Consider the following 144,179-nt stretch of genomic DNA (forward strand, 5'->3'; position numbering starts at 1 on the left):
AGGGACAGTCTTTTCAGCTGCAACAATGTGCGTCTCTACATCCGCTCTATACATACACCTGTATCGTACCTCTCGCTTCGGGGGACATGGAGAGTTTGCAGAAGATCCCTTACATTCCAGGCGTTATTGGACAAGGGACAAGGAAACCTGGAAACCAGCAGCCAATGGGCGATCTGGATCCTGTTTAAAGAGCTGCGCATCCCTGCCCCGCATGCCGTGACAGTTTGGGGCTCGATGGGCAGCGCGTTAATACAAGGCGGCAGAGCCTAGGCACTTGGGTGCAGGAAACCGGAACTAGACGTCTTTGATCCTGAATAAGCGCCCCTTGGATTGGAAGTGGCCTTTATTGACATCCTTCTACATCTTGGGATTTTTGAGGGGGTGCAAAAGGTAAGCGGAGATCTGTTTTCTTGAAAGTGTGAGAGATTTGCAGTAAGCTATTCGGAGTTAATGGGATTTTTTTTTGCAGATGGTTCAGTAAGAGCTAAAACAAACCAAGAATCATCCGAAGACGATGAGCACACGATGCTCCTTATTACAAAGTGAGATACTGAGAAGCTGTTTCAAGGAGAGCGAAGCTCTAGAAACCAAAAGTAAAATTATAAGTAGCGTAAACGATCCTATTCTGAGAGCAGGGCAGCACACGTTTACTTTAAAGTCTCTCATGTAAAAGTACACCCAGGACTCGGGATGCAGAGGAAAAAAAACAGTCCCTGAAGAACCGGAGCTTTCTGACGGGGGAGCAAAACAGAGCTGGTATTGCTGCTATTAAGGGGAACTGGATGGAATCTATTTTATTGCAGGAGACATTCACATAAAAATACTGCAGAAAACACCTAGTAGAGGTAATGTGATCCATGCAAAGTTACGTCCCCTCTGCTAAAATGTGTTTTCTTCTGTATTTTTATATGGACGTGTCTTGCAATAGAATAGTTTCCATCCAGCTCCCCTAGGAGCTACCCTTATTAGCAGCACTCAGATGCTAACTTTGAACAGCTCTGTACAGGCACACATGACTTATTCTCTCATACACCACCTGTCACTGTAATTCTGTACCATGCTCCAGAGCCCCAGCTGCTTTAGGAGCTGCACTGGAAAGTTGCCCCTACCCTCACCTTGTACCTCTATTCTTAGACAACTGGGCAGAAAAAGCCTATTTTTCTTTCTTTTGGATTTATGGCACTCCTTTTCAGAAGTAGTTCAAAGCAAGTTGCATTTGAGTATTTTTCCCTGCCCCTAGTGGACTTGCAGTATAATCCAAGTTTGTACCTGAAGGAATGGAGGTGAAGTGACTTTCCCAAGGCACAAGGCTTGTTAGTAGGATTTGAACTCTGGCTTTTGTGATTTCCAACCTGCCACTCTAATCTCTATCTGCACCCGAGTCTGCTGGGACATATACCCTTTCATTCTATAACATGGCACCTAAATTTATTCACCAATGCATGTTTAAATTTATAGAATACAAGCCCTTATGTGAGTAAATGCTGAGAGCTCAGCAGTATTCCATAAATGATGCATACAACTTGCTTAGGGGGTTATAAAGGGATGGCGCATGGGCAGGATCAAATTTTACACATGTAACTTGGCCTACCTATATTATGCACTAAATTGTTGCACCTAGATGCACCCACTTATACGTCATTGGCATGGCATAAGTAGGTGTGGCTCATACAGGTTTACACTAGTATTCTATCATGGAATCTTGCTGTCCAAATTCTGTTATAGAATTTGCGCTCTGTGCACTGCATCCAGGATGCATAAACTGCGACACCCAGTTATAGAATTGTCCCCTATCCTGGAAAAGAAAGTGAGTGCTGTAGGTGGGGACTTGGGTAATCATTGGTTCTATGGATGGTGCATTCTAGATGAGTGCTCAGGAAAAGGAGGCAATTCAGACTTGTTTCTTTCCCAAGTGCTTCCTGTTTCTGGGGTCTGGGGATGCCCAGGTATTTTGAGGATTCTACAGTAATCTTCCCTATTTTGACTGAAAAAAAAAAAAAATTCCAACAGGAAGGTCAGGACCATCATGGGATAAAGCAGCTAGTGCTGTGGACATCAATTTTATGACTGGTCTGGACGGGGTCCCTCCAGTGGCATAGTAAGTGGCTGGAGGACACAGACCGCCCTGGGTGTTGTATTTGGGGGGGGGGGGGCACCAGTGCCTCTCCTTATCTCTGTCCCCGCATACCTCTTTAAATGTTCACCATCACGAACAGCATCTTCCACTTGCTGCTCACACTGGCATTGGCTCCCTTCTGCTGTCACTTCCTGGCCACGGGACCAGGATGTGACATCAGAAGGGAGCCGAAGCAGGCACATGCAGCTAATGTAAGGTGTTGCTTGTGCTGGCAAACATTTCAAGAGGTATGTGAGGGGGAGTGCACATCACGGTGATACCAGATGCCACCACCCCAGGTGCCACTCCCTTGCTACTCATATATGCCTGAGGTATACACAAGTATACCCGAGTATACTCAGATATACTTGTGTAACTGAAGTGAAGTCTACTGCCTTATTCACATTATCACTCCTTCCCTTAGTCCATCTGTCCCCAAATACACTTTCTCTCCCCAGCTCCTCAACTCTTGAATATTATCCTCTCTCATCCACCTCTCCTACCATTTGGATTCTTCCGTTGGGTTTACATCTTGCCCTTTCAGAGCTGTCTCTCCTCTTAGTTGCTTTACACCCCTCACACATTTTCCAGAAGCTTGCTGCTAGCCAAGATCTGCCTGTGGAGGATGCAGGGCCATGTGTGGGGCTTCATTCGCATAAGCACTTGCCTAAGTACATGACCCAGATTGACAACTTTTGGAAACAGGATGCTGAGCTCAGTTATGACTCATTATATTCCCTCTTTACAGAGAGGGTGGTGGATGCTGGAATGCGTTCCCGAGAGAGGTGATGGGGAGGAAATGGTGACAGAGTTCAAAAAAGCGTGGGATGAACACAGAGGATCTAGAATTAGAAAATAATAGTAAATATTGAAGAACTAAGGCAGACTTGCATGGTCTGTGTCTTTATATAGCTATTTGGTTGAGGATGGGCTGGGGAGGGTTTCAATGGCTGGGATGGTGTAGATGGGCTGGAGTGAGCTTTGATGGAGACTTCAGTAGTTGGAACCTAAGCATAGTACTGGGCAGAGCTTTGGATTCTTGCCCAGAAATAGCTAAGAAGAAGAAAATAATTTAAATTGAATCAGGTTGGGCAGACTGGATGGACCATTCGGGTCTTTATTTGCCGTCATCTACTATGTTACTATCTTACAGTCTTAATTCATTGTGCACTGATAGGATGCTCCCACTTATTACTAACCATACGAAAAATAATATTCAAATTTTGGTGGCATTTCAGCTACAGCAACACAAACTCCTTACTGTGTGTAGCAACAAACTCCAGAAGCAGACCAAACAAGATCCAAATGAAAGGTCTTTATTAAAAATACTCCCAGGAACACAAGAATGTGCCCAAACCTGGCCGCGTTTCGCCTATGTGGCTGTGTTGGGACAAACCAGCTGGTGAAATGCATACTAAAAACACCAAAGCTGTATGTACAAATGTGCCTTGGTCCGTTGGGTCTTGTTTGGTCTTCTTCTTTGTTTTGCTACATCGTCGATCTACTGGTCCAGCTGCCTTATTGTTCTCATAACGCACACTCCTTCAAAAATATTCTGAATGCCTATTTAGCAATCCTGCCAATCCAAAACACTCAAAATGACAACTCCACTTAATATAGGAATGTAAATATTACAGTGGGTCCTGGACACCAATACACCTTCTACATGGGGAGCAGGACAAGGGAAACTGCAACAGCTACCCACACATCTCAATCACACATATAGAACAGCAAATGTAGAATAAAGGAACACAAATCAGAAATAGAATTATGTAGACAAAAGCTGAAATAGAAACCCCAAGGAAGTAGACTTTTTGGCCTGGATTCTGTAACTGGCACCATAGTCAGCGACTGCCCATCACGTGCAATCGTGATGGCGCTGGGTACACAATCGTGCCTCCAGCAAAAGTAGGCACTGGAAATGTAGGCTAGGAAAGCCTACCTATGATGTGAATTGTGCCTCCGTAGGCACTTTGAGTCTTCTAACACCACTTCTAGCATTAGCCACGCCCACAATGGCGTTAGGCAGCTTAACGTGTCTACGGACGTGTAATTACGGTGCCAATTTTTTAGGCACTGGTAGGTGTCTTAAAATTCAGTTAAACTTCATTTCAATGGTGTTTGGTTTTTGGTTTTGTTTTTTAACTGAGTTTGGGCACCTACCAGCACCTAAAAACTGGTGCCGCTTAGAGAATCTGGGCCTATGTGCAGTGTAACATGAGAGAGAAAACCACAAATGCATTTATTCCTGTATTGTGCAAAAAACACAAAGATACAAGATGCACATTTTCCAATGCCGAGAAAATAAAATAAATGAAAGAATTCCCACAAAATAATTATTAGGCATAATTATATAATTCTGGAGCTTAAGAGTTTATCAGCTAGACCTACTATGAGCTGATGGAAGCAGATGATTGCTGCGGGGAGGCAGGTCTGTGTGTTACCGTGATGGTGAGTTACTCATATGGTGCTGTTTTATACAACTAGGCTTCTTGAAGGCACATTCAAATTTTGCAACCCCTGATGTAGGCTCTAGTTGCCGAAACATAGTCTCACGTCAGGTCCATGAGAAGGTGCCTGATTGAGTTTTCTAATAAATCTTGGAAAATTCCATAGTGTCTTTACCTATTTTTGTTTTTTTATAAGAGATTTATTACTAATTATGGATCTGGAATTTTCCTGGTTGATGTATGGAGAAAAAATAGGTTATCTTCTCCCTTAATGTGGGCGTGATGGAGTTTCCTTTGATTTATTTTAATGTGGCAAATTTATAATTGTCTCCATTCTTTATGGTTCTGTATAAGAATTGTTTGAAAAATTTAAATAAATAAATTTTAAAAAAAAATCTTGGACAAATCACTGGCTGGCTCTCCTCTGCCTTCTGTTGTTAGCCTATTATCCTGGCCCCACTCCTTGTTTGCTGCATCTTTTTGTGGGAATACTTCACTAGCGTTCTTGCTGGAGGTTCAGCTGCCCCATCCCTTATGCAAATTGACCCCCATCTCCTTCTCTCATTCTCTATGCAGTACCAGTATTTCCTAATCCTCTCTTCGCCTCTTTCACTTTCTCTCTGCCTCTGGCTCCTCCTATCACTCGTTCCCCTTGTTGCCTCCTTAGTTTCATCGTTCTGTTCTTTACTGTCCCGGCCACCCTTTCTCCTGCTTTCTCCCCCATCCTTGCCATCTCCTCCTCTTTCCTGATTTGTAGCTTGCCTTGCCTCCTCAGGGACTGAAACTGGTGTGACTCCTGGATGGGGTGTGTAGCATGTGCTGGCAATTGGGGAGGCTACCTGCCCTTCATATTACAGTAGATCACAGACTTGGTACATATGGTGGCTGTGGAACTCTGCAGGTCCATTTGGGGAGCCAAAGGCTGTGCGCCAGGAACAGGGCTTCTGGTCTGAGTTAAGCTCTGTCCAAGAAATACATCTACTTATTTGTAAGGATGGCCCTGCTGCTAGCGCTGCCTCTGAAACAGTTGCTCTGTTTTATGCGCACAGTGGCTAAACTTCTATGTTGTTCTCACAGTCTTACAAGAGTTCAAGTGATGATGTTTTAATTCATTATCTCTCTTTTAGTATTTTTATGATCTGGCATTCTGTCTGCTATTACTTTTTAATTGGTTTGTCACTTGCAAGGTATGTCTGTCATTCATTGTACAATCAGTGTCTTCACTTGCGAAGCGTTGGGATCCGGCCCTCAGCTGCAGACAAGGGAAAGCACGGAAGACCCATTTTGAAATTTCGAGTTTACGCCCAGCAGTGTCTACTATGAGCTATCAAGACTCAAGGTGAACAAAGCTCTGGGACCAGACAAACTACACCCCAGGGTGCTCAGGGAGTTGAGTGATGTCCTGGCAGAACCGTTATCCGCACTCTTCAATCTTTCCCTAAGTAATGGAAGAGTCCCGTTGGACTGGAAAATGGCTAACATCATCCCGCTCCACAAAAAGGGATGCAAGATGGAGGCTGCGAACTACAGACCGGTGAGCCTCACATCGATAGTGAGCAAACTAATGGAAACTCTAATCAAACGTCAATTGGACACGATCCTGTCCGAGGAGTATCTACGAGATCCCCATCAACACGGATTTACAAAGGGAAGGTCCTGCCAATCCAATCTGATCAGCTTCTTTGACTGGGTAACAAGAAAGCTGGATATGGGGGAATCCCTAGACATCGTGTACTTGGACTTCAGCAAAGCATTTGATAGCGTCCCACACCACAGGTTATTGAACATGATGAATTTGATGGGATTAGGCGACACATTAACTGCATGGGTTAAGGACTGGCTTAGTGGTAGACTTCAAAGGGTGGTGGTAAACCGCACCCCCTCCGAAACGATGAAGGTGATCAGCGGAGTGCCGCAGGGCTTGGTCTTGGGCCCAATCCTATTCAACATCTTCGTAAGTGACTTGGCTAAGGGTCTTAAAGGTAAAATTACGTTATTCGCCGATGACGCCAAGCTATGCAACATAGTGGGCAAGAGCACAACAGACAAAAGCATAGTGCCTGACAAAGGCTTAATATCCGACAGTATGACACATGACCTGCTCCTACTGGAGCATTGGTCAAGGACCTGGCAACTAAGTTTCAATGCCAAAAAATGCAAGGTCATGCACCTTGCTATGAATCAAACATGCACCTTGGCAGCAAAAATCCATGCACGTCTTACACCCTGAATGGTGAGACCCTAGCAAGGACTGTAGCAGAACGAGACTTGGGGGTGATCATTAGTGAAGACATGAAGTCTGCCAATCAAGTGGAGAAAGCTTCAACCAAAGCTAGACAAATCATGGGTTGTATCCGTAGGAGCTTCGTCAGCCGTAAGCCCGAGGTCATAATGCCTTTGTACAGATCCATGGTGAGACCCCATCTGGAATACTGTGTACAATTCTGGAGGCCACATTACCACAAAGATGTGCGTAGAGTTGAGTCGGTTCAGAGAATGGCCACCCGGATGGTCTCATGACTCAAGGATCTCCCGTGTGGGGAACGGCTGGATAAGTTGCAGCTATACTCACTTGAGGAACGCAGAGAGAGGGGGGACATGATCGAGACGTTCAAATATGTCACGGGCCATATCGAGGTGGAGGAAGATATCTTTTTTTCTTAAAGGTCCCACGGCAACAAGAGGGCATCCGTTGAAACTCAGGGGTGGGAAATTTCATGGTGACACCAGAAAATATTTCTTCACCGAAAGAGTGGTTGATCGCTGGAATAGTCTTCCACTAGAGGTAATTGAGGCCAGCAGCGTGTCAGATTTTAAGAAAAAATGGGATTGGCACGTGGGATCTCTTAACGGAAGGAGTTAGGGGGTGGGACATTGGTATGGGCAGACTAGATGGGCCGTGGCCCTTTTCTGCCGTCAGTTTCTATGTTTCTATTTATTATTATTATTTTTTTATCATTATGAAATGTGTCACACAGTGCATGTCAACATTATTCTAGGACTCCTGATGCAGGCTTTTTAGCCAAAATACGGTCCATGTTGAGTCAGACGATGTTACAGTGGACCTTTTGTATAGTTTTAATCAGTGGTTGCTATTAAAGTGTGGTTCATCTGAAGACAAAGCTCACACTGCTCTTTTCCTTTGGTCAAATCTATTGAAGTTCACACAGTGCTGGAAAACAAAGAACAGCTTAACAGGGGACGGCTGCAGTTGCCAACTTCCAAGCAAGATGAGGGAGTGCGGGAGTAGAGAATGACACGATGACAAAATTCATCACCATTCCCGTCCCCGCGGATAACCGTGGGAAACCATCTTCATGTCATTCTTTAAGGAGAGAGGAAAGAATCAGAGTATAATTGGGCACAACCACTGACCCGCAAGCTTTGCTTTGAAGAATGCTGGTGTAGAAGGACCGAGGTTGAAATAGACAACAGAAAATGACATGGGATTATTTCCCGCAGTTATCCACGGGGACGGGGACGGTGATGAATTTTGTCACCGTGTCAGGAGCTGCCAGTGGCTCCTGGGACTTGCACTGAAGAACACTGGGTTGTTTTATTACTGCGGTGATGCCTCAACTCCAAAGCTTTCAACTGTCACTGGACACTATAGTGTGGTGATGAGTGTGGTATATTTGAGCACTTTAGTGTAGCGCAGTGATTCTCAACCCAGTCCGTGGGATATCCCTAGCCAGTCAGGTTTTCAAGATATCAAACAATTAATATTCACCAGGGCCTACCTTTGCTGAAGGCACGATTGTGTACCCAGCACACGTGACTGGCAGCCGCTGATAATAGTGCCAGTTACAGAATCAGGGCCAAAGAGTCTACTTCAATGGGGTTTCCATTTCAGCCTTTGTCTACATAATTGAAAACCAGACTGGCTAAGTGTGTCCCGAGGACTGAGTGTATCCCTGGTGAAGTGTCCTATGTGTGTGTAATGTCTTAACTAAGTGCTGTAGTGTGGTATGGTTTATTTGTGTTCTGTATTTCACCGAGTGTTGTTAAAATGGTGCTGTTCATGCATGTCAGGGCCAGCCCAATCATTAGACAAGACTAGGTAGTTGCCTAGGACAGCAGTTTCTTAGGGGTAGCAAGAGCAGTCAATGCCCTGATAACCACACAAACTCAAAATCCATCGGCATATAGTGTCACCTGCATTTTTATAAGATATTTCATGATTGAGTTTATCAAATTCTTTTGGGTGTGGGGAAGATAGAAAACTGCAAACTAGGGGCCTGGGGGGAGGGGGGGGAGGAGCAGGGGAGGTAACGGGCTCCGATGCATAGTACATTTTGTGTGATATTCTGTGTGTTGTCTCACTGGAATAATTGCATTTCCATGCTCTATTAATTATTGTAACTATGAGACCAGTAATGGTGATTTCTGGCCACTCCCAATAGCAGAATATTTGCTCTAGAGAAGTGGTTATCCCAGGACAAGCAGGCAGCATATTCTCACATGTGGAGATGATGTCATTCATGGAGCCCGGTATGAACATTGTAAAAGTGTACTGTCATTTTAAGCTTTAGAAAGGTTTTAAGACTGCCCACACTGCGCATGTGTGATTGCCTTCCTGCCTGACATCTATTCATGAGGTCGTCCGTTTTTTGTTTTCTGCGGAGTGAAGAACACGTATCTCAACTTTGTCTAATTGTTTGCCTTCCAGCTTCGTATTTTTCCTTAATTCCATTATTTTTTTCTTGTTACTTGTTTTTCTTTTCAATCTTTTACAATTTCAAGTAAATTTATTTATTTTCAATTTTGGGACCTGTGTGTTTTTGTAGCCCCGCTGACGGCATCAAAGGTTTTCCGGCCTTCTTTTCACTCGACCCGTGCTGTTGGTCTTTCCTGCTGGATCTGTTCCTAATCTTCCAGGGCTATATTTAATCCCCCCCCCCCCCCCCCGAAAAAAACCCAACAAAACAAAAAACCCCAACTGAACAAGAAGAATAATGCCTTACCAAACAAATGTTTTTATTTATTTATTTTTTTTTGTTCCTGTGTTTTATATTCTATAAGAAGATATTAGACTTGGAGTAGGGTACCTGGCAGGTTGGACTTCTTCTCTGGTACTGTTTTCTAGTGGTACCAGTGCATCAACTTCTTCCATGGACATCAACATCATCAAGCACCAAGGGCATATCTCGCATTGAGTCTCTTGATGCATGCCTCTCCTCGATGCCATCCATGCAAGTTGTCATTCTGAAACATGCCTCTTCTTGAGATTCTCAATACTTTAGACACCCTGATGCACCTACAGTATCAGCTGAGCAGCATATGGTACCAGTGCCACCATTCCAGATTGCTCGTATGAGTGGTATCGATTCCCTTTGGTACCGGAGAGCATCGACAGTTCATCGTTCTCATCACTAGTATCCCTGGCATTTTCGGCATCGAGTCACTCGTTGAATGCCTATCATCGACGCCATCAGTCATTGATGCAGGTTGTCAGTTTTTTGAAGCACTCTGACCAAGCTTCAACACCTGTGGTACCTATGGTACTGGCTTCATAGTTCTTAGTACTGATGCAGTCTCTCACCATGTGCAGAGCATTTGTCTGGTGAATGGCTGGCCATCAACTTACAATCATTTTAACCCAATGCCTCTATTTTACCTTCGGTACTGACACAGCTTTAGCATCGGTCTCTGGTTAGTACCAATCCATCCTGCTCTGTGTTATTACCTGCATTGACACTCGGTACTGAAGCTTTGTTACCCTGGTACCATCGTTGCTCCTTTATCTTCAACAATAGGTACTGGTACTTTCATTGTCTCCCTTGGTACTAGCCTAACCTTGGCAAAATACAATCTTGTCCTGGAAGTGATAGACCACAATGGCCAATTTATTTATTTGCCCAATTATTTAGCTCATCCTCCCAAAGGAGCCCAGAATGGGTTACAAAGTACATCCACAATATAATCGGGACAGGACAGAGATGACATAATTTACAATACAGACATGACAATAAAACATATACACTAAGCAGCATCTGGTGAGAGTAAGTGCATTGACTCCAGTGCCCACTACTTCGAATGTCAAAGTAACAAAAAGGTGGCATACAAGTCCCCATTCCTTTTACATTAGTCTTGGAAGCCTCCAGCTCCAAGGTCTATGCCACTACACCACCAGGACGTGATGGTTAAGTTTGGATGCCGTCTTTGTCAGACCTATATGTTGGCTAACAGAATTCTCCAATTCAACTACTTTAGGTCATTTTATCTCAAACAGCCAGTGGCGTACCAAGGGGGGGCGGTCCGCCCTGGGTGCAGCCTTAGGTCTGGAGAATGGTCCATCGCCAAGGCAAAGTCAGTCGATCGCAGAGCGCATCCCGGGCTCCATGATAGACTCACTTTGCCTTGGCGATCGACCATTTTCTGGACCTGGCTGGCTGTGCACCCCCCTAAGGCTGCCGTCTTAGAGGAAGTTCGGGCCAGCCAATCACTGCCTGGCTGGGCGGAACTTCCTCTCCGACGGCAGAATTGACATCGGGGAGAGGAATGCTGGTTGGCCTGATGCTGGGAAGCAGAGAGAGCTTGGGGCAGCCGTGGCGGCGGCTTTGAGGCCTGTTCCCCGATGATGGCAGCAGCGGCTTGGTGGAGGGCAGGGAGAAAGAAAGAAAGGGGGCAGGCAGGGAGACAGAAGGGAAACAGAAAAAAGAAAGGGGGCATGAAGAGAGAAAAAAGAAAGGGAGGCAGGGAGAAAGAAAGGGCAGGGAGAGAGGAAGAAAAAGTTGGGGGAGGGAATGAGGTTTGGAGGAGAGGAAGCATACAGGCTGAAAGAAGGGAAGAATGATTGGATGCACAGTCAGAAGAAGAAAGTTCAACCAGAGATTCATGAAATCATCAGACAAGGTAGGAAAAGTGATTTTATTTTCAATTTAGTGACCAAAATGTGTTTGAATTTATATCTGCTGTCTATATTTTGCACTGTCACCTCAGTAACAACTATACAAAAATAGACAAATATACCCCTCCCTTTTTACTAAACCACAATAGTGGTTTGGTTATCCCCTGAGGCACCGTCGGTACAACACCGGCGTTCTCTTCTGATAGTACAACCAGCCTTGGAACGTTGCAGTACTTCTGATCTTGAATCCTCATCAGGACGCCGTTTTTATGCATTATGGGAGCCATTTTGGACTGACCTCGCGCCTCAAACACGCAGTAGAATTCTGAACACGTAACATTGATGCCAGGCTAATTATCTTTCTTTTGCAGGATTGCCCTATGGACTGTTGGGGGGGGAGGGGAGGGCTTGTTGGGGAATATAGTGCTATTGGTGGTTGGATGTTACGGACTGTGTAATGCTGATTTGCTATATGTGTTTTGTTAAAACCAATAAAAAAATTAATTAAACATCTACTACTTTTCCATGGAGCTGTTTTCTAATCTTCAAACACATAATATACTTTCTTTCCACTGGTGGCCATCATGTTCCATCGCCACTATATTTCTCTTCTTTCTTTGGGTATACCCATATTCTCCCTTCACCACAGCCATTAGGATGGCAAATTGGTTTAGGCGCTCATATCACAGAAATGTGTTCCCATGGATTCGAGCTCTACACCTAGTAGCATTCAAATTTCTCTTATGATTGTCAGGTTTTTATCATTTTTCTAATTCTTCACAGCCACCTACATTCTTTAGTGGCCTTGACCTCCTCTCTCACTTCTACACAACCATTTCTAAAGCACTTCTAATGTACGATCACATAACAACAGTACAGTGCAATACTGAGGTCTCCAACCTTGGCACCTTGGGTTGTGAGTTTGGACCCTGAGCTTCCCCTGTGACCACGCTTAATTCACATAGGGTTTCTTCTGCCTCTCTGTTTCTAAAACTTCATTCAGATATACAGTTCTGGTATTAGGATCAACTCTCCAAGGTTCAGATTCCAGGGCACTTCTGGTACATACCGTATATACTCGAATATAAGTTGAAACCCCCCTTTTCCCCCTAAAGGATGAAAAATGGTTGACTCGAATATAAGTCAGGCAGCTTAATATTCAAGTGTCCTGCCCCATCAGGCTCTGCACCAAGCCCCCCTTCCATCCTTCCCTCCCCTGTCAGGCTCTGCACCCAGCACCCTTCCATCCTCCCCTCCCCTGTCAGGCACTGCACCTAGCATTCTTCCATCCTCCCCTGTCAGGCTCTGTACCCAGCATTCTTCCATCCTCCCCTGTCTGGCTCTGCACCCAGCACCCTTCCATCCACCCCTCCCTTGTCAGGCTCTGCACCCAGCACCCTTCCATCCTCCCCTCCTCTGTCAGGCTCTGCACTGTCCCTCCCAGGCTCTGCCCTCTGTCTCCCCATCCCTGCCCTATCTTCTTACCTCTGCCGATCTGGTGGAGGTGCAGTGGGTCCTCTGCCGATATTTGGTGGAGATGCAATGGGCAGGAGCAAGCTTTCTGAACTCTTGCCCCGCTGCTAACTGGCTGCGTGGATCCACTTAGTCCATTTCATCGGCACAAGAATTCGCAGGAGCCAGTAAGGAGCCAGCACCAAGAAGCAGCGCCAAATCGCGCTGCTACCCGTGCCACTGAAATGGACCAACGATCGGCAGAGGACCCGCTGCACCTCCACCAGATCGGCAGAGGTAGGAAGATAGGACAGGGAGGAGGATGGGGGTAGAGCCTGGTCACGGCGGCCTTAAAAAAATTCTGGGAGGGGGCATTGATCCGAATATAAACTGGGACCCCCATTTATTGGCCAATTTTTTGGCCCCCAAATCCCGATTTATATTCGAGTATATATGGTACCTAATTTTTCCCTATCCCAAGGCTATGCATTTTTTTGTCTCATTCTCTTCATGACTAATTTTCCAGCCATCCAGTGACTCCGGACTTTGCTTCCATTGGACTATATTTCTTTCTGGCTTTACTCCTCTTCTGATTGCAGCCACATTCTTGGTTACTCTCTTCATTGCACCTTTCCTACCAATTCTTACAGTGGAAAAAGGTCCTATATCTCCTCATTAGCATTCCAATGTCTGAGCTCTATACTCTGTTTCTCTCGGTACAGTTTGTAGCCTGATGTTTCAAAGCAGAGACATATCCTAAAGGTTCACCGGACTGCCTGACAGTGTGAAGACCTGGGTTCCAATACAGCTTGAACTTTCACATATGTTTTCCAAAATTCGCATATTCTGCTCTCTAGAATTTCCAAACCTTACTGCTTCAGCGGCAGCATTTCATGCTGTCTATTTCCAGTTTACTGTTGATTCAGTCCCTTCTCAACTAGTTCTCTTGTGTTTTCTTTTCAGTATATATTATGAAAAGAACTGCTTCTCCTCTGTTTTTCTTCCATTAGATCTGTTCATATATGACCTAATCTTCAGTCAGATAATCTTCAGTCAGATAATGTCATAGTACAGAACTTCTTTCCTTTTCTATGCTTTTGTTTCTAGTTTCATCCTACAACATTAGTCTATTCAATGGGAACCATTCTTTGTTTTGTTTTATTCCAATTTTTGGGTTTTTCCCTCTCATTTCCTGTCTTTTCAAGGGGAAACAAATGACTTTCTGGGATTTTCTCATTTGGCATTTCTATATGTGCCATTTTTTTTCATTTACCCTTTCTACTTTTCTCCTTCAGTCCTTCTGGCATCTTCCTCGTCAAATTCAGACTCGCTTGCCATTCTGAGGTCATCTCTTCTTGTTAGAGCCTTCCTACATGTTGCTATTCTTACCTTCATACTCTTTCCTCTTTGGGAGGATGGGTTGTATGCTTCTTATTATTCTCATTTCTTTTTCGTCCCTTGCTCTGCCTGTTTGAATAGGGCAATATATATATATATATATATATATATATATATATATATATATATATATATATATATATATATATATATATATATATATGCCTTTAGAGTGGAGACCTTCCTATTTGTGTTTTATTTAGAGGTCAACCTCCATCCCATTTCATAAGCTTGGGAGTCCCACATGTGAGAACATGCTGCTTGCTTGTCCTGGAATAAAGCACAGTTACTTACCATAACAGGTGTTATCCAGGGACAACAGGCAGATATTCTCACATCCCACCCACCTCCTCTTCACTTGAGCATAGAACTGACTACCTCACAAGCTGTCGTCAGACATGCATGCGCGGTGTGGGCAGTCTTAAAACTTTCTAAAGCTTAAAGTGACAGTACACTTTTACACTGTCCGTACCAGACTCTGCGTTTGAAGTCTGCCCCACATGTGAGAATATCTGCCTGCTGGCCCCGGATAACACCTGTTATGATAAGTAAATGTGTTTTCCCAACCCTGACCTGAAGGACCACTACTCAATGAGGTTTTAAGGATAGCCCTAATGAATATGCATGGAGGAGTGTGTGGCACAGTGGTTGGATCTACAGCCTCAGCACCCTGGGGTTGTGGGTTCAAACCCCACGCTGCTCCTTGTGACCCTGGGCAAGTCACTCAATCCTCCATAGCTCCAGGTACGTTAAGATAGATTGTGAGCCCACCAGGACGTATAGGGAAAATGCTTGAGTACCTGATTGTAAAAATCGCTTAGATAACCTTGATAGGCGGTATATAAAATCCTAAAAAACTTGAAACAGTTTTGAATGCCTGCCACCTCCATTGTATGCAAAGGAGGAGTGTGTGGTGCAGTGGTTGGATCTACAGCCTTAGCACCCTAGGGTTGTGGGTTCAAACCCCACGCTGCTCCTTGTGACCTTGGGCAAGTCACTTAATCCTCCATAGCCCCAGGTACGTTAGATAGATTGTGAGCCCACTGGGACAGAGGGAAAAATGCTTGAGTACCTGATTGTAAAAACCGCTTAGATAACCTTGATAGGCGGTATATAAAATCGTAATAAACTTGAAACTTGAAATCTCTCTCATGCGTATTCATAGGACTATCCTGAAAACCCAACTGGCTGATGGTACTCCAGGACAGAGTTGGGAACCACTTCTCTAAAGAGACACTTAATAACTTTGTTCCAAAGCAGGCCAAGTGAAAGCTGTGAATATGCCGAGTAGTTAAAAGGAACGGCAACATTCTGTGTGACTTAATTTCACTAAAAAAGCTTTTGCATTTGCCAGTGTAACAATCTGCAGGCAGATCTGAGGTACATTGCTATGTGCAATGAAAACTACTCTGAAGGTATTTCTCATGGACGTTATATCAAACGAATAAACCTGAAACTTGATGGGTATGGTTTTCCTTTTGGAACAGCAATGATGCTAGAGTTCAGGATTGAGATGTACTGCCAGAGCAATGTGCATGGTTTCAGGAGTCTTCAACCTACAGCCCAGGGACTGAATGTGACCTCTGGAACAGAGAATGACACGAGGACAAATTTTTCCCTGTCCCCGTGGGAACTCATTTTCCCGTCCTGTCTCATCGAGTTCTTTTCTTGTCCCTGCCCCATTCCTACAAGCCCTGTCCTCATCTGCACAAACCTCGAATGCTTTAAAATCATAAGTGTTCGAGGCTTGTGCGGTTAAGGCAGAGCTTACAGGAATGGGACAGTGACAAAACTCACAGGGACAGGGAAATTGAGTTCTCCTGTCTGCTGCCCTTGTGCTGTCTGCAACTGAATTTGGCCCATGGAGGATGTTTTGTGTATTTTTTTGTTTTCCTTTTGCACGCCAGTGGCAAAGGCAGCAAAACTAGCTGTATTCTGAAACTCTGCTGGCTGAAGACAATGGTATGAAAACAGCAGAGGACAGTAAGGACCCTCCTTACTCTGCAGACTCAGTGGAGGATACTCCACCTGCCCTCACATCCTTTAATTCTATAAACTTCCATGCACATTTTTAATGCTAAGTAGCAAGTTATAGAATAGTGTGAGTTATGTGTGCAGCTTAATGTAATAATCAGATGCTACATTAAATACCACTAATTGATGGTAATTGGTGCTAATTGGAACTAATTAGCAGTCATGTGTGTAACTGCCTTTAGTTGGTATTCTGCAAATTATGTATGCAATATCTATAGCATGCAACTGCAAGGGGGTGTGGATGTAGGAATAGCAGGAGTGTGTCCTTAACCTTGGAACACAAGGCGAGGAGACCAAAATAGTGAAATGTCTTCCAGGATCCTCAGCTACCAGGAGTTCCAGGCAAATACAGACTATAATTAAAGAAGAAACTAAGGATTTTAACACTGATGTTGTTATCCATCTGGGAACAAATGACCTGGCCAACAACTCCACACTTGCAGCACAGAAAGCTTTTCGGGAGCTTGGTGACGGCGTGAAACCTTTTGTAAAGACTTTAGCTTTTTCTGAAATACTGCCTGCATATGGAAAGGGAGAGCAAAGAGTGAAAAACACAGAGAACTTTAATAGATGGCTCAAAGCCTGGTGTCATCAGGAAGGCTTCAGGTACATAGGAGGATGGGGAAATACATGGAAGGACAAGAAGCTATATTGCACTGGTGGGCTACATATTACTACAGCAGGAAAAAGAAACCTTGCAGAGAAATTTAGACAATATGTTTCAAGGCATTTAAACTAGAAGGTGGGGATGGTGTATGTATGAAGGACAATTATAGAGACCACCCCTGGCAAAAGAAAATATGTGCTAGTAGTAAAGACTGCAACATAAACAATATCAGCAACTCAACAAAAATCTATAAGAAAAAGGAGATTACCACTGAAAAAATAGCTCGAAAGCGATGACCACAAATGCTCGCAGTCTAAGTAACAAAAGTTCATTATCTGCAAGCCCTGATGTTAGAGGCAGATCTAGATATTGTCGCTATCACAGAGGCAAGGTTCAGTGAATCACATGGATGGGATGCAAACATACCGGGATATAATCTTTTTAGGAAGGACAGAGATGGTCAAAAAGGTGGAGAAGTAAAGATCAATATCCAAGCGACCGAAATGCAAGGGACCTGGGGAGAGGAAGAAGGGATATGGATCGCTCTGAAAAGAGAAGATGGAACTTCTATCTACGTGGCTGAAGTCTACAGACCTCCTACTCAATCACATCAAATTGATAAGGATCTGAGTGTGGATATCCAAAAGTTTGGAAGGAAAGAGGAGGTTCTGCTGTTGGGAGATTTCAACCTGCCAGATGCGGACTGGAATGTTCTGTCAGTGGAATCGGAAAGAAGTAGGGAGATTGTGGATGCCTTTCAAGAGGCTCTGCTCAGACAAATGGTGATGGAACCCATAAGGGAAAAAGCGATATTGGATCTGGTCCTCACAAATGGAGAGAGTAACTCTAATGTTCGAGTGGGTGCTCACCAGGGAAGTAGCGATCATCAAACGGTTTGGTTTGATATAACAGCTAAAGTGGAGCGCGGCCGCACGATACTTAAAGTCCTAGATTTCAAACGTACAGACTTTAATGCAATGGGAGAGTACCTGAAGAAAGAGCTGTTAGGATGGGAGGACATAAGAGAAGTAGAAAGACAGTGGTCTAAGCTGAAAGGCGAGATAAAAATGGCTACAGACCTTTATGTGAAAAAAATCAATAAAAACAAGAAAAAAAGGAAGCCGATATGGTTCTCCAAACTAGTGGCGGAGAAAATAAAGGCAAAAGAGTTGGCGTTCGTGAAATATAAAAAAAACCCAAGAAGAGGAGTGCAAAAAGGACTGCAGGGTGAAACTGAAAGAAGCCAAGAGAAAGATACGTCTGGCAAAAGCACAGGTGGAAGAACAAATGGCTAAAAATGTAAAAAAGGGAGACAAAAATTTTTTCAGATATATTAGTGAAAGGAGGAAGATGAAAAATGGAATTGCTAAACTAAAAGATGCTGGGAACCGATATGTGGAGAGTGATGAGGAAAAAGCAAATGTGCTAAACAAATATTTCTGTTCTGTGTCCACAGAAGAAAATCCTGGAGAAGGACCGAGGTTGTCTGGTAAAGTTACACAAGAAAATGGAGTGGATTCTGCACCGTTCACAGAGGAGATTGTTTATGAGCAACTTGAAAAACTGAAGGTGGACAAAGCAATGGGACCAGACGGGATCCATCCCAGGATACTATGGGAGCTCAGAGAGGTTCTGGCGAATCCTATTAAAGACTTGTTCAACAAATCTCTGGAGACGGGAGTGGTTCCTGGGGATTGGAGAAGAGCGGATGTGGTCCCTATTCACAAAAGTGGTCACAGGGATGAAGCAGGAAACTACAGGCAGGTGAGCCTCACTTCAGTTGTTGGAAAAATAATGGAAGTGTTGCTGAAAGAAAGGATAGTGTACTTCCTTGAATCTAATGGATTACAGGATCCGAGGCAACATGGCTTTACAAAAGGTAAATCGTGCCAAACGAACCTGATTTAATTTTTTGATTGGGTGACCAGAGAGCTGGATCAAGGACATATACTAGATGTAATTTACTTAGATTTCAGCAAAGCCTTTGATACAGTTCCTCATAGGAGACTGTTGAACAAACTTGAAGGGCTGAAGTTAGGACCCAAAGTGGTGAACTGGGTTAGAAACTGGCTGTCGGACGGACACCAGAGGGTGGTGGTTAATGGAAGTCGCTCAGAGGAAGGAAAGGTGAGTAGTGGAGTCCCTCAGGGTTTGGTGCTGGGGCCGATCCTGTTCAATATGTTTGTGAGTGACATTGCTGAAGGGTTAGAAGGAAAAGTGTGCCTTTTTGTAGATGATACCAAGATTTGTAACAGAGTAGACACCGAAGAGGGAGTGGAAAATATGGAAAAGTGTGCCTTTTTGCAGATGATACCAAGATTTGTAACAGAGTAGACACCGAAGAGGGAGTGGAAAATATGAAAAAGGATCTGCAAAAGTTAGAGAAATGGTCTAATGCCTGGCAACTAAAATTCAATGCAAAGAAATGCAGAGTAATGCATTTGGAGATTAATAATCGGAAGGAACCGTATATGCTGGACGGGGAGAGGGACCTTGGGCTGATAGTGTCCAAAGATCTAAAGGCGAAAAAACAGTGTGACAAGGCAGTGGCTGCTGCCAGAAGGATGCTGGGCTATATAAAGAGAGGCATAGCCAGTAGAAGGAAGAAGGTGTTGATGCCTCTGTACAGGTCATTGGTAAGGCCCCACTTGGAGTATTGTGTTCAGTTTTGGAGACCGTATCTGGCAAAGGACATAAGACTTGAAGCGGTCCAGAGGAGGGCGACGAAAATGATAGGAGGCTTGCGCCAGAAGACGTATGAGGAGAGACTGGAAGCTCTGAATATGTATACCCTAGAGGAAAGGAGGGACAGGGGAGATATAATTCAGACGTTCAAATACTTGAATGGTATTAACGTAGAACAAAATCTTTTCCAGGGAAAGGAAAATGGTAAAACCAGAGGAAGGTTGAGGGGTGGTAGATTCAAAGGCAATGTTAGGAAGTGCTACTTTACGGAGAGGGTGGTGGATGCCTGGAATGCGCTACCGAGAGAGGTGGTGGAGAGTAAAACTGTGACTGAGTTCAAAGAAGCGTGAGATGAACACAAAGGATCTAGAATCAGAAAATAAGATTAAATATTGAACTAAGGCCAGTACTGGGCAGACTTGCACGGTCTGTGTCTGTATATGGCCGTTTGGTGGAGGATGGGCTGGGGAGGGCTTCAATGGCTGGGAGGGTGTAGATGGGTTAGAGTAAGTCTTAACAGAGATTTCGGCAGTTGGAACCCAAGCACAGTACAAGGTAAAGCTTTGGATTCTTGCCCAGAAATAGCTAAGAAGAAAAAATTAAAAAATTTAAATTGAATCAGGTTGGGCAGACTGGATGGACCATTCGGGTCTTTATCTGCCGTCATCTACTATGTTACTATGTTACTATGTATGGATTGGCAGACTAGAAAGGCCATGTGGTCTTTATCTGTCATAATTTTCTATTAGTTTATGGAGTTCATGATTTCATTGGATCTTTTCATTCCCCAATCTCCCTCTTCCCATTTCATTTCTTTTCTCTTATTCTTTTCCTCCTTCTATTACCATAATTTGAGCCAATATCTGTGCTTTTCTTTCTTGTGTAGTGACAGCTACGGTGTTCCCACCATTGATGCCCCAGTCTTGGAGAATGCCCGTTCTCACTTCTCCAGAGATTGCCATGAAGTTCAAGGAGAAATGGCTGATGCTGCACCCAGAGGATCAGGAAAATGCCAGTGGGGCAGTGACCCTGGATGACAGCCTGACCAACCTCCAGTGGCTTCAGGACTTCTCCATCCTCAGTGCCAATCTGGAGAGACCGTTCAGCTCCAGCTTTCACCTTCAGCTTCACCAAGCTCACCAGAAGATCCTACAGGGTTCAGATGGTCCTACCAGCCCACCTGCAGGAGACACAGCAGCCACAGGCATGCCACTCAGCCTGGGCAAACCCACCTCAGCAGCTACCTCCAGCAGCAGTAATTGTCTGCAATCCCTCCCCAGTGTGCCCCTCAACTCCCCTGAGGAGATTGACTACAAGAATAACCCCCACATCAAGCCTCCTTACTCTTATGCTACCCTCATCTGCATGGCCATGCAGGCTAGCAAGAAGACCAAGATCACGCTCTCTGCCATCTATAGCTGGATCACAGAGAATTTCTGCTATTATCGTCATGCAGACCCCAGCTGGCAGGTGAGTCCTTGTCCAAAATAATGAACAACCCTTGTGGGGGGTGTCCCATGATGTTCAACTGATGTCTCTTCCAGGAGTCTTTGCCACCTCTGTTTCAGAGGGTTAGATATGTCATAGAATAATTTAATATGGGGTTCCAGACCCCCCTACAGCACATCATCCAAAGGCTAAGCTGCCCAGTCAGTTGCTTGGCAAAGATCCCTCCTGCATACCTCATGTCCCCTGGTAAGGATACATTCTGTTTCTGCCATCTTTAGCAACCCCATAGAAGTGTAAACTCCTCAGTTTTGTTTTATAATCTCACTACGTAGTAACTCATGTGCATTAAAGCTTTTGAGTTGGTAAATCTTAGCTAATTTGAGCTGGAGCTCAGAGCAGTAGCACATCACTTCTTGCAAGGAGGAAACTTGGCAGGGCCCTGCTCTGAATAGCTTTGGGTATATCTTGGTCTTTGAAGAGAGATTATAAGACAAAACCGAGGAGCTTAGGCTTATATGGGGCTGCTAGAGAGAAAGAGAAAGGTAGAGGACAGTTTCTATCATCCCGAAACTGATTCTCCTGGACAAGATGTCTTTGTAGGGACAGGATCTGCACCCATAAAGAGCAATTCCATAACTGGACACTTGCGTTTATGGGTTACTCACACCCGTCAAAGTACAGAATGTCAGCGCTTTCAAGGGTAAGTGCATACTTATGCATAAATGGCAGCATATCACCTAAGTCAGTAGTCTCCAACCATTTCCGTGTGTTCTCATTCATGCACTTCTTATTAGCTGCTTGGATTATTGTAATTCTCTGTATAAAGGTATACAGTTAAAAGAACTTAAACTACTTCAAGTAATTCAAAATACCACAATAAAACTTATAAATAGGTCATTAAAAAATGGTCATGCTACTCATTACTTAAAAAATTCTTTTATTAGTTTTTAAAATTTGTTCCTCAACTGTCCCTTTATTTCTTAGTAAATTTTTAACAACTTACACCCCTTCTCAAACACTTAGATCCCTCAATCAAAATTGTTTAATAGTCCTACATTTAGATAGATCTTTCTAGACTCTACTTGTAGTTCCATTTTTTCTGTTCAGGGACCAGAATTATGAAATTTGCTTCTTAATCCCCTTAGATTTCAAACCTCCCTTAATATTTCTAAGACAGATCTTAAAACATGTTTATTCATTGATGCTTATTCATAGGTATTTCATAATCTATTTATATAAGTACTGCAGAATATACCAGTTAAAACACATGAGGGAATAATCAAAACATCTGTCTAAGTCTGATCTGGCGTATAGCGGCAGAGGAAAAATGCCCATTCTCGAAAAATACGTCTAAAATGTTTTGTTTTGTTTTTTTCCGAAAATCATCTCTCTATACATCCAGATTATTGTTCTTCCAGACAGCCAGTACGTCTATCTTTATACCACAATCTCAACCAAAATTTTGTCCAAGTTCCAAACACTCAAAACAAGACCATTTGGATGTGTGAGGAGCCAGTTCTTTGTTGGACTGGCCACCTAGATATGGCAACAGAGCAGTGGGGCACCTTAGAAGGCACTCCTGCGAACTTCACAAAAAGGGTGCCACATAAACATCTCACCAGAACTCCCATATAGATTATGATTAGCCCCCCATACACCCTCAAAACCCACCTGTCTACAACCCCAGTAGCCCTTATGGCTGCTGGTGGCAGTACAGTGAGGTTTTGGTGGACTCACATTTTCCCCAAAATGTAGTGGTTAAAGTGGCTTATGGGCTTGGGTCCTCCTCTCTATGGTTCACTAGCCCACCCGCAGGCTATTTAAGACATTTGTGTGCAGATCTATTAGGCTTTCCTATACTAGGTGCTGATGTTCTGGAGACGGGTATGTACATTGTTATTCCAATATTTGTAGGGGTGTGAGGGGGTCAGTGAACAGTGGCGGAGTGTGTGTTGGTCTTTACTTTGTCTCTGCAATGGTTATCTGCTCACTTTGGATACCTTTTTGGCACTTATACCTGTTTTTACATCATCTAACTCACTACGTTTAAGTTCCGTCCAGGATGTCTAGTAAAACTTTTGATTATCTCTGCAGGACAACTGTCTAGGTTGGCTGACATTCTGCCCTAACCACTCCCCCAGATATGCCCATTTTAGCTCTGGGCGCACAGTGGGATTCGGAGGCCTATAAAGTCCCAGGGGAAGTCCAAAAAATCAGTTCAATTATTGGCACTTGGATGACCTGACGTTTAGGTCATCCAAGTGCCGAATTGGGCAGGTTTTTAGATATGTTTAACATTTGATTATGAGCCCCATAGTCTTGACCTGTTGTGTTATCCACCTCCCTTATTCTTTTCTATTACAAATTGTAGCACCTCCCCTTTTACTCTTGTGTTATGTGATGTTTTCATTAGATATCTTTTTATTTGTTTTATATATTAATTTGTATTGTAAGTTGCTTAGACATGATTTAATTTGTGGGATATCAAAAAATAATTTAATTGAAACTTAAAGAACCCTAAACTAGACACAATAGAACTCTAGAGTAGGGAATTGCACAGGGACAGAATCCAGCTCATCCCCATCTGTACCCGCCAGAATTCTGCCTATCCCTACCCGTTCTCACCAGAATCTCCTTGAGGAATCCCCTCCGTCCCCCATAAAAATTATCTGTTCCCATAAAAAGTAGCAATTACTTCTGACAGTTTTGATTTTAGTTTTAATTGAGTTTTACAGAAAATTTATAACAAAGTCAGACATTGGCCAGAACAAGCATAAAACCAATACCCCTTCTCCCTCCCTCTCCCCAGTCAGGTAGTCTTCGGCATATCAACAAAATGCTATCCCAAAGAAGTAGATCTAAGGCAGAATTTGTTGAACAGAAAGAAGATGCCTGATGCAGCAATTCTCTCCCCCTCTGCTCTTTTTTTTTTTTTTTTAAAGTTATATATTTAATATTGGTAACTGCTGGACTGAAGCAGTTTAATGCAGTCTGGCACTGGAGCTGCACAGTTAATGCTGCCCAGTCTCTCCCGCAGTGAATGGTGGCAGGCTTCAGCCAATCAGATTCTTGAGGGGAGGTCTCACGCCAGGGCTCGCTACTGGGAGAGCTCTGTACATCCACCAATCTGGGAGCACTTCTACAAGGGAATCCTGGAGAACCAGCGTCTATCCCCGCATGAGTCCCGTGGACCTTGGGGGGGATCCCCGCATGGTTTCCGTGGGACCCGCGAGATTCCCATAATCCCCGTTCCAGTGCAAATCTCTACTCATGAGGCCATTAAAAGATTTTAGGCTTACAAAGGAAATATTAATTCTGATTTTTTCAAGCATACTGCCATCCAACAGTGCAATATTATGCAGGTAAGTGGAGGCGATGAGGGTGCACACAACACAGACCCTATATTCCATTACTGCAAAGTACTATAGACCTTTTCTCTAATTTTCAGATCTATCAAGCTAATATTAAAATGGAAAGTGTATGTTCACCAGCAACCAGTAAACCTATAATTCCACTTTGCTTAGATTTTCGGAGCAGAGCAGCACAGTTGGGAGGTTTTGTTGTTACTGCGGTTAGAGAAAAGGCCCCATGAAATGACCTAACATGTACCGTTAACTTGCAAGGGGGAAGTATGGGTGGACTGCATTTATGCAAGCAATTTATGGAATATAGTAAGTTACACATGCCCTTGCCTTATTTCAGTGCCTCTAGTAATGATTGGTCTATGGCTGGTGTAACTGAGGCCCAGATTCTCTCTACAGCGCCGATATGAGAAGCTGCCTAAAAAGCGGCTGCCGATCACGTGTCAATCACATGATGGTGCTGTAGAGAGAATTGCACATCCGGGACAGATAGGCTTCGGAAATGTAGGCCAGGCTTTTCCGGGCCTACATTTCCACCACCTATCTATAGCGTGAATCACCCCTACATAGACGCTTTAAAGTGCTTAACACCACTTCTAGCATTAGCCACGCCCATAGTGGCATTAAACGCCGTAAAGCACCTACATCAGTGAGATTCTGGTGCCTTTTATTTAAGCACTGGTAGATGCTTTATTTTTACTGATTTTTGCCATTTTAAATGGTGTTTCTCAATTAACTTAGGCGCTGGTAGGTCGCCTACCGGTGCCTAAGTTTCAGTGCTGTGTGCCTAGATTTTAGGTGTGCCGATGCCAAGTTTAAAAGTATTTTATAACATAGTGGTTCTTAACCTCTCTTGTACTGCGATGTACCTGCCAGACATTGTTCACCTGTGTCACACACTGAAGTACTACAATTCTCATCTAAATAAAATTAACCCCCCCCCCCCCCAAATTTATCATTCCATTGCTGCTAACAATAATGCAAGGGAAATAATAGAAGCAATGGTGGTGGCTATAAGGAGGAGAGGGAGGTGTGGACTGGAGGTCTGCAACAATTTGATTTGGGGTTGGCAGCAGAAAATGACTTATTAGGGAATTCAAGTACCTGACGTCTAGGCTTATCAGCACTCTGGAACCTGCAGCATATATTTATTAAGGAAAAACACAAGTTTGCTGTCAAATTGTTGGTGACGCACTGGTTGGGAACCACTGCTCTAACAGAATTGTGGAGCCCAGATGCTGTTATACAACAGACTCTCACTGCATGGCTAAATATTCTGAACACAGATGCACAGTGCTGTAAATAGTTCCCTATGGGGGTGGACAGGAGGTAACATACTTCCAAATTCAAAGCAGCAGAGTTCATGCTCAGATAATAATAGGCAGGTTCTTGAATAAATTGACTTTTTTTCAATCTCCATTTACTTTTGACCAATTTTGGGGAGAATTTTCAGAAGAGTTTAACAATTTACTGTGGCTGCTCTCAAATTTTACTAAAAACTTGATAAGATCGCTTATCAGGATTTCTAAGCGAGTTACAATAAAAAAAGATTTTGGGGTTAAAAATGACATAATATTCCACCCTATACAGGTAGCGCTGGAGCAAAAATTTCTCTAACTGCCCCAGTATGCCCTAATACTATCTATAAGAGACACAGGTGCATTTTGGATGGGAGATGCACATTATCCAGATAACAGGTTATCTATATAGGAGCACAATATCACCATAAGAACATATGAGCTACTGCACTGATCTTTTTTTTTTTTTTAACCCTGCTAAGCTAACTGGTTTCATCACATTCTCTGTCAATGAATTCCAGAGTTTAATTACATATTGAGTGAATAAATATTTTCTTCAGTTTGTTTTAAATCTACTACTTAATAGCTTCATTGCATTCCTCCTAGTCCTAATATTTTTGGAAAGAGTAAACAAGCGATTCGCATCTACCCATTCCACTCTACTCAGTGGCCAGTGGTGCATATGTTTATTCAGGGATGTGTATTTCCCACATTATGATCTGTCTTTTTTTTTTTAATTGAAATCATTTCATTAACATGAAATCATTTTACCTCAAAATGACAATAAAAAACACAAAATTTTGTTGTCTTTTTCTGTATCACAAAAAGTGCACATTTTATTTATTTATTTATATACCACTTATATCCTAAGTGGTTTACATTCAGGTACTTTATCATGTCCCGGCAGGCTCAAACTCTATCCAGTGTACCTGTGGCAATGAGGGGATTAAATGACTTGCCCAGGGTCATAAGGAGCAGCAAGGGATTTGAACTCACAACCTCATTGTGCTAAGGCTGTAGCTCTAACCAATGCACCACACATTATTAACAACACTAGTCTTTAAGCCCGTTACATTAACATATATGTGTGTGCCTGTCTGTCTTTCTTTTTCTCTCCTTGGCCACTTTCTGTCTCTCTCTTTCCTTGGCTGTCCACCACCACCCCTTGCCTGCTCCCCCTGTCCAGCAGTAGCCCTTCTCCCTTCCTTTTACCTCCCCCCCCCCCTGATCAACAGCATCCCTTCCCTGTTCCCCCTGTGCAGGAGGTGCCCTTCTTCCTTCTTTTTAAGTCTCCCCCTGTCAAGCAGCACCCATTCATTCTCCCCCTGTCCAGCAGTAAGTCTTCTCCCTTCCTTTTACCTCCCTCCCCCCCTCGTTTAGCAGCAACTCTTCCCTGCTTCCCCTATCCAGCAGTAGGCCTCCCTTCCTGTTATCTCCTCCCCCCTCTAACAGCACCTCTTCCATGCTCCCCCTGTCCAGCAGTAGGCCTCCCTTCCTGTTACCTCCCCCCTGTCCAGCGACACCTCTTCCCTGCTCCTCCTGTACTGCAGCACCCCCTTACCTGCTCCCCCTGTCAAGTCCAGCAATCTCCAGCCATCGGGCTGGCTCCTGCAGGGAGTCTAGTTCCTGTCCTGTCCCTGCCGGGTGTGCAAGCCTGCTCCGCCCCCTCCCGACCTGCTGGGAGTATTTGAATTCGACCCGATGGTTCCTGTTGAGGGAATCACTCCTCACCAGACTCAGCGGCGAACTGCAGCCATCAGGCCGGCTCCTGCAGGGAGTCTCGTTCCTGCCCTGTCCCCGCCAGGTGTGCGAGCCTGCTCTGCCCCCTCCCAACCTGCCGGGAGCATTTGAATTGAACCCGACGCTTCCTGTTGAGGGAATCTCTCATTGCCGGACTCAGCGGTGGGAGGGTTGGGTGCGCCGGAGGGGGGGAAGCGACGGCCCGCAAAGAAAGCAGCTGGATTTTTTTTTCTGCGCTTCCCTTCCCGCCCCTTGAGGTGTCACCGTGGCTCCTCTCGATCCCCGCCAGCGTCGGAAGCCTTCTCCGACGCTGGTGCGGCTCGTGAGAGGAGCCGACAGGAGAGCAAGATGTCCAGCGCTGGGATCCAGTCCTTCCGGCGAGTGTAGGTAAGTGCTGGGGATTCGCGCATGCGCACTCCTGCGGCCACAGACCTACTGATCAAGGAAGCACGCCGATAGGAGTGCACATGCGCGGCTAGCTTTTTATTATATAGGATTGCCCCCCAAACCCCAATTTAAACAAAACAATAAACTCTTGTAAATAATATAGGAAACTAAACAACATGAACATTTTTGACTTACACACACCTAATACCCATTGCAATTGAGTATACTGTATGTACTTTTTAAGATACTGAGTAGGAGGAAGAAAAAGAGGAGATGCTGTTGGGTAGGGAACAAAGAAAGGCATTCTGGATAGGAGAGGGGGAAGGGAGTACTCTACAGAGCAAGGGGGATGTTGGGGTGGAGTGGAACAGGGGAAGAATGCTAAGTAGAGATGAAAGATAGGAGGATACCAGACTGGATGAGGAGACTAGGAGCTGGATAGGAAAGGAAAGAGGGGCAGGAAAAGATCTGGGGTAAAAGATCTGCAGCCTGATGGAAGGAGGAGAGAGAGAGAGAAGATGTAGGGCAGAAGAGTTTTAATTATTTGAATAGAGAAGGGAACTATCTTATATAAAGGAAATAGCTAAAACTTCATAAATTAAATTGGGGGAATGAGATGCAGTTCTAAATATCTTTCCCACATGGTCTTGGCACCATTTTCCTGGCTGAAGAATATGGCAGAGAGTGAACACCAGGTCCATTGTCCCTCCTGCAAATGCTTCAACTGATCCTCCTGAGTTTAAGCTCCTTGAATATTTGGGATGTTCTGATGGAAGGTACTAGATTTTATCATTCAGAAGGTGCCCATGTAAAAAAGATGGGGTTGAGAAGCCAAGATCTTAGAAGAATAAATGAGTATAGTTGCAGTGTTAGTCCATTTTAAAGGTAATAAAACAAAACACAGGAAAGTAAGGTGATGTCTTATTCATTGGACTGGTACATTTTCATGCAAGTTTTCAAAGCCAGAACCTTCTTCAGATCAGGTATGAGTAAATGATGACAATATAAAAATACTAAATGTCTAGTGAAATGTGAAAAGCATTCCAATGGCAAGGAAAGGTAAGGGTGGGAGGGGGAAGAGTTAAGAACAGGGAGAGGCGGATGGGTAATCAGAAGTGACAAACAGTATATGTTTATAATTTATAATGTGATAGGAAACCCAGACCCTATGGGCTAGATTCACTAACCTTCCGATCCATGTCCGTCCATGTGAGATTGGAGGCAGGCCGACTGATTTACCAACCATCTTCATGCAAATGGAGGTGATCGGAGGCACGCCTCCAACCAACTGCACAGATCAGATTGAACCCTGACAGTAGTGACAGGAGAAGCAGCCTCCTGTCACTGCTGTCAAGGCTCGGTCGGCTTTAAAAAAAAATCTTTTTTTTTAATAGGCCGCAAAATATCAGGGTTATAAAAAAAAAAAGACAAAAAAATCCTCCCCTGTGCCGAAACCTCCCCCCCCCCATGCGTGCTCGACCCGGCACACACCGGCATGGCCCATCCCTGACCTGGTTCAACCCGACACCCCCGTACCTAAAAGTTGGGAGCAGGAGGGCTGCTCAGTCCCTCCTGCTCCTCTGGGCTCCAGCAATGCATCTGCCTGGGCCTTAGGCCCCGCCCCGGTGCATCATGTGATGCAAGGGGAGGGGCCTAAGGCCTGATTGACTCAGGTGCCTCGGGCTCCTCCCCTCAGGGACTGCCTTAGGGCTGTACCTAAAAGTTGGGAGCAGGAGGGGTGAGCCCTATGCAAGTCCCCTCATTTGCATGCACGGATCACTACACAGGTTAGTGAATCGGGTCAATCAGAGACTTCCTTAGGGCTGTACCTAAAAGTTGGGAGCAGGAGGGATGAGCCCTAAGGAAATCCCCTCATTTGCATGCACGGATCAGGATGGGATCGCTTCACAGGTTAGTGAATTGGGTCAGAGGGAAATCGGGTCGCTTTGTAAATCTAGCCCTTTGTCAAGTCCTGTCAGGTGGGTGTCAAAATATTTCATTATCTTAACTTCAAAGGTCACGATGGACCACTGGTCTGACCCAGCAGCGGCAATTCTTATGTTCTTAATATTCGGACCATATGGCCATTAATGCAGTGCCCAGATTTTGAAAAATGCTCACCTACAGAGGGATTGCCTTTATCTGCTTTGTGGTGTTTGATGTGCTCCTGTGAGGTGATTCTTATTTTTAGCACCTGTCCTATCTCTCCATTTGAGCACTTTTCTTCACATTTGGTACATTAAATAATATATACTTTCCCCCCTTTAAAATTCCCAGCATGCAATAATATAAAATCTACCAGGCAAATTACCTTATCCTTCCAATATGTATTAGCAAAATGCTGGAACCAACTAATGGTTAGAGCTACAGTTAGAGCTCTAGCCTCAGCACCCTGCGGTTGTGGGTTCAAATCATGCGCTGCTCCTTGTGACCCTGGGCAAGTCATTTAATCCTCCACTGCCCCAGTTATATTAGATAGAATGCGAGGCCTCTGGGACAGATAAGGAAAATGCTTGAGTACTTGATTTGTAACCCGTTCTGAGCTCCTTTGGGAGGAAGGGGTAAAAAAATCAAATAAATCAATTTACACTACAATCTTGTGACCAGTATTTCAGGTTCAGAAAAATTCTAAAAGCATTTCTCTACCAAGACAAGGAGCCAACCCTGAAGTAACTGAAATGGTAATTGTAAAAGCCCATTTCTAAACTGTCTAGTGCAATTCCTGGGACATAACGAAGAGTCAACAGTGACCTACTTGTAATTATGCATTTGTAACTATGACCTAACTGTGTTAATACACTTCCCCCTCCCCATTCGCAGTTTCTCCACTCGCGATTTCACATAATAGCGATTTTTTTTTGGGGTGGGGAGGAGGAAACCCCCCTCCCATATTTTTGTCTTCCCCCCGGCATCCCGGCCTTACCTGGCTGTGTCGTGCAGGTTAGCTGGGTGAGTCATTTGGGCTTTGTGTTCCATTTTGTGCAGGCCTTGTTCGGGACAGTCACTCCGTGGTAGAGAGTTGCGCAGGGACAGAAATCCCACCCGTCCCCGCCAAAATCCCACCCGTCCCCGCGATGAATCCCACCCGTCTCTGTGAGGAATCCCCTCCGTCCCCACCCGTCCATGCGAGGAATCTCCTCCGTCCCCACCCTTCCCTATAAACTTCAGAAATAGTTATTTTATTTAATTATGCTACTGAATTAAAGGCTCTGGTAGAGACCCATTTACAAATAAGCAAAGAGACTTTATTAATTTGGAAATATTAATTGGGAAGAATACATACTTTGTAAATGGGTTTCTACCAGAACCTCTGATGTAAATATAAAATATAAATACTCAGCTGATGAGAACCCACAAGCTGTCAGCTGAGGACTTCCTTTGCAGTTGGCCGGGGGTCCCTTTTGCCAAGCTTGGCAGGCAGCAGTAGTGTCCCTGAGTCACAGATGCTGGCACCTCAGTGGCTCATGGATGCTGCCAGCGACTGCTGCGCTTGGGGAGGGGAGTTCTGGCCATCTCTAGAGGAGGTCCTCTGCTGGCGGTACTTGGGGATCCCCACCAGTCACAGCAAGGATCAGCAAGTACTTCAACACTGTAGAAATAAAACCAGAAATGCATTTACTTTTCTTTTGAACACAAAACAAAGACATCTGCCATATACATTTCCCAAAGCTAACATATTTTAGTCAATAAATTCCATTTTTTACTTTTGTTGTCTGGAGACTTATTTTTCCATAAAGTTGGTCCCAGTTTCTTTTTTACGCTTTCCCATCTTCTGTAAATTCTTCTGTTGCTGTCCATTGGTTCCCCCTACCATGGTCCAGCATTTATCTCTTTCTCATCTTTCGTGCCTGCCCACCAGCCGCATGCCCAACATTTCTCCTTCTATCACCCATCTCCAGCACCATGCCACATCTCTCCCTCCATTCCCTTCACCACTGTCCAACATTCCTCCCTCTTGCATCCCTTTCAATCTGTCCCATTGTTCCCTTGCCACATTTCTCACTCTCATCTTTTTCTTCCCTATCACATTCTGTACCTCCCTCTCTACGACCAAAAATTCTCCTCTTTCTTCCATTTGCCGTGTGTACACAACCATCTCTCTTTCCTGCTCATTGACACACCCACACCCAATTCTCCCTTTCTATTCCCTCCCCCACCTCAGCATCTCTTTCCCTCCCTTCCTCTCTCCCTAGATCATGACTTCTGTGTCCAAAAATGCACTCCCTTCCACCACTTCATTCGAGTCCAGATAACAGCAGGGGTTGAAGGCAGCCTGCAGCACGCCATATGTAGCCGACCCAGAAGTCTTCCCCTGAAGATAGAGCTGACATCGGAGGGAAGGCTTTGCATCAGTCTGGCGGCGGCTGAGGTGTCAGGTGGGAGGGGGTAGATACTGGATGTAGGAGGTGAGAGGAGACAAACTGTAGATAGAAAGGGGGAGGGATCAGACACACTGGATGAAAGGGGAAAGATAAGACAAGCTGGAATGCCTGGGGAGAGAGAAAAAGACAGATGATGGATGTAAAGAAAAGGAGAGGGGAGGAAGACATTGAATGGAAAGGAGGAGAGGGGGAGGATACAGATGGAAGGGAGGAAAGAGAAAGATGTGGCAGACACTGAATAGAAGGGGGAGAAAGAGAAATGAAGCAGATGCTGGGCTGAAAGGGGGGAAAGATGGGCAGATGCTGGATGGAAGGGGGAGAAAGAAGGGTGGATGATGGATGGGATGACAGAGGGGGCAGAAAGGAGGAAGAGAAGAGACAGACCAGATGCTGGGCAGGAGCAGGAGACAGAGGGGCAGATGCTGGATGGAAAGAGGGGGAGGGGCAGATGCTGGATGGAAAGGGATGATGGATGGGATGACAGAGGGGGCAGAAAGGAGGAAGAGAAGAGACAGACCAGATGCTGGGCAGGAGCAGGAGACAGAGGGGCAGATGCTGGATGGAAAGAGGGGGAGGGGCAGATGCTGGATGGAAAGGGACCTCAGGTCAGCATCAGAATGGCCGTGCAAGTCTACATGGGTCCAAATGGTGCAGCTCCCGCGCTCAGGAAGCGTCCGGCCTCTCGTTACTCACAGGGTCCATGGCTGCCCGTCGTCTTCCATCATCATCATCATGGCTGCCGGGATGAGGGAGAGATGGACTGGCGGGGAGGGAGCGAGCAGACAATCGGGGAGAACTACGTTTCCTACAGCTCGGCTCATCCGCTGCAGATCCGGGAGAACAAAATGGCGGCCGCCAGTCAGTCAGGCAGGAATCCCCGCAATGCGCAGGCGCAGACCTCCGCTCTCCTTGGACCCTACGCAAGAGGAGAGAAGCGGTCCGATGGCGCGCGCTCACCGCACATGCCGAGACCTCGCTTGACCAACGAAGCGTGAGATGCGCCGTGCCGCCGGACCAATCGGCAAGCAAGGCTTTCAGCTGTGTACATGCTGAGCTCACTGCTCAGCATGGCTGTTTCCCACACGACGCCGGACTTGTACTTAAGCTGCATCCCTGCATCACCAGAATTTAGGTAGGCCTGTTTTAATCCCCGTAGGAGTCCCGTGGGCCAAGGGGCTTCCCCGTGGGAGTCCCGTGGGCCATGGGGGCGTCCCTGTGGGAGTCCCGTGGGCCAGGGATTCCCGCGATCCCCGTTCCCGTGCAGACCTCTACTCTGTAGTAGACACAGAGGCACTGGCGGCACGGGAACGAAGGAGCAATTGTTTTCTGGCCGTTTGAGTTCGGGCATCGGGCGTGCGCCTGTCCGTAGTAGTGCGCAGGAGCTGAATTCCGGCCTGCGGGATAGTGCGCTTTGCCGGTTGGGAATGCTGGTTTTTGGGGCAGGAGCGATCTTCTACGCTCCTGCCCTGTGCAGATAGCCATTAGGAAATGGCTGTGGGGAGTTCCCGTAGTCTCGAGAGACTACGGGAACTCTCCACAGCCATTTCCTAATGGCTATCTGCACGGGGCAGGAGCGTAGGAAGATCGCTCCTGCCCTGAAAACCAGCTAGACCACCAGGTAAGGCCGGGATGCCAGGGGAAGGCGGAAGGGAGGCGGGGGTGGGTCAGAGCCGGATATTTGCGGTTTTTCGCCATTCGCGGTCCAGCTCTGCCCCTATCCCCCACAAATAACGAGGGAGAAGTGTATCTGTACTTATCTACCTGTACCAGCAACTCTATTGAAAGTCTGTGTCGAACTGTCCATTGTAACTTCCTGGCTAACTGATCCAACCTCTTGTAATATAATCTGACCTTGAACTGAATAGGTAAAAGAGGAATAGAAAACCTGATTAACATAACATAACATATACAGCATCTGAAGAAAAGCATGAGTAGGATCTCTTTATGCTGATTTTTTTTCCCCCCATAAGTAACTGTGGTGTCCGGTGCGGTGTGCTGGTACAATTTACAGTTGTTATACTGCAAGTGTCAAACTTTTCTTTTTAAGCCTATGTTAGGAGTTTGTTTTCCACTAATTTTTGCCTCATATTTTAGTGGTTGTCAGAAGGTCAGCACTGGTAGAGCAGGGAACATCTTGTTTAGTAATTCATCCTCTGGAGTTGTAGATCTTTTGTGATTTTCTACATAGTGAAATTGCCATAATTGCTCATGCTTAGGGTTACCATATAGCTTCAGAAAAAGGAGGATGGATTGAACATTCGGGTTTTACTTCCATTGTTTTCAATGGAAGTAAAACCTGGATGTCTCAATCCGTCCTTCTTTTTCTGGAGCCACATGGTAACCCTAAGCATGCTTACGAAAGAAGGTTCTGCCTTTTGATAGCTTGTCAAAAAATGTATTAAGGTAGTTCAATGAAAAAGCATCACCTAATTTTCCTTTGTTCTGTTTTATTTCTATTTATTATCGTAGGAGAATAAGGCGTTGAACTGGCCAAGGAATAGGGGAGTGAAAAACTAGTTATTGTCTAGTTCTAGTGCAGATGACATGGGTCAGCTTTCAAGCAGGGATCAGTGCCACAGGAAGCAGGTTGGGAGTGACAGGTGAGAACGGAAGGGATGAGTCCCTGGAGGAGAGAAAATTGCTGCTTTAGGACTGGAAGTAACCTGAGAAGGATGTACTGGTGAGGTGAGGGAGCAGCAGGAAGAGCCACATAAGCCTTATAAAGTAGATTATTTTTTGGAAAGTGCCATTTATTTTAGACATATAAAAAGCAGATTTATGATTGTCAATTGACATATACATGTATGTAGTGATTTTTACAAAAGACATTGTTTACCCATACACTGTAGGTGACAGCAAGCAGAGATTTTGAAGTGACATGTTCTGGGCACTTCTACATGCTTTGAGTACCACTTAACCCAGGGGTAGGGAACTCCGGTCCTCGAAAGCCATATCCCAGTCGGGTTTTCAGGATTTCCCCAATGAATATGCATTGAAAGCAGTGCATGCAAATAGAACTCATGCATATTCACTGGGGAAATTCTGAAAACCCGACAGGAATACGGCTCTCGAGGGCCGGAGTACCCTACCCCTGACTTAACCCCTGGCTAACTTCTCCTTGGTCTAGGACAGGGGTAGGGAACTCCAGTCCTCGAGAGCCGTATTCCAGTCGGGTTTTCAGGATTTCCCCAATGCATATGCATTGAAAGCAGTGCATGCAAATAGATCTCATGCAGATTCATTGGGGAAATCCTGAAAACCCGACTGGAATACGGCTCTCGAGGACCAGAGTTCCCTACCCCTGGTCTAGGATTTTAGAGAAGTGCTTCAAGGGGGCGAACTGTGCTTCTCTATCTGTGGTGAAAACAACCTCTCTTTGAATTTAAGGATGGCTCCTAATTTGCTTATCTTGTATGTGCAGGCTTACAAAATCTACCATGTCTATGTCTAGTTTGCAAAATGCTGTTTATTCACTGATTTAATGCTACTTATATGTATAAACTCTCTAGAAATGTCACTTTTTTAGGGGATTCATTTATATTAATGGTCAAATATACATGTTTTAAAAAATACATGCAGCACTGCCAAAGGAAGACTGTGCTCACAGTATCTTTCATAAAATAGCTTCAAACTTTAAAATATGCTAATTAAAACTCCCCTTTTCTCCTCTAAGTGACCTGCATACGGTTATCTTCCAAACGTTTGATCCATGTCCTCATATAATGTGACATATGCAGGGGCCAGGGTGATATTAGAAACTTCATTGATGATTGGGAAAAGAAGGGGTTTTGGATTTAGCTTCCACTTTTTTCAGTAGTAGCTTCAGGTGACTTCATTCAGGCACACTTGGAATTTCCTCCTCCCTGGAGGGCTCACAATCTGAGTTTATACCTGAGGCAATGCAACAGTGAGATCTGAGCCCTAGCTACCCTCGTTCTCAACCCTCTGCCATGACTATTAGGTCACTCTTCCACGATCCTGTAGCTCAGGCAACTTCTACTGAGGTTCAACTTCTGACTTCCAAAGAGCTCTATGGTAGTTTCATTACCTGCCATTAGTGTAAAATCTGCTCCCCTGTGCCCTTGCCCGCTGCCTACTCACACATAATATGTGCTGTCCTGTGCACTGTGGATGGGTGGCAGAGCTCACTATTGTGCAAGTGCCCCTGGAGTTTACCCTCAGCTGGCTCTGGATCGCTTATTTGTCTCCCTTATGTTCTTCCTGCTATTCCAAAGCAGGGCAGGATGGGTAATTGAATGAAGGGATCATTCACTTTTAATGAAGTCTCATTACTAACACACAAAGGCTGTCCTAATGTGTAGGATAGAATCACACAGAGTAACACATACAAAGACACCTGGGAAGAGCCTTGGAGGCTGTAACCCTACCTCCACCCCACAATACATATGCCTGAGGTTTTACATTTCTAAGTTAGGGTTCCAGTCAGTCCTGTGGGGAGAAACACAGCTCTGATAGAAATTCTCAAAAAATAACCTACCCCTTGGCACCAGGAAGCTTAACCTGTCCCTTAGGATGTGGATCTTTCTAGCAACTCTATCGGCTGTTTTTCTGGTACATCCAAAGCACTTTCAGCTTCATTTCTGATGGTCTCATGCAGATTATTGCAGGGGGTGGGGGTGGGGGGGGGTGCACTAGGCACTGGACCTACAAATGGGTTCTGTATTTGCCAAATCAGCAGAGCAGTCTGCATGGGAGCCAATTCTTCTGAGGTGGTGAGAGACTGTTGGCATCCATATGGCATGGAGTTTATTCTGCTGTATCCTGCATTAACATTTCATGAGCTCCCCTGCTGTTTCATTCTTAATTATGTTGCCTTACACCTTCACAGAGACACAGCAGTAAGGAGATCTCCATAGGCAGGTGACTCTGAGGTCAATCTTCCTTTTTGCAGGGTCTAACATCTATGTTAGAGATCCTGGCTGGCTATCTTTGTAAATTTTTTGTCCTTTTTGTAATTTCTTAAGCCCATGAAATCGTGCCCCATCCTATTTTTCCCTCTCTTCCAGTAGTGCCCTATTAATCTCCTCAGGCTCTGATGATTGGATGAGCCTTGACCAGTAGTTTTCAACCCGGTTTTCAGGATACACCCAGTCAGTCAGGTTTCCAGGATACTCACAATGAGTATGCATGAGATACATTTGCTTGCACTACCTCAACTGTATGCAAATCTAACTCATGCATATTCGTGGTGGGTATTCTGACTAGCCAGATGTGTGTCCAGGAATAAATTGAAAACTACTGGTCTAGACTGTGGTTTGCTTATGGCAGGCCTTCCCAAACCTGTACTGAGGACCCCACTACCAGCAGGAGATCCACAATGAATATGCATGAGATCAATGTGAATGCACGGTGGAGACTCAGTATTTGCAAACTGGTCTCAAGCAAATTCATTCTGAATAGCCTTAAAACCTGATTGACTGGGATCTCAAAGACAGGTTTGGGAAGCTCTGGTTTAAAGTCATCAGGGAGTCAATGGAGAGCTGTTCATGGTTCTGAACACTACAGCACAGTACAAAATACAGACACTAGAGCAGGGGTGCCCACACTTTTTTGACTCGCGAGCTACTTTTAAAATGACCAAGTCAAAATGATCTACCAACAATAAAATTTAAAAAAAACACAATGCACACTGTACGCATAGAATTGTTAATTATCAATCCTATTCCGGGGTTTTTTCAAAGAGGTCAAAGCAGATGACTCTATGCACTGTCACCTCAGTAACAACCATACAAAAATAGACAAATACCCACCCCCCTCCCTTTTTACTAAACCACAATAGCAGTTTTTAGCGCAGGGAGCTGCGCTGAATGCCCAGCGCTGCTCTTGACGCTCATAGGCTCCCTGCGCTAAAAACCACTATTGCGGTTTCGTAAAAGGGGACCATATTATAAAATATAGCCAGCAGATATAAATTCAGACACATTTTGATCACTAAATTTAAAATAAAATCATTTTGCCTACCTTGTCTGGTGATTTCATGAGTCTCTGGTTGCACTTTCTTCTTCTGACTGTGCATCCAATCTTTCTTTCAGCCTGTATGCTTCCTCTCCTCCACACCTCATTCCCTCCCCCAACTTTTTCTTCCTCTCTCCCTGACCTTTCTTTCTTTCTCTCTTCATGCCCCCTTTCTTTTTTTTCTGTTTCTCTTCTTTCCTTCTGTCTCCCTGCCTGCCCCCTTTCTTTTTTTCTGTTTCTCTTCTTTCCTTCTTTCTCCCTGCCTGCCCCCTTTCTTTCTTTCTCCCTGCCCTTCCCGAAGCCACTGCCACTGCCGCTGCCATCAGGGAGCAGGAGCCAAAACGTCACCAATGGATAACAGGCCCCAATGCCGACATCGACGCCGCCCCATGCTCTCCCTGCTTCGGGCCAATCAGCATTCCTCTCCCCGACGTCAATTCTGCCGTCGGAGAGGAAGTTCCGCCCAGCCAGGCAGCGATTGGCTGGCCCGAACTTCCTCTCCGACTGCAGAATTGACATCGGGGAGAGGAAGACTGATCGGCCCGATAGATCGCCAAGGCAAAGTGAGTGCTGGGTGATCGACTCACTTTGCCTTGGCGAGCTACCGGTCGATCGCGATTGACCTATTGGGCACCCCTGCACTAGAGTCTCTGGAACCTACTGAAGCCTGCAGAATGATGAAGAAAACAGGGGTTGCAAATGCAAGACTGTATTTTACAGCAAAGCTGAGGAAGACTTGTGAGTTGTTCTTCCAGATTGGACATATTGTGACCTGGTAGGTAGCTGGACAAGATATTTAGTCACTGACACTTTTTTTTTGCCAAGGTTCTGCTGTGGAAGCCAGCATTTCATTAGTGACAGCTAATCCCATGTGCCAGAGCAATATCAACATGTATCCACACCGCACCAGGGAGTGGAGTGGGTGGAGGGATGGCAAGTTTAAATGTGTACAGCTGCCAAATAATCAGAATGGGACAGCCTAACAGGATTTACCATAAGAAATATACAATATGCCATGCTCTGTTTACACATTGTTAGCAAATCTAGGAGTGGGTTACAGACTATATGCTGATGATATTCATTTTTATTTTTTGGTGCCAGATAAGTTTTAGGATCGGATTGAGTTGTTGCAATTGTATATCAGAACTGTCTGTTCATGGATGATGGCAAATCGCCTCTCCTTGAATGTTTCAAAAACTCAGATTTTATAATTGTCCTGTTATGAGGAATCTTTACTTCTTTCTAAGTTTCAAATGAGAAGGCATCTACTCCTATTTTTAAACACTACTAAAAGCCACTCTGTCTTTCAAACCACAAGTTGCAGCTGTGATTAAAACCAAGGGCTTGTTTTACAAAGCTGCGCGGTAACGGCCCCGAAGCCCATAGAGATTTAAAGGGCTTTTGGGCCGTTGCCACACGGTAGCCGCTAGCGCGGCTTTGTAAAACAGGCTGCAAGTGGTTGTTGGTTTTTTTTTTTAATTAGTTTGATAATGACACTAAAAAATGTCATTATCACCTTTTAATTTTTAGCAAGTGATGCAAAGTTTACCTATGCCTGGTTTAGATTATTGCAATTTGCTTTTTATTAAGAGCTTTGCAGGTCACTCATGGTACTGCTGCACAATTCATTGGGGCGGACCAAGAGGGAACATATAATTCCATTGCTTTTTAAGCTTCATTAGTTACCATTTGTTTTGATAATTAGATTTAAGATTTTAGTTTTGGTTTTTAAGGTCTTAAAGGATTAGGCTCTCCTGGCCATCTCTTCTTGCTTGAAGATTTATCATCCTACAAGAACATTATGGGCTTATAATCAAAACTTAAATATGTGAGGGAAGTTTGTACTGCTACTGTCTGTGCTGTACCTTTATGTGTGTGTATGAAGCTTGCATTGCTACTGCCTTTGCTATACTTGTTTTCTTGTGTAAAATACATTAGCAGATTTGTGGGTGCTGCATTCATTGAATATTAGTTGGTGCTGCAGTCAAAATACAGGTGAATATGCAGAGCTGTGTTTGATGGCTACAGTTCTAGAAAAATAAACCATTTAATAACGACATTGACCTCTGTTTGACTTACAGCATTAATCACGTTGGAAGCTCAAGTCAGAATGTATCAGTATTACATTCCCAGCAAGAATGATCCTTGCCCTGTGTATGAAGGAGAGGGGATTTTATTATAATTTCAATATAGGATCGTTACTGGGGAGAGTCTTGGCTCTGATGGGTTGTGCTTATCTTCCAGTTTCCAGCCTCTTTGCTATTTCCAGGCTGGAAGATAACACACTATAAATCCTATAGCCCAGTCTGGTGTCTAATGCTGCTTCTATCACGTATCTCCTGCTGTAATGAAAATCCAGTTAATTATCCCATCCTATCGGCCTAAGACAGCACACAAAAACTCTCTGGAGTCTCCCTCTGGGGAACTGACGTCATCCATTCTGGATGGAGGGTTGATAAACTGGATACTTAGACGAGCCCTCATACTTTTAGATCACATGGGGGTCTCTCTACTAGTGATTCTGTGGGAAATTGTTTGTGGGAAATAATCTTGCTATTGATTTGAAAGGAGTTCTGAATTTTCTTAAGAAATATATGTATTTCTGAAAAAAAAAAGTCTTATAAAAAAAATTGTGCATAGAAGGGTAACTAGGAAATGTGTGAAGATATGATGAAATGAAGATAAGGACTGCACTTGGGGTCAGATGCACAAAGCTTCAGATACCACAGTAAAAAAAATGCTGTGGTGAGAGTGATTGTTTTCTTTACTAGCGATGCTCAGCACAATAGTATGCAAATTATATACATGCTAATTGTGTGGAGAATTGCCGGGAAAGAAACTGTCTGGTGCTACTCCCTCCTGTAAAGACCAGCTACTCTCCCTGCCCTGCTGAGCTGCAGGACTCCCCAAAGCCACTTCGGGGTTTCCCCTGCTGGCTCAGCTGCTATTGGCTGAGCTGGCAGGTGAAGCCCTTTAGCTGCAAGTGGCTTTGCGGAGTCCTGTGGGTCAGTGGGACAGGGAGAGTAGTTTTTTTTTTTAATGGGTGCAGCTGTTGTGCGGACACATCTGTGCCTATTAAAAAAAATGACCTCCCCATGCCACAACCCCCTGCACTTTTAATCTTCAGGATGGATGCCCACTCCCTCCTGCTGCTGTGGTCCACCCAACAGCCCGCTGAGCCCCTGGAGCTTTAAATTGAGGGCCAGCAGCCCATTCCTTTCTGCCACCAGGGTCCCCCCCAACACCCGTACCTTGTATTGAAAACTGGCTGGCAGGGGGGATGCTCACTCTCTCCTGCCACCTCCTCAAAATGCAGGCCTTCCCCTTCCCGTGCATCCTGGGATGCCCTGGGAGGGGCCTAAGGCCCTGATTGGCTCAGGCATCAAAGGCCCCTCCCTTGTCATTAAGTTTTGCACAGGAAACAATGAGTTTTCCTGCTGTGCATTACATGGAGTGCGCATTAGAATACTATTTGCATAGGATTCTTGGTGGCTGCCACTGATAATTGGTAGCAGCAACAGAGAAGCCTTAAATGCATCGGGAGAAGAGTTTCCTTGCAAGTAAGACTGGTTAAAATCAGTCTTACTTGCAAGGAAACTTTTTGTGCATCTGGGCCTTAGTGCTGGAAGAGGTACATTTGGAGCAATGAAAGCAGGGCAGGATTAAAACATAGGCAAACTAGGCACATGCCTAGAGTTCAAATATGTAGAACAGTGTGTCGCAAATTTTTTAAGCTGATGGCACACTAATCTCAGGGCTGGAAATACGCAGAAGTCGGTGTGATGATGTCACGTGCATGTGTGATGTCATCATGTGGACATCCGTAAATGCGTGGATGTCCTCCATCCATGGCCCTGAGTCTCCTATTACCACTGGTGGGAGGTGGGTGCTGCAGAAGGAGAGGTGAGGAGAAGGAGAAGGAGAAGAGGCGCAGGCGCCAGCTGACTTAACTACAGGACGTGCCTCTCACCATGAGAGGCACATCCTGTAAGCAGTCAGTTGGCGCCGGTGCCTCTCCTCCTTGCCACCATCTCAGGGCACACCTGGAATCCTCTGGGCACACAGTTTGCGATATGCTGGTTTAGAAGGATTCCCAAGACATAGTTTGCTGTGGTAAGTAAACTGCTGGCACATAGAGGGAGAGAGAGAGAGGATGTATAATGGGGTGGGGGAGTTAGAGCCACCAGTGCCCAGAGGTCTGTATATTCTGCCCACTCCCTGTGCATTGTTCTCCACTCCAGTCAGCAAGAGGAGTCTCTGTAGTTAGTGCCATATGAGGCCGATATGAAGAAGTTTTAAAATGTATTTATATTAAGGAAGAGAGAAAGGGGGATATTGTGCTTGTTTGCCGCCTATTCTGAAATTGTTGATGGTTTTATTAGTATGACATTACTCCAGCTCAGTGGTGGGCAACTCCGGTGCTCGAGGGCCAGAATACAGTTGGGGTTTCAGGATTTTCCCAATGAATATGCATGAGATCTATTTGCATGCACTGTTTTCAATGCATATTTATTGGGGATATCCTGAAAACCTGACTGGATTCCGACCCTCAAGGAGCAGAGTTGCCCACCCCTGCTCTAGATTGTGCTCTGGGTATCCCAGAAGTCTGCAGCTGAAAGTGTTAAAGGGAAATCAAGGAACAACCTGTTGACAAGGATGTGAAAGCAGAAACATGTTACTCTTATATTTGTGTAATAAAAGTATGATTCCCTGATAAATACAAAAATTGAAAGACCTTGGTGGTGCCACTCAATAGGTCAGACTTATTCGGTTATCAATTTTATTTTTTTTTCCAAATTCTTTTATCTTATATTTAAATTCATTTTTTAATTAAATTCCCATTTTAGAGCTCTGTAGTTTAAGTTGCCTAGGGGGACCCCTTCTGACATGACTCACGTTTCGCCAAATGGCTGTTTCAAGGATTGTACCTCTTTATTGTCCAGTCCATTCACCCTGACAGAGTAGTTTAACTGTCTTATATTTATGACATAAATCAGGACAACTTATAAACTACACCTACTGTACCTAAAACCAGTTCAATCTGGAGTCTTGCAAACATCAGAGCTGCTAGTTAGTTTAAGAGTTACCAACCTCGTGCTCTGACACTAATTCAGTTTAGGGTTTTAAACCACCAGAAATAGGGAGCAGTGGGCAAACTTCTTATTACAGCCTCCCAGCATCTCTTGGCTTCCCCCCCTTCATAAATTCTACAGGCTAGCCCTTTAAAATGTGTCAGATTCACCCAATCTGACATGTAACATTTAACCCATTCGTTAAAAGAAAAAAATGCACCAGGACACAGGGGCCGATGCAGCAAAAGTTCCCAGCTGTTAGCGCAGGATTAGCTTGATATCTGCATACAACATTTTGAACACATACTGCAGAAAAGGGTTTTGTGTAGAAGCCAGCCCTTGTGTTCTCAGAGTATTAAAATCAGTGCCATATCTCCCCTGAGATATGTTGGGGGGAGTTTTAAAAAAAGTGCTCAGAAAAGGGGGTGGGTGAGATTGAGCAACCAGGGAGATGGGTGACAGTGAGCAATGCCAGTTCACGCACCCTGTTGAAACATCAAAAAGAAGTGCCATCTTCTGTGGCTGTCAGTCACACTAACCCTCCCTCCTCCCCTTCTCAGAGTGCTGCAGCTGGGTAAAAAGGTTCAGAAAACAGGGTTCAGGGTTAGGCCACTGAAAAGACCAATCTATTCAGTGCAAATGTTAATTATGTGTTTAGGATTTTAATATACAGCATACCAAAGTAAACACTTCATTCAAAGGAAAATGTTATATGTTCACCAAAATAAACTCCAGAATTTACCCAGAAAAATGGTGACATACTCTTTTCCCATTCACTTTCTCCCAATTTTGTTCTTGAAATAAACTGATAAATTTCTAGCAAAATAAGCTAGAAACAAAGAACTTGTGGAGATTTGATATCCAAGATGAAGACTATTTTATTGAAACAGAATAGATAAACCACATAAAAATGTCTAGGGCCTGAAAAACTGCAAACACTGGACCCAACAAAGTCTGTGTTTCGACACTAAGGTCTTCTTCAGGGGTCCTATGAATAAAAAATGTGGGTATGAAATAAAATGTATCTAAATGTAAACTATGTGAAAGTGAAGTAAATCAATTTCCTAGTGGGAAGGCGTAAATGATATGTGTATAATATGACAAATATTTAGAAAGGGATGACTGGTGCCATATCCAAGAGGATGAGTGTCCTCTAGAGTGATAATGGTGGTGTAAATGAAAACCTGGTGCATATATTTGGCCATGCCTCAAACAGAAATCCATTGGGATGAGATGGTGATGGGTGCTACAGCAAAGAGAAGTATAAATAATACCTAAACAGAAGAACTCTATGAAATGAGTTGGTGAAAAGTGCTACAGCAAAGAAGAATAGAGATGAAAAATGCCTAAAAAAACAAATTACATACCCTATAGGTCCTATATGCAGGCTTGTGGATTAAATAATGAAAACTATAAAGGAACAAAAGAACATAAACAGTAAATGGAGGGCTGGTTCGATCCTGAACTGCTACTATGCAAGAAGGATCTCAGAAAAGCTGAAAGATTATGGCTAAAATCCGGAACCCTAGAACACAGATTGGCCTGGAGACAAAAATTAAAAAAGTACAAAACCCTCACTGATGAAAAGAGAAAAAATTTCTACTCCCACAAAATTGGTAATACTAAAACCAATAGCAGCAACCTCTTCAGATTGATCAACGACCTATACAACATAGAAACCTTCACTAACTTACACGAAGAATCCACCTTAACCGCCAACACCCTTGCCGACTTCTTCAACACCAAGATCCAAAAATTAAGAACAACACTACCTGTCAGTCCCAACCCCCTCGAGCTCTTCCCCATCCTCACAGACATTAATTCATCAAACCCAGATCATGGAGCCAGAGTCGACCTTAGCTGGAAACAATTCGCATTAACCGATTGGCAAACCTTCAATACTTACTACAACAAGTATACACACTCCTATTGCCACCTAGACACATGCCCACCAAATATCATGAAAACTGCCCCCCCCCAACTTTAAAGCAAAAATGATGACATGGGTTAATCACCTACTATCCACAGGAAACTTCCCGTCTGAGCAAGGTCATATAATGATTACCCCAATTCTAAAAAACGCGAAAGAACCACCTAACTCCCCATCTAACTATAGACCAATCGCCAGCATCCCCCTATTTACCAAAATAGCGGAAGGGATGGTAAAGGCGGAACTTTCCGTATACCTTGAAAAATTCAACATTCTATGTGACAACCAATCAGGCTTTCGCGCGGACCATAGCACTGAAACCATCATAGCCTCCAAACGCTCTTCAGTCAGGGCTCAAGTGCCCTGATCATTCAACTCGACCTGAGCAGTGCCTTTGACCTGGTCGACCACACCATTCTCCTTGAATGCCTAGCTCACATTGGCATCTCAGACCAGGTCCTTAACTGGTTCCAGGGTTTCCTACAAAATAGATCATACAAGGTATTCAAGAATAACTCTTTCTCTTACTGCTGGGACAACACCTGTGGGGTCCCGCAGGGCTCCCCCCTATCCCCCATCCTATTCAACGTATACCTAGCCTCCCTAGGTAAACTCTTACACAACCTAAATCTCAAATTCTTTATTTATGCAGACGATATCACAATAGCCATCCCACTAACCAACTTTTCACAAGAACTACTCGATCACATTACAAACATTCTCAACCAGATAGAACTCTGGATGCTTTCATTCTGACTGAAATTAAACCCCGACAAATCAAAATTCTTCCTAGCCTCCCCCAAAGATAAAATCAAGGAAACCACAATTCAACTAAACGGAAAGATCTTCCCCCTTGATCCGACCATAAACATTCTGGGAGTCACGCTGGACAAAAACCTATCCCTAGAAAACCATACCGACATCATCATTAGGAAAAGCTTCTCGGTGCTCTGGAAACTTCGCACCATAAAAAAATACTTCAATGACACTGCATTCCGCCTACTTGTACAATCCTCCATCCTCAGCATTCTCGACTACTGCAACATCATTTTCCTTAACGCCACAAAGAAAAATACCAGGAGACTAAAAATAATCCAAAATACCGCAGTGCGCCTCATTTTTGGCCTAAAGAAATGGGAACATGTCACCCCTTTCTACCACCAACTACACTGGCTGCCATTTGAATCTAGAGTTCTTTTTAAATTTGCATGCTTCTGTTACAAATCGGTTAACGGTTCTTCTCCTAGTTACATAAATACCCACTTTAACCTTCATTGCAACAACAGGACATCACGCAGAATTCAACTGTTCGCCTTCCCTTCGCCAAAACACTGTCTTCTCAAAAGATTCCTCGATAGAACTTTCACCTTCCAAGCAGCCAAGTCGAACCCATGGCTAGCCCAGATGATACTCGAGGCCCCCACTTACCTTGCCTTCAGAAAACTACTAAAAACTTACCTATTCAGCAAACATAACCTTTAATTAATCCCTTCACCCCACATAACACCGGCCCCACCCCTCCCCCTCTCGCCCTCACCAGATCCTCCCTTGTCCCACTCTCTACTTCCCTTGTCTAGTTCGATCAAAGCTGCAATTTCTGTTAAATTGCTGTACATTTTCCCTTCATTGCAGACTACTGTAAACTGCTGTAACTTCCTCGCTGACTGCTGTAAATTGTTGTAATCTATCGTAAATCTGATTGTAATTTGTTGTAAATCTGCTTGTAACTTGTTGTAAATAAGCTTGTCAATGCAGATCATTTGTTAATTGATGTAAACCGCCTAGAACTCGCTGGGTATGGCGGTATATAAGAATAAAGTTATTATTATTATTATAACAACTTAATAAGACATAGTAAAACATAATAAAATGCCACCAAACTTTAATAATAGGCCAAAAAAGACTAAAATTGAGTAGTAAAACACATTGCGCCATGATTTGATGATGCATTGTGAATGTGTAAAAAAATACTGATGGAAAACTCTAAACCCTAACAACACAATAAGAAGACTCATTATTATGCACAAAATGATGACTGCACTATATTAGCCTTAAAGCAATGCTTTAAATTAAACCAGAACTGAACCAACTACCAGATGTAATGTATGCTATAAGCCTTGACCAGCTGAATGAAACATAAAGACTAACGTACTCCATACGTCCAAAGTTGAAGCCTAAACTATCACAAGTAGATAAAATATGGTGTACAATTTAAAAAGACACATGCAATAAAAATATAAAATATATAAATTTATATATAAATTAAAAAGAAATCGGAAACGTTTGCCAAAACCCAAATTATAACAGTAATTACATCCGACAGTAAACGGGCCCGAGAAAATAGGATAACTCAAAATTGTCAGTATTATGTACAAACTAACTTATAAAAGCATTACACGTGGAGGGGCATAATAAAAAAAAAGTCTAAGTCACCTTTTGGCCTAAGTAAGGCCTTAAACGTTGAAAGTAGAAGCAGGAAAAATGTCCATTATCATAAAAAACGTCCAAAAGAGGTTTTTTTTGATAATGGCCTGCCTCTACTTTCAGCTGTTTAAACGCCCAGACCACCACTACGTCTAAACTTATACCATATAATCAACCTTAAAAAAAGCCTAAGCCCCAAACGTCCAAAACAAGGGCTTTTAGGCAAAGGATGAGCCAGTTCTTCGCCTAAAAGTTGGATTCTGTAACTGGTGTCTGTCAAAAACAACACCGGTTACAGAATCCCCTCCCCTTACACCGGTTACAGAAGCCCTCTTGCCCCGTGGCACCTCCAAACTGCCCGACACTATCGGGGCAGGAGGGAGTCCAAGCACTCCTGCCCCGCGGCACCCTTGAACCCCGTGACACGATCAGGTTAGGAGGGTGCCCTGGTGAACCACGATCCCCCCCTGCTGACATTGGGGCAAAAGGGAGCCCAAGCCATATTGCCCCGCGATCCCCAACCCCCCCCTGCTGAGTCCGATGGGGCCAGGAGGGAGCCCATGTGCCTAAGACCCCACCCACAGGAGGGGCCTAAGACAACTGGGTCGATTCCGGTTGGCCCAGGCGCCTCAAGCCTCACCTGTGGGCAGGGTTTGAGCTGTCTGGGCCAATCAGGCCCTAAGGCCATCCATCCGACCAACAATTTTTAAAGTATGGGGAAGGGGGTGGGGGTAAGGGGATCATGGGGTCGATGGGGGGTCGCGGGTCAGTGGGGGGGCGATCGGGGGTTGGTCGTGGGGGATTGCGTCAAGGGCAGAAGGGCCTGGGATCCCTCCTGCCCGTATTTTAGTGGGGGTGGGGGTTAGGGGGTGTCGCTGGGCCAGGAGGGCTTGGGCTCCCTCCTGGCCAGATTGGGGGGGAGGGGGGTTGGAGATCGCCGGTCCAGGAGGGCTTTGGCTCCCTCCTGGCCCCTTCGAACTCGGCGGTGGGGGGGGGATTGGGGATCGCAGGGCAAGAGGGCTTGGGCTCCCTCCTGCCCTGATTGTGTCGACCGGGGGGGTGATGTATCGCAGCAGGAGAGATTGGCCATCTCCCCTGCCCGCGATCACTCCTCTACCTGATTGGGTATCTCTCCTGCCGCGGGTCGTGGCAGTTCGGGTAGAGGGGTGATCGCATCGCGGCAGTGGAAATGAGGCATCTCTCCTGCGGCGATGGTTGTGGTGGGGGGGATAGGTTGCCTGGCCACTGAACTGATCGCGCCAGTCGCCATCAGCTCAGTGGCCTCCTTTTCGGCACATATACCTGTTTTGTCTTGGTCTAAGTCAAAACGTATAAGTGCCGACTAGGCAACCTGTCAAAATCTTTGGTTATACCTGTTGTACGCCTAGGTGTAGGTCAGCCCACCTCCCGCCCACCGTCCACCCTTTCCCCGCCTCTAAAAACGCCTCTTTTCTCTTTGTACGTTTAGAGGCAGGGGAAAGGCCTAAGCTGGTTTTAGATACGTCTAAAACCAGCTTTGATTATGGGTACTTGGACGATCAGGCTTTTTGATCGTCCAAGTACCCATTTAAGCCACTTTTTAGACGTTTTTTTTAAATTATGAGCCCCATAGTGCTTTAATGTAAAATCCAGGAATATCATTGAAGATAGTAGAACCGAAGCTGTGAAACCGCATAAAATACAAGGAACTTACCGATAGCTCATCCACTTGCGAGATGCACTCAATAGCGAAAGTAAAACTTTGCGTTGGTGAAACAGTGAATTTGGGCCAGTAGAAAAGGTGCCAAAACACGTGTGAGAGACCGATTGGATGAGCTGAAAGAGAGGAGGAGTTTCAAGCTGTCAGTGATACATGTAAAAACCTCTTTGAACTGGGGAACAACGAGCAATCAAGGAAACAGCTATTAAGAATACTATTGAAAAAATACTATTGTAAAGAAAAGGGAAACCAGAGGCTGCCTATGAGTGTGGTTAAAAGAGCTATCTACCAAATGTATATCTAAAAAATATTTTTAAAAAGTACATAATAAAAAAAAAAGTGTAACCAGTTGCAAACTGAAAAAGTAGAACAGCAAGCTATCAAGGAGATTGCTATAAAGACTACTTTAAACAGGATAAGGCCCAGAGCGTGCCGATGAGTGTAGTCTAGAGCAGTGTTTTTCAACCTTTTTACACCTATGGGCCGGCAGAAATAAAAGAATTATTCTGTGGACCGGCATCGGTCCGTGGACCAACGGTTGAAGAACACTGGGCTAAGTTGTGGGCCAGACCCCGCCCATCTCTACCCAATCTCCACCCCAGACACCGCCCCCATAATAGTACTAATTGCACCTTGCATGTCCCGTGCCTCATCTGGAAGCCTTCCCTCTGACGTTGCAACGTCAGAGAGAAGGCTTCCGGTTCTGGCGCAGGATGCCCATAGGAGCCACTGTCCGTGCCTTTGTGCACTGAATCAGTTAGGAAGAGGGAGCTGGCTCGAAGATAATGCCACATCGATCGCAACGTGGACTGGCGGTTGAAGAACATTGTTTTGGGCCTGATGCACGTGCTGGCCCTGTGGACCGGCAGGAAATTTCTGTGGACCGGCACTGGTCTATGGACCAGTGGTTGAAGAACACTGGTCTAGAGGTTATCTGGAAAAGGTGTAGCCAATAAAAAATATATTAGAAAATGCCACCGATGAAGAAAAGGACCTTGCTGTACCTTAAGGAATAATATTGTAGCTGATAGACTCTTAATAGTTGGAGGGGCACGAAGAAAAAACACGAACGTGTGTAAAAAAACGCAAGACATCGGAGCCAGTGTGATAAACTTTGTTCTATCATGAGGGATCAAAATGAATAAAATAAAATAATGAAAAGTCCTACCGTGGAGAGGAACCTTTACTATACAAACTAAGGAAAGAAAAGAAACGTATCAAAGCAACTTGTATAGGGCTAACAGACCAGCCCCTGCAGATGTTCTGTGCTGTTTCAGATCAAAGGTCAATTGAGCCCAGTCTCCTGTCTTTGATAGTTGTAATCTGGTTTGTTAAATCCTTGGCATAATCCTAAAGAGCAAATCCATTCCTTGTTATTCACTGCCAGGTATAAACAGTGTTTTTTCCAAGTCTACCTGGCTAGTAATAGTTTTTGGATTTTTCCTGCAGGATCTTGTCCTCATCTCCTTAATCTGCTATTCTGGATGCCTCAACCACATCTTTACCAATAATCTTTATAGCTTGTTGGTTGACTACAAAAATGTTGTTTTAAATAGAAGAAAGACATTTTGTTTGTTCTTCCACATAATTTATATCATAAATATATTATCTTACTGTTCAGTACTCCTCCAGTGGTTTTTCTAATGTACAAAAAGGTTGAGTTACCAAAGGGCTTTTCATGTGAGTCACGTTCAACAGAGGTGTCTATAGAAAAATATATAAAATACATGGACAACAGTTTGACTCATCTCATGAGTAGTAGCACTGATGTCAAGTTCAACCTCTCCCCTAGACTTGGCTCCCAAATACTAACCTTTTAATTAAGATAAGGACTGAATTAAAGTGAGGGTCTTTGTTATCACTTGCAATTTCCGAGTGGGATTAGAGGGCAACTGAAACTAGTTTCTTTGATTTCAGCCGAAACCAAAGCCAAATGTGATCAACTCCCACTCCATCCCTCCCTCCCTTCCTTTTCCATTGCACCCTCCTGAACTGAAGGAGCTCAGCTTCCTCTCTCCCTTTCCCCCCTCAACAGAAGATCTTCCTGGACCCACCCTTAGCCTAACCCCCTAGGCCAACTGTACTGCCCTGATAGTCTAGTGCAGGGGTGTCCAATGTTGGTCCTCGAGGGCCGCAATCCAGTCGGGTTTTCAGGATTTCCCCAATGAATATGCATTGAAAGCAGTGCATGCAAATAGATCTCATGCATATTCATTGGGAAAATCCTGAAAACCCGACTGGATTGCAGCCCTCGAGGACCGACATTGGACACCCCTGGTCTAGTGTCTCTTAGGGGCAGGAGTGATCACCAGTTGCTCCTGTCCACTCATTCTATGTAGTTAAAATGGGTGCCATGATATTCAGCAGCAGCCTTGAGAGATTGCTACTGGAGGTTGCAGTAGCCATTTTGAATTGGAATTGAACTGGCACTGGAACAGGAAGGAGCAACTTCAGATTGCTCCTGCTCTTACAAGTCACTAGACCACCAGGGTGGTATGGTAGGTCCAGGGAGGCCTATGAGTGGGCCTGGGAGGGGAGACTTCTTCTGTTTGGAGGGGGGGAAGGGAGAAAGTTGAGCTTTTTAGGTTCCGATGGGGGTGGGGGGAAGGATGGGAGAAGGAATAAAATTGAACTCCTTCAGTTCTGGGAGGAGGGGGGAAGGAGGAGGAGCAGAGCCACAGGAAATAGTACCACAAGTTTTTGGTTTCAGCCAAAAATGCTCTGGCATTTTCAGCCAAACCCAAAATAAAGCCAAAAGCAGATTTTAGGCAAGTTCTGGTGCTGAAGCTGAAATTGAAACTGAAATTTGGTCAGCCTCTAGCCAAGATAGAGGAGAATCTGCAGAATTATTTCTGCAAGAAAAATATAAGGTCAAGAAAGATTTACAGTTATAACTATAAGAAAAGCACAAAACCAAGAAGTAGGGTATAAACAGGATGAAATGTAGTAGTAGAACAAACAGCAGACCAGACAAGTATGTATTGTATAGTAAATCAGTTTAATATCAACAAAACACATGCCTGATGTGGCCACGTTTTACTCAAAGGCTGTGTCAGAGATAAAACTGTGGGCAAAATAATAAAATTTAATCAAACATTCAGAAAACATCAATCATAAACATATAAAGCTCAATACAAATCAAACATGTAAAACTTAAATAAATATTAAAATACAGATTAAATTATAATAAATAATATAGGCCTTCCTTGACAAAGCCGCACTAGCATTTTTAGTGGTAAGAACTCCAAAACTCATAGGAATTCCATGAGCACTGGCGTTCTTACTGCTGGGGCCGGCACTAAAAACGCTAGTGAGGCTTTGTCAAGGAAGGGGATAAAATGTAAAATACACATAACATGTATGCAGATACATGCACATACATTAAAAGTAAACCATGCATATAATTGAATAAATAAATGTTTCCTTTCTGTTTTCCTACTGCAGAATTCCATTCGGCACAATTTATCTTTGAATAAATGTTTCATGAAAGTGCCAAGGCAGAAGGATGAGCCAGGGAAGGGGGGCTTCTGGCAAATAGATCCTCAGTACGCAGACATGTTTGTCAATGGCGTTTTCAAGAGAAGAAGAATGCCAGCAACTCACTTCAACTCCATGAGACAAAATAAAATGACACCTCTGCCAGAACTTTCTTACAGTACCTCTGTCAACACAGATAATGAGCAGCCAGCATCAGGCTATGCCGCAAACACCCATCATCACCACTATCATCATGTCCATCACTATCAACAGGATCAGAGCTTCAGTCTACTGGATACTCAACAAATGATTATGAAACGTAAGCAACCGATGCCAAAATGCAACATGAAAGTTGCTAGAAGTTCCAAGCTGCCTCTCTTAGCACTTGAAGACAGAGATGCAGAATCCCTGAAAGGAGATTTTGACTGGGCCTTGGTTTTTGATGATGTCTTGAACAGCAATAGCAACAATTTTGAGGATTTTGATGTCAACGTGGCTCTGAATTCACTGGGCACAGATATTGACCTTACTGTGCAAGGAAGACATATTACAGCATCCAATAAGTGGTGCATGAATACAATGGACCATCATCATATGGAAAATAATCTTCAGGGATCTCAGTTTGAGGATCTTCCATTTTTTAATGACCCTCTGAAACACCCTTGGGAGGAAGTAAAAGAAGATGCCAGTTCTAACCTATGCAGTTTTGATCAAAGTTTAAACTTCTGTGAAGGATTTCTGAATGAGATCCCACAATGGGAAAGAGTGGATGCCTTCATGTGACCTAACCCACCTCCCATCCCAAAGCCCACTGGAACTTTGTCAAACCGTACTATTCTTTCTTCTTTTTGCTACATTAGCATCCAAATTCTTGAATACAAAGTGGACATATGGTTGGTGGGGTATTGTTCTACTATAACTTGCATTTTTCTACTGTGATTTAATCAGAGCAGGAAGAATGTATATTGCACAAATAGGTTGATAGCTTGAAGCTGAATTAACAGTAGAACTCTTGTTGTTCTCCAGTTAAAATGGAATTATAAGTAAAAGCTTCTTAGCAATCCCATTTTCACTCACCCTTCTATCCTTCTCCGAGTCCTGCTTTCCTCACCTTCTCTCACTTTGATTCTTCTACTCTTTAATGTTTTTCTCTTTGTTTCATTCTTCTCCTTGTGGCTTTCACTTCTCTCTCTCTTTATGCTTTCTCTCTGTTTCATTCACTCTTCTCTTTGGGGCTCGCTCTGTCCTCTCTTTATGCTTTCTCTTTGTTTCATTCATTCTTCTCCTTGTGGCTCACAAAGAACATTCCATGTATTTATTATTTTGGAAAATCTCAGCCTAATGGTGAAAAATGTCTTGATCACGTCCAGATCTTGTATGAGAATAAAAGGAAGGTATAAGAACTACACACAAATTATTCTCTAATGCTTTTGCAGATGATGTGAATTGTCATTCTGAGAGAACCACCTTACAACTGAAAGTCATCACACAATGCATTCTGCTGTGGAGCTGGAAATGACTTTGGCCTATTACAATGGCACGCCATGGCCTGTGTCTCATTGTCTGCTATTTTTGTGACCTTAGCCTTGAGTTATGCCTGTTGATTTTGACCCTGTGTAGTAATGTTTCAGTGGCATTGATCTGGTTTGGTGGTATCTCTCAACTGGTTTGTAAAGAATTGTTGATTACCACAGAGGACATCATGAATCTGAACCAAAGGAGAAACTGAGGACTGTTGTGGGTGTTCTATCTTGAGGTTGTTAAGTTTGTCCATTCACATCCATCAGGCAACATTGCTCAGCATATTTTTATACCTACAGTATATACGAAAAAAAGTTATTGTTTAAAGGTAGAATTTTTTTTTTGGCATGAAGACCAGAGAAGTTAGCAATGGGGGCATCTATATATACTGGATACTTTGATTGGGATGAATTCTAGTGCATTTTGTTTGAAAATATGTCATTTAACTATTTTTAACTATTTTGTTATGGAAATGTGGAAGACTGGTTGTGTATGCTTGTGAACTAAGAAAAGATGATTACAGATGCTGTAATGCAGAAGGACCAAAACAAGAAACTATACATGAAACATGTTAATAGTTTGGGTTGTTTGTGTATCTGTTATCAGCCAACTCAACAGAAAGTATATATCAGTGGTTCCCAACCCTGTCCTGGAGGACCCCCAGGCCAGTCGGGTTTTCAGGATAGCCCTAATGAATATGCATGAGAGAGAACTGCATATAATGGAGGTGTCAGGCATGCAAATCTGTTCCATGCATATTCATTAGGGCTATCCTGAATACCACTGGTATATATCAAGGGATGAGACTATCTGTCCTGTTGTCTTTCTAGAAACAAAATAACTCTGAAAATTTAATGGCATGGGAACAAGGGAAAAGGTGCATTGAATTTGAAAATAGGCCAGATTAGATTTGGGTTTAGAACGAAAGAAAACCTTCCCAAAAATGGCCTAATATATTTCTATGGGAGAGAGATCTCAAGTAGTTGCAGCATATAAACATTGATTCAATGTAACATAGTAATTAAGTAATTGCACAATTTAGCCTGTCCTCGTTCCTTGTGTAATCGAAAACACTCAGAGTGCCAAGAAAACACACACACATCTCCTGCTGCCATGCTCCCATCCCTGCTGGGCTGGTTCTTTAGTGATTCTGATGTGTATCTCATAAATTCTACTATGAATCCAAGTGACTGAACCATATAGTTTTTTTTAATGATCGCTGTGTATGGAGAATGACATGGGGACAAATTTTTCCCCGTCCCCGTAGGAACTCATTTTCCCATCCCCGTGAGTTATTTTCCTGTCCCTGCCCCATTCCTGCAAGCTCTGTCCTCATCTACACAAGCCTCAAACACTTTAAAATCATAAATATCCAAGGCTTGTGCGATTAAGGCAGAGTTTACAAGAATGGGGCAGGGACAGCGACAAAACTCATGGGGATGGGACATAAGAACATAAGAATAGTCTTACTGGGTCAGACCAATAGTCCATCAAGCCCAGTAGCCCATTCTCAAGTGGCCAATCCAGGTCACTAGCACCTGGCCAAAACCCAAGGTATAGCAATATTCCATGCTACCAATACAGGGCATGCAGTGGCTTCCCCCATGTCTTTCTCAATAACAGACTATGGACTTCTCCTCCAGGAACTTGTCCAAACCTTTCTTAAAACCAGCTACGCTATCTGCTCTTACCACAATCTCTGGCAATGCGTTCCAGAGCTTAACTATTTTCTGAGTGAAAAAAAATTTCCTCCTATTGGTTTTAAAAGTATTTCCCTGTAACTTCATTGAGTGTCACCTAGACGGGGAAATTGTCCCCCTCTAATTCTCTAAAGGAGACACCTAATGACTGAACTATGTCCTGTAGTTTGCTAGCAGTTGCTATGTGTACTACCATCTCTTAGTGGAGAAGCAGGGCAAAACCTTTTGTGTTGGGACAGTCAATCCCTGTCGTTAAATTTTTTAGTCCATCCTTTCAAATCTGTCATCTAATGGGCTGATATATCGTAAGTGGCATAGTAGGGGGAGGGGTCCGATCCAGGTGTCGTCTTCATAGGAGTGCGGCGTCCTCCTCTTTGCCCACGATCCTCCCCCATCCCCCACTGTCGTGCACACATGCCACTTCCCTTCCCTCGTACCTCTGTAATGTCCCTGATGTAAGCAGAAACTCACCCAACCTACGGTCACACATGCGTTGGCTCTTCTTCTGACATTGCTTCCTGGACATCAGAGGGAGAGACCACACAGGTGCAACAGCAGGAGTTGCTGCTCGCACCAGGAACGTTACAGAGGTATGGGGGATGGGAAGCGGTGCATGCAGTAGTGGGGGAGGGGCACCACTATCCCAGTCGCCTCTCACCCTTGCTATGCCACTGTATATCATCATCACACTTGGTTTCATTTTATTATTCTTTCCAAACCAACAGAATGTTTGAATACCACTCAATTCAATTCTCTTATCTCTCCAGGTCAAAGACACTTACACAAAATGACACACACAGAGGTAACACAGATACAAACACATACGTTCATAAACCCAGATACACACATGTAGAGAGGTTTGAAAGAATTCAGTGAGCCATTTTCTCTACTTGTTCCTAACCCCCTCTTCTACGAAACTGCGCTAGCAGTTTTTAGCACGGTGAGCCGCGCTGAATGGCCCACGCTGCTCCCGACACTCATAGAGTTCCTATGAGTGTTGCAAGCTGCGTGGGCCATTCAGCGCGGCTCTCTGCGCTACAAACTGCTAGCGCTGTTTAATAGAAGAGGGGGTAAATGTCTATAAACTTTGGAAGCATATACCGTAGGTGTCTCTCTAAGACAGTATCTCTCAAACTTTTTTTTAACCCTGGCACACTAAACGGAGAAAATGCTTTTCGCGGCACATTATAATTGAAATTGTAAAGTTGCAAAACTAACAAAAAAAAAATTAGATTTGAGAATTATTTATTTAAAGCTCTTTAAGCCATCCATGTAAGGGTAATTGTAACAACGATGAAACTAAAGTAGATAGTATAGAATTGCTAATCAATGAGATGGATGTGCTTGTTTTTGAGTGCAAATTAGCTCAAAACGGCTCAATAGTCGAGAAGCAAACACACATTTCATCATCCAACATCTGCAGTTGTTCTCTTTTTAAATTTAATTTCTGTCACTGCTGATAAAGTTTGTAAAGATAAGAAGATCAATATAGTAACAAAGCCTTGATTGCTTTGTTGCTCAAGTTAGGATAACTATTGCATAAAAATAAAAATAAAATTACTTGCCTTTCGTTTTCAAGGACCAACCATGTCAAAAAATGATGCTTGTCTGGGTGGTTATACCCTTATGTGATCGTGATGTACATGTCATCTTTCTAGTGTATACTTATGAAGAAAATTTTTTAAAATAAAGTAAAATTCTGGAATCTCTTGTGGCACACCCAGAATCTCTTTGGGGCACACAGTTTGAGAGACACTGCTCTAAGATGACAAAGAGCCTTGTGGTCTCAAAAAATCATGCACAGCATCATTTTTAGATAACTTTTACACCGGCCCAATAAAACATATTGCTTCTTACAATATAACTATTACAACTTTGAACTGTTTTTCTTATTAAATGAATCTTGGTCTTTATGCTTTTATAGAAAAAGGTAAAGGCCATATGGCTTAGAGCAGTGGCTCCCAACCCTGTCCTGGAGGACCACCAGGCCAATCGGGTTTTCAGGCTAGCCCTAATGAATATGCATGGAGGAGATTTGCATGCCTGTCGCTTCCATTATATGCAAATCTCTCTCATGCATATTCATTAGGGCTAGCCTGAAAACCCGATTGACCTGGTAGTCCTCCAGGACAGGATTGGGAACCACTGGTTTAGAGAATAAAATTTAGACTTACCAAGGTAAGTAGGTATCCACATAGTTTATCCTTTTCAAAACTTTACCACATGTAACTTTATCTGGTCTAAACAGGGGAAAGAGTTTACAGTAGTTTTGGGGCATGAACCACATATAATTTCTTGAACTGTTCATCATTGTTTTATCTCACACAAGTGGCAGGTGCAAAGTGCACACATATCCCATAGTCAGTTTTCAAAGGGAAACTATACCAATGAGATGCATATGTACCTTATATCAGTGCATGCTGCTCAGACCTGCTTCTTGGTGTGACACTACATTCATCTCTGTATTGTTGCTCCTTTCTGAGATGCACTTTCGGAAAAGATTCTGCTGCAAGAAAATCACTGGCAACAGGATTTGCATAACTTATAGGAACTCATGCCTCACTCCTGTGATGTCCCATTTAGCCCCTTGTCTGTAATCCAAACAAGATTTTTTGGCTAAAATTATATTAAAACCTTGGATTGCAAGTAACTTGGTATACAAGTGTTTTGCAAGACAAGCAAAACATTTTATTAAATTTTAGCTTGATAAACAAGAAAGGTCTTGCAATACAAGTACATACAATATACATACAACCCATCACCATAGTTGAGCCAATGGTTCTTCTCTCTCTGATGCTGTGGGAGTGTAGCGACTGTTCTAAACGAGTGCATATAGTATACACGCAAAACCCATTAAAAGGTGTATCAATATAAGGCACCTTCCGTAATCTCTCACTTCCAAATAGATTGTATCCTGACCCTCAGAAGTGCCACCTTGATACTCAAAAATTTCATAGTATCGGGCACTGCCTCCTCACCGGGTCCTATTATTTTGCAAATTTATTGTTGATCTTTACTTTCACCACTGAAGTTTAAAAAGAGATGTTCCAAAATATTTAGTATTAGAGAATGACAGGGGACAAATTTGTCGCTGTCTCCACAGGAACTCAATTTCCCTGTCCCATCCCCGCGAGTTTTGTCGCCGTCCGTGTGCCTGCCCCATTCCTGTAAGCTCTGCCTTAACCGCCCAAGCCTTGAACACTTATTATTTTAAAGTGTTTGAGGCTTGTGCAGATGAGGATGGAGCTTGGGGAATGGGTTAGGGACAGGAAAAGAGCTTGCGGGGATGGGACATGAAAATGAGTTCCCATGGAGACGGGGAAAAATTTGTCTAATGCACATACACTCATATTTAACTCTGCCTGCACTTCCCTTGAATTCCACCCCAGAACATGCCTATATTGGAGTCACATAAAACTCCACTGTGGCATGTTTATAAAAGTCCTTTTTCATGTGGAATAATTGTATAAAATGACCCCACGCCTTATTGTTTATTTCTGTGTATCTTTTACTTCTGCACAGGACTATGAATTGGTTTGAAAAGATATGGGGTTGATATTGAAAAGGATTTAACTAGGCAGGAGAGACTCTTGGCCTAGTTAAACCCTTTTGAGGTGGCCATGCTGATATTCAGCAATACATATCTGCGCTCCAACTGGCATAGTGAAACTGCACAATCTAGGGGTAGAATTATAGATATAATAGAGAACAAAAAAGTGGGAAGAGTGGGATATTTCCAAATGGGATCTTTATTGTAAATAATAACTCAGTACTGTGCAAACAAAGACTCAGCGCTGCAGGCTTATTCAGGTGTCTGTATCAAATTAAATAAAGAACATTTAGTCATAAATACACATATAAAAATCAAAGCATTAAATATACAATACCCAATAAAAACATTAAAATATCATACATAAAAACCAAATGATGCAAAAAGCACAAAAACAAATGGCTTAAGGCTCCTTTTACAAAGCTGCGCCAGCGGTTTTAGCGCGCACTAAATTGCCACGCACACTAGATGCTAACGCCAGCATTGTGCTGGCATTAGTTCTAGCCACGTAGCGCAGGTTTAGCATGCGCTAAAATTCAGCGTGCGCTAAAAACGCTATCGTATAAGGAGCCCTTAGTATAAATACACAGATTAATGGTCTTGCACAAACAGTTACAAAATAATGAGTATATGACTAAACATGGATACCTGCAAATGTGCTGAGAATAAGAACAGCAATTGTCCAATGACAGCTATTATACAATGCATTTTAGTGAAAATGTTTGCTAAAACAAACAAAGAAAGACTGAAAAAAGAGACAACTCCGTAGTGTGCCAAGCCGAATCCCAAAAGGGCAAAACGAAAATAACACCAAAAAAATATATTCAGCAAGGCTGAATTTTAAAAAGTACTGATCTTAAGAGAAGTGCTCTGTAAACCATAGGCATCTACAGACCAAATACAGCATAGCACAAATTAACTCAGGTGCCAAGGTATTGTGCCTTGCAAAATAACCAGAGTTAAAAGCATCAACAAGGTACTAAACTCAAACAGAAACATTAAGGAAATCACAAGGCAAAAAAAATTCTGAAAACCACACATTCGGGTGCAAAGTAAGAGGGGTAAATCCGGAAGCAGCAAACAGAGAAAATGATAAAGGCCATATGGCAAACCCAGTCTGCTCATTCATACCATCTATTATCGCTTCTTCCTCTTAAGAGATGCCACAGATACAGTACTCATTTCACCATCTCTACCAGCATGCCGTTCAATGTATTCACCACTCTTTCCATAAAGTAGTATTTCCTTATATTAGAGTATAACATAAGAATTGCCGCTGCTGGATCAGACCAGTGGTCCATCTTGCCCAGCAGTCCGCTCACGCGGTGGCCCTCTGGTCAAAGACCAGCGCCCTGAGACTAGCCCTACCTGCATACATTCCGGTTCAGCAGGAACTTGTCGAATTTTGTCTTGAATCCCTGGAGGGTGTTTTCCTCTATAATAGCCTCCGGAAGAGCGTTCCAGTTTTCTACCACTCTCTGGGTGAAGAAAAACTTCCTTACGTTCGTACGGAATCTATCCCCTTTCAATTTTAGAGAGTGCCCTCTCATTCTCCCTACCTTGGAGAGCGTGAACAACCTGTCCTTTTCCACCAAGTCTATTCCCTTCAGTACCTTGAATGTTTCGATCATGTCCCCTCTCAATCTCCTCTGTTCAAGGGAGAAGAGGCCGAGTTTTTCTAATCTATTGCTGTTCGGCAACTCCGCCAGCCCCTTAACCATCTTAGTCACTCTTCTCTGGACCCTTTTGAGTAGTACCGTGTCCTTCTTCATGTATGGCGACCAGTGCTGGATGCAGTACTCCAGGTGAGGGCGCACCATGGCCCGGTACAGCAGCATGATAATCTTCTCCAATCTGTTCATGATCCCCTTCTTTATCATTCCTAGCATTCTGTTTGACCTTTTCGCCGCCGCCACACATTGTGCAGACGGCTTCATCAACTTATCGATCAGAACTCCCAAGTCTCTTTCCTGGAAGGTCTCTCCAAGTACCGCCCCGGACATCCTGTATTCGTGCATGAGATTTTTGTTACCAACATGCATCACTGTACACTTATCCACGTTGAATCTCATCTGCCATGTCAATGCCCATTCCTCGAGCCTGATTATGTCACGTTGCAGATCTTCACAATCCCCCTGTGTCTTCACTACTCTGAACTTATGAGTCGGGCAGTCCCAGAAGTTATGTTGGCACTGATGATATTCCACATAGCTAACTAGACATGTAGGACTGTGTAAATAGTAGTTCTAACTTTGCTTAGTTGTATGCGTACAGCCTTACTGGGTATTGCAGCTAACCAGGATATTTAGTGCTGATGCCCAGATATAGACTGACATTGAATACCCAGGTCTAGCTTTGCTGGCAATGGTCAGCATTTTTAAAAAATGGTCACCACTGAATATTGACCCCTAAAAAAGATAACCAGAGACCATCAGAGCTCATACAAATAAAAGATGACCCCACAGTTGGAGCTAGAACGATGAAGAGATCGAAGGACAACGATTCAGTGAGTAACATTTGATTTTTGAACTGTGCAGTATACTGGCAGATATAATATACAGCACTTTTGGGTTGGACACATAACATTGAAAGTCTGTTTGCCCTGAAGAAGCAGCCATATAGCCATGAAACATTGGCTATAAAAGGACTATAAGATAAAAAAGAAAAATAACTAAAAGTTTTGACACAGTCAGCTTAAGTTGTAGAAAATCTGGGCCCCTTAAAACAATTGATGTGGCAACTGGTCACTTTTGACAAAAGTTTTTTATGCCAATGATGTGGGTGGAAGTGGTTGAGCTTAAGTAAAGGCTCGCCAAAGACCTGAGGCTTTTTATTTCATCTTATAGTGACTCTTTCTTAAAGTGAGGTGTTTTTTAGTTCAATAGAATAGTAACATAACATAGTAAATGACAGCAGATAAAGATCCGAGTGGTTCAACCAATCTGCCCAACTAAACATGCTCCATAAATTAATTATTTAGTTTAAATGGTCCTTTTACTTAGATATTTCTGGGCCAGAAACCCCATAGAAAAGAAATCCACTCATTCAAAGCAAATTAATAGGAATCAAATAATATAAATAGTAAGGATTTGCAAAATATATGAAAAGATTAGAGACTGTTCATTCCAGATACAGGATAGTCCCTCCAAGATCCAGACTTCAAGTTCTCCCCAAAGACTAAAATAAGAAATAGATCATTAGAGACATTTTACATTTCTAGTAGATTATCTTTGCTCAAAGGAAAAGATGGAGATTGTATAGTGTTCTAAGAGAATATAATGGTATATAGGTATAGTCAGTGCTGCTAGATAAAGGAGGGCTTTAAAAGTTAAAGTTAAAATTTAAAATTTAATTCTAAACTCAATGGAGGGCATTGGTGGTGAAATAACAAAGGAGTGACCTGATCTGATTTCTAGGATCAACATAGGAAATGAATGGCTGTATTCTGGAGAAACTGAAGTCTCTTAATATTTACTTGCAAAGTGCTCATATAAATAACTATAATAATCCAAGCAAAACCAAAAGTACATGGTGCGAAGGGTGAAGAATAGCTTCATTGAAGCAACAACAGACAGAACCTAATTATCACAAGATAAAGAAGCCAGTTTTGACAAGTTTAGAGACTTGTGATTCAAAAGAAAGCTGGAAATCAATAACGACTGAGGTATTTAACAAAATCTACAACCTTAACTGGAGAGCTTAAAAAAAAGGTATCAAACTAGGATGAGATGGACCTCCAGAAATTCAGCAAGTATTTGTCAGGATTAAAGACTAGTCAATGAACCTATAAGCAGTCTGCCACCAAGTCCAGACAGTGTTGTAATGAGGATGAAGATTGTCAAAAGAAGTGAAATATATCAATAATAATCATCTGCATAATAATATGCACCAATTCCAAAATTGCAAAATATTGTTTTGGGGCTGAGAAAAATATTGAACAACAATGGAGATAGAATAGAGCTTTGTGGTAATCTACAAAGCAGAAACTGAGAAGAAGATGCAGAGAATGATGTGGTTCTTATGAAAGAATGAGTGTCCAGAAATGAAGTGACCCAATCTAGATCCAGGTCTAATATACCAATTTCAGCCAATTTAGCTAGAAGAGAGTGGTCTACTAAATCAATGCTGTCAACTGGTCAAGTGAAATTGCCAACATTACATACTCTTAATCCAACATAGTATGAATTTCAAAAACAGTGAAGCCAATTAAAAAGCAAGGCATATTCAAGATTCTTATAATAGTTTTTAAGTGCTTTCATGACATGGCCCCCTCCACATTTCGATAAAGCTTCCCATATATCACCCAATTTGGCCACTTCAATCTCAACAAGAAAAACATTTCTGTATCCCCTCAGCAAAACTTCTCTATTTGGAAAGTGCTCATAAGCAGTAAAAACAATCCTTTTTAATAACTAGCCCACAGTTTGAGACTACAGCTTGGAACTCCTGGAATTATCTCTGTTTATACTATATATCTCTGTTTATACTGTATATACTCATTTATCCCATTCCTTGTGCAATGTTTAGTCTAATTCGTGATATCCAAAGTCTGTGATCTAACCGTGGCTGTACTTATGTGTACCTATCTAACAAATTATATGTTAATCAACTGTGGATATACTGTTGAAACCTGTTCTGGACTCTTCTGAGAGGATGGAATAGAAAACCAACTAAATAAATAAACTAACCTAAACTAACCTCCTCCTCTACGAAACTGCGCTAGCAGTTTTTAGCGCAGAGAGCCGTGCTGAATGGCCCACACTGCTCCTGACGCTCAATGAGTTCCTATGAGCATCGGGATCAGCAAGGGCTATTCAGCGCGGCTCTCTGTGCTGAAAAACGCTAGCGAGGTTTCGTGGAAGAGGGGATAAAACTAAACTAAAACTTAGCTTTGTATACCAGGTCTTCAACCGAAATGGAGCTCAACTCGGTTAACAGAAACTAAAAGAAATACAAAGAAAAAAAGAAAATAACTGTCAAAAAATATTAATGTGACTGATTTCCAAAGTGTTTAGCAAATAAATAGTTTTTATAGATTTGCGAAAAGTTGAAAAGGACCAGGGCCCCTTAAGATAAGAGAAAGGTTGTTCCATAGTTGAGATAATTTGAAGACCAAGGATTGACTGAAATTCTTGATTCCTTTCACTGAAGTAAGGGAGAGTTTGAATTGTTGGGTGCCTCTTGCATAGGAGAATCTATAAGCATTCCATAATAAAGGGACAAGAGGGATGAAGATACCATATAGAATTTTAAAAGTAATACATGCACATTTAAAGTGAATCCTGAGATGGACCGGAAGCCAGTGAAGGTTTAGAAGCAAAGGAGACACATGTATGTATGTATATATATATATATATAAATAAGTATAATTTATATTGTACATACTGCAGTGTTCATAGATAATGCATATGCCTCCATAGAAACCTGCAGTCAATCTACTTTTTTCTCTCTCTCATTTGCCATCTGTTCTCAGCCCGTCTGTCCCTCTCATGCTCTCACTTCCCATCTGCCCTCTCTCTGTTTGACCCTAGCTTTCTCTCTCTTCCCATCCACTTGCCCATGTAGTTCAGATTTCTGATTATTTGGCTCATATAGGAGAAGGGCAGAGCCCAGGGACAGGAGGCTTGGGTGAAAGATAAAAGTGTGTCAGGTGGAGATGAATCAAAGAGAGGGGAAAGAGGTTAGGTAGTTGAAGCAGAGCTACAACTTGTATTTTTAGGGTTGAATATTTATGTCATTAGTAAAGGAATAATGGGGGCAACCTTTGAGCAGATATTTAGAAAATAGGTGGTAGATGTGTGGAACAGTCTCCCGGAAGAGGTGGTGGAGACAGACATTGCGTCTGATTTCAAGAAAGCGTGGGATAGGCAGGCACGTAGGATCTCTTTGAGAGAGGAAGAGATAATGGTTACTGCAGAATGGATGGGCCATTTGGCCTTTATCTGCCATCATGTGTCTATGCAAAAAGATCTCTATAGTATACTGAAACTTGTATATATGCTAGCACAATACCACACCTTGGCCACACACACAAAAACACAGACAAGTGGCACTAATAACTTTATTATCACTAATAAAGATATAAAGGCAAATAACTGAAATGGAAACCTCAAGAAGTCTGAGTCTGCATGTACAGCACTGCTACAGAAACAGAAATTGAAATACAAAATATACTACTGTATGTAACACAATTTTTGTTCCGGGGCAGCAAGTGTAATTTCCTAATTGCTCCCAAGATACAGCAATACCTCTCCCTGCCTGTCCCTTCTACCTCTATCCCCCCCTTCCTGGATTCAGCAGCACCTCTCCCATTGTGGCCCTTCCACTTCTTCCCATGGACCAGCAACACCTCTCCCTGCCATTCCTCCTCTGTCCCGATCCAGTGACTTTTGAACTCATCACTGCCAGTAACAATACCGCAGCAATTACAACAGGTTGCTTTGGGGGCCTTCTCTGTGATGCGCCCTGCCCCCTCTGATGCCATTTCCTGTTTCTGTGCAGGCAGGGCACATCACAGGGAAGGACCCAAAGTCCCCAAAAAAGCCTGTTGTAATTGCTATGGATACAGTATTGTTTCTATTAACGACAGACACAAAGGTGAATGGATCATGAGGGAATGAAGAGGAAGAAGGAGAAATGCCAACATCTGGACTGGCTTAGGGCAGGGGAGGCTTAGCCTCCCCAAGCCTCTTATGGCAGTGATCTACAATTGAGTAGACCCAGGAATAACAAAGAAACATTACTAAGAATTGAACAATGATACAGTCAGTGAAAAAACTCTACTCAAACTTCGCCAAGATTGAGTCACCTTGATCCTTATAGCACTTTGGCCATGTCAGGTATGGTTTTTGCTCCTTCTAGAACTCTCATCCAGAAAACCATGCAAGTTGCAACTGTTTCCAACACTACTGAAATAGAATGAGGGATCCCTCTTTCACCTGAACCCCTGCTTGTTAGCACTAACAGCATGATATCTTTCATCAAGCACGTAAATGCTACTATATCTGCATCTTGGCTATAGTATATGCTGCCATTGAAGTGTCTAGAAAACCTTACATTCAGTGCTGTTACCACTTCAAATGGACCAGCTTTTCTTCCTGATATGACCTGTATTTTCTGGAACCAGTTACATGCCCAGTTCCATCCTTTTTGGACTACCTTCTTCTCCTCTCCAACTCTGGTTTAAAAACCAATTCAATTTGAGTACATCTCAGTGCTATCAGTGCATTTCATTCTCCCTTAGATAAGAAATCTCTATTCATCCACTGGTAGCCCATTTCTTAAAGGGATTATTCCACAAGAAACCATCTATCAAGCCTCCATCAGTTGAATGGGAGAGATCCTAATGTGGTATTATCTGCTGTTATATAGGCTTCCTTTGAACTGCTTACATCTTACGTTCTCAAATTTCTCACTTGGAAAGTTGTTTTCCTCATTTCCCTTACATTTGTATGCTTTGTGAATGGACTTTAAGCTCTTGTGTCAGATCCTCACTACACAAGATTCTACCATGACAGAGTAGTATTTTGCACTCATCCAAAATTCCTACCCAAGGTTGTCATAGAATTTCACCTCAACCAATCAATAGTTCTCCTTGTTTTCTTTCCAAAGCCGCAGTTGCATCCTGGAAAGACAGCACTGTACCTTGAACTGCAAACATGTTCTAGCATATTACAGTACACCTAGAATGCACTAAACCTCATAGAGGATTCTCCCTGCAAAAGAGGAAAACTTTGGAGGACCCTACATTTTACTCCATGCATCCAACAGTAAACTTTGAAATTTTTCTTTATAATTTAAAGCTCAAAAAAACCTCTAAATTACCGAAGGACATATTCTTAGCATGGGATATGAATGCGACACAAAAAACACACATTTGTTTCAGAACATGATATCTTTTATATCTGGTTCCAAGGGAGTTGAGGTCTATGCAGGAAATCAGAAAAAACGTACTTTCTGTTCTAATTTGTCAAAAAAAACCAAAACTGCTTCTAGGCAGATATATTTAATAGGAAGTGGCCCAAACTTATGGAACAAGATATCAGGTAAAATTTGAGATATTATAACGTTATTATGCTTTTAGGAGGACAGGAGGGCTATCTTTTTGCACAATATTTAATGAGTAAGTAGACGGGAGTTTAAGGATTAGAGAGGTTGGATATTGTTTACTGTATTGCAATTTAGGGGGTATGTCCCAGACTTGTTCATATTGTAATCTGCCTAGAGCCAATTGGTAAAGCGGAATAGAAATGCTTAGACTAGATTAGAAGAAAGGTTGGATTGCAGAGACTGTGGTAGGAGGCCACTCCTCATGCATAACATTGGAAAAGGCAGCAGGATCCACAGAACATTTCTCCCAGTGACATTAGGAAAAACCTCATTGTGCCACTGAGATCACAGAAATGGCAGTCGGAACCCTCAGCAGTGTAATTTGTTCCACAAGTCAGTTTACATTACATTGCTGCTGCTTGTGCTGTACCTGTTCTGTGCTGAGATAGTGTTTAAGGGAGGCTTGGACTGATGCTGCCTGTGCTGTATTTGTTCTGTGCTGGAGCAGTGTGTACGTAAGAGAAGCTTGCTGTGTTGTATTTGCTCTGTGGTGGGGTAATGTGTGTATGAGGGAGACTTGCACTCAGGGCTGTCGCAAGGTATGTGAGGGAAGTGCAGCATCACAGGGTGCAAGGGAGGTGTGTGGGGGGGGAGGGGAGGGGGAAAGCATAAACTACTTGGGCATAGCCTGCAGCACAGAGTGCCTCCCCTCCTGCCCCTTACCCCAAGCACACAGTGCAGAGTCTCCACTTGTCCTTTCCCTGCCCCTTCCCTGGGATCCCCCTCTCTTTGAGACTTCTATTTGCCGGTGGGGGACCATGTTCAGTGGGCACAGCTTGGGTGCGTTCCAGGCATTGAGTCTTACCCCATTTGCCATGCATTTCCTTTTCCTGTTGTTGTGCAGTCAGGACCTAGCAATGCCTGGCTGTGCTTGAGCTCTGTGAGCATTGCTGTGTTTGCTGGGCACGGTCTTTGGCCCGCAAGTGGGAAGTTTGGAGTTGGGTGGATTTTGCGAGGAGAGGGGGACAGACGGAGATGCTGCATTGTGTATTTGGGTGAGGCAGGAGGAAAGCAAGGAGGCAGTCTGCATGGAGGAGAGGCGCCATAGTGTGCGGTGGATCAAGGCGCAGCTATGTCTTGCTAAGGCCATGCTTGCACCGCCACTACCTGTACTGTACTTGTTCTCTAGATCAGTATCCCGCAAACTTTGTCGAGCCGTGGCACACTAAACAAAGTGGCTGTGGCTCGAGGCATCCTGGAAGTGCGTGACATCTGTGCATGTGCAAAGACCTTCCAATCGGGCCCTGAGCCACCAGTGAGAAGTAGATAAGAACAGGTTGTTCACCCTCTCCAAGGTAGGGCACTCTCTAAAATTGAAAGGGGATAGATTCCGTACGAACATAAGGAAGTTCTTCTTCACCCAGAGAGTGGTAGAAAACTGGAACGCTCTTCCGGAGTCTGTCATAGGGGAAAACACCCTCCAGGGACTCAAAACAAAGTTAGACAAGTTCCTGCTGAACCGGAACGTACGCAGGTAGGGCTAGACTCAGTTAGGGTGCTGGTCTTTGACCAGAGGGCCGCCGCGTGAGTGGACTGCTGGACACGATGGACCACTGCAATGGCAGCGGCAATTCTTATGCTCTTAAGGAGAGGTACTGGCGCTGGCTGATTGCCTACAGGAAGTGCCTTTCACTCCGAGAGGCACCTCCTGTAGGCAGTCAGCTGGAGCCGGCACCTCTCCTCCCCAGCGTCTCGTGGCACACCTGAAATTTCAGGAGGCAAAGTAGTGGGCTGCGGCACACAGTTTGTGACACACTGCTCTAGATACACAAAATGTAGTCTGCAGTGCTGAGATACTCGCAAATTCCTGTATGTTTTAAACATTTGAAAGAAAATGAAAAGGTTGCTACGGATCTCTTGAGCTCAGAATTATGTATGCTCTAGACTGAAGGACCTGGCAGGGTGAGTTTCCTTTGCCTGTACTCTGCGGGGGGGGAAGAGGGGGCAGATTTCTCAAGGGATGATTTATTCCTTGTTCTTGGAGTTTCTCTTTTGCCAGTAATGTGTGTTCAGCATGTATTTACACACTTCTCATTGTGCATGCATGTGTATCTGCAGGGGATCAGGTGCGCTAAACAAGCCCCAGCTTGCCCTGCCACACACTGATGAAAAAATATGAGGGAAAAGGTGCCAGTGAGAGAATGAAAGAACAGAAAGCAAAGCTCCAGCTGTACTGGCTGATAGCCCAGCCCAAAGCACCGTGCCACTGGGAGGCCAGATGGTCCTCAATAGGACTTTGAGGAAGTAGTGGGACAGAGGGGACCCTGATACAGTTCAGGTTAAGAATATGTACAACATATGTACAGAAGAACTTAGACAATTTGGCATCCAACAAAAAAAGAGGTTGCCGTATCTGGAAAGAGAAGACTAATGCCAGTTGTACCTCCTGCAACCCTCTGACAGGAGTCAGATGCTAGGGTATGAAGACCTGTCAGCAATTTCACCTTTGCAAACACTTAGTAAGGGTGGTATAATGGTAGGGATTCTGTTTGGTGGAATTTTAATTTGACAAGCTGCAAAACCTCTTAGGAACTCCAAGCGCCATCTACTTCCTGCAGCTGTTGGCACTTCATACAATACAGTTGCTTCTGTGGAAACTTCCAAGCTCTGAGCATCTGCCTGGCACTTCTAATCCCTGAATTAAAATCTCCAAAACTAGAAGCTTTCATCTAGAGCACTGTTCTTCAATCGCCGGTCCTCAGGAAATTTCTGCCGGTCCATGCAGGACCGGCAAGATTAAAGGCTACTATCTTACCGCCCTGCTGCTGCTAAAGCCGACAGGAAGTCTTCTTTCTGACGTCAATTCTGACGTCGGAGAGGACGTTTTGGGCCAGCCAATCGCTGCCTGGCTGGCCCAGAACATTGTCTTTTTTTTATTATAATTTTGAATACATTTACAATATCCAATTATTCCAGGAAAAAAAGAAAAATCCCACAAAACAATTCATAATTATTCATACATACATAGTTCCTTTTAAACCCACATTATGGGGAAGCACGTTACAATTTCTAATCAAACAAATTAAAGAAAAGATTAAGGACAATAGTTCTCAGTTCATCCTAACGAACCTTGAATCATTCCTTACTAATTGGGATTCTAATAGCTCCTCTTTTTTCTCAGCAGATGAAATAAACTTATTTCTGCTCTCTCGCAACTAAAAATTGTTGTAATTGTATGGAGTCCCAAAAAACATACTCAATATCTTGCAACTTAACTAAACATTTACAAGGAAATTTCAGGTAAAAAGATGCCTCGAGGGCCAAAACTCTAGCCTTTAATTTCAAAAATTCTTTCCTTCTCAAATGAGTGGTCCTAGAGACATCCGGAAAAATCCTAACCAGATCTCCACAAAATTTCAATAACCTGTTTTTAAAGTACAATTTCATTAATAACATCTTATCTATCTCACTCATGCATGTTATCACCAGGGTGGACCGACTCTGAATCACATCCTGAGTATCTTCCAATAATTCAGTCAAATTTACTTCAGTCGTGACCAGATGATCCACCTCCTGGGCAGATTCTATTTTTTTGGAGGAATATAGTAGTAATTATTTATTGGAAAATTCTTCGCATTAGCCAATCCCAATAATTCTTTGAAAAACTTCCTTAATAAAATTTCAGGTGATAATAAATGAGTTATTGGGAAATTGATTAAGCGGAGATTTTTCATTCTATTCATATTTTCCATAGATTCTATTTTAGCATGTATCGCTGTTGAACCTTTAACAGCAGATACCGAGACAGCTTGGAGTGTATTACATTGAGCTTCCACAACATTTAATCGTTTATCCAAACAATTTAAATTGGAATCCACATTTTCTAGGTTATGAGAAACTAACTGAGAAAAGTCCCCCATTTGTCTCATCATTGTACTGAGAAACCCTTCAATTCTAGAAATTCCTAGCCATAAATCTTTAAGGGTAATATCCTATGTTTCCTCCGTTAGTGGATTTTCCTCCACTCCACCTGAAAAAATCAGTGGTTTTGGTATTTCAGTATAAACTAACTTACTAATATGGGTGGAGGATACCACTTGTCCGTTGGAAATAGTAAGGTTTATATTCCTACTATCACTAGATATTGGATTAAGGGGAGGAGTCCGTTCAAGGGGACTCATTGAAGCTCCTGACAAGGAGGAATCAATATTCAATGGTGCTACTGATGGAGTTCCAGATAATGATGATAAATGCTTATCCATAGGACCAGATACAACTGGTGTTGAACTTTTTGGTTTAATTTTCCTTTTCCCCATATTCAAATCAAAAGGAACAAAAGTACTAATATTTATAAAGGTAAATAACCAACTTGGATTCTAACTCCCCAACTCCTCGTGGCTCCAAGGGGCTCCCAAGGGGCCTGGCGTGTTGGAGACGGACCCAATGACATCAGGGGTCCGTCTCTGTCGATGCCTGCCGGCTTGGTAACTCACGGATGAACCGCTGCTGCAGGAGACCTGGGGAGTAGCAAAAAGCCTCCTTAAAGGTCTATTGGACAAATTAATTACCACTGATTTCTCTGGGACTGTGACCTGGTATTGGGTCTGGAGCATTGTGCTCCTGTTCTACCCCTCGTCCAGCCTCGTTTTGTTATCTGTCCTCTCTTTAAAAAAGTAGATTAACCATTACCACTAGTAGAAGTGGAAAGTGAGGCAACATCCGAACTAGTTGTATCATTTGTTTTTGTGCTTTTCTTATCTGGTATGTACATCCCAGGGTACACTACCCTGGGTGGTAACCAAGTAAGGTACACCACTGCTGCTACCCTGTGGAATCCATCCCTGACTAATTGAATATGGGTATAACCAAAGATCACAGAAAGGAGGGAGAACCTATAACTGGCAATCCTGAAAGAATGGTGTGACCCTGGGGAACCATAATCAGTCTATTTCTCGATTAATGTGTCTATTGGAGTCTCTGGTTCTTCAACAATGGGTGTTTCTTGTGGAAGTCTTTTCAGACGTTCCTCATTGAAATTCAATATGTTGTCCCAAGGGTTGAACGACATAGTCTTTTTTTTAGTTTTATTTATTTTTATTTATCATTTTTCAAAAAATTACAAGAAACAAACTTCTTGTTAAAGCAATACAGCTGAATAAAGTTAAAATATAGCATTAAATCAAAAGTTTTAATATTTGAAGAAATTATAAACGCTTCCTTAGACCCCCAATTGTGGAGGGGGAGTTAAAGCCAGAATAAAGAGAAGTAACTTTATTCAACATAAAGAAAACATGAAAAGGAAAGGCCTTAACGCAGGTTTGCTAAATATTCCTTTTACTGGTGTCGACTCCATCAAACTATCTTTTCCAGACCCAGAAAAGATTTTAGTTGATCTGGCAGAAAAAATACATATTTATGTTGAGCATATTTTCACTATACACTTACAAAGGTAAGCTAGAAGGAAAGTTGCTCCTAAAGATATAACCTCTTGCCTTAAGGACAAAAATTGTTTCCTTCTCTCCTGAGTAATTTTAGTCACATCTAAATATGCCCATATTCTTTTACCATAAAACAGACTTTTTGAAAATTTAAAGTATAGTTTTATAAATGAGTCCAGATCTTGTTGGAAAACAAATTATATTAATAATGTTGTCCTTAAAGTAGACTCAGTGATAGATTCTTCTAATATCGCAGATATTTCTTTCAAATCAAGCTGAGGTTGAATATTTTTCTCTTCCTTCCCTTCTTGTATCTCCTGGGAATTTTTTTATCACGGTAGGTAGATAGTAAATTTTATTCAAAGAAGGTATAAACTCAGGGGACTATTTCAATATTTCTACCAAATATTTTTTGAAGAGATCATATGGAGAAATCCCAGGGGTCCTCAGGAAGTTCAAAATTCTTTCTTTTTTTTTATTTATTTCTAATTATATATCCAAATTTACAAGAATATATCTTGCTCCAATAAGCACAGGGAGGAAAAACAAACCAAGAATAATGAAAGTTCATTCTTATAATAATACATTCTTTATCCCCTTCTCGCCGCTGTATACTAGTGGCCATAATTGTGGAAACATCTAGCATTTTAGGCATTATACTTTAAAAAAAACATGGCTTAATGTCATAATTATATTTCAACTAATAACAGAAACTCTGTAATCATTTAACAAGACCAGCAGAATATTTGGCACATTTCACAAAAATAATGCTGTTCATAAGCTAATAATGATAATTTGTCGTTATTTGATGACTTCATCAATTATACTAGTAGCAAGCTTGATATCCCTTAGCCTTGATTACAGCCTCACATCTTCTTGGCATGATGTCTACAAGTCTTTGGAGATCAATAGGTACTATTGTGTGGAACCAGGAGTTGATTATTGCTGCTATCAAGTTTCAAGTTTAATAGATTTTGATTTTTTACGCAATATCATATATTTCAATGCGCATTACATGTTTCAATACATAAAAAGAGAGCAGGGTGGACATACAAATCATTTGTTCTATTACAAATTAGTACAAACTGGTACAAATCAGTTTATTTTTGTTGGACAGTCGCTTTGAGGCTACTGCTCTCTTTAATCTGGCCTAGAGGTTCTCAATAGCTGTTTCCTGGTCAGTCCATCAACTCAGACTTGTTCTCTTTAAACCAGGTGATGCATTTCTTAGCTGTGTGGCTTGGGGCACCATCCTATTGAAAAATGAATGGTTGACTGGTACCCAAGATGTCTCTGGCTGAGGACAGGACCTTGGCTGAAGGACATCCTTTATGTATTTGTCAGCATCTATCACTCCATCAAGCACCTACAATCGACCCACAACATCTCTGGACATGCAGCCCCATACCATCACACTCAGATGATGCTTCATGGTGGCAGTAGTACTGTACATTATGGCAAGCAATCCTTGCCCGGTCACCAACACTGTCACTACCAAATATGGAGATTCATGTCTCATCGCTCCACAACACCTTCTTCCACTGCTCTGTGGTCCAGCTGGCATGCTCTTTAGCCCAGTTCAAATGTTTATGATGCTGAACTGCATTGAGGAAGAACTTTTTCCTGCTTTCACCAGTCTTCGGTGAACTGGCCGGCCTGACACTAACACCCCTGTTTCGTCAGTGACTTATTGATGTCAGTGGCAGTTGATTTCTGATTTTGTAGAGCCATTCTTACTATCCTTCTATCAGTCTGAGATGTTGTAATATTTTTCTGGCCCCTTACAGCCTTGTTTTTGATGCTTCTAGTCTCTTCAAAGCACTTGCAGAGTTTCAGTACCCCGGCCAGTGATATACCTTGACCAATTTTGGCTGCAATCTCTCGGTAACTAAGGTTATTACTGTTGCTCTCTTTGTAGGCAACCAGTCAAGTCTCTTCTGCAAAATTTAGCATACAGCTGTAATTTTAGTTTATTTAGACAATTAATAGGCTAGTGTAATCCCTGTGGAGTTCCACAGGGCTCCCCACTCTCCTCTTCACTTTTCAATGTCTATATGGCATCATTTGGAAATATGTTATCCAATTTAAAATTGAAATCATATATATACGTGGATGACATTACAATTATTATTCCCATAACCTCACTGACTCAAAAAACAGAACAATTTATCTCATCTGTCCTTACTAAGGTAGAACAATGGACTACGCAATTTAAATTAAAACTGAATTTGGATAAAAGTAAGTTCTTTTTGACAAATCCTAATAACAAGATCACAAATACCTCTTTGAGATTAAATGGGTCAGACCACCCAATTAATTCTACCATCAAAATCCTGGGTGTCATCTTGGACCGAAGCTTGACTTTTGAAGATCACACTAACTCTCTGGTTAAAAAATGTTTTTTCACTTTATGGAAACTGTGTACCATTAAACACTATTTTGATTTCTTCTCTTTTCGACTGCTGGTTCAATCTTTCATCTTGAGTATCTTAGACTATTGCAATATTATATACTTGGGATCCGTTAAGAAAACCATCAAATGACTGAGAATCGTTCATAATGCTGCAGTCCGTCTTATCTACGGTCTCAAGAAATAGGAACATGTAAGCCCGTATTTCGAAAAACTATACTGGTTGCCCATAGAAGCAAGTTTGCTTGCCTTTGCTTCAAAACCATAACAGATTGATCCCTAATCTATCTATCCCATCATTTTGAATTTCCAGGCACAACTTGTACATGTGGTGCCTACTTGTTCACCTTTCCATCATTGAAGGGCTGTATCTACAAGAGATTCCTTGATATAACACTATCATTCCAAGCAAGCAAATGGAATAAATGTTTAACCAACTTTATCTCGAATGCACTTTCTTACCAAACTTTTAGGAAGTCAATCAAAACTTATCTCTTTGATAAATTTCTCTGACTCCATTTCTGCTTTGATGTACTTCTAAAAAACTTCCAGGAAAAATTTGATTAATTTTACCATGCTAATGTAATTTTGAAAGTTTTTTGTAATATCGCTGTCTGTATCCAGAGTCTTCCTCTGTAAACCGCTCTGAACTGTTATTATTATTAAATCACAATTAATGAAAAATAGCAATTCAAATTTTGGCATATTGCACAAAAAGCTTTTAGACGACACCTACAAGCTGTGACAACCACATCTGAGCATCAAAACGAAAAACATAAACAACCTACTGTACTGTATATGCTCAAAATCTAAGCAATACATATCAAAAGAAACACAACCGATTGCTTACCTTTTTGATATCAAATCACTAAAAGTCATTCTTAACCACAAAATAAACAAAAATACTACACAAATATTACTAGTTATGTTTATAAACAATCAAAGAATGTTTATAAATATCATACATTGCAGGATTAAATAAGTAACTGGTAGCAACTACTAGTGTAGATGCCACCTGCATCCATAAGAGCTATTGGGGTGGTAGACAGGTGGGTATAGTATATTTTGGGGGAGTTTTGGAGGGCTCATGGAGAGAGTTTGGTGGGAGTTTTGGAGGGCAAAGGGAGTTATGGTGAGATGTACTGTACGTCTTGCACCCAGATTTTCAGACTGTGATTCAATGTATGGCGATCTATAGGCTTGATTTTTGTAACTCCTTGGTAGGAATTGCAAAATGCAAAATAAAAGCGTTACAGGTAATACAGAATGATGCTGCCCATATAATCACAGGAATAGACTGGAATGATCATATTATTCCAGTATTGAAGAGTTTGCATTGGTTACCAATTCAATCAAGGATTGAATACTAAACTTTGACAATTGTTCATCAGGTAATTTATGGGGAGACTCCTTTGTACCTGAGACAGCTTTTGAAACAGTATATACAGTACCTTCTAGAAATCTGAGATCACAATTTGCAATGAAGTTTTCGATTGATGCATTAGGCAAAACATATCATAGGAGAACACAAGCAACAGCTATTTCTGTAATTGCTCCACATCTGTGGAACACTTTGCCAGGGTGATTAAGATTATGTAGAGAGAAATTGTCATTTAAGAAGCAGCTGAAAACTTTTTTATTTGTCAAAACTTTTTATTAGCTCTGTAGAACATTACATTTTATAGTTCATAAGGGATAAACATTTTTATTAGCATTATGCTAGTTTTAGTGATTATATTTGGAAGAATAGGATAGGATGCATCCTCTATAATAAAACCCTAAGTGTGCATGCACACTTAGGACGGCGTGTTCCCTGACACCATGATGTGTCCCTCCGTGCTGAATTCCATTTTCGAACTCGGAGGCAGAGAACACACCGGCAACTCCTCCTCCCGCCCTCACTCACCTCCAGAGAAACCGCTGCCGCCGCTGATTCCATAAGCATCGGAACGGGGGGGAAGGGGGAGGCACAGGCGCCCCTGCCAGCATCTACTTCTCACCCTCCTTCCTCTCACCTGCTCACCTGCTGCCGCGTTTAGCTTCTTAGAAAAGCACTGTGCCATGCTGCTGCTGGCCTCGCCATCTTCTCTCCACTCCCGCAGTCGTCTACCGCCCTCTGAAAACTTCCTGTTTCCACTAGGGCTGGCCGCAGTGGACAGAAGACGCTGAGGCCAGCAACAGAATGGCGCAGCGCTTTTCTTTGAAGTTAAACACGGTGGGCGGATGAGCAGGCGGAAGGGAGAAAGAGGGGAGGAGTAGATGCCGGCAGGGGTGGGTTACAGAGTGAGGGAAGCGGGGGGAAGAGAGAAATGGATGTGGAGGAGGCAAGATGTGGAGAGGGAGAGAGATTCAGGGAGGGGACAGAAGGGGAGGGAGAGATATGGACAGAGGAAGTAAGAGAGGGAGAGATGGACATGAGGTTCATGCCGGTGGGCCAGAAGGGGGGAGGTAAAAGGAAGGGAGAAGGGCTGCTGCTGGACAAAAGGAGCAGGGAAGGGGTGCTGCTGGACAGCCGAGGAGAGAGAGAGAGAGACAGAAAGAAAGAAAGAAAGACATACAGACAGAAAGCGGCCAAGGACAGAGAGAGAAATAAAGACAGACACACACATCTATTCTAGCACCTGTTAATGTAACGGGCTTAAAGACTAGTATATTATAATATGTTTGAGTATGTCCTGACTGTATGTTTTCTACTGTAACCCGCTTAGATGATAGGGGGGGAAGAAATTTTTTAAATAAATAAAAGTTCACAGCACTGCCCTCTAAGGTGCCCCATTGCTCTGTTGCCATGTCTGGGTGGCCAGTTCATTACATGGGTGGCCCCTCCCATGTCCAAATAGTCTATATTTGGATGTTTTGAAGTTGGATGTTTTAGTGGTCAAAAAAGTTAGGCATCCTCAGGTTGGATGTCCTGTCGGCCAAGGTGATTTTCGGGAAAAAAAATGGACGTCTAGCAGTTTTGAAAATGGATGTTTCCCCATCCCGACTTTTGGACATCCTGCAGGAAACGTCCAAAGTTAGATTTAGATGTCCTATCAAAAATGACCTTCCATGCTTCTGTAATCTTTGATTTCCATTGTTCTTTACAGCTGTCTAAAGTAATAAGAACCTCCAATGTGGCACCTTTGGGGTGAAACATGACCTTGTCAAGATATTGCTGCTGAAACATACTTAGACATTGATTGCTACTAAGTGGGTTTTAGGTTTTTTTGCTATCATATGGCATCCCTCCTGCCGGGGTTTATTTTGGGGTTTGTGGCAGGAGGGATTGGGCATCCCTCCTGCTGGCCACTTGGCAGTGGGGCGGGTTCTCTGCTGCGGCCACTAAACCGATCGCAGCAAGGAGATTCCCTTGCCGCGATCAGTTCAGCAGCCGCATCTATTTGAAATGTAGGCCAACATTTTGCACCTATCGCGGCCTTAGGGAGATGCTTAAGGACGCCTAAGCTCGCCTAAGGCCACTTCTGGGTAAAACCACACCCATGCTTAGTCTTGGGCGAGCTAAGGCGGCCCTTCGCACCTTCCTAGGCTCATGAAGATGCCTACAATGTAGGCAGCCTGCCTCAGGGAGTTTTTAAAAACAAACAAACATGTGTCCCATTTGGCTGGTTAGTTAGCAGTAAGACATTTACTGTCACCTACAATCGGGAAGCTGTTTATTGAATTTGCCCCTTTAGAACTGATTCTCTAAACATCGATCATGGTGGCCATCTATGAAATGGCCGCCGATTGCGTGTCAATCATGCATCGGCATCCTTTAGAGAATCACGTCTTTTTATTCTAACAGACGCCTTAAATGTAGGCCAGCATTTTACAGGCCTACATTTAAGGTGTCTGTCTTACACCTACAGAAATGCATAGGGATACTTATGGATGCCCAAGGTCACTTCCAGTAGAAACTACATCCATGCCAGCCTTGGGCATCGGTAGGCGCTCCTAGACACCTCCGTAGGCGCAAAGGGCGAAAGGGCGAAAAGGGTGAACAGAATGCTTGAAATGATTAAGAAGGGGATCATGAACAGATCGGAGAAGGTTATCATGTCGCTGTACCGGGCCATGGTGCGACCCCCACCTGGAATACTGCGTCTAGCACTGGTCGCCGTACTTAAAGAAGGACATGGTACTACTCGAAAGGGTCCAGAGAAGAGCGACTACAATGGTTAAGGGGCTGGAGGAGTTGTCGTACAGCGAGAGATTAGAGAAACTGGGCCTCTTCACCCTTGAAAAGAAGAGACTGAGAGGGGACATGATTGAAACGTTCAAGATAATGAAGGGAATAGACTTAGTAGATAAAGATAGGTTGTTCACCCTCTCCAAGGTAGGGAGAATGAGAGGGCACTCTCTAAAGTTAAAAGGGGATAGATTCTGTACAAACATAAGGAAGTTATTTTTCATCCAGAGAGTGGTGGAAAACTGGAACGCTCTTCCGGAGGCTGTCATAGGGGAAAACACCCTCCAGGGATTCAAGACAAAGTTAGACAAGTTCCTGCTAGATCAGAACATACGCAGGTAAGGCTAGACCCAGTTGGGGCTCAGGTCCTTGACCTAGGGGCCGCCATGGGAGTAGACTGCTGGGCACGATGGACCACTGGTCTGACCCAGCAGCGGCAATTCTTATGTTCTTCGCCACATGAATCGGTGTCCCAATTGGCTGGTGAGACGGTGATAGGATCTCTATCGCTGCCTGCAATCAGGACACCATTTGTAGAGTCAGCCCCTTAGTGCCAAAGCCCAGACAAGGCCTGGCATTGAATATCAAGGAATAATACTAATGACAACCAGCAAAACGCTCACTGCTGCCAACTGAATATTGATCCCATTATGGAACATAACTCATGGAATTCTTTCCAGTGAGTGCATGTGTGTGTCTCTGTGTATGTATAGGATGCCACAAGTTGCCTTCCTTGCAGTAACAGGAGGAACATTCTAGATCCCTGCTCTAGAGGAGGACCACTTAAAGCAATGAAGGGATGGTCTAGTTGGGGAAAAAAAATCCCATAGTAGGGTGATCCTTGGAAACTGGAGGGACTTATAAAACCTGAGGAGGTGACTGAGGTCTTTTTTCTTTCTCATGGAAAAGTCATAAGAATAGCCTTAATGGGTCAGACCAATGTTCCATCTAGCACAGCATCAAGTTTCAAGTTTTATTATTTTTAATATATCGACAAGTATCTAGACGTACAATGCTAAAAATAAAAGGTTAAAAATAATAAGTATAGGTAGGGGAAGAGTGAACATTAAAAGACAATTTACAAATACAAACATGAGTTTGAGGGTAGAAAGGGGAAGGGGGGGTCAATAATTACATCATTAAAAACAAAATTAAAAGAAAAGTGAGGCGGGGGGATATAACAGAAATGGGGATTGGTTCTTAAAAGCGGTTGAAATAGATTTTGCTAGCTGTTGGAGAGGAAGTATTTAAAGGCTGTGGTATGTGTCTTGAAATAAGAACGTTTTTAGTTTAGTCTTGATTTTCGTGGCGAAGTTGAGGTGGTATGGCATAAATTTGGAGCTACTACAGAGAAATTCGTTTTCCTAGTGTAGTAGAATTCTTTGATGGAAGGGACGGTCAATAAGTTCTGCTGATCTAAGGGTCTGAGAAGGGCAGAGAGGGATGATGAGTTTATCAAGAAAAGGTGGAAGACGTGAGAGTTTGATTTTAAAGACCAGCATTAAAGTTTTATAAGTGATACGGTGTGTAATAGGCAGGGCAGGATTAATTTATCGAGGGCTCCTAGGCACACAAGTACACTGGGCCCCCTGCCCCGCCCCGCACCACCATGCGCCCAGGCGGAAACAGGAAGCTGCGTCAGAGGGAAGCTTTGGGCAAGCAGCACCGCTTGCACAATTACAGTTCCCGATGCCTTTCTTACCCGCGTTGCTTGCTTGTCTTACTTTCCGTCGATGGGAGGCTCGCATTTCCAATCGGGGTGGGGCCCGCGTTGCCAATCGATGCTGGAGGGGCCCATCACCATTTGGAAAAAACAATGTTAATGCCCTCCTTCATCGGGCTCCCCTGACCATTTCGGGCCATAGGCACATGCCTACTTGGCCTGTTGGTTAATCCTGCCCTGGTAATGGGTAGCCATCTTCATGGTGGCCAATCCAGGTAACAAGTACCTGGCAAAAACGCAAATAACTGTGCTACAAACTTGAATCACCTTCCATCATTTATAAGAGAAGAAACACAATTAGTTAAATTTTAAAAGCATCCAGGGTGGGTGGTGGGGGGAATTGTACTTTGTATTATTATATGTCTGGATGTAAGTGCTGTTTAATATATTAATGATTATATATTCTTTGCACTTTGTATTTGATTTGAAAATCAATAAAGAATTTTTTTTTAAAAAGCATCCTTAAAAGTTTTCTTTTCAATGATGCTTTCTAGAGTTAAGCTTTTTGGGGGCACTTTAGATCTCTATATCATGCAATTAGAGTTATAAACAGGCTCTTATAATAACCTGAAACCAGCCTTTGTAAGGCTACTATCCTCCTCTCCCTATATGTTTCACCTTTAGTGTTACTTTTCTATCAAAAATGTAATTCAAACCCCCTTTCCTTTATTTCTAGTGAGTATTTGTCTGAATTCTGTCTATATGGTTTTTATTCCCCAATTTTTAATGTAGATCGCTTGGAAATACTTATAAGCGTTTTATCAAATTTTTAATAAAACTTGGAAATAGTAGCAACATTCCATGCTACCGATCCCAGGCAACCAGTGGCTTTTCCATGTTTGTCTCAATAACAGACTAAGGACTTTTCCTCCAGGGAACTGTCCAAACAATTGCGTGGCAGAAGCCCCAAAGCTCTTTACATCCATATGGGCTTCGGGGCAGTTACCGCAGCAGCCCTTGCTTTCGGGCTCTGTAAAAGAGGGGGTTACTGCAAAGTCAGCATCAAAATCCCATGCTGGTTTGGAATAATAATTTTTAAAAGCCTCTTCCTTTTGCGAATTCCCCTGCAGTTCCCTCCTTGAGATAAGATTGCACTCTGGGAAACTGCTGATTATGTCTCCCCACTCAATATAAATTAGGCATTTCCAGCCAGTACTAGCCTCCTGGTCACTGAGATGTGAATGAAGATTTGAGAGATGGGGAGAGGGATTGGAGAGAATGAAGGCAGGAATGACAGCTATAAGGGAGGTAAGCTGGGAAATTATTAATTATTATTAATCTGCTGAGAATAGTTAAAATATGAGACTTGTGAGAATTAAAGCAGAAAAATCAGTCGGACTCATCAAAATAGCTCTATGCCTGTTTACTGATTTTAATAGTTCCACTTGTAGTCTTATTCCCATCTGTCCTTTCCCTTCCATCTTAAATGATATTTTTAAAATATGTTTTTACAGGTTTATGATTAAAATAGATGTGCACTTTTTATTTAGGGCTGTGAGCCCTGTTTTTAAAGACTCATTTCCCTGGGTCCAGTCTGCTTCCACGGGGTGATTTGTGCTGTCTGTTCTGCCAGGGGGCTACAGAGCAGACATAGAATGACTGACTTTATAAGAGGAGCTTCCAGAACTTTAAAATGTTAGTTCTGTCATGAGGTTCTTAATGACTTTGTTAAAAACTGCAACCTGGAATAACTGGTAAAAGTTATGGAAACAAACCCATAAAATGTCCTTTTGTATAAGACAGGTTAAATATATGATCAGACTACTTTACAGAACACACAGATCAGACCACCCTGTTCTATTTTCAGTTCTAGGGTGGGGCTGCACTTGTTTGCTGGAGAGGGTGTGATGTGGTTGGAGCTACAGCCTCAGCACCCTGAGGTTGTAGGTTCAAATCCCTCAGTGCTCCTTGTGACCCTGAGCAAGTCACCGGGATATTTAGGGAAATATGATAAAGTATTTGAATGTAAAAACCACTTAGGATATAAGTGATATGTAAATAAATAAATCTTTCTACCGTATTATACAGTTGGAGTGGAAAATTACAGGTACAATCAGATTTCCACAGATAAGAGGATTTGACTTTTCTTTGGAAGCACAATCCTTTGGTTTCAAAACTGCTCTGCATAACATACACACACACAAAAAAAAAAACAACACCCTTAAACCAGGGAAACTACCTCCATGAAAAGCTTTTAAAAAAATTTAATCCAGAAATTAAGTGGCCCTTTTCAAAGCTGTAAAACTAATCATGCATACTGCAGCAAAAAATGTCATGCTGTGGGATGTGTTGAGGTATCCCAAAATAATTTTGGGGTGTCTGCATACTACCCATGTGCTTATAACCATGCACTAGAGGCAAATTTAGTGCATGCCCATTAATTTAAAAATATAAAATTCAGCCATTTTATTTCAGTGTTAACAATGGTCTTAGCATGCAGGAAAGACACTAAAGTTGTGCGGCAAACACTCCAATGTCCATTAATTCTCTATGGACGTCGGAGCGATTCCCTCAGCTGCAGCCGCTAGTGTGGCTTTGTGAAAGAACATAAGAATTGCCGCTGCTGGGTCAGACCAGTGGTCCATCGTCCCCAGCAGTCCGCTCACATGGCAGCCCCCAGGTCAAAGACCAGTGCTCTAAATGAGTCCAGCCTCACCTATGCATGTTCCAGTTTAGCAGAAACTTGTCCAACTTTGTCTTGAATCCCTGGAGGGTGTTTTTCCCTATAACAGACTTTGGAAGAGCGTTCCAGTTTTCTACCATTCTCTTTTTACCACTGTTTGGTAAAAGGGTCCCTAAGTAAGGGCAGATCTAAAGCCAGATAAATATTTGCCTTCGCCAACACCAGACTGTAGGAGGGAGCAGCAACAGCCAGAAATGCAGAAACCACTAACCAGAGGGAGGGCGTCAAAGACTGCACAAGCCCAGCAGCAGTGGGAGGCACAGAAGCCTGTTCCACAGGAGCAAAGGCTTGCAGCAAAAGAGCTGATTCAACAGAAGCAATGGTCCCACTACGGCTGCAACCCACGAAGAGCGAACCCCGTCATGTTGAACTGACCTTGGACTTTTCCACAATTGAGGAGGCACCCTTCTTACCAAGTCTGGAGCTGAACCTACCGTGGCCTCAACAGCTACAGCCATGTGGGCACTTTCTTTGGACTTGCGAACTGGCAAAACGGAAGCTGCTAAGGAAGAAGGTGAAGCACCAACCTGTTTGAGGCTCCCAGACTTTTCAAGGGAGTCACTGACCCACAGGGAGACCTCCTGATTGGCCATGTCCTCAACTGTTGCCTCAGGCATGTCTCCCAATACTATCTTAAGTTGCCTTTGAGGAACTGAAAAGCCCTGATTCTTGGAAGGACCACATTAAGTACTCTTGCCAGCAGCCCATCCCTCAAGGACACTTGTCCAATGAGGTTATAAGAGTCCAGTGGGTAAGTCATGAATTTGCATCACCAATCACATTTTAATCCTATGCACTTTGCGAGGCTTTTATGCACTTACACCTTTTTATGTATTACACATCTTCACATATAATCCCTTCAGATCATTTTCTCACCACTTCACATAGACCATCACTTTGTCCAATAACTGTATACCAATTGTATATTTTTAGGTTCTCTTATTTATATTTATTAGGACCCCTGAGGAAGGCGTGTTTACCAAAACACGGACTGTGTCGGGCCCTTGGTTTATTAAAAGGTGATACTACTGACTGCATTTAATATTTGATATAATAAACATAGCCTGCATTCTTTACATATTGTCTGCAGTTTTTTTCTTGTTTTTTTGTTTGTTGTTCCTGTACTGCCGTCTTTGTTGGATTTTCCTTTTGTTGTTTGCCTTAAAGAAGTCAATCCCATAATCCTTCCAGGCAAACAAACTTCCAGGCAATTCCAACTTTATCTGGAACCATCTACAAGTGACCCGAGCCTACATTCTCAGGTAAGTGGCTCAGCCCTTGGTTAACTGGGCCCTTCAAGATAGGCTTTCGAGCTTGTCTCTTCAGTGTCCAGTGGGCTGAAGAGGAAAACAACGTGGGAAAAAATAAGATTAAATAACAAAAAGACAAAAAGTGAATGTAGACAGACAGACAAACAGAAACCCTCTTCATGAGTCCTCCTTCACTTACTGCCTTGTAGCTCTGATCAGTCAAACCTTCCACATTCAGACCCCACTAGGACCAGACCATGCAGGGCTCTTTTGTTCTGGATGTTGAAATTCAAGGGTAAAGTGGGACAAGAAGGAAAAGGTCCTCTTCTGTGCCTGCCAAAATTAAACAATTTGTATTTTAGGGAGGGAGAAGGAAGGGAATTAGGGAGAAGCCTTGCTTTTCGTGTTTCATGTTCCTTTTCATTTCTCCTGAAGTATAGAGGAAGCTTTATTTAAACTGCCATTTCTTCTTCCTCTCCTTCATCTTGAAGTTTCGCTGCCAAGGGTAGAATAGTGTAAGTGCTAAGGTCTCCTGGCTGTTGGAAGCATGGAAACAAAAAATGAAGAAACTTGTTTCAAGAGACAAGAAGAATAAAAGAGAGGATGGACCAGTCAGTCAGGCCTGGAAGAGAGGAAGAATGGCATCTACTGTTATTTAAGGCCTTTATAAACCACTCGGCCCTCCCCCCCCAAAAAAAAAAAACCTGTGAGAGAAATACAGAGGAGAACAGAGACTTTATAGCAAAAAAAATAACAAGACAAGTGGTTGGTAGACCTACAAATGAACTCTCAGTCAGACAGTGAACACTGCCAAGTGGAAGTAAACTAAGATAAAACTAGCAACTTGAAGAATGGGTGGGCCAGGAATAATTCTGCAAGGAAGTTGTACCTAACTTGGCAGCAGACTCTGGCTAGGCTAATGACTTTTCTTCTCTGCCTCATCTCCCATCTTCTTCCCATCAACCTTTTCTTCCACAAACACCTGGCAAAATGACATTATGCAGGAGTAATGTAACCTAATAATTTTTTTCATTAAAACGGGACATCTACTGATTTTCAGCCCCGCCCCCCAATCCCACCCTAACCCACCTCAGCCCTGCCTCCAATTTATTCCATTCATTTTTTATGTACACACAATATCTTATTAATTCATAATGGTATCCATAAAATTAAAAAAACCACAAAGCACACTGTATGCAGAAAAAATGTTAATTATCATTTATATTCAGTTTTTTTCCCCAAGAGGTCAAGACAGATGACTTTAAAATATGCAATATCACCTCAATAACAACTATAGAAAAATAGACAAATATAGTGCAAAATTCTCAAAACTGACACATTTTGGTCACTAAATTGAAAATAAAATAATTTTTCCTACTTTTGTTGTCTGGTGAGTCTCTGGTTGCACTTCCTACTAACTGTGCATCCTTTCTTTCTTTTTTTCTCCCTGCCCCCTTCTTTCTATCAGTCTTTCTTTCTCTCTCCCTGCCCCCCCAAGCCACTGCCGCCACACTCCCCTAACTTTTTCTTTCTTTCTCTCTCCCTGCCTTCCCTCATGCCACCGCTGATGACAACAATTTCTCCCTGCTTCCCTGCCGCCGCCACTGCAGCAACAGGGCCAGGTGAGGAGAGTGCAGCAACTGCACAACGGCCGGCCCACAAGCCTTCTCCCTGACGTCAATTCTGCTGCCTGGCTGGCCCAGAACTTCCTCTCTGACATCAGAATTGACGTCAGGGAGAAAGCTTCTGGGCTGGCCATTGTGCAGTCACTGTATTCGCCTCGCCTGGCCATGTTGCTACGTGAGCGGGGGGAAATCAGGGGAGAGTCCAGGCTCCGCGATCGCCTATGTCGTTGTCCCCATGCACAGCTTTGGGATGCTCTCTCTGAAAATGGGACATTTCGGCGTCCCGAAGCTGTGCGTGGGGACAATGGGACAGTGGATCTAAAAACAGGACGGTCCTGTTCAAAACGGGACGTATGGTCATATTATGCAGGAGTCACACATTGAAACTTTGCACAAGAGGGGAGAAGTCGTGGGAGGAGCAAGGGCAGCAAACAGAGACATTTAAAATTTAGGCAGGCACTGCCGTCATATACTTTACATTACATTTCATTACATAAATTCTTATATACCACTGCTGAAAAAATAAGTGGAAACTTCTTAAGTGTCCAAATTGAGAAACTCAACCAATGAACGTGGAACACTATATGTAGTATATAATGTATTTAAAACAGAGAAAAAAGGACCTCAAAAAACCCCTAGATCACAATCAATAAAGTTATGAACAATCGGGGTTAGGTTTTCATCACTGGTCCAAAAACTCTGTATAAATATTTTAAATATTTTTTAGCTTTCTTTTTTAAATTTTTTAAATACAATAAAATCATGAGTAATGTATGTAAATATTTAAATATATTCTCTAAATCACTTAAAGAGCAAGTTTAAAGCCGGCAAATTTGTTTTAAGGCTTTCTATGATATAAAGTAAATCAGGCACTTATCTTAATTGCCCAACGGAGGCCCAACCGTTTCGCTCTACGGGCTTCTTCAGGGGTGATGATAAGAAATAACCCTGTGCCGGTACTGACTTTGCTCAAAATGTTCTTAAAAAGAAAGAGAAATAGAGAAAATAACATTATAACATTATTTTAACGACAAATAAGGACTATTTATTTAAATGATGTACTAATATAGTGACTGCTGGGACTGAATATTAAGTAAATGAAAACTTTTGTTATATATATCTCAATAAAACCATAGGCAACAAAAATAAAATGCAAACGTTAATGATAAACCATATATCATATCATCAGTATAACTGCATATTATTTGTTTCTGACTACATTTTAAATGGTGTATGTCACCCGTGTTTAGACGGAACCTAATAGCCATTTAACCAGTTTTACTACGCTTTAAAGTATTCAAATAATCTTATGTAGTTTTAAAAAAATGCAAAATACATGACTTGCCTGTGGTGTAGCTGCGTGTTTCTTTGCTAGCAACAATTTTGTAAGCAAAATGGCGCCCGTATTTAAACAGGACGCCAAGATTTTCTTAGCCAATCAAATTATAGAGTGACGTCATGGATTGTAGCGCTACGTGTGACTCACAAAATTTAAAGATGAAATAACATGTTCATTTTGAATAAAACTTTAAGACATTGTTAACTTGTTTTGATAATGTGTAAAACATATGTACTGAAAGAAGACTTCCAAAATTAAAATTAAAATGCTCCTGATAACAAAAAACGAAAAAAACAGAAATCAGAAAAAAGCATGCCATTCAATGTGGCTGTTTAAACCATAAGGTTCTAGTGAATGTAATCTGGATATCCACAGTTGTTCACGGCGTAAAAGTTGTTTGTTTCGATCTCCTCCCCTGATGGACTTGGGAATATGGTCAATAACCCAACATTTGAATTGATGAAATTTATGTTGAAATTCAGAACAGTGAGCGACTAAAGGTGCTTCAGCTCTTGTCCTTTTAAGGTTGGAACGATGTTCAGTTAATCTTATCTTGAGACTTCTAATGGTTTTCCCTACATATACTTTCTTGCAGGGGCATATAAGAAGGTAGACAATATAAGTACTGTTACAATTGCTGAAAAAATGTGTAGTATAAAGTTTACTGTCAAACGGATTGGAAAAATGATCAGATTGTAACATGATCTCACAATTTAAACAATGGCCACATTTATAATGGCCTTTCAAAATCGGTATCTTTGACTTGATAGTCTTTAATTCTGATGGACTCAACAACTCTTTTTATGTTTAAATATATTTATTGATTTTTAAATCATATAATCAAGAATATCTTGTACAGAAAGCAAATTAGCAATTCCACATAAAGCAAGAAACATTCCAATAACATTTAAATCATGTATAAACTAAAATGCTCAAGTCCTCAAATTTGGATCCAAGATTTCTTATCAAAAACAAAGATAGAAGAATTGAACAAATGTACACTCTTTCATAAAGTTAGCTGGAGGGCTGATTGCTGGGATTAATTAATAATCTTAGAGCTTATGATTTTTCTACCTCCAATCGGGAGAGCGCTAAAAAGGAAGTCAACTGATTAGGCTCAAAGAAAACATATTTAACTGATCGGTGATGCACTATACATTTACAAGGATGTCACAAATAAAAAGTAGCACCCAAAGATATAACACCTGGCTTCAACATAAGAAATTCACGACGACGCTTTTGAGTCTCTCGTGATAAGTCAGGAAATACCTGCACTTTACAACCCATAAATTCTTTCTGTCTATTTTTAAAGAATAGTTTTAACAACCATACTTTATCAATAGAGAGAGCTACTGTTATAATCAAAGTACTCGGTTCTACAGCCTCTTTATCAGATTTTTCCAATAACTCCGATACATCCAATAGTCCTTGATCCGATGACTTTTTTGGTAATTTAATCTTATTAGGTAAATAATAGACTCGTGATAAAGGAGGTAATGAATCTTCTGAGGCCCCCAAAACTTCAAGAAAATATCTTTTAAACATTTCTCTAGGTGATGTCAATGGAAGCCTAGGAAAATTAATTAATCTTAAGTTATTGTATCTGGAGTTGTTTTCTAAGTTCTCCATCTTTCTTCTAAGATTAATATTGTCTTTCATTAAAGTTTCCTGTAGTTGTTTGGATGATTTAATTTCCTGTTCAAGCTTTTGAACAGAGGAATTAGAGGCAGTCATATCATTTTTCAATTCTTTAAGTTCAGTAGAGTGTTGAGATAATTCCCCCTCAATTGACTGAAGTTTGGGACTTATGGTCTTCACTAGTCCGGCCATAAGATCCCATAGTGAGTCCAGAGTTACTTCTGAGGGTTTTTCCAAAGAAATTGAAGGTAAAGATGTGTCATAGTGCTCACCGTCCAGTTGATTAACTTGTCGCTGTCCCTGAAGGTTAACTCGCCTCTCCTCAGATGATTTCCCCTCAGCTTCTTCAAAGGAGCTCATGTCCATAGGAGCTCCTGTCAGCAGGCTCTGTGATGGACTACTTGCCTCAGGGGAAGGCAGGACCCCGACCTCCGGGGTTTCCTTACCCCTTGGAGAGCTGCTTAGCTGAGGTTGCGGGGGCGGCGCCCTAACGTCGGGGCTCAAGGATGTCTCCAATCCCGGAGGAATCACCACGGCCTCACTGACGCCGCTACTCCTCTGCGGGCCTCCCTCCGACGCCGAAAATACTCCCTGCATCCGTCTGAGGAGTTCCCCGATGTCACCGGCCGCGGGGGTGGCTGTGGGCCGCGAGGCACCAGCGGCGCTACGGCCCCTCCGTTTAGGCATCGGGTAAGCAATTAACCGCTAAGAAATTATTAGGAGAAAAATCCTCAGAGCGGCTCCTCAGCGCGTCCAGCCTGACGCCATCTTGGATCGCTAGCTCAACAACTCTTTAAGGTTCCTCCCCCGGGAATATGAACTGTGTAAAGATGTATTTTTGAATACGCCCAATGTTTTCATAATTTGCCAATGTTTTTTGATGGTACGAGTAATTCTTGGACTAGCATTGTTGTATTTAGAAACAAAAGTGCAAATGTCCTGAGGCTCTTGTTGTTTTAATAAAGGATTGAGTAATAAAGCACGGTTGTTGTATTTTGCCCTCCTGTATGCTGATTTCAAATTCTTCTTGTTGTATCCTCGTCTGATGAATTTGTCTTTTAACATTTTTGACTGAATTTTGAAGTCTTGATTAGTACTGCAAATACGTTTATACCGTAAAAACTGTGAATACGGTAAACTTGATATACATCCCGATGGATGGCAACTTGTGGAATGTAAAAGGGAATTTCGGTCAGTGGTTTTTTGATGTACTCTGGTGTTGAAACCAAGTTCTGTTTGAGTAATGTTAACGTCTAAAAAATTAATATTGTAATATGAAAAAGTATAGGTAAATTGAATATGATCGTTGCATGTATTCAACCATTGAAAGAAATTTAAAAATTCTTCAACATTACCAGACCACAAAAGAAAAATATCATCGATGTATCGATGCCAGGATTTAATCTTTGAAATAAACGAAGATGACCAAATCCAATCATTTTCAAACTGATTCATAAAGATGCATGCAATGGAAGGCGCAAAAGTGGCCCCCATTGCAACACCAGACAATTGAACGTACATTTTGTCCAAAAACAAAAAATAATTTTCTGTCATGGCTATTCTGGTAAGATGCACCAAAAAATCGGACGGAACCAGATGTGGACGTGGCCTGGATTCAAATACTTGGTGAATTACCTCAATAGCTTCATCCTGGGGGATGGAAGTATAGAGTGAATTGATATCAAGGGTAACCATGAGATATAGTTCATGATCATCTTCATGTTTTGCCAAAATATTTAAAAAATGTGTTGTGTCTTTAATGTATGTTTTATGATTTTCCATGTGTTCTCTAAGGAATGTATCCACATAAGATGACAACGCCTCTAGTAATGATCCAGTAGCTGAAATAATTGGTCGTCCAGGTGGTTTTATCATGCTTTTATGGATTTTTGGTAGTAGATATAGAACAGGAATGGATGGATGAATAACATTCAAAAATTTGTGCTCACGTTTTGTCAAAAAACCTTTAGTTAATCCCGTGTGTGTAATCTTGGAAATAGTAGATTGTAGTCTACGTGTTGGATCAAGATGAACTTCTTTATAAACCAAAGGGTTATTGAGTTGTGAGAAAGCTTCATCAATATAGTCTGATGTGTCGAGTATGACTACTGCTCCTCCTTTGTCCGCATTTTTAATGACAATCTGGGAATTATTTCTTAATTTTTGAATGGCATCCAATTCCACCTTAGTCAAATTGTTGTTTTTGAAAGTAAAATTCATTTTACTGACATCATTAAGAACGATCTGTTTGAAAACTAACAAAGTGGGGTCTAAAGGACCTGGTGGTGTCCAATCCGATTTATTGTAAACCACTGACCGATCAAAAGATTGTTTTCCATCAAAATAAATTTTCAAAGATAAAGATCTGATGAATCTTTCAAAATCAATCCGAAATTGAAAAGAATTAAAGTGATTGGTAGGAACAAAGGAAAATCCTAAAGAAAGAACATGTTCTTCAATCGAGGACAAGGGGTATGTTGATAAATTTACTACGGTTGATATTGGTTCTTGAACTGGCGTCCTCGTCGGTTGTTCCGAGCGCCTCTTTGTCTGCGGTAATTCTGTCGTCTTGTGGCTAAAAAATCCCCAGATGAATCACTATTGGTAGAGGAACTTTGAGATGATGAGATACCTGAGCGGATCGCTACAGTATTTGTATTGGTGTTTCTATACATCCAGGGATAGACATGACCTGTGTCATAATCCTTTTGATCCCTGGCTAATTTCCGCATTTTTTGTTTTCTGACTGAATCTTTATGTTTATCTACCTGATTTATAATTTCTTTGTATTTAATCTCAAATTCTTGATCACCAAGTTTGGATTTTAAACCCACAAGATCGGAATCTAATAAAGTTTTCTGAGCATTAATTACTCTTTTACTGCGATCTATCACCAGCAGCATGATGTCCAAAGAACACTTATTGAGAATTTTATTCCAGCACTTTATGAAATCTGTGTCATCTTTGAACATCTGTGGTTCAAGATGAACCCTTAATCCTCGAGGAATTTGTTCCTTCTTGCAATATTCAACTAGAGCAGAGCCGTTAAGCTCTAGTCTAGCTATACGTTTATATTTATTAACAATGTCATTAACATCACACTTAATGACTCAAATTCTGTCATGATAGTCTTTGCTTTATCCAAAGTAAAGCTAAGACCAGAGGTCTAAGATTTGTCCGTGGTTTCCATATTAGATACACAGTAGACTGAAAAAATAAGTGGAAACTTCTTAAGTGTCCAAATTGAGAAACTCAACCAATGAACGTGGAACACTATATGTAGTATATAATGTATTTAAAACAGAGAAAAAAGGACCTCAAAAAACCCCTAGATCACAATCAATAAAGTTATGAACAATCGGGGTTAGGTTTTCATCACTGGTCCAAAAACTCTGTATAAATATTTTAAATATTTTTTAGCTTTCTTTTTTTAATTTTTTAAATGCAATAAAATCATGAGTAATGTATGTAAATATTTAAATATATTCTCTAAATCACTTAAAGAGCAAGTTTAAAGCCGGCAAATTTGTTTTAAGGCTTTCTATGATATAAAGTAAATCAGGCACTTATCTTAATTGCCCAACGGAGGCCCAACCGTTTCGCTCTACGGGCTTCTTCAGGGGTGATGATAAGAAATAACCCTGTGCCGGTACTGACTTTGCTCAAAATGTTCTTAAAAAGAAAGAGAAATAGAGAAAATAACATTATAACATTATTTTAATGACAAATAAGGACTATTTATTTAAATGATGTACTAATATAGTGACTGCTGGGACTGAATATTAAGTAAATGAAAACTTTTGTTATATATATCTCAATAAAACCATAGGCAACAAAAATAAAATGCAAACGTTAATGATAAACCATATATCATATCATCAGTATAACTGCATATTATTTGTTGCTGACTACATTTTAAATGGTGTATGTCACCCGTGTTTAGACGGAACCTAATAGCCATTTAACCAGTTTTACTACGCTTTAAAGTATTCAAATAATCGTATGTAGTTTTAAAAAAATGCAAAATACATGACTTGCCTGTGGTGTAGCTGCGTGTTTCTTTGCTAGCAACAATTTTGTAAGCAAAATGGCGCCCGTATTTAAACAGGACGCCAAGGAGATCGAAACAAACAACTTTTACGCCGTGAACAACTGTGGATATCCAGATTACATTCACTAGAACCTTATGGTTTAAACAGCCACATTGAATGGCATGCTTTTTTCTGATTTCTGTTTTTTTCGTTTTTTGTTATCAGGAGCATTTTAATTTTAATTTTGGAAGTCTTCTTTCAGTACATATGTTTTACACATTATCAAAACAAGTTAACAATGTCTTAAAGTTTTATTCAAAATAAACATGTTATTTCATCTTTAAATTTTGTGAGGCACACGTAGCGCTACAATCCATGACGTCACTCTATAATTTGATTGGCTAAGAAAATCTTGGCGTCCTGTTTAAATACGGGCGCCATTTTGCTCACAAAATTGTTGCTAGCAAAGAAACACGCAGCTACACCACAGGCAAGTTATGTATTTTTTTACAACTACCTAAGATTATTTGAATACTTTAAGGTGTAGTAAAACTGGTTAAATGGCTATTAGGTACCGTCTAAATACGGGTGACACACACCATTTAAAATGCAGTCAGCAACAAATAATTTCATCTTTAAATTTTGTAAGGCACACACAGTGCCACAATCGATGACGTCACTCTACAATTTGATTGGCTAAGAAAATCTTGGCGTCCTGTTTAAATACGGGCGCCATTTTGCTTACAAAATTGTTGCTAGCAAAGAAACACGCAGCTACACCACAGGCAAGTCATGTATTTTGCATTTTTTTAAAACTACATAAGATTATTTGAATACTTTAAAGCGTAGTAAAACTGGTTAAATGGCTATTAGGTTCCGTCTAAACACGGGTGACATACACCATTGAAAATGTAGTCAGCAACAAATAATATGTAGTTATACTGATGATATGATATATGGTTTATCATTAACGTTTGCATTTTATTTTTGTTGCCTATGGTTTTATTGAGATATATATAACAAAAGTTTTCATTTACTTAATATTCAGTCCCAGCAGTCACTATATTAGTACATCATTTAAATAAATAGTCCTTATTTGTCGTTAAAATAATGTTATAATGTTATTTTCTCTATTTCTCTTTCTTTTTAAGAACATTTTGAGCAAAGTCAGTACCGGCACAGGGTTATTTCTTATCATCACCCCTGAAGAAGCCCGTAGAGCGAAACGGTTGGGCCTCCGTTGGGCAATTAAGATAAGTGCCTGATTTACTTTATATCATAGAAAGCCTTAAAACAAATTTGCCGGCTTTAAACTTGCTCTTTAAGTGATTTAGAGAATATATTTAAATATTTACATACATTACTCATGATTTTATTGCATTTAAAAAATTAAAAAAAGAAAGCTAAAAAATATTTAAAATATTTATACAGAGTTTTTGGACCAGTGATGAAAACCTAACCCCGATTGTTCATAACTTTATTGATTGTGATCTAGGGGTTTTTTGAAGTCCTTTTTTCTCTGTTTTAAATACATTATATACTACATATAGTATATACCACTGCTACCTTGTAGTTCAGTGCAGTTAACAACTAAGAGATACTAACCATTTTTAGTATGATCATAATACATTGATCAAAATATTTGCCAAATAAGTGGGTTTTCAGTGATTATCTAAAGACTAGATAAGAGGCTAAGACTGATATATAAGTGCTATGCTATTTCTGACCATGATCTTACCACCAGCACCTTTCCCTGTTCATGTCCTATTGTGGCATTGATTCACCCTGGTTATTAATTGTATTCTATGCAAATCTTTTTCATGCATATTCATTGTGAATATCCTGAAAACTTGACTGGTAAGGGGGTACTCCAGGACAGACTTAGGAAACTGCCTTAGACAATTCCTTATATTGACATTGGCCAGCTAGGCTCTAAGGAGGATGTCAGCCATTGTGCTAGAGATATGAGACAGAGAGCAAAGGCCATAATTTGCTACATCACAACAGGCTAACCTAAACTTGGAGCAATTATAGTTACCTAGGGCTAGATGCACTGAAGAAGATCCAATTTTTGGCTGATTCAAAAACAGTTATTGATGCACTAAAATGTTTGCATGCAAATGATTCACGCGGAGGTTCGTCGTAATCCCCGACTCTTTTGTCTGATTGATCACTCTGAGAGTGACTCTCACACATGCGCAGAGCCAGCAGGGGAAGCCCGAACAGCTGAGAGACAGGGGAAGCCTCAAAAGCAGCCTCCTGCCACTTAGCTGTTAGGGGCAGGAAATCTTTTTTTTTTTTAATGGGCACCAGGAATTCCTCCCCTCCCCCCCACTAGTGAAAATCGACAGGAGGGATACCCATTCCCTCTTGCCATGCCACCCCCAAGGAAGTTGGGAGCAGGAGGGATGCTCAGTCACTCCTCCTCCAAGGCCCGCCTAATCAAAATGGCGGGCCTTCCCTTCCCCGGTGCCAGGGAAGGGCCTAAGGCTCTGATTGGCTTAAATGCCAAAGACGCCGAGTGCTACCATCTGTGCTAACTTTCTACATGAGCCTCTCTGTGTCTATGAGCAAAAACAACCTTAGTAGTAAATCAAGCAAAGAGAGAAAACACAAGAGTGTTCTACCCACACAATGAGGTTTACATTATCCAAGAACAGGTAAAAAGAGACTGGAATCATTCAAAAGTTAATAAGGCACCAGGATCAGATGACTTCCATGAATCAAAAAGGAGGCTCTTCAAGACCAGCAACAGGTGAGAATTCCCATCCTCAAAAACAGGTCTGAACTGAAACCTCATGTTGTTTCCTGGAAATAAAACTGGAGGAGGGTACTTTGAAAGAGCAGATAGCTGCTCACCAGGAGGGGAGGAGAATGATTAATAGAAAGGCATGGGTCAGGAGCAAGAGGTCCTGCCAGATTTATCTTATTGGTATTTTTCAGCAAGGTTAACTTGAAGTGGAAAAAAGGTGGATTTGAACACGTGAAGAGGTGGAGGTGGAGTTGAAGAGTACCTGTTTTTCCTTAGTTAAATATTCATGAATACTTAAAAAACCCAGGGTAAATATTTATTTCAAAAATTTATAAACTGCTTAGAATAAAAGCAGAGTAGTATTAAAACAAAACAAATATCCCTAAAATAGACATAGTAACATAGTAGATGACGGCAGATAAAGACCCGAATGGTCCATCCAGTCTGCTCAACCTGATTCAATATAAATTTTTTAAATTTTTTCTTCTTAGCTATTTCTGGGCAAGAATCCAAAGCTCTACCCGGTACTGTGCTTGGGTTCCAACTGCTGAAATCTCCGTTAAAACCTACTCCAGTCCATCTACACCCTCCCAGCCATTGAAGCCCTCTCCAGCCATATACAGACACAGACCGTGCAAATCTGCCCAGTACTGGCCTTAGTTCAAAATTTAATATTATTTTCTGATTCTAGATCCTCTGTGTTCTGTTTTTTCTAGACAAAATTAACATTTACATTTCACAATTATCAAGGCTGGTATTCATACATCACCAAACATACATAAATGCTTCTTATGAATATGAAGAAATTCTGAGGGCCATTCACAGACTTAAAAACAGACTTCCTTTTGCTCTCTGGTTAAATAGTTTATTTAGCCTCTGTCTTTGCTTGCTAGAAGTCAGCAGTGGCGTAGTAAGTGGGGAGGGAGGGGGAAGGGGGCAGTCCACCCCGGGCACCATGTTGGTGGGGCGTCGACACCCCCCTCCTACTCTTCCCACTCCTCCCCCTCACCATGCGCATGCCCCTTCCCCCATCCTTCCAGTTGTTCACCGCTGCGAGCAACAACTTCAACGAGTTCCTCATAACTGCGTCAGCTCTCCCACAGAAGTCATTTCCAGGTGCTACACATAGGAAGTGACATCAGAGGGAGAGCTGCCAGGTTTGCGAGGAGCACACTGAAGTTGTTACTTGTGGCGGTGAACAACTAGAGGTACGGGGGAAGAGGGGCAATGCACGCAGCGGGGGAAGTGGGGGAGGAGAGGAGACGGGGGCAGGGGAGGGGCGGCTCTCACCCTCGCTATGCCACTCAAAGTCAGCGAAATGCCTTCAAATACTCATGGGTGACAAGTCCTGCCACTAATTACCATGTCGTTATCACAGTGCTGGAGTTTACCTTGTCTCTAGCCAGGCTACATTGTCATAAATTGTCAGATGCAGCGGGTCCTCATTCCTCATATAAACCTTGTACATATCTTACTATAATGAAAGCCTCTAGGCCACAAAACAGATCTCTCTTGGACCTTTGTTTTTTTGGATTTGAGGTCCACAATCTTATTTTATTCCACTCAATCCTAGGGCTAGGAAGAGAGAAAAGAGAAAGGCAATACAGTTGGACTGAGAATGGGATGACAGGGATACTACCACGATGGAAGGGGATGTAAAAGACTGAAGTTTCATCTATAGCACCTAATACTCTTGCATTTAGTAACAGGAGAGCATGTGCCAGGATCCATAGAGAGGCATGAGCTGTGTCACTAAACTCTAGAACTGCTGCCATAGCACCAGGTTTGGGAGTATTTCATGCTCTTAAGACCATGTCCCAGACCTGTCTCATCATCACCGATATACGATGAATAGGGTGACCAGGTTACCTGTAGGACTTAGACCTACATCTAATTTTTACATAGAAACTAAATCCCCTTCACCTGCTTATTCAGAGATTGTGCTTGAAGCAGGTCAATCCTTTGGCCTACTTCTGCTCCTTCAGTGTCTAAGCCAGTGGTTTCCAAACCTGTCCTGGAGGACCCCCAGGCCAGTCGGATTTTCAAGATAGCCCTAATGAATATGCATGACAGAGATTTGCATATAATGGAGATGCCAGGAATGCAGATCTGCTCCATGCATATTCATTAGGGCTATCTTGAAAACCCGACTGGCCTGGGGGTCCTTCAGGACAGGTTTGGGAACCACTAGTCTAAGCAATGACACGCTGCAGTGAAGCAACTGAGACTTCTCATCACATGTTCCAGACTTGAAGCCTTATCTGGGGCATGCTGGTCCTTTTAGACAACTTGGAGCCCAAACATTCTGGGGGCCACCAGAAGTAGGGTTACCATATGGCTCCAGAAAAAGGAGGATGGATTGAGATATCCAGGTTTTACTTTCATTGAAAGCAATGGAAGTAAGGAGGACGGATTGAGACATCTGGGTTTTACTTCCAATGGAAGTAAAACCCAGATGTCTCAATCTATCTTCCTTTTTCTGGAGTCAGCTGGTATCTCTAACCAGAAAGAGCCAAGGTTCCTGGAATTTTCCTCAACGTAATGTCTAAAGGATATTTCTGGAAGATGCTCAAGTCAGGTGATCAGAACAGGGTGTGAGAAACATGATTTTTCTAGATAGGAACTGAGTCCAAAAGACTATAAAATGAACTCCCAAGAAGGCTCATGGTTCCTGGCAACCATTCTCTAAGAGGGGTATCCATGCTGTTGGTTCCTGATCCTGAAGCCTGCAGGCTATGCTATTCCTGAGTTGCTGCCTGTCAAGCATGTGACTGAGACCTGAGGAAAGTTCCAGAGTCAAACTACAGCTGTTCCAGTGTCTAGCTTCCTCCCAGACACCTGCAGAGTTCCTGCTGCCCGAGAGGCATCTCTCCCACACAGACCATGTTGGGGGCAGTGTCCCTGTGTTGCTGCATCTGTGCCAGAGTCCAAGCTGACTGTGGACATTCCCTATGTATAAGCTTTCTGTGTATTAGTGGGTGTAGTTAGGAGGCCCAATTATTAGCCTGTAGGGAAAATGTGTGTTTGCTTTCCTAATCTACATCAATAGTGGGTAAATGTATTTCTTATGCATTCTATCCTGTCTAAGTACTAGACTGTCTCATACCTAATTATTATTATTTGCTACTTGCAATAAAAATAAATTATCTATATTTTTCTAACACTAAACCTGGTCTATTTGCTTGTCTGTAATCGTATGAACACAGGGGATTGGGATTTGAATTTTAATTGTGTTTGGGAAATACAGAAAGATAAAGAGGTTTCATAAACTGAGGGATACCATAAAATAAAGTCTGTATTTCAGTGTCCTGACTACAGTCAGGCCAAGTGAAAGGACCCTGTTGCTCTTCCCCAAAATGCTCATATACCCATTCCAGAAGGGAGACTTTTTGGCCAGTCCTGATTTAAAAATTACATCCCAAAGCAGTACAGTATTTGTAATCCACAGTGCTGCAGGTCTCATAATGCACCAGGATGAGGTTGGCAGAAATCCAGGACTGGTCAAAAAAGTCTCCCTTCTAGAATGGGTAAACTAGTCACCCTAAGATGCAAAATATTACCAAAACTAAAACAAAACAGGGATTTAATCTGACATACAATCTGTCACTTTCCTTCAGATTCTGTTTAACAGGGAAACCCTAACTGTCCTAAAGGGTGATAGTTGAGTCTCCCAGTACTTCCTGTCTTTTCCAGAATTCTTTCTCTGTGGCTCTTTCTCTCTCTCTTTCTTTTGCGCAATTGTGCATCTTTCAGGGTTGCAGCTTGGCCACTAAGGTCTGCATATTTTTCTCATGGTCCATAGTCACCACAGTATCCACTACTTTTCTCTTAACCTTTGGAATAGGTCTAACACTGTCCTGTATTCTCAAGGAGGCTTTTTTTTCTTTTTTTTTTTTTGTAATTGCCTGATAGACTCTGTTAAGCAAGCCATTTTATTCATTTGGGCAAAAGATCTGGCAGGCAGTTCAGGGATTTTCTTTACCCCTACCAAAACCAGACTTCCTCTTCCTCTCTGACCTTTTTGAGCAACTGTAAAAACCCAAAAGGTTTTGTTTCCTCTCACAGAACCACAGGTACTTGATCATTCTGTTTGCATGGGGAGCACCTCTTACTAGTTCTATCATGACAGAGTCTTTTCTTGAGGGTGCTAAACCATCCTTCCTGACTACTCTCCTAAGCAGAGGAAGTGATCAGGCAGAGTACGGTACAGGGATTCAAACAGGGATTGGACGGATTCCTGAAGGATAAAGGGATCATGGGATACTGAGGGAGGAGCTGGGATGTAACACAAGTATAGAAAGCTAATCAGGTAATGAGTATAGAAACCAAACCAGGTCGTACATGTGCAAGACCGGAGGGTTAGGACTTCGATAGGAAGACAGGACTTAAATGAGAAACCAAGGTGGCAAGGGAGCCCCTTCTGGTGATACAGACAGGTCGTGACCTGTTTGGGCCGCCGCGGGAGCGGACTGCTGGGCAGGATGGACCTGTGGTCTGACCCGGCAGAGGCACTGCTTATGTTCTTATGTTCTAGCCTCCAGAGATAATCTGAAAGTTTTTCTAAATCAAAAATACAGGTCAGGTTCACCTTCTGCAGTGCAAAATGTGCTTTCTAATGCATCTAGGCACTGCTCAGCTGAGGCTTGGGGGTTTTCAATCCCAAAAATCTGTAGTGTTGGGCCCCTTAGGCTTTTGAACTATTTGCCTTCTTTTTTCCATGGTAGGACACTCTCACTCCTTCACCATCTGGGTAGTTTGCTCCATACAATTTTCACAATCATTTTCTCCTCCAGGCACATGAAGTCTATCTGAAAAAGTTCTTAACCTCTTATAGACAATATTTTCTCTTTGAGTCTTTTGATTATTTTCTAGCACTTTTCCTTTTGCTAGAATAGTAGAGGCAGTATCACTATAAATACAGTGGTACCTCGGAATCCGAACGCAGCAGAACTCAAACAATTTGGAATCCAAACTTTTTTTTCTTCATTTTTGCCCTGGAATCCGAACTGCAAGCAGTGCTCAGCCCAAAGCTTCCCCTCTGACGCAGCTTCCTGTTTCCGCCTGGGAGGGAAGCTTTGGGCTGAACACCACTTGCAGCTGCTATTGCCAATCTTGCTGTCTTGCCGCCTCTGCTGCTGGGGGTCCCGATCTTGCTGTTTCTGCCAGGTAGGCCCGATCATGCAGAGTTTGTGGGACCAAGAAACGGATTAATCCAGTTTCTATTTTTTTCAATGGGAAAAATTGTCTTGGAACGCGAACATTTTGGAACTCGAACGGGGTTCTGGAACAGATTAAGTTCGGATTCCAAGGTACCACTGTAGTTTCTTTGAGACTGATCATTAGTTTAATGTCAGCTAATGTTCTATCTTGCTGAGTTAAGAATTCAGTGAGTGCCTTCTCTAGAGCAGTGTTTTTCAACCTTTTTTGGGCAAAGGCACACTTGTTTCATGAAAAAAATCACGAGGCACACCACCATTAGAAAATGTTAAAAAATTTAACTCTGTGCCTATATTGACTATATATAAAGTAATTCTCTTGAATAGGAATCAAATAAACACAAAGAAAATATTTTATAATTACTTTATTATGAAATATTAAGTAAACAGAATAGTGAAAAATTATAAAATACTTTATTCAGTGCGAAACCTGGGCCTGTTTGGCAGAACACAAAGCTGATATTCTGGCTGGAATCGAAGAAAGACACACACGTAGCTCTTCGTCAACAGCTCTCAGTCTCTCTCTGTATTTGGTTTTTATAGCATACAAAAATAGACAAATACACCCTCCATCCTTTTTATTAAACCACAATAGCAGTTTTTAGCACAGGGAGCTGCGCTGAATGCCCAGCGCTGCTCTTGACGCTCATAGGCTCCCTGCGCTAAAAACCACTATTGCGGTTTAGTAAAAGGTGACCATATTGTAAAATATAGACAGCAGATATAAATTCAGAACTGTGCATAGTAAGTGAAGGGAAGTTTTCATCTCTGGGAATTTGCCCAGTTAACTATTAAGTTATTTGGGCAAATTCCTTTGAAAACTGTGGTAATACTGCCTCCACTTTGCTAAATTTAAAATAAAATCATTTTTCCTACCTTGTCTGGTGATTTCTGGTTGCACTTTCTTCTTCTGACTGTGCATCCAATCTTTCTTCCCTTCTATCAGCCTGTATGCTTTCTCTCCTCCACACCTCATTCCCTCCCCCAACTTTTTCTTCCTCTCTCCCTGACCTTTCTTTCTTTTTTTCTGTTTCTCTTCTTTCCTTCTGTTTCCCTGCCTGCCCCCTTTCTTTCTTTCTCCCTGCCATTCCTCAAGCCACTGCCACTGCCGCTGCCATCGGGGAACAGGACCCACCAATGGATAACAGGCCCCAAAGCTGACGCCGACGCATGCTCTCCCTGACGTCAATTCTGCAATCGGAGAGGAAGTTCCACCCAGCCAGGCAGCGATTGGCTGGCCCGAACTTTCTCTCCGACTGCAGAATTGACGTCGGGGAGAAGAAGACTTATCGGCTCGATAGATTAGATCGCCAAGACAAAGTGAGTCCTGGGTGATCGACTCACTTTGCCTTGGCGAGCTACTGGCGCCCCTGCCTCGGGCCCCCTGTCAGCTCCGGGCCCCTGCATGCAGGACTGGTAGTACTGCCCTGATGGCGGCCCTGCGGCACACCAGGCAACATCTCACGGCACACTAGTGTGCCGCGGAACAGCAGTTGAAAAACACTGCTCTAGAGTGCTATCCTCTCTGTTCTGAGGGGCCACTAGCTTCTTTCATAGGGTTACCAGATGTCTGGATTTCCCAGGACATGTCAAGATGGCTTTTTAAAATCTGGAACTTTGTCTGGGTTTTGAAAAGCCTCCTCAAATCACATCGTGCAGGGAGGAAGTCCGCACATGCATGGATTTCCTCCCTGCTGACACAATTTGTGGACAAGAGCAGGCAGCGGGAAGTGGGGGGCGGGGCTAGGGTAGGACTTGGGGTGGGATTAGGGCAGGGATGGTCGAGACTAGGCAGGACAGGGGCGGGCCAATTCTTTCACTGTTAGAATTTTCTAGGATGTGGCCTCCGTGTCTGGCACAATCTCCCCTAGAAGTGTCCTAGGGTCTGTATCAAGAGGGGCATACACACAGGACTAGTAATTTTTCCTGTGTGGAGTCCCCCAGCCTACCTATGATTTTTATACCTTCCACTTTTGTGTTTCCTTCCAGTACAGTCTGAATTTCCTGAGAACTAATTTCCAAAGGAATGCTTCTAACAGAAAGACCCTTGCAGAATCAATTCTCTTTTCTGAACACCAGTGTGGTAAAGTTTGCTTTGCCATTTCCACAGTAATATCCAAAAGCAGACAAACCAGTTTCTATTTCACACATTTTTCTTGTGTTTATTTTATTTTCAAATCCCTGCCACTCTGACACACTGGTATATCAACCAGTGGGCTCCAAAATTGTTACAGTGGAGTGCAGCAAAATATACCAAAATTAAGGTAAGATCTTTGGGATAGGTCCCTGCTGTTCAGGCACCATTTGAGTAATCCTTAGCCAATGGTACCCTATGATTGGTTATGTGCACAGGACACTCTGTATAGCGTTGCGTGCATCTGGTAGCGCTATAGAAATAATTAATAGTAGTAATAGTAGGACGAAACCAGAAGAACGCTATCAGGCAAAAAGAGGATAAATAGAATTCCCCCCTTACCAGTACATTCAGAATTCTTGGACACTGATCTCCAGAGCTATTTGTATAGATATACCTAGTCACTTTGAGAAATTCTCTGCTAGCTCCCACAAAACTATTAACTAGAGAGAGAGAAGCTGCTTCTCCCTACTCCAAACTGCTCCCTTCCCCGTCTCACTCCAATTGCCATTCTCTCTCCATCTACATTGTTCTCAGGCCGAAAAAAACAAACAAACTTCTGAACAGCCAATAGGAGCTCTCTGCTTTTTGCAGTGGGAGGAGTCTATATACTGTACAGACAGTTCCCTGTTGCTATGACATCAGAGGCCTATTTGCTGAATTTCTGTACTTTAAAAGATTCAATGAGCACAGGAATCCCCCTCCTCACTGCACTTAGAAAGATTCACTGCACTGTAGCTTGTTATTGATCCTGAAACCTAATGTGTATGTATCCTTGTAACCCATTCTGGGCTCCTGGGGAGGATGGGCTATAAAACTAACTAGCTAACTAACGAAATAACTATAGTGAAGAGGGTTTGTTTTAAATAACGGTGATAGATTCCTCACAATTTATTTTCTTAAAAGTTTACACGTTGAGAGGACATATTGGAACTGAATTTATGTGCATCTTGGCTAGGATTATTACCAGATGTCCAAATTTACCCAGACTTTGTCCTGGTTTTGAAAACCTTCCAGCTTGGGACCGCATCGGAAGAGCATACACAGCATACCGGAACACATCAGACTATATGCTGGAAACGAAGATGGGAAACTGACACAGTTGACGGTCAGTCTAGAAAAGGCATGCAGATAGATCGATAGGCTTAAGAGCGATAAATCCCCAGGACCGGATGGCATCCATCCGAGGGTCATCAAGGAACTGAAAGGAACTATAGCTGAACTGCTTCAACTAATAGCCAATCTGTCGATCAAATTGTGAAAGATTCCAGAAGACTGGAAGGTGGCGAATGTTTTGCCGATCTTCAAGAAAGGTTCGAGGGGAGATCCGGGAAACTACAGTCCGGTGAGTCTGACCTCGGTATTGGAAAAGATGGAACAGGTGCTGATAAAGGACAGCATCATTGATCACCTTGACGGACACGGTCTGATGAGGACAAGCCAGCACGGCTTCAGCAAAGGAAGATTTTTTTTTGACGAATTTGCTGCACTTCTTCGAGGGAGTAAACAGGCAGATAGACAAGGGCGACCCGGTCGACAATGTATATCTGGATTTTCAGAAATTTCAGAAAGCGTTCGATAAGGTTCCACATGAACGACTACTTCGGAAAATTACGAGTCATGGAATCGAGGGTGAAATACTCACGTGGATTAAAAACTGGCTGGAGCATAGGAAACAGAGAGTGGGGGTAAATGGACAATACTTGGCCTGGAAGAGCGTCACTAGTGGGGTGCCGCAGGGCTCGGTGCTTGGACCTGTGCTCTTCAACATCTTTATAAATGATCTGGACACTGGTAGGACGAGTGAGGTGATTAAATTTGCGGACGATACAAAGTTATTCAGAGTAGTGAAGACACATGGGGATTGCGAAGATCTGCAACATGACATAATCAAGCTCGAGAAATGGGCATCGACATGGCAAATGAGGTTCAACGTGGATAAGTGTAAAGTGATACATGTATGAATACAGGATGTCTGAGGCGATACTTGGAGAGACAAGTCAATAAAGCTGTCCGCGCAATGCACGGCGGCGGTGAAAAGGCGCGAACAGAATGCTAGGAATGATTAAGAAGGGGATCACAAGCAGATCGGAGAAGGTTATCATGCCGCTGTACCGGGCCATGGTGTGCCCTTACCTGGAGTACTGCATCCAGCAGTGGTCGCCATACATGAAGAAGGACACAGTACTACTCGAAAGGGTCCAGAGAAGAGCGACTAAAATGGTTAAGGGGCTGGAGGAGTTGTCGTACAGTGAGAGATTGGAGAAACTGGGCCTCTTCTCCCTTGAAAAGAGAAGACTGAGAGGGGACATGATCAAAACATTCAAAATACTCACGGGAATAGGCTTAGCAGATAAAAACAAATTGTTCACCCTCTCCAAGGTAGGAAGAACGAGAAGGCACTCTCTAAAGTTGAAAGGGGATAGATTCCGTACAAATGTAAGGAAGTTCTTCTTCACCCAGAGAATGGTGAAAAACTGGAATGCTCTTCCGGAGTCTGTCATAGGGGAAAACATTCTCCTGGGATTTAAGACAAAGTTGGACAAATTCCTGCTAAACTGGAACGTATGCAGGTGAGGCTGGACTCATTTAGAGCACTGGTCTTTGACCTGGGGGCTGCCGCATGAGCGGACTGCTGGGCACGATGGACCACTGGTCTGACTTAGCAGCGGCAATTCTTTTGTTCTTATAAACATAGTTTCTGGCCTAACTAATGCTATACCGCATACTATCGTACTTTCTATGAATAACCTAATATACAATTCAAATTTAACCCAAGACTCAAACACCCGAGGCACTACTAGTGTAATTTTTTGTGTCCTTGCTGGGGTTAGATGTTCATCATCTATCTTATCTTGAATATATTATTCAATACAGCCAAAATTTCTTTGTAATCAATCTTATGTGCTCTTCTTAAATTAAGTAGCTTTCCACATAAGATTGATTAAAAATAACATTTGCCTGTGTTGAATAATATATTCAAGATAAGACCGATAATGAACATCTAACCCCAACAAGGGCATGAAAAATTATACTAGTAGTGCCTCGGGTGTTTGAGGTCTTGGGTTAAATCTGAATTGTTTATTAGGTTGTTCATAGAAAGTATGATATTTATTAGTTGAACAATCTGATTTTCCCTTTTTTTTGGAACGGATATACCGCATACTATGCCATACCATAAACTGTTCCAGACAAACTACCAGACATGTTGTAGGTAAAGCATGGGCGTACTCAAGTGTGACATGTCAAGTTTACACTTAAATTTCTGCCAGAAATTGATTTTATTTTCATTTATATTTAAAGTATTGCAGTATTTATTTGATTCTTTTTTTGCTGGTTGCTTGAGAGTTCTGGTTGCTTGAGTTCTGGTTAACAGAGCGTCTACTGTAGTAGATTTAAAACAACTTGTAATTAAACTCTGGAATTCTTTGCTGAAAAATGTGGTGAAATCAGTTAGCTTTAAAAAATGTTTGGATAATTTCCTAAAAGAGAAGTCCATAGGCCATAATTGAGATAGCTTGAGGAAATCCACTGCTTATTCCTAGGATAAGCAGCATAAAATCTATTTTACTACTTGGGATCTAGCTAGGTACTTGGGGCCTGGTTTGACCACTGTTGGAAACAAGATGCTGGGCTTGATGGATTTTCATAAGAACATAATTTCTGCTGCTGGGTCAGACCAGTGGTCCATCGTGCCCAGCAGTCCACTCCTGCGGCGGCCCTCAGGTCAAAGACCAATGCCCTAATTGAGTCTAGCCTTACCTACTTACATTCTGGTTTATCAGGAACTTGTCTAACTTCGTCTTGAATCCCTGGAGGGTGTTTCCCCTATAACAGCCTCCGGAAGAGCGTTCCAGTTTTCCATCACTCTCTGTGTGAAGAAGAACTTCCTTACGTTTGTACGGAATCGATCCCCTTTTAACTTTAGAGAGTGCCCTCTCATTCTCCCTACCTTGGAGAGGGTGAACAACCTGTCTTTATCTACCAAGTCTATTCCTTTCATTATCTTGAATGTTTCAATCATGTCCACTCTCAGTCTCCTCTTTTCAAGGGAGAAGAGGCCCAGTTTCTCTAACCTCTCACAGTACGACAACTCCTCCAGCCCCTTAATCATTATAGTCGCTCTTCTCTGGACCCTTTCGAGAAGTACTGTCTCCTTCTTCAAGTACAGCGACCAGTGCTGGACACAGTATTTCAGGTGGGGTCGTACCATGGCCCCATACAGCGGCATGATAACCTTGTCCGATCTGTTCGTGATCCCCTTCTTAATCATTCCTAGCATCCTGTTTGCCCTTTTCGCTGCCGCCGCACATTGAGCGGATGGCTTCAATGACTTGTCGACCAGTACTCCCAAGTCTCTTTCCTGGGGGGGTCTCTCCGAGTACTGCACCGGACATCCTATATTCGTGTATAAGATTTTTGTTACCGACATGCATCACCTTACACTTATCCACGTTAAACATCATTTGCCATGTATGTCATTTGTTCAGTCTGTCCCAATATGGCAATTCTTAGGTTCTTTTGTTCTTATGTGACAGGCTGTGCTCATGGAGGAAAATACATCTTAGACACTCCTTTCCCAGAAGCACCCTTCTATGTGGTTCATGTGGTTCAACAGTTTCCACCATTAGGGAGAAAGAGCCCCTTTTCAGGCAGAAGAGTGAAGGATTTGGCTACATCCTGTTCTGTGCATTACTGATATAGCTTGGTTGCTACATCTATGGCACTGAAGTTTGAAGGGTAAAGGGGCAATAGGGATAGCAGGGTAGAATATCAGAGAGGGAAAAGAAAAAGAAGGAGAAGATAAAGTGGTTTGGTTGAGTGAATGGACCATAGAAGGCATACAGTCTTATTTCCCCAATGCTTTAGATCGAAGATAGAGGTCAGAGATCATGGTTTACTTAAAGGAGGGGTTATGTGGTCTAGTGGTTAGAACTGCTGCCTCAGCCCCTGAGGTTGTGAGTTCAAGCCCAGACTGCTCCTTGTGACTCTGGGCAAGGCACTTAACTCACCATTGCCCCAGGTACAGTTAGATCATGAACCTGCCAGGACAGATAGGGGAAAAAAATACCTAATTACTTTTCTGTAATCCACCTAGAAACTGACTGTGAGGAATATAAATAAATAAATAAAAATGATAATTTGCTTATATTATGTTGCTGTGTTGTTGCTCTGAGTTGGCAGCCTTGTCTGTAAGAGCAAATTCCATTGTCCTCGCTTCTTTAGGCTGTTTCATCTGAATGACAAAGGAGGCCATTGGGAGCCATCCATCTTGCCTGCTATGTTACGAAGGTCTCTATTGAAGGCCACAGCAGTAATTAAAAGAGCCCCCCTCAGTCCTTTCCTCATTCAGACAATAAGAACATTTCATAGGACTAGTCTCTATGAAGCTCCAGTCCAGCTATCCATGAATCCAGTTAAATGTAGACCTTAATAGCCATAACGGCTGAGGGCTTACATTTTATCTTTGACCAAACTAACTAAAGTACAGAGAGGGACTTCAACTGGTCCTAAAATCAGCTGAGATCTAAGTTTGAATTCCCACTGCTGTTTATACCACTGTAAATGGGTGCAAAGCAATATCAGTCCTGCAGAAATAGAGTGGAATGGCTTGACCCTAGGGTAAACATTAAACTATTCACAATGGACTAAGTCCTCTATATCCACAGATAAAATAAGAAATAGGACTTAATAACCCAATCGTAAGAGAATGCTCCTAAGCTCTCAGATGCCTGCACTGATTATTCAAGGTTTTTACATCAGTTATTGCAGGAACAAGTATCTTTCATCGAGCTGAGCTATGTTTGTAAACTTTTTTAAAGTGCTGTATGCTGTGCCAAACAATAAAGTGCTACTTATTAAAATAACAACGAACTAGGAGCTTAATAACTGGCACTTATCTTTTGTTTCTGCTCTTGTGCCATTACTGCTCCTCATTGCTCCTTGCAGCTGTTAACCCTACGGGCTCTGTTTCACCTACTTATCGGCTTCTTCATAGAAAGCTGCACGGGAACGGGGATGACGGGAATCCCGCGGGACTCACGGGAATCCTGCGGGTTCCCCTTTCGGATCACGGGGATCCCGTGGGGACACCCCCTAGGGTCGCGGGAATCCCGTGGGGTTCAATGCGAGGCTCATCTGATTTTCCTACCTGTCCTGCTGCGAGGCTCATCTTCCATTTCCTGCCTGCCCTGCTGCAGCACACATAGCCAATCGGAAGTCTTCCCAATGTCAGCGCTGACGTCAGAGGGAGAGCTTAAGCAAAGCCCTCCCTTCCTCCGACATCAGCGCTGACATCGGGAAGACTTCTGGTCGGCTGTGTGTGGCAGGGCAGGTAGGAAAAAGGCAGTGGCGTACCAAAGGGGGGGGGAGGTCCGCCCCGGGTGCAGCCATGGGGGGGTCCCCTTACCTTTGTGGCGCTTCCCCTGACCGACAACAGGCCCGGCCGACAAACCTCCCTGGCCCTGTAGCCGTGAATCTAAATTACATTCTTACAGCAGCTTCAATACTCCAGCTTCTGTAAGAAGGTAATTTAGTTTCGCAGCTACAGGGCAGGGAGGTTTGTCGGACCGGGCCTGTTATGTTGTCGGTCGGGTGGGGAAGCGCCACAAAGGTAAGGGGCAGGGAGGGAGAAAGGGAGGAAAGGTGGAGTGGAGAAGAAAAGATGCTTAAGGGAAATGGGTAAAACTGAGGGGGGAGAAGGACGCTGAAAGCACTGGGGAAGACAAAGGGGTGGAGAAGGATGCTGAAAGGACATGGGGAAGACAAAGGGGTGGAGAAGGACGCTGAAAGGACATGGGGAAGACGGGAGGGGGGAGAAGGACGCTGAAAGCACATTGGGAAGACAGAGGGGGGAGAAGGACGCTGAAAGCACTTGGGGAAGACAAAGGGGTGAAGGACGCTGAAAGGACATGGGGAAGATGGGGGGAGAAGGACGCTGAAAGGACATGGGGAAGACAGGGGGGGAGAAGGACATTGAAAGGACATGGGGAAGACAGAGGGGGGAGAAGGACGCTGAAAGCACATGTGGAAGATAGAAGGGGGGAGAAGGATGCTGACAGGACATGGGGAAGATGGGGGGGAGAAGGACGCTGAAAGGAAATGGGGAAGAGAGAGTGGGGAGAAGACGCTGGCAGGGAAGAAGACAGAGATGCCAGACTATGGGGGGAGCATAGGGAAAAAGATGGGTGCCAGACCAATTTGGAAGGGGGGGAGAAAGGGAGAGGCACAGTAACAGAGCAAATGGAAGACGCAGAGAGAAGAGAGACAGTGGATGGAAGGAATTGAATGAGAACATGAGGAAAGTAGAAACCAGGCAACAAAGGTAGGAAAAAAATTCTTCTTTTTTTTTTTTTTTGCTTCAGGATAAAGTAGTATATTAGTTGTGTTGATAAAAATTTATAAACATTAGAGGCTCTGGTAGAAACCCGTTTACAAAGTATGTATTCTTCCCAATTAATATTTCCAAATTAATAAAGTCATTTTGCTTATTTTTAAATGGGTTTCTACCAGAGCCTTTAATTCAGTAGCATAATTAACTGAAATAACTATTTCTGAAGTTTATACGGACGGGCGGAGACGTAGGGGATTCCTTGTGGGACGGGCGAGGATGGAGGGATTCCTCACGGAGATGGGTGGAGACGGGTGGGAGAACTCACGGGGACGGGTGGGGACAAGTGGGACTTAGGTGGGGACAGGTGGGATTTCTGTCCCCGCGCAACTCTCTACTTCTTCAGGGGTCTTCAAAAATACACTGCAAGTATAAATATATATGTTATAATTCATTATACTACTTTTAATCTTAAGCAATTATAACCATAAATCCACAGATACTCACTGTGTTAACCTGCTTGCTTATGCAGTGAAAAAATGGCGCTGGCAACTAACAGATACCACACATGCGCTTTAAAGCTCTCTATAGCTGATGTCATTATTTTTTGACCCTTGGATATCCTATAATGAATGGAAAAATGCAGGAAAGAGCTGGTCACCTTTATTTTACTTAGAACTATATATAAACTACAATACTAAGAATTTATTATGGGGGACAAAAAGACCTCAAGCGCTCGCAGCTACTTTTTGTTAGAACTTGTCTTGACAAGTTAGCTGAATGCGAGCTATCATTGTTTTTTATATTTAATATGTAATACTTTTCTTTTTCAATAAATTATTTTTTCTTTTAGTGTTCATCTAAACACCACATGTTAGTTCTTACTCCTTATTGGAACCCATGACCTAATATAGATGGTACTTAGCTTGGAATTTTCTCTTTGCCAAGCTGAATAGGTGTGGTACGACGGATTTAAAAGAACTTCTTCAGGATATGGGTTATCCTATAATTTCAAGACTGAGAAACCACTGGTAGTGTTCCCTGGCAGTTGAAAAAAGTCTCAGTCCGAGGTCTATATTTATATTTAGTCATTTTCCATTGTAAACCATTTAGGTACCTGTTTGATAAACGGTATATCAAAGAATAAAGAAACTTGGAAACTTGGACTTCATCTTCTAAAATTTTCTCCCTGACAGAGATTCATCAAAAACAGGATTACAGTTAGTAAGAAATACCAGCTGCAATGGGTGGGAAATGCATCTTTCATTTAATAGAGGTAATTATAGCAGAGGGTAACTCAATTAATGTTACTGAAGACATGTTCCCTGTATTAACTGTATGATAAGCTGGGAACACTCCCAACGTTTAACTCAAGGAAGTGGGGGAAAACTGCTGCCTTTAATTCCTAAATCTTACTCACTTGTAAAGTACCCATATCTGTTTTATCATTCTCTCTGTGAGAAATTTTCTAATCCCTATTTATCCTCTTTGATTGTTTTGTCTTGATTATAAACTCTATTGAGCAGGGATTGTCTCTTACATATTTAGGGATTCTTCTATTAAACTGTGCTAGCAGTTTCTAGCGTCGGGAGCAGCGCAGCTCCCCATGCTAGAAACTGCTAGCGCAGTTCCGTTGAAGAGGAGGTTAATGTACAGCACTGTACAAGCTGGCAAGTAGTAAGTAGTAGTGAGAGGTACCCACCTGTTATAACTACTTCAATTTCTAACATGTGTAACCACACACTCATGAGTTCTCTCTAATCTCTGTTTACCCAACTGTAATAATAATAATAATATTTCTTCCCTACTCTGAAAGCTTTCATGTGTAGGAATTATGCTGCCAGCGCATCACCTCAGATGTAACTGCATAAATTTTTCCTAGTAACTCCAGGAACTTGTCCAAACATTTAGGGCTCCTTTTACGAAGGTGCGCTAGTGTTTTTAGCACATGCACCGGATTAGCACTCGCTATAGCGCATGCTAGCCGAAAAACTACCGCCTGCTCAAGAGGAGGCGGTAGCGGATAGTGCGTGCGGCATTTTAGCATGCGCTATCCCATGCGTTAAGGCTCTAACGCACCTTCGTAAAAGGAGCCCTTAGTGTACCAGAGCTAAACAAAGTTTGATAGACACTGTTTTAATATTAGAAAAATTTAATTTCACTCCAGTCTCTGGAAGGGAATCTACTGCCCCCTGTGGCTTTCAAGCTAAGTCAGAGAAGCAGTAGTAAGGCTCTGTGGTTTGTTTTCGTTATTTGCGGGAGTACTGTTCACAAACCGCAAAATTATGAATAAAAAAATGTTGAGTCCATGGGATAATGGAAGTTAGGTTCCAGCAGTACACGTTGCGCCTCAAAACCGCATAAAGTGAACAATGGATCCTATTGGGAAAATAAGGTTAGGTTCCTACATGGAACAGAAGTACCTGTAATTCACTATCTGGATGTTGGGAGGTTGGAGGGGGGGGCATATCTGGAAGCAAAGCCTGACCACGAGCTGAAAGTGAAAGCAAAAAAAAAAGCACATTTTTTTAAAGCGCCAGTCCGCGAATCTACAAACACAGCGGCACGAAGGGGGAATACTGGTTGCAACTGATGCAGTTGTGGATAGGTGAAATCATGCATCATGAATGTGCGAATAATGAGAACAGACTGTATATGATGTGTGACAGCTCCTCCACAGTGACAGTATGAGAGATCAGCTCTATATGGTGTTGCATGTGAATGTGACAGGAAAGCTGTTAACCATTAAATCCATTGGACAGATCCGACTGCGGTCACCAGGTCAAGCCAAACCTTTCAGCACAGCAGTAATTAATATAATCTTCCACCATAACCCAATTATAGCAGTCTCGTCCCACTTCTCATGGACACATATCTCACCTCCTATCATGGTCATCAAAGGTCACTATTTCTGTCTCCATTACACAGCATGAAATAAAGACCATCCTGTCAGTAAGGTTTCCAAAGATTTAGCTAAGAGAATTCCTTCTGACTCCTCCGACATTCCAAGAGATGTTCTGCCTGAACTCCAGAGTGTGGGTCTCTGAAGCTGTGAAGCCTGCAGGTCATGTTCTCTGACCCTTTCCTTGCTAGTTGTGCAGAAAACCATCCAAGCAGATGGGATCCTGATGAAAGGGGATCAGCAAGATGATAAAATTCCATATTTCTGAGGCAGTAAACATACTAATGAGGGTGACTTCCATGAAATCTGTGGGAGGTAATGACATAGGTAAACACCCCTCATATCCACTGGTTGGATCCCTATGGCTAAGGAGCAATCTCCAAATCACCAGGATTATGTTTATTAGATTATTGATATATCGCCTTTCTGTGGTATAATCAAAGTGGTTTACACATTATATGCAAGCACTTTTTCTGTTTCTAGGGTATGATGTTACCTTAAATTCAAGCCATCATCCTTTAGTCCACATCATCTCAATACATTTTTAATGGAATAGTTTCCATGAACAGCAGGAATATACCATCAAAACTACAAAAGTTTACCTTTATTCTTTATAAAAACAAAACAAAACATAAATTCACCTTTCTGTAGAGTTAACAGCCTCAGGTGCTAGACCAGTTATATAGAAAAAGACACTCTGGGTTTGGAGCCCGACCTGGTTGGAGTCCCCTGAAGGCAGTCTCTGTTGGTCCCTCACTCGGTTAACGCTCAGTGCCTCCACATGGGGAAAAGAAGTGTTAGTGGGTAGGTTCATCCTCTTCTCCCCCTAGGAAAAATCCAGAAAAACTTCTGTGAATAAGGCTGGCTAATAAATTAAACTGATTCATTTAAACTATGTACATAGGCCTAATCATAAAACAAAGCCAGGACTAGCTTTCAACAATTTCAAAACTTCCATACTTAAACCAATACTTATGCAGTTAATTCAAAAGTGTTTGTATACAATTCAGATAGTCAACCCCTTGGTTTATAGTCTCATGAATCTTTAACTCTCAGTTCAAATTCAGCATTTCCACCAACACTGTAATTGTAGGCTCCTCCCAAGTATCTTAGCTTAGTCATTAGATAAGCATGGCTGTGTACCTAGATCTCTCCTTTCCAATCCACCCTTGCCCGGTCCCCAAGTTCTCATCCAATCCATGGAAACTCTTAGGGGTAGGTGGGTGCTGGTAGCCTTGCCCTTGTGGTAGTCTCCTTTAGCTCTAAGAGCCCTTGCCTTCCCAAGAGCACTTCACCTCCATTGCTAGTCTCCAGGGAGCCTTCTCCCTTGTTGGGTTACTGGTGCCGATTGTACCCTGGCAGCCTGGTGCCTCAGTTGGGCTCTGGTAGCCTTCCCCTTCTTCACTTCATCTGTATATATCAGTGTCTCTCAAACTATGTGCCAAAACACAGTGGTGTGCCCTGAAGAGATTTCTGGTGTGCCACAAGAGATTCCAGAATTTTACTTTATTTTTAAAAATTCCCTTCATAAGTGCACACTTAGAAAAGATGACATGTACATCATGTAAGCAAAAGCCTGTCATTGTTATGAATGCCTGTGTGCATAAGTATGGAACCACCCAGACAAGCATCATTCTTTGATGTGATTAGTCTTTGAAAACTAATGGCAAGTAATTTTATTTTTATTTTAAGCAGTAGATATCCTAACTTGAGCAACAAAGCAATCAAGGCTTTGTAACAGTTTGGATCCTCGCAGTTGCTGGATGATGAAATGCTTGCTTGCTTGTTGACTGTCGAGCCGTGTTTTGAGTTAATTTGCACTCAAAAAGAAGCTCATCCATCGTATTGATTAGCAATTCTATTCTATCTACTTTAGTTTCACAGTTGTTACAATTACTCATACATAACTTAAAGAACTTTAAATAAACAACTCTCAAATTTAATTTTTTGTTGGTTTTGCAATTTTATAATTTCAATTATAATGTGCCACGAAAAACATTGGTACAAGGGAATCTCTAACATTGCGCATGAGATACAGAGATGCCTCAGAGAACAGAGATCTCCCTCTGGCTTTTCTCTTGTGATTCTCAGGTATCACACTATGATATAGAGACACTTCAGACAGCAGACATCTCTTCTGTGATAATCAGGTATTATTAGGCACATCATACAGAGACACTCTAAAAATTAAAGTGCTCTCTCAGGCCTAGCTCCTGTATTAGACATGTAATCTCAATTAGGTATGTGAGTTGTATATTGATAAATTCTTCTCAACACCACCACCCCTGAAATGTAGTACTTCACCTACCCCCTTTACCTGTAAGCCAATTGAACATGCCAAAGTAAAACAACCAAATGATATTATTAGGTTTCAGTAAGATATAAATACACATAAATTCATTGCATTGGGTGAATTTTTCCAAAAAGGTGATAAATAAATCTTAATAAATAAATTAAATAAATAAATGGTTAACGATAGAGAACATTCATGTCCAGTGCCCAGTGCCAGTGATATTTTGTCCTTAGGACAAAAAAAATACAAAAAATGATATGTAATCTTATATACACTGGTATCAAGACCTGGTATAACTTTAAATTCTCAGTAAGCATATGATAACTCTTGAGGGTATATATTTGCATTAATAATCAAGCCCAGTAATATACATGATGAGCATATACAGTTTATCCTAAGCTCCATAAAGGCAGAAAGCAGTAATGAAATAATACACTGAGTTCAACTTCAATATGCAAAGGGATGCTTATACCAGCCCTGGGAATATGTGATCACAGGGCCAGCTTAACCATTGAACCAGGTAAGGTGCCAGCAATAAAGTGTATCATAATCCTGGTCTAATGGGTAAAGCCTTTTCTTCTCCTTCCTCCAGTGTCTCTCCTTCCCCCATGGCCCTGTAAACTGTGTTAGTTGCTTGTATAAGAACATAAGAACATAAGATTTGCTGCTGCTGGGTCAGACCAGTGGTCCATTGTGCCCAGCAGTCCACTCACGTGGCGGCCTTTAGGTCAACGACCAGTGCCCTATTTGAGTCTAGCCTTGCATGTATATGTTCTGTTCCAGTAGGAACTTATCCAACCTTTTCTTGAATCCCTGAAGGGTGCTTTCCCCTATGTATAGCCTATTGGCTTCTGGTATATTGGATATATCCTCTTCAGTAAATACAGATGCAAAAAATGTGTTCAGTTTGTTGGCAATTGCTTTGTCCTCCTTTAGTACTGCCTTTATTTCATGGTCATCTAACGACCCCACTGCTTCCTTCGCGGGTCGTTTCCCCTTAATATATTGAAAGAACGGCTTAAAGGTTTTGCCTCCTTAACTATTTTTAACTCGTAGTCTCTTTTGGTCCCTCTTACCACTTTATGGCACTTGCTTTGATGTTGTTTGTGCTTTTTTTCAGTTTTCATCCGTTTTTGTCCTTTTCCATTCCTTAAACGAAGTCTTCTTGTCTCTGATCGTTTCTTTCACTGCTACAGTGAACCACGTTGGTTCCTTGTTCTGCTTCCTCTTGGAACACTTGTTGATACGCAGTATATATAGATTTTGCGCCTTGGTGACTGTGTCCTTAAAAAGGGACCATGTTTGCTCTAGCGTATTTACAGTGCTTATCCTCTTCCTAATCTTCTTCCTCACCATGACTCTCATCCCTTTGTAGTTCCCTTTTTGGAAGTTCAGTGCCGTGGCCATTGTTCTGGATTGATTTTTTGTTCCTGTGTCTAGGTTGAAGTGGATCATGTTGTGATCACTGTTTCCCAGCGGCCCTTCTACTTCTATACCTTGTGCCGGTCCTCGTAGTCCATTTAGAATTAAGTCCAGAATTACATTTCCTCTTGTATTTTCCATGACAAGTTGGTCCAGGAAGCAATCGCCTACTGCATCCAGGAACTTGGTCTCTCTACTGCAGCTGGAGTTGCCTAGGTTCTAATCTATCCCCAGATAATTGAAGTCAACCATGATAACTCTGTTGCTTCCCTTACATTTGTGTTTAATCTCGTCTGGCATTTCTCCATCAGTCTCTTCGGACTGCCCTGGAGGTTGGTAGTAGTTGCCGATCTTCGTATCCATTCCATTTGTTCCCAGTATTTTGGCCCATAGAGACTCTACCTTATTGTTCATTTCTGGCATGTTCTCTCTGGTAGACTGAATTCCCTTCTTTTATGTATAGGGCAATACTCCTACCTTTTTGTCCTATTCTGTCTCTGTGGTATAGCTTGTATCCTGGTAGTACAGTGTCCCAGATGTTGTCCTCGTTCCACCATGTTTCCGTGATGCCGATGATGTCTAGGTTATCTTTTTGTGCCATAGCTTCCAATTCCCCCATTTTATTCCTTAGGCTCCTTGCGTTTGTGTACATAAACTTAAAATTGCGGCCTGTTACTTTCTTGAACTTCCTTCCTCCTTCTGTCTCCCTCGCTTCCATCCCTTTTGATCTGTTGGGATTTCTATCTTGCCTATGATCCGATAAGTCTTCCCTGCAATCTTCTTGCATGGTATCCTCTGGGTATACCGTTTCCCGAACCATTGACTCTTGGTCGACTGTTGGCTTTCCCCTTCTTCTTAGTTTAAAAACTTCTCAATTTCTTGCTTGATGTTGCTTGCAAGTAGCCTCGTTCCGTCTCCACTGAGGTGGAGTCCATCCTTCCTGTATAGCTTGCTCTTCCCCCAGAACATTGTCCAGTTACGCACGAAGTGGAATCTTTCTTCTTTACACCAGCGTCTCAACCATGCGTTGACTGCTTGCAGTTCCATCTGCCTCTTCCTGCAGGCCCTGAGTACCGACAAAATCTCCGAGAACGTTACCTTTGGCGTTCTGATCTTCAGTTTCCTTCCTAGAATCCAGAACTGGTCTTTCAGTGTTTCCCTGCTATAGTTCCTGTTGCTCATGTCGTTTGTCCCAACGTGGATCACCATCGCCGTATCTCCCCCTTCTGCACTGTCGATGATCCTGTCGATACGGCTCACTATATCCTTCACCTTGGCTCCTAGTAGGCAGGCCACCAGTCGATCCTTTCTTCCTCCCGCTATGTGGCTGTCGACTTGTCAGATGATGGAGTCCCCCACGACGATTACTGTCTCCTCTATCTTCTCTTGCCTCTCTAGCCGTAAGTCCGTGTCCTCGGTGTACTTCCATCTTTCCTCCTCCCGGCGTTGGCTTGCACTGGACTTGTCTTCCTGGTGAGTTCCCCCTGCTGTTTCCAGGTCCTGCTGCAGTAGCAGCCTGAGACAGGCTGCCTTCAGCCAGGCCCTGGATCTTCCCTCAGTCACATCCTGCCCACAGGAAATTGCATCAGGGGAGGTGGGACATGGCAGAGGAAAGATCCAGGGCTTGGCCAAAGGTAGCCTGTCTTCAGGCTGCTGCTGCTGCTATCAACTAACACACATTTTATAGGACCGCAAGGGGAAGGGGGGATAGGGAGAGAGAAGAAGGAGCAATTCTGGATCTGTGGGAAGAGAAAGACTAGATGGGGGTGTGGAGAGAAGAAGGGAAAGGGATTGGGATTTGTAAAACTACAAGGCAGTACACAACCACACTCAAAACAGTTTACTTACAGATACTTCAAGCATTTTCCCTATGCAACCTGGTGGGCTCACAATCTATCTAATAAACAGTGGAGGATTAAGTGACTTGTCTAGGGTCACAGAGAGCAGTGCAGGGTTTGAACCCCCAACCTCAGGGTGCTGAGGCTGTATCTCTAACCATTATGCCACACAGGCGCTAAACCAAAGGAAAGAAGGAGGGAGAGATACTGGACTGAGGCAGGAAAAGAGAGATACTGGATTACTGTGGATCAGAGTGTGTGTGTGTGTGTGGTGGTGGGGTGGGGGGACACTGAATAACTTGCTTTAGGGTACTCTTGAGCTGGCCCTGGGTTGGGGCCAGGGATTCAAGATTTAAAAGTTCAGAAACACCACAGAACTTAGATTTAGCTGTAATCCACAGGCTCACACATATGATGCAAATTAATTACTGGGTTTTTTTAAAGTGGTGATAAATTTCCCTGGGATAAAGTCTGAGGAATTACTAATTTGCACCAGAATCAGGCACAAACCTGTTCCCATCTATGTATTTGCAAAAGGTTACTCAATATTCATGCTCCCAAGAGAACCTCTGCCCAGCAGTGTTCTGCACTCTATGTGTGAGGCCTTTATCCATCACACACAGGCTGCAGCAAACAGTGCTCTGATAATAAATCATGAGGGCTAGATATCAGCTTTCAGCAACAACAAGGACTCAGAAGTGATGCCATAACTCCTAGTGACTTATGGCTAGTTTCACTCAAGCTATTTATCTCTGCTGTCCAGAGGATTGTCTTCCCTACTGATATCCTGCAACAGCCACTCTCTATGCGCATGTTTCGCTCTTTTGTAGGCATTTTTAACAGTGACATAGGGATATCCTCATTGATAAAATCTAGTTTTCATTCTTCTAGCTTGTACGCGGAAATCATCTATAGAATTGCAAATTCTTCTCAATCTCAAAAATTGGCTACTAGGTAAGCTTTAGCTTCAACCACTGCAAACTCACACCATTCAATTTTTGGATATTCAAATTGCATATGAGAAAGGTGGCTTTAGGACAACTATCTATAGAAGGCAGACCGATAGGAATACATTGTTACATTTTAATAGTTTTTTCCATTTTCGCTGAAATCGAATATACTAATGGGAGAATTTTTGTGTTTGAGAAGTTTCAAGTTTAATAAAAATTTGATATACTGCCTATCAGTCTTCTAAGCGGTTTGTACATAATAAAAATAGTAAAATAGGTAGCATACATTAAAACATACAGGACCTACTGGAACAATAGTATTAAGGTAAAGAAGTACATTATAAAATAGGAAAGAGAGCCATATAGGAGAAAACCAAAAAGAAGAGGGATCTCATCTGATAACTAAAGCAGAAATGAAGATAATGTTTCATAAGGTAAGTGCATTAGAGGCTGAACACATCCTTAAAAAGAAACGTTTTTAGTTTTCCTTTGAAACAATCTAGCATGGGTTCATCCCGTAGTTCCGGAGGTAATCAGTTCCAAAGAGATGAGGCTGTGACGGAGACGTTTGTTGTTCGTGTAGTGCTAATAATATGGAGAGATGGAACCGTTACAAATTTTTGTGATTGTGATCTTAGTATTCTAGCTGGGGTGTAGATAATTAGAAAATTATTTAACAATTCTGGCTGGTTGTTATGAAGAGTTTTGAAAGTTTTTTTGTGAATCTTTATTAATTCTCAAAACTTAAAAAAGTGCAAACAAATACATATTCAGATATAACAAATAACAGCACTTATATTCGAACAAATATTAAAACAAATAACCCTACTCCCTCCCTCCCTATCTGGATGTGTGTAGAAATCAAAGAAATCCAGAAATTAATTGAGTCAATCCATTTCCTGTTTAACAAATGCCTCCAATGGACTCCATACTTCTTTAAACCTTTTATTTCCAAATTGTTCTGCATTCATTCTTTCATACCTATAATACAAAGTGTTTTCCAACAAAAAGAAAAATTTAATCTATCCATGTTTTTCCAGTTTCTAGTTATTAATTGCATGGCCACCCCCATCATAATCAGAAGTCTACTTTTATGTGTGTCGATTGGACTCTTAGGTTTCAACAATGTCCCAAATAAAACCATGTCATAAGACAATGGCAAAGAGACACGAGTGCCATATTAATTTTCCCCCAAATTTATTTCCAAAAATTGAGTATCAATGGACAATAAAATAAAAGACGATCCAGTGTCTCTACTTCAAGATGAGTGCCAGCATCTATTAGACTTTGAATTATCCAACTTTTGTAAACGAACTAGGGTCCAAAAAATTCTATATAACAGAAAAAAACCAAGTTTGTTTCATAGATGCTGACGCTGTACATCTCATTCGTCAAGTCCAAATCTGTGGCTATTGCATAGCAGAAATATGCTGCTTTGTTTCTACTCCAAATGTCTCTTAAACTTGTTTTAGGTTTTTTTTGCCAAATATTCAGATATTAATTTGTACCACTTAGCGGCCTGATGCCCTTGAAAATCTGTCTGGAAACATAGACCCGGCAAGCTGTACTGATTTTTTAAGTTGCACCAGCCAGGGAACTCCTTCTGAATGGCCTGTTTCAACTGCAACCATTTATAACCTTGAAACTTTGATATGCCAAATGATTGTTGTTACTGTAATAAATATACTGGCACCTAACAATGAAAAAACAGGTTGACTCTATGGTACTTAAGGGTTTTCACACATTGTGGAAATTGAGAACCATAAGAACTTATTTTGATATAAATTCATTTCAATTGCTAGTGCAAGCTCTGGTTTTGAGTCAACTTGACTACTGTAATATTCTGCATCTTGCAGGAGCCCAAAAAAATCTGCAGAGACTGGGCATTATTCAGAATTCAGCAGCTCCCTTGATTTACAATCTGAAGAAGTATGATCATATTACACCTTACTATTGTCAATTGCATTGGCTACTGATTAAAGCGCAGATTAAGTTCAAGTTTGGATGTTTCTGTTTTAAGGTATTGGCAGGCTTAATTCCAGAATATCTCTTGGAATCATTTACCGTAATTCAATAACTCCAAACATTCCAGGAAATCACATGCGCTATTCTCTTTTCCATCTGCCAAGGGTTGTAAATTTAAAACATTTCAACAACGTCTGCTGTCCTTTCAAGTGGCACTATGGGATAAGTATTTGGACTTTCTTAATTATGTCGACTGACTCTTATCTCAAATTTACACAAATTTTCCCATTACATTTGATTGACTGACTCTTATCTACAATTTTGACGTGTCTTAAAACCATATCTTTTTACTGAATACTTTGAAAATTAGGCATGCTCTGCCTTTCTTTTCATCTTTTGTACTCACAATCTTTTGTGAGCCGCATAGAACTTAGTGGTATTTGCGATATAAAAGTGAGTTTTATGTTTAAATTTTTATGCTTTGTTTAGGGGGGTCCAGGAGCTCCATCCTGGCGCATGACCTCTCAATAGCTCCCGAGTTTTATATCTTCAGCAGCCGCTGTGCAGTGTCCATGAGTAGGCCTGCCCCTGGAAGTAGAATGAAGGGTTCTGGGGCAGGCCTGCTGTTTGATGCTGTGTGGTGGCTGCCCGAAAATTTAAGCATAACACTGGGAGAAGGGTGAGTGGGAGGGCTAAAAACAGTGACCAAGAATTTTTGGGAAGGCCATGGCCTATGTAGCCACCCCCGTTCCAATGTCTATGCCTCATTGAATGTAAGCTCAACACCGATTAAATGATTTTCAGCTTACAGTATTGTTGCAACTTCATTGTTACAGAAGTGGAGGCATTGTTACTTAGCTGCTGCAGAGGGAACAGTGTTTTATTTTCCAATGGAACACAATAATACCTTTTGGACTCTATACGGAAGTTGAATGGACCAATCTCTAAATAAGATTTTGTTGAATACCCAGTTGTGTGAGTGTGTGCTAGATTTGGGACAATTACTAAAAAACATAAACGAGAATACCACAAGCCACTTATATGCAACTTGCTCTCACTTTAATCTTCCTTCCCTAAATGAAATCCAGCGCATTATACAATCCTTAAACCCCCAAAGGCTCAAATTCTGATTCCATTCCACCGTGTATCCTAAAACATTATTTTTCTATTTTTGGCTCCAGCAGTACACCTCCCTTCCTTTTTCTGCCCCTCCATTTCCCTGTGCTGCAGCATTTCCCTCCCCCCCCCCATACCTTCCTCCTTACCTCCATACCCTACCATTCTTTCCCCCTCTGCTCCCTTTCCTCCTTCAACTTCATTGGGCAGCAGCAGCAGCATTTATAATTAATTGCTTTTGCCGGCTTCAGGTCTTCCTCTCTGGCGGGTCCTGTCTTCATGAACACATGAAGTAGGTAGGACTGCTGGGTTTTGGAAAGTCCATCCGGGCACATAGCCAGTTTCTAAAAAAAGGACATATCCAGGTTTTCCTGCATGTCTGGTAGCCCTAGCTCTATCACAAGTTTTACCATGAGACAGTAACTTGATACATTTTTATGTTGACAGATCCTTTTCTGAAATATCACTGGACCTGAGCACGCTCCGACCTGGATGTCTCAATTCCAATCTCCATGTTCTATGTAAAATGGGGAGCTATATGTATTACAGCACTGAGATATTAAGGAACTCTCTAACGAGTAGGCTCCTATAAATCTTTAGATGCAGAGAGACACATTTGTTCGTGTTCTATATTGAAAGCTCATGATCGGAGGCACACCCTGAGTCAGCTTTATGTGAAATGCTGGCCAACGCTTGTGTTAAGAACATAAGAACATAAGAACGTAAGCAGTGCCTCCGCCGGGTCAGACCATAGGTCCATCCTGTCCGGCAGTCCGCTCCCGCGGCGGCCCAAACAGGTCACGACCTGTCTGAATCACCAGAAGGGGCTCCCTTGCCACCTTGGTTTCTCACTGAAGTCCTATCTTCCCATCGAAGTCCTAACCCTCCGGTCTTGCACATGCACGACCTGGTTGGGTTTCTATACTTATTACCTGGTTAGCTTTCTATATTTGTGTTACATCCCAGCTCCTCCCTCAGTATCCCACGATCACTTTATCCCTCAGGAATCCGTCCAATCCCTGTTTGAATCCCTGTACCGTACTCTGCCTGATCACTTCCTCCGGTAGCGCATTTCAAGTGTCCACGACCCTTTGGGTGAAAAAAAACTTCCTTGCATTTGTTTTGAACCTATCTCCCTTCAGTTTCTCCGAATGCCCCCTTGTACTTGTTGTCCCCTTCAGTCTGAAGAATCTGTCCCTATCCACCCTCTCTATGCCCCTCATGATCTTGAAGGTCTCTATCATATCTCCCCTGAGCCTCCTTTTTTCCAGAGAGAAGAGCCCCAGCCTATCCAACCTCTCGGCGTATGGGCAGTGTTCCAGCCCTTTTACCAGTTTCGTTGCTCTCCTTTGGACTCTCTCAAGTACCGCCATGTCCTTCTTGAGGTGCGGCGACCAATACTGAACGCAGTATTCCAGATGTGGATGCACCATCGCTCGATACAATGGCATGATGACTTCCTGCGTCCTGGTTGTTATGCCCCTCTTTATGATGCCCAGCATCCTGTTGGCTTTTTTTGAGGCTGCTGCGCACTGTGCAGATGGCTTCAGTGATGCATCCACCAGCACACCCAAGCCTCTCTCAAGTCTGCTGTCTCCCAACAATGCCCCCCCCCAATTTGTAGTTGAACAACGGGTTTTTTTCCCCTATATGCATGACCTTGCATTTTTCCACGTTAAAGCGCATTTGCCATTTGTTTGCCCAGTCTTCCAGCTTGTCCAGGTCCCTTTGCAGGTCCTCACACTCCTCCCTGGACCTAACTCTGCCGCACAGTTTGGTATCGTCTGAAATTTTATAACCTCGCACTTTGCCTCCTTTTCCAGGTCATTGATAAATATGTTGAAGAGTAACGGCCCCAGCACCGATCCCTGTGGCACACCGCTTGTGACTCCCCGCCAGTCAGAATATTGGCCCTTCACTCCGACCCTCTGCAGTCTACCCGACAACCAGTGCTTGATCCATCTGTGCACATCCCCTCCCACCCCGTGGTTCCACAGCTTCCTAAGCAGCCTTTCATGTGGCACCTTGTCCAAAGCCTTTTGAAAATCGAGGTAAATGATGTCTATGGGTTCCCCATTGTCCACCCGACTGCTTATTCTCTCAAAGAAGTACAGAAGGTTCGTTAGGCACGACCTTCCCTTACAGAATCCGTGCTGGCTTGTTCTCAGTAGGCCATTCCTCTCGATGTGCTCGCAAATGCCGTCCTTGATCATAGCTTCCACCATCTTCCCTATAATTGAAGTCAGGCTCACCGGCCTGTAGTTCCCGGGGTCACCCCTCGATCCCTTCTTGAAGATAGGTGTGACATTTGGCAATTTCCAGTCCTCTGGTACCTCACCAGTTTTCAAGGATAGGTTGCAAACATGCTGGATTGTGCCCGCTATTTCTTATTTTTATTTTTTATTTATTTATGAATTTTCAATATAACAATCAAGTATAAAACTTGTACAGAAAAGCAAAATTGAAGAAGCAAAAAAAATACAACATAATACAAAACAAGAAATAATTATATCTTAAATCTCACTCAAGTCCTCTATTTAGGATCCAAGATTCAAAATAAACGGAATTTAAGTAGTCAATTAAAGAAGAAAAACAGTTATAGTTAATACTGTGCTAACAGTCGTCTATCTTTCTTATCTATCTTAAGCTGGCTCTTTCTCCAATCTTGACAGTGATAGGAATGTTGTCAGTTGAGATGGTTCAAAGAAAACAAATTTATGCAATTTATAATGGACTATACATTTACAAGGATAACGAAGAAAAAAAGTAGCTCCCAGGGCTATTACTGCTGGTCTCATCAGAAGAAATTCTTTTCTCCGCTTCTGTGTGTCTCTGGCCAAATCAGGAAACATTTGAACTTTTAGTCCCAAAAATTCTTTATATTTATTTTTGAAGTATAATTTCAATAGCCATATCTTGTCCATTGTAAGAGCTACTGTAAGAAGCAATGTTGCCGGCGTAGCTACTTCCCTATCTGAGGATTCCAATAAAGCTGTAACATCCAAAGGCTCTTGATTGACTTCTTTAACATCCTTAACAGGAAGGTAGTACACCTGAGTTAGAGGTGGTATAGAAGATTCAGAAATTCCCAATATTTCCGTCAGGTAACGAGTAATCATTTCTCTAGGAGTCACTGTTATAATCTTAGGAAAATTAATTAATCTAAGATTATTACTTCTTGTGGAATTTTCAAGTGACTCTAATTTCCTTCTTAAATTGGTATTATCTTTAATTAAAGCCTCCTGTATAACTTTTTGGGAATTAATATTCTGTTGTTGATTTCCAATCTGTAATTTATTTTCAGTGGTTATTTTCCGTATTTCCAAAATATCTTTATCATACACTTTAAACCGTTCCTCCACTTGATTTAATTGGGATGCTATAGTTTTAGGAATAGTAACTACCAGGTCCCACAGAGCATCCAATGTAACCTCCTGGGGTTTAGTTATCTGAGGAAATTGAAAATGTGCCCGCTATTTCTTGTCTTAGTTCCTTCAGAACCCTTGGGTGGATCCCGTCCGGGCCCGGTGATTTACCGCATTTTAACCTGTTTATCTTTTTGAGGACATCCTCCTTACTTACCTCTATGTGCTCCAATTTTTTGGCCTGTTCCCCACTCATGAGCTCCTCTGAGTCCGGTATATTAGATGTGTCTTCGCTCGTGAAAACCGACGAGAAGAACGTGTTCAACTTCTCAGCTACCTCTTTATCCTTCTTAATCACTCCCTTCCTATCCCCATCGTCCAACGGCCCCACCTCCTCTCTCGCTGGTCGCTTCCCCTTTACGTAACTGAAGAATGCCTTAAAGTTTTTCGCCTCCCTGGCCAGCCCCTCTTCGTATTCCCCTTTCGCTTTTCTAACCTCTCGGTGGCATTCCTTTTGGCATTTCCTGTGCGCCTGGTGATTTTCCTCCATTGGGTCCTTTTTCCATCTCCGGAAGGATACTTTTTTGTCATTTATTGCCCTCTTTACTTCAGTTGACATCCAAACCGGGTCCTTTGATCGCTTGTTCTTGCAGCCTTTCCTGAAACTGGGGACGTACATTCTTTGTGCTTCCTGCAGGGTGTCCCTGAATAGGGTCCAGGCGCTTCCCACAGTCTCCATGCTAAAGATGTTTCTGAGCTTCCTCCCCATCATTTCCCTCATAGCAACATAGTTCCCTTTCTTGAAGTTGAGCGCAGTTGTTGCGGTCCTCCTTACTATGGGTGTCCCCCTTTCTAATGTGAATCTGATCGCGTTGTGATCACTGTTGCCTAGTGGTCCTCCCACTTCTACCCCTCTTGCAGGTCCCCCTAATCCGTTTAGGATGAGGTCAAGAGTAGCACCCCCTCGCGTCGGTTCTTTGACTAGTTGCTCCATGAAGCAGTCCCTCACAGCTTCTACAAATCCTGTTTCCCTAGTGCAGTTGGAGTGACCCGTACTCCAGTCTATTCCCGGGTAGTTGAAGTCCCCCATCACTGTTACACTTCCAGTCCTGCATTCCTGTCTCAGTTCCGCTTCCAAGTCATGTCCGACTCCTTCTGGCGTATCAGGTGGGCGATAGTACAGCCCCAGTTTTATGCCTGCACCCTTGTTTCCCGGCAATTTGACCCATAGCGATTCCAGCCCCTCTGCCTTCGTTGCCATATCCATCTCGACCGAGTGGATAGAGTCCTTTATATATAGTGCTATGCCTCTCCCTTTCTTATGGGTCCTGTCCCTCCTGTAGAGCTTGTACCCCGGCAGCGCCACATCCCATTGATTTTCCTCTGTCCACCAGGTTTCTGCAATTCCAATTATATCTAGGTCCTCCCCCTTGGCCACGACTTCTAGTTCACCCATCTTGGCCATGAGGCTTCTTGCATTTGCGTATAAGCACCGCAGGTCCCGTAGGTCCCGTCGTTTTTCCTCCACCTCTGCATTTACCTGGGCCGCCTGCCCTTGGATTTCGGGCAGTTCTCCCGTTCCCTGTGCTTCTGCTTTGCTCTCAGCCTTTACCCTCTTAGCTTTCAGCTTCCCCACATTACCGCCACCCCACTTCCCCGCTTTTCCTCTGGGTTTTCTAGCCCTACCGGCCCCCTCCTGGGCTATCATCCCTTGAGCCTCTGTTTGATCCCCCTCGCCTTGTGGTACCTCTATATTGCCCTCAGCTTTCGCCCTCGTGCCACCCAGTCCCCCTGTGTCTCCATGCCCCTTAGTCTTCTCCCAGCAAGCTCCCTTTACCTGATGTTTCCCTCGCTGTCTGATCATAAGATCCTCCGGTCCTTCTGCTTCCTCCCTGCAGTCAGCCCGTTCAGCATCTGTTCTGGATACTGTTGTCCGAAGCGTCAACATCAGATCAGCTGTCGGCTTTCCCCCTCTCCTCAGTTTAAAGCCCTCTCGATCTCCTTCCTCACATTGGCTGCCAGTAGTCTAGTTCCCGCTGTGCTCAGGTGCAGGCCGTCCCGCCGGTAGAGCTTCACACAAATAACTTTGAGTTTCAATGTCACTTATTTCACTTTGAAGATTGAACATACATTTGCATTACATTGCATTGCACAGAGTTTTGAAAGACCTATGGGAGGTTTTTTGCCAATGAGGTTCCCCACCTGAACACCTTATGCTACTGTTGTGGCAGTGGGAGGGTCTTTTCTGAGGCTTTTTCCTCCTGAACGGTCTGTTTCTAACTTGTGCTTTAGCTGTGTTTCTTTGCTGCATTGCCGTTGTGATTTTGTTGTTATATGTTCTACAAATCTTATGCCATAGCAGTGAAGCTCTTCTTTATTTAATCATTGTGACTATGGAGGTCATTTTAGAAGCAGCTGCATGTGGAAATAGTGGCACGTATATGTGTACCTTGACTATATGTGTAAATGTGATTTCAGAAAGCCGTTTACATGTGTACATGGTTGGGGTGCAGAGATTTCAAGGGGTTATGGTAGCCCCAAAACATTTGCTTACATTTCCCATTCTTCAATGGGAATATACATATATTTAAAAAAACATTTCTCATTAGATTTTATACCACCTCCAAGGCACTCAAAGGTTTTATCAAATCACTCATTTCAACCAGGCAGTGAGGTGAGTGATAACTGGGATTAACCTCCTGGGGGAATTTTGGAATTCAATATGTTTTTAAAAATATATATATTTATTACATCAAAGCACAAATAACAATGTATATGATCTCAGTTTTCCTTTTTTTACTATCTATTTTCACCCCCTCCCAATCCCCCTACCCTCCCATCCAGTGGCGTACCTAGGGTATGTGGCACCCGGACCCCCTCATTTTTTGACACACACTCCCCATGTAAAAAAATATTTTTTGTAATGACCATGAAACGGAATAAATGGTCAGAATAGAAACAGGCAGTGAAAATTTTCTTTTATTGAACCTCATATATGTAACCATTATTCCAAACATAACATAACATAACATAACATAAATTATGTCTGAATTGTCATGACATCAGAAGTGCATATAGAGTAGTTGCAGGTGATGCTTGGGACAGTTCTGATTGTGCTAGTTTGGTTTTATGTGTTTTTTGAATAGAAGGGTTTTTATTTCTTTTTTGAAGGTTTTGTAATCTGTGGTCAAGGTCAATAGGTTGTAGAGTTGGGGGTCGAGTGTTGCAGCTCGAATGGCTAGGAGGTTGTCGAACAGTTTTTTTCTTTTGACGTTTTTGGTTGGAGGGTGTGTGAATGGTGCATGAGTTCTCCTATGTCTGGTTGAGGTGGATTGAATTATTTAGCTGAAGAAATTAGTTACCCCCCCCCCCCCATTCCACACACATTCATTTTCTTCCATTTTTGTTCCCATTATAAAAAACACTGATAAGTTCCCAGAAAAAAATGCATTAAAATAAGAAGTAAAAACAAAGGCCCCTACAGATGGGAACATAACATAAGAATAACCTAACTGGGTCAGACTAATGGTCCATCATGCCCAGTAGCCCATTCTCATGGTAGCCAATCCAGGTCACTAATACCTGGTCAAAACCCAAAGAGTAGCAACATTCCATGCTACCGATCCAGGGCAAGCAGACACTTCCCCCATGTCTTAACAGACTATGGACTTTTCCTCCAGAAATTTGTCCAAATCTTTCTTAAAACCAGCTACACTATCTGCTTTTACCATAACTTCTGGCCACTTCATTTTTAAGTTTAGATCTTTCCTTCCAAACAGCTACCTTGCTAGATGTCAAATACAGCACAAGGTAACTTCACAAGGACTTAGCTGTGCAGGAAATGTGAATCTCCTCATACACCCACCATATAGTGCAAAACTGTGCAAAGGTCTGGTTTTTTCTTTCGATCACTACATAGCCTAATGTCTCACAAGCAGCGCTGTTACAAACATATTCTGAAGGTCAATGCTAAGGTTAATAAAGTTTCCTTCCTTGGACCAGAAGGAGATACTGACAAACCACTGGAAGAGATCCCAAAACAACTACCCAGAAACAACACCCAAAAACCCACTTGAACCAGTTGAGTGCAGTGGACTAACTGGGGGGTGGAAATGGGCCCGGAGTTTGCTCAGCAGAATTTCCCAGACCACCTCTTCCTCTCAACACACTGACACGCTGCCACCACCACCACTAGTAACACCTCACTGGGTAGGCCAGCAATGCTATAAACTTTATAAAACATATTATTATATTTTCTTATAAAGCACATATTTTAACTGAACTCTCTGACATCCTCAGCCTTTCCATTCACAAAAATAGAAGGAAGAAAAGTTCCCATTTCCTGCTGTTTCATGTCCCCGGCCTATACAATATTTTTCTTCCGCAGACCCTTCAAAAGTCTGACCAAATCCTCGTTTCACTTGCATTATAAAGTACTGAGGATGCCATCTCTCCCCAATCCCAGGTCCTAAAGTCTAAGACAGTAGCGCAAACTAGTGCTGCCAGATTCAGGAAAAAAAATTTCGATTCGATTCAGCCTATTGAATTGGTTTATCGATTCAATTTTCCTGCCCAATTGGGTGTTTTTTCAAACATCCTGTTGGGTTTATTTTATAGCTTTTTCATTCCCCTTTGGCTTCTCCTAACCACACTGGTGCTGTGGTGTAAATAAAATAAAGAAACAAAAAGGACTTTTCCTCTCACTGTTAAATCCTAGCTCACGTTTGCGGTCTAACATCAGCTCTGGCAGGATACACATTTCAAATCTGACATATTGTAATCACAAAACAGAAAATAAAATTAGTTTTTCTACCTTTTGTGTCTGGTTATTTTTCACATCTTGTTGGTCCAAGGCTTTGGTTGTCTTCTGATAACTTGCTTGCCAGGGTCTCCTTCTTTCTTCTTTCTCTGTGCTAACCTCCATCTGCCATCTTTGTCCTCCCCTTCCGTTTCCCTTCCCTTCCCTCCCCCGGATGTCTGGCATCTTTCCTTTTTTTCGTCTCCCTCCACAGATCCACCTTTTCTTAACTACCCTTTCATCCAGCATCTCTCCCTCCTTCCCCACCACCCCAGGGTCCACCATCTCTCCCTTTCTTTTCCCAACTACCCTCCTAACCAGTATCTCTATCCCCCCTCCACACCATCCCTTGTGTCCAACTTCTCTCCCTTTCTGTTCCTTCCCTCCCTCCCTAAAACCCATGGTCCATCATCTCGCTCCCTCTCCTCTATTTTCAGACCCATTATTTCTTCCCACCCAAAGTCCGGCATATGCACGTCTCTTTGAACCCCTCCCCCTTCCCTCCGTGTACTTCTACACCAGGGCCCCCCCTCCCCTGAAGGCATGTCCCCCCTTAAAGGTCTGCATCCCACCCCTGAAGGCCTGTCCCCCCGAAGGCCTGCACCCCCCCGAAGCCCTGTCCCCCCCCTTGAAGGTCTGCCTGCCTGTTCCCCTTAAAGGCCTGTCCCCCCCTTGAATGCATGTCCCCCTGAAGGCCTGTCTCCACCCCAAGGCCTGCCTTACCACCCCACCATGAAGGCCTGCTGCCCCCCCGAAGAACCGCTCGCTCCCCCCCCATCACCACAACGAAAGACTGCTCATCGTCCAGGCCTCCCCGCACCATTTACCTGGGGAAGCAGCCTGCAGCAAGATCGCGATGCCAGCGATCTTTGCGCTGCTTCGGCTCTGTTTCCTCTGCCACGGTCCCGCCCCTCCTCTGACATCAGAGGAGGGGCGGGACTGCGGTGGAGAAAACAAAGCCGAAACAGTGCAAAGATCGCTGGCATCGCGATCTTGCTGCAGGCTGCTTCCCCAGGTAAATGGTGCGGGGAGGCCGGGGGGGGGGGAATCCAGACGTGAGACCCGGACGTCAGGGGCTGAACCAGATGCAGGGGGGGGAACCGTACCGGGAGCACTGCTCCCCCCTTGGTACGCCACTGCTCCCATCCTTCCAGATGAAATCATGAAAACTTCTAGAGTTGGTGGAGTTCAAAATGTTAAATTTTACCTCTTGGAGCTCTGCTTCTTAACTGGCACAATCTCTCTTTTTTTCTGAAATTGGGCTTCAAGTCTATGATCGCCGGCACATGCAGTATGTATGGAGATGTTGAATATAGACACTTCCACATAATTAACTGCATCCATTCAGGAAAGATGCCAAATGACGTTCTTTTTATATATATGTAGGTCCGTGAAATGGCTGATCATTTATTGGCAATTATGTGTATACTAGTCTTATAGCCCGTTACATTAACGGGTGCTAGAATATATGTGTGTGTGTCTGTCTTTATTTTGTTTTCTCTCTCCTTAGCCGCTTTCTGTATTTCTGTCTTTCTTTCTTTCTTTTTTTTTTTCCTTGGCTGACCACCACCACCCCTTGCCTGCTCCCCCTGTCCATTCTCCCTTCCTTTTACCTCCCCTGTGTCCTCCACCACCCCATCACTCTCACCTTATCCAGCAGCAGCCCTTCTCCCTTTGTTTTACCTCCCCCCTGTCCATCATCACCTTCTTCCTGCTCCCCCTGTCCAGCAGTAGGCCTGCCTTAATTTTTCTGCCCCCCCCCCATCCATCAGCACCTCTTCCCCTGTCCATCAACCCCTTTTTCCTGCTCCCCCTGCCCAGCAGTACACCTCCCTTCCTTTTTCTGCCCCTCCATTTCCCTGTGCTGCAGCATTTCCCTACCCCCCATACCTTCCTCCTTACCTCCATGCCCTACCATTCTCTCCCCCTCTGCTCCCTTTCCTCCTTCAACTTTATCGGGCAGCAGCAGCAGCATTTATAATTAATTGCTGTTGCCGGCTTCAGGTCTTCCTCTCTGGCGGGTCCTGTCTTCATGAAAACATGAAGTAGGCAGGACCCGCCAAAGAGGAAGGCCTGAAGCCAGCAACAGCAGCAAATTTTAAACGCTGCTGCTGCCCAAAGAAGACAGGCCTTAACCACAAAGCTGGGGGGTGTGTGTGGAGGGTTTTAAAAGGTACAGCGGCGGTGGTGGTGATGGGGGGGTTTGAAAAGCCATCGGCCGTGAAGTATGCCGTCTGCTTTTCAGGACTTTAAAAACTTGCCTGTTTTATTTTTAAATGCCGTCCGGGCTCGGCTGCCGCAGCCTGCAACCGCCAACAGCCGCAGTGGCCGGCATCTGTCTCGGGCCGCCTACATCCACCGCAGCCGACATCCACCTCGGGGGGGAGGGAGAGAGAGAGCTTCACGCTTGCGCACTCCTACCTGCGGTGCCCTATAGCTCACGGAAAACAGAACACGCAGATGGAGTGCACATGCGCGGCTAGCGTTTTATTATATTAGATTTGTTAGGTGCCTTCGACTCATGTTCGACTCCTAGCAACATGATGAACATTATCAAGTTTCTGTGTCAGAACTAGATTGCCGAGCCTTTCTTCTGCGCAGTATAAATTTGATGTTGTCACTGTTAGAATTTTACAACAAGCTCTACATTTGGGAAAGCCTGTTGTAAAACAGAATTGTGAATGTTCCAATTTCTACCTTGATGTGCTATACAAAATGGAACTTTATATGTGAATCCTAGCCAGCCAGATCCACATCTACTAAAAACCTACTGTTTCCATGATAAAGATAATAATAATAACATTTTTTGTATCCCGCATATACCCATAATGAGTTCATTGTGGATCACAATCAAGAAACAAGTCATTCAATCTTGGAGATACAGCAGAATTATCTATGAGAAATTTATAAAACCTTCAAAAATCAAAACAAAACGTAATAACTATACACTTATTTCAGAAATAGGACTGTTTTTAGCTCCTTCCTAAAAAGAAGATAGTTTGATTGAGAAATTATTTTTGTAGGCAATAAATTCCATGTCTTTGTCACCAAATATGAAAAAAAGGAGACAAAACTTTCTGATAATTTCATACCTCTTGGACTTGGAAAGATGCCCTCAAATTAAAGTAATACATACTGATGGTTTTCCTGGGTCTAGCAGACCTGTCTTTCTAATAAAGGCATCACCAATCTACATTACTATCATTATATTGGCTTCCTGAAGTTGCCTAACATGAAGCATTTGGATTGGCTGGAATGGGCTTTGACAGAAATTCTAGTAGTTGGAACCTAAGGATAATACTGGGTGAACTTCTATGGTGTATGTGCCAGAAATGTCGAAAAGACAATGATCAAGTATCTTATATCACATTCATTGTTGGTTTCATTATAAATTAATAATGATTGTGACTCTAGGGCAGACTGGATGGACTGTTCAGGTCTTTATCTATCGTCATTTACGATGTTACTAAGATTAAAGTACTTTCTTTAATTTTTAAGGATTTATATCTTGCTTACTCACTACTGTTGGCTATTTCTTTAAAAATCTATCAGACTTCTAGACGTCTTCATTTGCAAGATCAGAGCTTTTTAGAAGTTCCTTCTTTGTGTTGTGCTAACCAAACATATGAATTGAACTATGTATATTTTTTTTAACATAATCCACTCTGAATTTTATGAGGTGTGTGATAGAAAAATAATTAAACACTAAAGATTTAACATGTGGACCCAGCTGGAATTCTTTCTATCCTCACTAAACCAGCCAGAGCGAAGAAAAGGTTATTTTTTTCTTGCCCTTGGACCTTCCCAACTTATAAGGTGACTGCAGATTATTAAGCAATTAATCATAGGTCTGGCAGCTGGTTATATTGATTCCCTTCCCCTAATTAATAGAGGAGGAAACTTCATCAAGACATTTACCCGAAAGGCCTTTGTCATTTAGCACTTACTGCTTTCTGTCATTAACATCTTATTTTGCCCCTCTCCCTGACAGGAGACTGTGACAGAGGTCAGCTGCACAATTGGGAGCCGATGACTAAGCATGATCAAGTTGTCTGCATGGAGCAGCAGAAGATCCCCTATCCCTCCCCCACCCCCACCTCACCCCCAAAATATTTCTGCTCCCAAGAAGACAGTTGGGGATTCCAACATGTGATACTCAAGACCAAAACCTGGTTTCCTTAGCAAAACTAGAAGTCACTTCTACTTCGACCCTCACCTCCAATTAAGCTGCTCACTGTTATTAACCTTCCTTCCGATTATGCTAATTATGATGGAAAGCAGAGTTATTTCTATGACATTTTCCATGCTAAACCACCTCAGCCACCCTCACAGTGGATAGAAAAAAATACTCAGACCAAATAGCACTCTTTTTTCACCAGAAAGTTTCTTCCTGCTCCTTTCGATTTCCAGCTGTACTGCAACTGAACTCTAAAGGATTTTGGTGCCATGCATTGCCACATACACAGCAGAATTGTTTATTGAAACCTTTTATACCGCTACTAATGACTGTGTAATCAATTCAGAGTAGTTTACATTAGCTTCAAATGCGGTGTTGCGGACAAAGTGCTGGGTTTTGAAAAAACATCTGGACCCCTGGACATGTCCTCAAAAGGAGGACATGTCTGAGGAAATCTGGACGTCTGGTAACCCTAAGCTATCTCATTATTCAGTGCTATATACTCTAACTCAGGGGTGCCCAAATGGTCAATCGTGATTGACCAGTAGATCACAAAGGCAATGCGAGTTCATCGTGTTGCCTTTGCAATTTTATTTCTTCCTCCCCAAGCCAGGCCAGGCACGTACAAGCACCGGACCCACAAGACTTCACCTCCGACATCAATTCTGACGTCAGAGAGGAAATTCTGGGCCAGCCAATCACTGCCTGGCTGGCCTGGAACTTCCTCTCCGGAAAGAATATAGAATACTAGTGCTTAAGCCCATTACATTAATGGGTGCTAGAATAGATGTCTGTTTGTCTTTCTTTCTTTCTGTCTCTCTCCCTACCTCTGCCTTTTTCTTCCTATCTTTCTGTCTTTCTCCCTCCCGCTGTCTGTTTGTCTTTCTTTCTGTCTGTCACTCTTCCTGGCCCCCTTTGTCTGTCTGTCTCTCTCCCTGCCCCGTCTCTTTCTTCCTTTCTTTCTGCCGCTCTCCCTCCCGCTGTCTATCTATCTTTCTTTCTTTCTCTCTCTCTCTCCCTCCCGCTGTCTGTCTTTCTTTTTATCTGTCTCTCTCCCTGCCCCCTGTGTCTGTCTGTCTCTCTGGCCTCCTTTGTCTGTCTTTCTGTCTGTCTCTCCCTGGCCCCCTATCTGTCTGTCTCTCTCCCTGCCCACTGTCTTTCATTCTCGTGCCCTACCTGCTTGTCTTTCTGTCTCTCTCCATGGCCCTCTGCCTGCTTGCCTTTCTTCTGTCTCCCCCCAAAGCAAATCAAGTTCACTCACTGGCCCCTTTTCTCTCTCCCCCCCCTTCCATGTGCAGCAGCAGCATTCCCTCCCCCTGCATTTCTCTGTGTAGCATAATTTCCCTCCCCCACCCCACTTCCCTGTGCAGCAGCAGCATTACCTCCCCCTCCATTTCCCTGTGCAGCAGCAGCATTACCTCCCCCTCCATTTCCCTGTGCAGCAGCAGCATTTCCCTCCCCCACCCCACTTCCCTGTGCTGCTGCAGCATTTTCCTCCCACCCTTCCCTGTGCAGCAGCAGCAGCATTTCCCTCCCCCCCATTTCTCTGTGCAGCAGCAGCAGCAGCAGCATTTCCCTCCCCCACCCCATTTCCCTGTGCAGCAGAAGCAGCAGCATTTCCCTACCCACCCCCACTTCCCTGTACAGCAGCATTTCTGGCCGGCTCTCTTACCTTGCCGAAGTTATTTTTGAGTTTAAAGCTGCCGCTGCAGCTCCTCTCACGATCTGCACCTACGTAGGAAGCCTTCTCTCTGACATGACGCCAGAGAGGCTTCCGACGCAGGTATGGCCGCAGAACAGTTCCTGAGGGGCCGTGAGTTTGACACTGCTGTTAGACGTAGTGAGGGCAGGAGGGAGGAGTCACCGGCGTGTTCCCTGCCTCCATGTTCGAAAATCGAATTCGGCATGGACCCAGGGACCACGCCATCCTAAGTGCGCATGCGTGCTTAGAGTTTTATTATAGAGGATAGATATTTGCATGTAGAATAACCTAAAATACTAGTAATATATTTTATTCCTAATGTTCACAAATCACTCACCTCACCACCAGGCTGTCCTATAGTATCCAGCCGAGGATCTATTTTTCACCCCTTGTTGTAATTTTTGGATTTTTATTTGCAACCACTGGTTAAGCAATCATTATCATATATTAAGGACTCGAGTCATTTGATTCAATTGTTGAATCAAGTATCAATCTCAGAAACATGCATTTTAGTCACTCTTGATGTTTGAGTTCTATATACAAATATACTGCAAGCTCAAGCAAAGGAGCATTTAAAAGGGGATCATGTAGATAAATTACATATGGATGTGAAAAAAGGACAAAACCGGGGAAAACTGGAAAGAGCAAAGGAAGCATCAAAAAGAATGTCACTGCGTGATTAGAAGAGCAAAAAGTGAATATGAAGAGAGGCTAGCCAGGGAAGCACGATATTTCAAACCTTTCTTCAGATATGTTAAAGAGAAGCAGCCGGAAAGGGAGGAGATGGGACTGCTGGATGATGGAGACAGGAAAGAAGTGGTGAATAGACTAAACATGTTCTTTTCATCAGTATTTACAAAAGAGGACACATCCTATGTGCCAGAACCTGAAAAGATCTTCAAAGGAGATCAAGCAGAAAAATTAACATCCATGGAGGTAAGCCTTGAAGACGTACATAAACAGATAGATTAAAAACAGATAGATTAAAAACTGACAAATCTCCGGGCCCAGATGGAATCCACCCTAGGGTATTGAAAGAACTAAAGGAGGAAATAACGTAACTACTACAGCAGGTTTGTAATCTATCCCTGAAAACAGGCGTGATCCCGGAGGATTGTAAGATAGCTAATGTTACGCCCATCTTTATAAAAGGATCGAGAGGTGACCCGGGGAACTACAGACCGGTAAGTCTGACTTCGGTTCCGGGGAAAATGGCGGAAGCGCTGATAAAAGACAGCATCGATGAAAGGAATAAACTGATGAAAAAAAGCCAACATGGCTTCTGCAAGGGAAGATTGTGCCTAACGAACTTATTGCATTTCTTCGAAGGAATTAACAAAGGAATGGACAAAGGGGACCCCATCGACATCGTATACTTGGATTTCCAAAAAGCCTTTGACAAGGTACCCCATGAACGCCTACTACGGAAACTGAAGAACCATGGGGTGGAAGGAGACGAACATAGATGGATTAAAAATTGGTTGGCGGGTAGGAAGCAAAGGGCCACTACTCTGACTGAAGGAGGGTCACAAGTGGTGTTCGCAGGGGTCGGTACTCGGACCGCTGCTGTTCAATGTATTTATAAATGATCTAGAAACAGGGACGAAGTACAAAGTAATAAAATTCGCAGACGACACCAAACCATTTAGTAGAGTTGGGACTAAAGAGGACTGTGAGGATTTACAAAGGGACCTGAACAAACTAGAAGAGTGGGCAATGAGATGGCAGATGAAGTTTAATGTAGAGAAATGTAAAGTCTTGCATGCAGGAAACAGAAACCCGAAGCACAGCTATACGATGGGAGGGCTGGTAATGGGTGAAAGTACCCTAGAAAAGGACTTGTGGGTAATAGTGGACAAGACAATGAAACCATCAGCACAATGCGCAGCGGCCTCTAAGAAGGCAAATATAATGCTAGGTATTATCAAGAAAGGTATTACAACCAGAATGAAAGAAGTTATCCTGCCGTTGTATCGGGCGATGGTGCACCCGCATCTGGAGTACTGCGTCCAGTATTGGTCGCCGTACCTTAAGAAGGATATGGCGATACTCGAGAGGGTCCAGAAAAGAGCGACATGATTGATAAAAGGTATGGAAAATCTTTCATATGCTGAAAGATTAGAGAAACTGGGGCTCTTTTCCCTGGAAAAGAGGAGACTTAGAGGGAACATGATAGAGACTTACAAGATCATGAAGGGCATAGAGAAAGTGGAGAGGGACAGATTCTTCAAACTTTTGAAAACTACAAGAACGAGAGGGCATTTGGAAAAATTAAGATTCAGAACCAATGCTAGGAAGTTCTTCTTCACCCAAAGGGTGGTGGACACCTGGAATGCGCTTCCAGAGGGTGTAATAGGACAGAGTATGGTATTGGAGTTCAAGAAGGGATTAGATGATTTCCTGAAGGAAAAGGGGATAGAAGGGTATATATAGAGGATTACTATACAGGTTCTGGACCTGATGGGCCGCCGCGTGAACGGACTGCTGGGCATGATAGACCTCTGGTCTGACCCAGAAGAGGCACTGCTTATGTTCTTATACAAAATAAGAAGAGCTTTTTGAAGGAGATATTAAAATTAATTATTGACTGTAATTATTTTATATTTGACAATTGGTTTTATTTCCAAACAAATGGGGTGGCTATGGGGGACACAGTAGCGCCATCAATAGCATGTTTATATATGTCACAGTTTTGTAGTAATGTTCTGAAACAGGGATAATATCCACACACTGATATTATGAGGCCCTGTGAAAAAATTATGAATTATTCCTCATTCCCTCTCACCTCATTAAGCAAGGGAAAATGTTAGCACCTTGTGACAGAATGCTGAGGCATTCCCAGACCCCTGTCACACATTAACCCTTATCTTATTTAAAACTGTCCTTATTTGGAAAGGACATCAGCTGACAGGCATTGCATTGCATTGCATTGCATACGTGCAAAGACTCAGGTTCTGTCCACGTGTTAATCAGGTCCTTGTCTAAGTGCTGAGTTGGAGGGTGATCACGAGGTAAACCACGAGGCAAAGGGAAGGTGATCACGATGTAAAAGCATATACAGTACCTGTGTTTCCACCAATGTAAAAGCATGTACCTTTGTATCCACCAATCATTAGATGTGTAAACGAGGGAGTTACTATGATGTCATGTGCATAGAAGCATAATAAAAGGGACTCGGAGCTAGCCATTGGTAGCACCTCCATCCCGACTCATAGACTGCGTGTGTGTGTTTGCTGTGTTCAATCCCTACACAGTTTGAACAGTGATATTTACAAAATACTGAATATACTCAATTTATAACAATGTGGAAACACTTTATTGATGATGTTTTTCTTATCTGGTCGGTAACTAGCAAAGAGTTGCAGAAGTTTTTGTCATCTTAAATAATAAAATGCTAGCCGCGCATGCGCACTTGCGCTGCATGTTCCCTGATCCCTTTTCTGTCGCGCTGTGCTGGCGAGAGTACGCATGCGCGCTTAATACATCACCAGGATCCACTCCACAAGCCGGGACCGCAGACAGCCGCCTATCGCCTCCACAGGCCCTTACTGGAGGATCGCCAAGAGAGCTCCCAGAGAATGCTGCAGCAGCGGAGAGGAGGGGGGTCAGAGGAGAGGGACCGGCACCAAGGGAGAAGGCATCGCTGCTGAGCAACCCCGAGGGCAGAAGCAGCCCGCGCGCACGGTGGACCGAGCGCGAGGACAGCCGCACGCGCAAACTGACAATTAAAACGGCTCATGCCGCGGCCCCGCCACACGCCTTCAGCCCCCGAGGTGCAGCAGCCCTTCATTGACTGGCGGTGACCTGGGAAGGGGTGGGGGAGGAGGAGGAGGTGGAAGCTCGCGTGCAACCATCCCCCCCACCTCATCCCTACCCTTGGATTCAGTTCCGTTTTTCCTAGCAGCTTGCCAGCGTGCGGACCTCGGTTTCCCCGCCCCTCCCCCCTGGAGGGACCCGACGGACTGAGGGAAAAGGAGACGAAGTGAAGCGGTGGCAGCGGTCGCGGGAGCTGCGAAAACTTTCTTAAAGGGACAGTAATGCTCCTCTCTGGACAGATGCTAAAGGCCAGACCGCGGGAAGGGAAGGGGGGGCCGAAGGCCAGACTGCGGGAAGAGAAGGGGGGGGTGGGGGAAAATGCTGCTGTTGCTGCTGCACAGGGGGCAGGGAAAAACACACACAAAGACAAAGAAAGGGGGCCAGGGAGAGAGAAAGACAGAGAGAGAGAGACAGAAAGAAAGAAAGACAGACAGACATAAATTCTAGCACCCGTTAATGTAACGGGCTAAAAGACTAGTATTTAAATAAATGTGATAAAAATATTTTGTTTGAGTCAACCATTTCTACCGTAGCAATTAATTTCCTCGATATCAATATATTCAAGGATCAAAATAAATTAGTAACTTCCATTTATTGGAAAGAAACAGACCGGAACACGATTTTGCATTATATTAGCTACCATCTGCAGAGTCTTAGTGAAAGTGTTCCGGTCGGTCAATTTTTGAAAGCAAAACGCTTATGTGCGTTTCAGGGAGACTTTCTGCAGCATTCAGATCAAATGATAAATAGATTTGAGCAACGTGGCTACCAAAAGAAAGTCATTCACAAAGCATATAAAAGAGCTAAGAATGTTAATAGAAAATGGTTACTCCTTTAATCTTCTGATGAAGACGGGGGTATGGTTTGTGTTATGCCTTATTCTAAACAAGCATAACAAATTAGAAAAGTCATTCGGGAGCATTTGAATATATTAAAATTACATTCAGGACTACAAGAGTTCCCTATGTTTGCATATACATGTGGTAGAAATCTGCTAGAGCTTTTTTCGAATTACAGACATTCAAATTTACAGAATTTATCTACAGATGGTCATTCACAATGCAAAAAATGTGTATATTGCAATTATGCTAAAGAAACAGACAATGTGATTAATCCAAAAACAGGTAATAAGTTTTATTTAAAATCTTTCTCCACATGTGAATAAGATCAAGTAGTATATGGAATAGTAATAGTATGTCCATGTAATAAAAGGTAAATAGGTCACAAGAAAAGAAAAATCAAACTATGTATAGCCCACCATTTGAATAATTTAGAATGGGTAGAAATGAAGCACCATTAGTTCTGCACTGGCAGAATGAAAGTCACAGTGTGGAAGTTCTTTCTCGCAAGTCTCTCGAACCTCAACGAGGAAAACAGCATGATCAGGGGTACATCCCTACCGTTACAGTCCACTATCAAAATACTAGGAGTGATGGCCATGGCCATGGAAAGCCAAATCACTGCTATGGTATAGAAAGGCTTTACAGCACTCTGGAAAATACAATCAATCCATTCCTACTTTGACATCCTTCACTTCCAAATCCTATGCCAAGCTCTGATCCTAGACTACTTCCCTTCTCCCAATACTGGTCTAGAATGCTAGACTCCTGCAACCTCATTTACATCTCATGCCCCATGAAATACTTCAAAACTAGAAAAAACAAGGAAGGCAACCAAGTCACATCAAGGTCTGTGAGGGGGAAGCTCAAAGTGCCTAACTTGGCTCACAACTTGCAAACCTCCAGCCTTCCTCTCTGCTTGTGTTCTGTTGGAGGCCAGGTTCCTGAAGAAGGGCTCCTCCCGAAACCAGCGCGGTTGAACCTCTCCTCCTGGCGCGGTTTTTCCGTTTGTGTGACAGTTTTGGATAAGTATTGTTTCTTTTGGACATGTTTTTCACTTTTTGGTATGGTTTTTGACTTTGTTTGTGATTTTGTGTGAGTTTTTTGAGGGGGTTTGGCTGGCAGGGTTTGTGTGGGGGTCGCTCAGGTTGCTTGTGTTGAGTTTCATTTACTCACTTTGATTGTTGATTGGTTTGATTTCTGCACACACAGGGCGCTCGATGATGGTGTGCGGGTGGAGGCTTATGGCCTTGGCCCAGAAGTGAAGTGTCGGAGCTGTGCTCCTATCACTGAGGGTTCACACTGAGAGCGCCCTATAACATCATATAATGTGACATGTTCTTTGACATATTACACTATATTTGGTTTGCAAGTTGTGAGCCAAGTTAGGCACTTTGAGCTTCCCCCTCACAGACCTTGATGTGACTTGGTTGCCTTCCTTGTTTTTTCTAGTTTAGGATTTGTTTGGCAAATTAGGAGTGTGTTGTTGTTGACCATGAAATACTTCAACAGACTACGGATGATTCGGCACACAGCGGTGTGCCTTATCTTCAGCCTAAGGAAAATTAACCATATCACACCTTACTACAAGCAACTGCACTGGCTCTCCATCGAGGCCCGATCATTATTCAAACTAGATTGCTTCATG

At 42.9% G+C, this 144,179-nt stretch overlaps 1 protein-coding gene across 1 annotated transcript; it reads left to right on the top strand.

The window, feature by feature from the left end:
* The first annotated feature begins 224 nt into the window (after positions 1-224).
* LOC117345891 (forkhead box protein J1-B-like) lies at positions 225-55,615 on the top strand. Its single transcript, XM_033915182.1, has 3 exons — positions 225-390; positions 20,479-21,062; positions 52,756-55,615. The coding sequence occupies exons 2-3, from the start codon at positions 20,505-20,507 to the stop codon at positions 53,569-53,571; spliced, it is 1,374 nt and encodes a 457-aa protein (XP_033771073.1). The 5' UTR covers positions 225-390; positions 20,479-20,504; the 3' UTR covers positions 53,572-55,615.
* Positions 55,616-144,179: the final 88,564 nt, after the last annotated feature.

Source organism: Geotrypetes seraphini, chromosome 11, assembly GCF_902459505.1.
Source record: "Geotrypetes seraphini chromosome 11, aGeoSer1.1, whole genome shotgun sequence".
Classification (NCBI taxonomy): Eukaryota; Metazoa; Chordata; class Amphibia; order Gymnophiona; family Dermophiidae; genus Geotrypetes; species Geotrypetes seraphini.

Excerpts from the sequence above, each read along its gene's own strand:
- LOC117345891 (XM_033915182.1), top strand. The coding sequence starts at position 20,505 with ATGCCCCAGTCTTGGAGAATGCCCGTTCTCACTTCTCCAGAGATTGCC. Across the intron at positions 21,063-52,755 it reads ATGCAGACCCCAGCTGGCAG|AATTCCATTCGGCACAATTT; the intron begins GTGAGTCCTTGT and ends TTCCTACTGCAG.